The sequence below is a fragment of the Cibotium barometz genome, chromosome 50 (assembly GCF_041138505.1).
Source record: "Cibotium barometz isolate CiBa-2024 chromosome 50, ASM4113850v1, whole genome shotgun sequence".
Classification (NCBI taxonomy): Eukaryota; Viridiplantae; Streptophyta; class Polypodiopsida; order Cyatheales; family Cibotiaceae; genus Cibotium; species Cibotium barometz.
This window is the reverse complement of record NC_141095.1, coordinates 15,615,007-15,759,185: the sequence shown is the minus strand read 5'-3', so window position 1 is coordinate 15,759,185 and position 144,179 is coordinate 15,615,007. Positions and strand designations below refer to the sequence as shown.

Genomic DNA, 144,179 nt, shown 5'->3' with positions numbered 1-144,179 from the left:
CCCCACAAAAACCATAAGCATGTGAATGATCCCAAATAGTGTATCAATTGTGTATGAAAAAACCCATCAAGCCATAATGTGTGAAAAAGATCCACAACACGCAACACGTGAACACTTAAGTGCTAATAATATGCTAATGCATGACACACCCCACAAGACCCACTATATGTAAACTAGCTGTGTGAACTTCCCCTAATGTAAATGGCTGGCCAAAGTATAGGAGATGTGGAATGGCCAATAGAGTGTGAGTTAAGTGTGGAAGGTCTTAAAAACATTGGATACCATTCAAATCCTTAAGGGAAACATCCTAGTGATCATCTCAAGAATCATGGCTCAAGAGCTGAGAGCCCTTTGCTTTGCTCAGTGAAGTTCAAGCTCGGCTCTTTTTTTTTTGGGGTAATAAAATTGTAAAGACTCTTTTCTGTGTGTTGGGTTGTGTGCTTGAGCTGTTGGCTGAGCCTTTTGAAACAAGGTGATGAAGTAATGGAGCTGAGCTAAGACCCTTGATGTCGTTAAATTGACGTTGGCTGAGCCAAGAGAGAAAGGCGATGATGCTCGATCAGTATCCCAAGAAAGCACCATACTGTTGTTTGTAGTTGTCTCAACAACTTGCTCCCAAGAAAGCGCCATACTGTTGTTTGTAGTTGTCTCAACAACTTGCTCCCAGGCAAGAGATGGATCAATCTGCAGACTTGCCCTTCGTCTCAGCCGGTCCAACCACATAGACCATGCATGCAATGAATAGCCGTGCTAGCAAAGCTGGCTTGTGCCCTTGCCAAGACTAATCTGCCAGTTTTCTTACCCTAGAGCAAGGATGAGAACTTGATTGCCTCTGTCTCAATAGATCCACCAACGATCAAGTACAACATGATGCATATGCACAAGAGGATCCACCAAGCATCAAGCATACATCCAACAGCTGCCTTGTACCATTTTACCAAGATTTTACAATTTTGGCATCAAGATCCATAAGATTTGCCTGATTTTGAAGAGTTTTATACATTTTTCAAAATGATTCAATTGATCTTGTCCTCATGCATCAATCTTTACACACTTTTCCAAGCAATTTCTGTAGAAAACCGTACACTGTGGAGATAGTGCATGGTTTAGTTGCAAGTGGAACCTTAGTTGTTGTTTGTGTAGATAGGTTTTAGGTGTTTGTTATTTGTCTCTGTTTTCGTGAATCAGATGGGAAGCGATATGCCAATCTGATCTCCACAATGTGTTTCAACAGAGATGTAGATCTGATGTTATAATACAGATTTGCTTTTCTCAACTACTAGCCACACTTCTAATCCTTTCTTGCTATATTAGCCAACAAGCTCAGCTCCCTTCTATGTTTGTCAGGGTATTCGTAATCTAGATCTGTAATGCTTTACAATTTAGCAATGCTTTGAGTTTCTTAGATCAATAGTGTTATTTTTCTTTTCTTCTATAGATCTATAGCTTGCAAGTGTGTCCCAATTTGAGAGCATCAAGAATCTTTCTGCCCTGAAACCACAATGTTCTTTGGTGTACGAGGCACACCCAATCCTTTGGCTATCGCCAAAGGATTGGGTTCAACTCCCAGTAGAGCTTTATGAGTATCAACAAACAGTTGTAGCAAATTTTCACTCAATAGTGTATGCATACATCATTTTATGCCTTACATACATCAAGATTTGTATCAAAATGTCTAATCTATCAAGATTCTTGCTACCTTGCACAAGAATTGCACTTCCTTGCACTCCAACACACCAAAATTCACTTCTGTCTCCATTTCTTATGCATTTGTGACTAAATAAAGCTTGATATTGAAGTTTTCTTGTATATAATATAAGATTTTGTACAAATTTCAAGAAAATCAACTTTAGGGCAAGATTAAGGTTTAGAGCAACTCACTGGCAACATTTCTTGCACTAAATTTGAAGAAAATCAAATTTATGCATTTTTTTGAAAATCTGCACCACCGTGTACTAATCTGTACATAAAATCTTGAAAATCTACAAATTGGTACAATAGTTATGTACTGCACTCTGCACAGTTTTTCCAAAAAGACTGCAAAGATTTCAAATCTACAAGAAAATCTGCATATTCTACACTTTCTTGGATTTTTTGCAACTTCTTGAATTTTCTGCACAGTAACAAACCCTAAATCTCTCCTTAGATTCAAAACTTAGGAAAAATCTAAAGGTTCATGCTAAACTACAAAAAAGTCCACTAGATTTTTTTCCAAAATCAAGAAAATCTAAGAAAATCAAATTTCTAAAATTTAGGGTTAATAAAGTGGCAAAAATGATTCACTAAACCAAAACTTAGGCTAGAATCAAAAGCCTAAGCTCTGATACCAATGAAAGAAAGGTTGTAACTAGATTAGCCTAGATTAGCCTTGGATTAAGAAAAGAAAGAGAGATTAGTCTAGATTAGCCTTGGATTAAGGAAAGCAAGATAGATTAGCACTAAGGAGCATGGAAAGTAAAGTGTAATGAATATCATAAGATGTCAAAAGGTAACACTGATGCGAGCAAAATAGGTAACTGATGAGGCCTACCTAAAAAGATTCCCTCCCAAAATATGTGAAATCTCAAAAATGGCTTAAAAACATAGTTTTTGAAAACACATCTAGAATTCCATGTATAAATTTAAAAATTACATGAATTTTGCTATTTTTTCCAAGATTGAGAACATGTGTGACCTTCGTAGATTTATAAACTGTTGGTGTTTGTGACAAAAATAAACTTGACTTACAAAATGACATAGGAGTCTACATAACTTAAAGAAATATCAATATTTTTCAAATAAAAATTTATTTTATAAATTTTGTGAATGTAAGACACTTTTTTAATGGACTTTCTTGGGACAAATTCTACCACTATGCATAAATATGCACATTATTTGACAAGCACTCAAAAAATATTAGAATACATAATAATATAAGCTCCATAATTTATGAAAAAATCTACAAACATCCTTGAGTCTATTTTTAGACCCAAATAGCAAAGCCTTTAGTATATACTTGCCTTGACAGTTTGCATGACATAATTATTTACTCTATTATTTATAAGCAGATAGTGGGCATGATATACAACCAATGCTAAGAGTTTAAAGAGGTCAACTTATAGGTGTGCAAAGGTAGATTTCTATTCGTATATATATGTAGAAGATGGTAACTATGGAGGCTCTAAGTAAACCTAAGCATGTTAAAAGAGTAGAAAATTGTAATATTTTTTCGATAGGACAATCTTAGAGCCAGACATCATATAGTCTATGGGTGTAAATTTCGACACATAGGCATTTGTTTTCATGAAGGAAATTTTTGTTATGCAATATGGATAAGGGTGGTGGGAAGAAATTATAGCCTATATCATGTACATATGTGGGTGGTTGCAAAAATTTATAGTATGCATATGTTGATGTTTGATCCAGATAGCCATTATAATGAACGTAGGTGATGGTATATCTAAGAGTAGTGTAGGACATTTTTGGTTTTCTTAAAGGCTAAGATTTAACATTTTTGGTTTATGTCTCATTTTTCAAGGCTTCTTCTTTTCGCTCAGAAATATATTGTTTTTTAGTAGACTTTAGCATACCTTTCTTTAGGCTTGTAGATTTCACATCATGATCAAATTCTTTGCATTTAGATTTATAAGAGCTTGTTCTCTTTACATGTTTTCTTCAATATCCTCATCAACAAGATCCTCTTTAGGCTCCTTAGCATTATCATGATCTTCTTGATTAAGTTGTTCTTTTGGGTACCTAGCCATGTGTTTCTATCGCTTGTGTGTGCTGGTTACCTAGAAGCTCTCTTCCTCTATCCTTTGGTAGGTGTTCTTTTACACTTCTTTTCTTTGGATTTCTGCTCCTATTCTTGAACAAGTTTCTCAGTTGCCTTGTAAGGAGAAATGAAAAGCTCAAACAATTTGAATACCACATCCTCCTTCTTGGTTAGGGCTTTTGAGATACTCAAGTCCAATAGATGACTCGCTTGACCAAGGCTTTCTTTCACACACTTAATTTTAGGATTTTATTTTTATTCATTAATAGCACCCCAAATGAAACCCAAAATATGGAGTGTATTTGTCTTCACATGATGGTGCTTTACATGCATGAATCAGGAGTTGCACTAATGTATCACTTTGAAAGCTTGATAATCACTCCCTAATGCTTTGAAGACAACATTAGGAATACTTGGAGATAGATGCCAGAAGCCTTATCTATCTTGAACTCTTAAACTTTATCCTTCTCAAACAATCTGAGAAGTATTCAATTGACTTCCTTTCATGAGCTAGCATGTCTATAGCAAATGGTGGTACTAGCTAGTTCATTGCTCTCAGTCTTTTGCTTACTCACTTGATCCCCTAGGTCGGGCTTCTATCAACCTCTCCTCTTTGGGTGTTGACGTCTCCTTAAAGCCCTTAATTATGTTTTTTATAGCTAAGATTTCTTCACCTTCTATGGCTTCTTCCTTCATACCATGCATATGTAAAGAAAAAGGGCAGCATTAGTACACTACACAAGAACATGAGATGAATTGAGTGCTCAAGACCTTGATGATGGCCATGCTAATGGTGATATGTCCTAGACTATGGGATCCTGAGAAAAGAAAGATAGTACGCAGCAATGATGTCATCTTCCATGAAGATCACATGCATAAGCAACCCGAGAAGACTGAGGAGGTCAGAAGGGTTGTTTTCAGGGAGGATGTACCTGTTAGACAGCAGTTAGTGCCCAATGGGTAGCAGCGTATACCTGCTGTAAATGACCCTGAAAATGCAGGGAATGGTGTTGGAAATGACCAGCAAGGTATTGCCCATGATGCTCCACACTTGTTGCAAGCAAGAAAATATGCAGTTAGGACAGCCAGCAGGGGCTGGACAACACGCTAAAATTTCAGGACAGCAAGCTGAAAATGCAGGATTGCAAGTTCCACAACCTAGAAATGCTGAGCATTCGCTCCGTAGGTCGACTCGACCATCAAGGCCACCTGACAAGTTTGTTCCTGGTGCGTAGTATGCTGCTAATTATGTCATGGTTACTTACTGTGGTGAGCCATCATGCTTCCAGGAAGCAATGACTAGACTGGACAGCAAAAAGTGGTTTAAAGCCATGCTGTCGAAAATGGAATCACTTGAAAAGAATGGTACTTGGGACTTGGTGCAGTTGCCTAAAGGGCAAAAAACCCTTCCATGCAAGTGGGTTTACGAGATGAAGGTCACTTCTGGTTCCTCGCCACAAAGTACAAGCACAAGCACGACTGGTTGCAAAGGGGTACAAGCAAGAACATGGAATTGACTTTTATGAGATCTTCTCTCCTGTAGTCAAGATGACTACTTAGAACCATTTTGGGCTTGGTTGTAGCTGAAGATATGGAGCTCATACAGATGGATATAAAGACTACATTCTTATATGGTGATCTGTATGAGGACATATATATGCAGCAACCTGATGGTTTTATTGCTAAGGGCAAAGAGAAGATGGTCTGTAAACTCAAACGGAGTTTGTATGGGCTGAAACAAGCACCACGGGAATGGTATCATAAGTTTGATACTTTCATGCACTCTCAGGGCTATTAGAGGAGTCAAGTTGATCACTGCTTGTACGTCAAGAAGGCAGCAAATGGCAGCCTGATTATCTTGGTTTTGTATGTTAATGACATGCTGATTGCTGTGGCAGGGATACTCATGCCGCCTTGGATTCATTGAAACAGAATCTACATGGCAGCTTTGACATGAAGGATCTTGGTGATGCAAATCACATTCTTGGAATGCGGATACTCAGAGATAGGTCGAAGGGGTTACTCTATTTATCTCAGCACAGCCAGGAGTATGTATCCAAGATTTTGCAGCGTTTCAATATGGAGGGGGGGAAAGAAATCGGAGTTCCATTGCCTCCATATGTGAAACTCAGTGCAGAGAGGACATCCCTACATCTGATGATGAGAAGGCTGAAATGGCCAAGATTCCGTATGCTTTAGCTGTTTGGTAGTTTGATGTATGCCATGGTTGCTACACGTCCTGATATTGCCTTTGCAGTGGGAGTGGTTAGCAGGTACATGGCAAACCCTGGCAAGAAGCATTGGGAAGTAGTGAAAGGTATTATGAGATACCTCAAGGGCACAAGGGATTTGTGCATCTGCTGCTTTGGTAAGCAGAAGGCATCTGTCATTGGCTTTACGAATGTAGACTATGCTGGACATGCAGACTGTAGGAAGTCCACTTCAGGGTATGTGTTTACCTTCACAGGGGGATCTGTCTCTTGGATATCCAGGCTGCAAAAGTGTGTTGCACTGTCTACTACAGAGGCAGAGTATGTGGCTACACTGAGGCATGCAAAAAGGCCTTATGGTTGTCACGTTTGGTTGCTGAGCTTGGTATCACTGAGGTTCCTGTCCTCCACTGTGATAGTCAAAGTGCTATCATGTTAGTACAGAACCCTATCTTTCATGCAAAGACAAAACACATACAGGTGAAGTATCATTTCATTAGGGAAGTACTTGACAGCAAGAACATTGAGCTAGTCAAGGTACATACTGATGATAACCCTGCAGACCTTCTCACGAAGGGTCTTCCAACAGAGCGGTTTGCCCATTGCTGCGGCGGCAGATGATGGGAGTTGGATAGGTATAGATTTTTAGCTCTGTACATACTTAGACTTAGCTAATTCTTTCTCTCTATCTTTAGGCAGATGATGGGAGTTGGATAGGTATAGATTTTCAGCTCTGTACATACTTAGACTTAGCTAATTCTTTCCCTCTACCTTTTAGGCACGTTGCCTTTAGGGGGGAGGTTGTTGGGAATAAAGGGCCACCGTGCTCGCCTAGTGTCTGGGCACCCTTCAGGGTTGTACCATTATTCATATACCTATCTGAAAAACCTTAGTGGTACATCATCATTGTACCCGCGTACTCTCTCTCTCTCTCTCTCTCTCTCTCTCTCTCTCTCTCTCTCTCTCTCTCTCTCTCTCTCTCTCTCTCTCTCTCTCTCTCTCTCTCTCTCTCTCTCTCTCTCTCTCTCTCTCTCTCTCTCTCTCTCTCTACCTGCATTGCTGCATCCCATTGAAGCTCCGCACTCCATGGTCAGTGCACTTCAGAAGCTCGAAACTCCTGGTCAAAATGTCAAATGGTCCTGGCACAAAAGAATCATCGTGTAGGCCAAGACTGAAATGCATCTGAATGTTGAGCCACATATCCAAAAACTATGACCCTGAAATGGTAAAGGTTAATGGGAGAGGGGGAAAAAGGCTTTGAAGAATCTTAGAAGAGACGATTGTGAACCTAAGCCTTGGAATTCGATCTAAGGTTTTTTTGTATTTCTTGATGTGTAAAGTTGAGAAAAGTTTTTGGAGAATCTTTAAAAAAGACCAAAAGCACGCATGTGAGCTAATTAGTGAACTTGTAAGTTGTAGCAGTTTGGAGTGTGCTTGTGGTGGTGTATGTGTCATCAATGTGCACCTTGGATAAACGTCTTAGCTATCTATGAGCTGTGTCCTAGCCTCCCTTGTGTTTGAGCTATGTCTTAATATATTATCTTGTGAGGCAACTTGTTCTTGGTGGTAGGAATTGAGTGCACAATACTATACAAGGATACAACTTGACATTTTTTGGACACATTTCCTCAAGATGACAACTTGAACCCGGCAACATGTGCCCAAATGCATGGCATTTTGCATGAGCACAGCTTGGGATTTTGCTCTTGACTAGCTCCTGACAATGCATCTTAATTATGCATGCCTGTTGCTCTTGATTAGCTCTTGACTATGTAGAGATTTGCTTTCAAATCAAAGGAAAAGAGATATAGTTACGTTTACCTGTGCTCTACCTGTGTACCGCTTCCTTTGCTTATCTCTTGGGCTCTTCACACGAATTGGCGCTCTGATACCATGAGAAGAATGCGGGGAGAGGGTGAGCTTGAGCACCTTGCAAGCAAACATACACACGAGTAGACTAGCATACAAGAGATGGATGGCCTTACAAAGTCTTTAATTATTACTTATTTAAGCCCATCAAAGCTTTAATACTAGTCTTGTTTTAAAAGCCACTTTTTTCACTTTGAGCTTGTTAGAAATTTCACTTTTTCAAGTATTTTTTTTCTAAAAAATTCTTACTAGGGAAATGTTACAAGCATAAGATATTGGTTGAAAGGAAATACCAAGTATCAAAAAAATTTCAAAAAACAATAATTCGTAATCATCATATAAGAACTTTTTGAAAAACAATTTTGGTTCTTAAAATAATGTACTTCGAAAACATCTTAACGGATTTTTTTAAGTGAACAGCAAACGAAATACAAAAATTCTTCTATATGTATTTAGGTTATTGACATGTGTATTTTAAACACAAATGCTTTGTTTGTAATATACACGTAGTCTTGAAGATAAAGTTATTAAAACATATTTATGTTATTTTTAGTAACTTTAAAAATGTATTGTGTACATGATTCTTTCTTTCAAAAAATTTACCACATAAGTAGATGCATGATAACCAAGCATTCTTGAGTATTATAAAAAAATTTAAGTTTATTTATTTATATTTAATCTTTAAAATTTTAGATCATTCTCAAGCTACTTTTGTGGTTGAAGTCATTTTGTGGTGTAATTATAGAACTAGTGTAAAACTCACATCTTGATAACTAAACTTTTCAAAAGCTCTTAAAAAATACTGAACAAAGAAATTATCGTCTCTAACCTTTATACTCAAGTTTTACCTGTGAAACTGAAGTTATTCCTTATTTTTCTTCAAACTTGAAGATTGCATTTAGATATCGATAATCTTATAATTTTCTTAATTATTTAATTTGTTCAAAAATAATATTGGTTATAAACTAATGTAATAAGTATTTATAAAATATGTTTTTTGCCTCCTTCAAAACATATAAGGACATAATCCACTTTGCAAATGTTTACAATGATATTCTCCATATAACAAGTGGGGAGTTTGCATGTGCAAAGCGCATGTTTTATTAAATGCAACATCTAATGATGACACTAAAGTAGGAACTATGAAGCATGGATTGACAAAAGTAATTTGTTCATGATTGGTTCACAACAAATTTTTTAAAACCTTGTGAGTGTAATGAAGACATGGATTTGACTTTTGATGGGAGAGAAAATGGGTGATCTATTTCTCCTTGAGGTTTTTGGTTGGTGGGGATTAGAAGTTGGTTTGAGTTCTCATATGCTATGGATTTGGCAAATCAAAAGGTGTTGAGCTTCACAGTATGTATTTACATGAAGGGCGATTCTTTCATGAGATTATGTTTTAGTATTCAAATGTGTTTTCAAAGCAAATATTTTTCACCTCTAAAGAGAGGTTTAGAGACTATAAAATTGAGCTTATGTTAGGGGTACAATTAGCATTTAGGCAACCTTATACGTCGAGTCACTTTGAGGATGATGAAGTTGCTAGAGAACTTCAAGATTGTATATAGACGGGGCACATTTGGACTAGCAAACCACCTTGGGATGCACTAGTTCCCTCTAGGTGGAAAAAAATACAAGACAAAAGGTGGAAAAAAATACAAGACAAAAAGTATGCATAGGGATTGCAAGGATGTATATACGTTGATTGTTTGTGATAGTTGACTATTATGTTCCCTCTTTTAGTACATCAGATCATGATTTTGGATATTACTATTTTGTGTAAAGAGCTTTGATTTGATATTTTAATGCTTGCATTGTGTTTTGGCATTATATTTTAATAGTATGAGAAATTAGGCCACATTTGCCAAATCATAATGGTTGTTAGCTTACATCAAACGTATAGTTATAGCCTTATATAAACCCCGAGAATTTAAAGGATAAGATCTCATTAAGCTTATTCAAGATTTTGACTTTGTGATATGTTATAAGCTTTGTATGTTTATAAGGTGGCATGCCTTAAGCTAAACTACATATGTGATTCAACTTTCATTTTTTGATATTCAATATAACCTTTATAACTCTCTTAAGGATTTGTATTTGAGAGATAGTTTCTTTAGTAGAATCTAGGATATAGTCTAGGTTAGAACCTCTATTAGTGTTAGTTTGAGAGAGTATTTTATGAAGATTGGATTACTTTTCTGAAAAAGTAAGATCTATAAACCCACCAATGTGAATGTGCAAGAAGTCACATCTTGTTTGAGTTCAGGACACACCCTCTTTGTTGAGTATCTTGAGGTATTAAGGATTGAGAATTTGGTTAAAAGGACTGGCGAGCTTCATTCCAACTAAAAAGAAAATCTTAATTGTTCAACTTGCTTAATTATTTTTCCAGAAGTTATTTAGCCTCCTTTCATGGCTTGCCATTTGAAATTTTTATTGATAAAGATCCTAGGTTTAATGAATTTTCTAGCATGAGGTCTTCAAAAATTAGACAATAAGTCGAGTACAAGCTTGTTTGATTGTTCTGAGTTTGATGGAGAGATAAATCATGTGAACCAAACAATAGGCTAAGTATAAGCATGTCTGATCATGATAGATAAAGCATGTGTCAAGACCTTAAGACACTTGGAGAAGGGACCTCTAGTTTCTTAACACAAAAATTAGAGCAAAATACATAATTGCATAAATTGAAAGCATAAACCTTAGTCACATAAATCGGCTAATCTTAGTAAGTAAACCCAAGGACTCAACTAAAAACCACCAAGGGACTTGGAAGAGATTTGAACACATGATCCTCTCAAACTTGGCCACAAGTTCCTCAAGTCTATACCTCTCTTTACAGGTGCTTATTATGTCTCTTGAAAAATCATGCTTTTGTTATTGATTTTGTTTATTTTCCCAAAATTTAACATGTTCAATATGCTTTCTTTTACAAGAGTCTTTCATACTTAGAATAAGATAAAAAGCTTACATTGTTATGTTGAGCAATATTTTAGAATGAACAACATTTGGCCCAAATAGTAGCTATCTCTTTGGGAGATATAGTGTAAATGACCCCCCACTAGCATAAAATATGCATTGCATGTTTGATTGGTTTTGTAAAAGAATATGGTTCCTCTTGAAGGACATTTTGTAAAAATAGAAGTCAATGGTGCAAATGTACATGGAAGTTATTTAAGATAAGAGCTTACCTAAGCCTTACTGAAGGTAGGATGTGAAGTTGGGTCTTACCTTGGAGCCACACATAAAACTTCCCATTGTGGGTGCACTAGCTCGTCCGTCGTGTCCTCACTCCACTGTCACACCAAAATGATCCTTTGCCAATGAGGTGAAGGTAGAGATCTTAATGCCTAGATGAAGGCAAGAAGAGATGGTCTTTGACGATGGTTCTCACCTACAAAAGGAGGGGGAAGAAAAAAAAGCTATTGTAAAGAAGAAAACCTACAATTAAACATATCTAGCATGCACCTATCAAGCAAGGTAGTTTCAATGTCATATAAGCAAACAAGAATAGGAAAGAGGAGAGCCCACAAGTAAACTATGTTACAAGGGAATGATTGTGTCTTGCTTATTTTCACACTAGGCCAATCAAACTTAAAAATGGTCCAGCCTCTATTACTAGTCCTAAGCAACTATGTACACTAAGTCCGTAGACTTTTCCTATTTGACATTAAGCACAGGGTAAGGTTGTTTTATATGTTCTAGTGTTGTCCTCTTTTACAAAAGTTAAGTGTTCATTCATGTAAGATGGGAAAGAGCCTTATGGTAGGTCGTCAGGTAGACAAAACCATGTTAACTCTATTCACAACGTGATGCTTAGAGATTAGGCTTCTTTATGGCAAATACATCAGCAAGGGGGAGGTTTAACATACCCCCTTCCTAATGGTGAAGATCACATCCTTGCATCACCCAATCCAGTGGTGAAGTTGCTCGGGGGGTTCATTATATGTAAACTCTCTATATCATGTGTGTTCAAGGCCTAATTAAAAAACCCCTTATTTGTAAATTTTTCATGATGAATAAAACACACCCTTTCTCTATTCAATCTATAAATACCCCCTTTAAATGGTACCCACCCTTCTGTATGTAAAACATGTGTAAAAAAGTGATTAAAAAAACCCCTTCTGTTGAACCCACGTGCTATGCTTACATATTTATGAGTGACCCCCCCCTGAGAGTGACGTTGCTAGGGTGAAAAGTTGTGTATGGTCCAAGATATGCCATAAAATTGGCAGCTGCATCGAGATAAGTGGTAATTTGGGATCGATCTATAAAAATCAGATGTAGGAAAAAGTGATGGGAAGCTTTGGGGATCCTTGATGGCAGTTAGCTTGTCAAGATGGCATGAAAAGTCATAGGCGAGATGTAGATATTCCTCATGTCAGGCCTCTGTTGGTTATGGAAATGGTGTGGACCCTTTAACATGAGGTAGTTAAAGGAAGGAACAAGACCTCATTGAATTATTGGCATGGGTATATGGTGGTGCAGGATGTCATGGCACAAGACATGGTATTATGCCCAAATCTTATAACGTGATACTTAGAGATTAGGCTTCTTCGGCGGCTCGAATATGTCAAGCGGAGACCACTGTAATATTTTGTTGGTATTGTATTAGAGTCAAAGTAGATGATACATACATGGAAGCTCGTCGGAGGTCCCTACTATGAGGTTAAGGATTCTCCAGGTGAGGGTCATATATAGGCCAGGCTTGCACCTACCATGGTCCCTCCATCCAAAGAACTTAGAGGGTTAGTGTTGATGAGGTTAGTTGCACGTGCATGTGAATGTGTGTCGTGAGATGAGATAAGTGAAAAAAAAAATGTTATGCCCATAGTGAAATATGAAGGTGACATGCATGGATAATGGGCGGAAGGTATGCTTGTGGGGGTGCAATTCAGGGTGCACTTTTGTAGTACGAAGATTTTTCCAACTCAACTTGCTTTTTTGACTATCTTTGCTTCTTTATTTAACATTTACTTAACAACCCTTTTTGTGGGGAGTCAAGATCATTAGATTGTTTGAGGTATGATAGCAAAATCGCACATGGCTTTGCCCATGGCTGCAATGGAGCTAGGCAGACCTTCGTGGCTCGAGGGATTTGTTGTGTCAAGCACCTTCGATAGAGGCAGTGTGGATCGATTGGGTGTTCTGGTCGAAGTTGAGGCTATGAAAGGTTCCCATTAATTAAGGAAGGTCCAAGCGGTGGGTCATACCATGGGCCAGGCTTGCCATGGTCCCTCCATCCAAACATGTACAATGATGATGCCTAATGCAAGTGTGTGAAAGAACCATGCCTATGTGTCTATTACATGCAAAGCCCAAATGTATATTGTAGGTGGTGTACATGGGTATTGGACAAAAGGTGTGCCCATGTAGAATCTTCTTTTGGTGAAAACTCCAACACTGCATTTTTAACACTTATTTGTCTACTTTCTTCAACTCTTACACATGTGGTTAACATAGTTTTGCCTGCCCGACCTACATGAAGCGCTTTGCTATCTTAACTTTTCTAAGATGACACTGGAATATATAAAGTAACATTCCCCTATGCTTAATGTCAAATAAGGAAATTCTACAGACTCCATGTACGTAGTTGCTTAAGACTAGCAATAGAGACTGGACCATTTTTAAATGGCTTGTCTAGTGTGAAAACTAGTCATTTGTATATAAGTCATTTTTTATAGTAAGCAAGACACAATCATTCCCTTATAATCATTTTCTTGTGAACTTTACTTCTTCCCTCTTGTTGCTTTCTTGCATCCTAGTGTATTCTTACTTTCTTGATAGATGCTTGTTTGAATAGGTATGATTGTAGGTTTCCCTCTTCCATTAGCTTCTTCTTTTCCTGTCTTTTGTGAGAGAGAGCCATCACAAAGGACCATCTACTTTTTCCTCTATCTAGGCAATGAGAGCTCTTACTTCAGCCCTTTGGCAAGAAGCATTCTGATGTGACAATCGAGTGAGAACGTGATGGGGACAAGCTAGCACACCCACAATGGGAAGTCACATTTGTATAGCTTGAAGACAAGACCTAACGACACATGCTTCAATAAGGCTAAGATAGGATCTTGACTTAAACATATTTGGTGATGATATCAAGGACTAGGATGTAGCTTCGTTTTTCCATCCACTCTCTAAGCTTTTGGGATTACCCAATATTGCCCAGTGTGTTGATTAGGAGGTCGAAATTTGAAAAACATGCAGTTTTGGAGCCATTTGTTTATGTGTTTGATTTTGATCGATTTTGTTTTGGAGTTTATTTTGTATCAGAGCATTCTATGTTCATCTACTGATTTGTAAAGTAAAACTTTGGTTTTTTGGTGACTTGCATGAAATTGGAGCCTAAGAAGCTTAGATTTCATTGCTTTGACCCAAGAAATAGCTTTGCGATTAGAAGAATCCACCCCGAAAATATGAGCATTAAGCTCCATTATGTTGAATTAGAGTGGAATTTCATGTATTTAATAATATTTTATAATTTGTTCATGCATTATTAAAATTGGTAAATTAAAAACATGCTAAAACATCAAAAAATAATTAAAAAACACCTACTTTGTTATATAGTAGCCATTAACTAAGATGGACCATTAATCTCACCCCATCTAAAAATTCATAAAACCATTAAAAAATAAGCCAAACTAGCTCTCAAGTAGGGGAGTGAGCCCACAATCCCGCGCCAAAAGACGTGATTGGACATGTGAGCCTAGACACATGAGATGTGAACCTGGATAAATGAACTTGTAAACGTGAACCTAGAGATGTGAGCCTGGAGGTAGGTATGCCTAATATAGTACAAACCAATTATAATGGCAATAAAGACCCGTACGGACATACTTACCCATGTCATAATATTTTCTTGTCATATAATTTGTACTAGGTATCGGCTATAAATTCCAAGAAACATTCTTGTCCTTCATAATTATTGGAAAATTAAGTACACTTATTACCTATAATTACACACCAACCCTGTCTTAGGATGAGTTCCGAGATTTATGCACCACATGTAGGCTTATTTCATACAAGGAAAGGATATAAGCCGAGTTCATACAAAAAAGTGTGAGCCTATAAACATGAGTTTAAAGGCAAAAACATACGTGAGCCTAGAGACGTGAGTCTGAAGGCGTGAACCTAGACACATGAGCCAAAAGACATGATCTTAGAGACGTGAACCTGTAAACTTAAGCCCAAACAGACGTGAGTCTAGAAGCATGAACCTAGACATGTGAGCCTAGAAATAGCAAAAAATGAAAAATAAAACAAATCTTAAAAAAAGCTTGTCTCAAATCTTTCTCACGTCTGATCCAGAAGTACTAGGGACATTTAATGCGAAGCTGATTTGGACTAATTGTTGGAAATGACAATATAGTCAATTGTAATACATCAAACCACACTTCCTCAAACCCACCAAGCCGTTCATCCCAGCAAATGACTAGTACTTAGTAGAGTGATGGCTAGACTCCTTTGGATCCACCTTATTAGTGAGCATCTTTGGGCAAAAATGAGCCAACGAAACACAGATGTGAGTGAGAACAATGCAACACCTAGAAACAAGAGCCACCTTGTGCCTCCAAACTCTGAATTCACCAAATTGACTCTGTAAACACCTTAAATTTTATGAAGAAGGAATTCAACTATGTGGATCCTCTCACCACGATCAAAAATCACCAAAAAATAAAAAATAAAAAATTTTAGACTATACTTGACCTCTAGGAGAGTCCCACCATGATTGCCAAATTTTGTCTTAGCTGTGGATGACTCCACCAATCCTTGCTAGGGAACTTGAGGACTACCGACACAAACACTAGGATTGGGGAGAAGGGGGCGTGGATCCTCTCTCAAGGAAGCATACCTGCCAAGGATGAATCGACCTCACGGCATAGACATGCAAGACCTATCCTCTACACTGTCTACCGTGCTCTAAGGCCACCACCTAGCACACTGAAGTATCCCAACAGGACTCTCACTCACACCACATAACACTGACCCCTCTCACTCACCTCGCTCATACAGAGTGCAACAGTGTATACCAATTGTGGGCCAGAATGATACAAGAGAGACTTTGGTCCAATAGAGAATATGCTAGAATGAATGTGATACAAGAGAGAGTGTCCTCATCTGTGAGAGTGTGTCCGAGACTATGTGTGTCGTGCTGCCGAGAGAGTGCTCCCCTTATCTCCTCCTTGGGTGTCCTCCTCCTCAAGTGGTGCTCAAGAGGATCTTGAAGAGGATCTCTCCCTACCTTGGGAAAGGGAGAGGGGAGAGGAAGATGGTGCTCAAGATCTTGAAAAGGATCTCTACCTGCCTTGGGAAAGGGAGAGGGGTGTTGCCTCCATGAGTGCCATCACAATTGGCCATGCACGTCGGAGATGTCGGAGAGCACCAGCGGGCGGAGATGTCGGAGAGCACCGGTGGTGACGACAACGGTTGGGGTGGTCGGAGGTGTCAGAGGGCATGACGATGATGGCAGTTAGAGCGGTTCGACGCAGTTAGAGGGTGGAGGGCACCGGCAATGACGGCGGTTGGAGCCATCGGAGGGCACCGGCGGTGACGGCGGTCAGAGAGGGCACCGACGGTCAGAGCATCGGAGCGGTCAGTGGAGTGTGAAGGACCTGGCTTTCCATCCACAAACTACCCTATTTTTGGGTGCAGAGTAGCTCTAGTAAAGGAGCAAGAGCATGACCTGGAACCTCAAGCTTTGCTCCCATAGATACCACAATGTTTTAAACATTTGGTGTCAATCCTAAGCTAGGTTTATTCCACAAGTAGGCCATGACCAATAAGAGGCTTAACAAAGGTAGTTTACGACAAACAAGACATGTCTCTTTTGCTGTACCACTAGGGATAAGTGTTCCACAATACACCCAATAGCAAGCATACACTTATCCCACTAGGGATAAGTGTTCCACAATACACCCAATAGCAAGCATACACAGTGCAAGGAAGAGTCCCACTTTCCACAGGAGCCCTTTATAGAAATGCCTTTACCATAGGACCCAGTTCTAGTTCTTCTTTATTTAGACGAGGAATAGGGAACTAGAAAAGGGTAAAGAGAAACTTTTTGGGACCACCTCATGAGACAAAGGGATCTGCAAGAACATTCATAAAACAAATTCTGAACCGCAAGGAGCTTGCACCCCCAAGGTTAACAAGTGCCATTGGAAACCGCATAGCTAAATCCCATCGAAAAAGATATCCCATACCTTGAAACAGAGGGTGTCATGCTGCAAACACCTCCTTATTATGTTCTTCAGCCATGTGAATACACAGAAGACCTATTGAGGATGGCATTTGAAATGGGAAGGGAGGTCGCAACCAACATAGCACCTAGAGGCTCAAATTGGGCAAAACCAAGCCAATTCATATCTCAAGAATGATAACCAAATTTGATGAAACTTTAAGTTCAATCAAATTTATGAGGAGTATACTAGTAATAACCATAGTAGCAAGTGTTAAATGTTGTCTTAGGTCTTGTTCCTTGATCTTAATCTGATAGATTAGAGGAATAGTTGTGTGCTCTAGAGTCGATCTAATAGCTCATCTATCTTGGGTATAGGGTACTTGTCCTTGATGGCTAATTGGTTTAACCCTCTATAGTCAATGCACAACCTAAGGGTCCTATCCTCATCCTATCCTTCTTCTTTTGATAGAGCACAAGTGCTCCCCAAAGTGAAACACTAGGTTGGATGAACCCTTGTTCAAGCAATTGCTTTAAGTGTTCCTTAATCTTAATTGCCTCAAGAAATGCTATTTTCAATGCCCTTTTAGTAGTTGGATGAGCTCTTGGTATTAGCTATCTCATGTCCTACCTCACAATCTAAAGGCATCTTAGTTAGCTCTTCTAGGATATATCTACATATTCCATTAGCCATTCTGGATCTCTTGAACTTGGCCCCTTGCTAGTTGAGTTCATTTTGACCACATAGATGACCTCTCCCTTCCTCAGCCCTTTTAAGCATTTAAAAGCCTTGACTAGATGTAATCTTGGATTTCTTAAAGTTCCCAGTGCTTGGGTCTTATTCTCATCTAAATATAAGAAGGAAACTATACCTTCGTGGGAATGGATGTCAGCTCGATTTTGAGTTAGCCAATCCATCCCCAAAACTTGCACTAAGTGCTGATGTTACAAGACTTGGGTTACTTGGAGCTTGGCCTCCATAAGCAGCGGCCCTGGGTATATTGGAGACATCTGTTTGAGTCATGCCTTGCCTCCTTTGGTTTTCCCAATTCCTCAAGTTTGGCCTTGAGCTTTTTTGTTCTAATATTGTAGGACTTGGGTTTCTAGGAACCGGCCCTCCAAACATTGGTACAATCAATAGCATGGTGCCCATGCTGCCCACACATGTAACAACTACCTATTATAGGCTATCTATTTTGTTGTTTCATGAATTAAATGACCCTATAGGAGCCAAGAACTGAGGGTATGACTTCCTTAGGCGCCTAGGTTCCTACACCTAGCAAGGGCAATTTTGAGGTATCCCGTGGGGTTCTATTTCTCTTATTTGGCCATTTTCATAGCCTCGTAGATATGGATAAGTGTATAGATATGGTCCTTGTTGAAGTTTCCCCTGGGAAATCTTAAGAAAATCCTTTGGCCATTTTCATAGCCTCATAGATATGGATAAGCGTATGACGTTCTTTACTAAGGTGTTTAAGAGCTTGTGAAGCTTTTGGATAAACCGATCCACTTGTGTAGCTTCATCCATTAGAGGAGTAAATCTGAGGTGGTTAGAAAATTTCTAATGATATTCTTCCACAAATTTTTCCTCATATGATAGTTCCAAAAATTCATTCATTTTATCATCCATAAATCCAGGAGGATAGAATCTTCTCATAAGAACCTCTTCATATCTTCCAAGCTTAGTTGGTTTTGATCAAAATGGTGAGAGTCCAAATAGTTCATCCATCGAAGTGATCCAAACTTTGATGGATTCAGCAAGCTTACACCCTTCTCCTAAAAAACTCATCCTTCCATTGACATGAAGAGTTCATTTTAATATCTATGATATGTATAGTTTCAATTTCTTCACATGGTATAAGAGAAAAAAAGAAGGTTTTATTATCTTGCTCAAAATGGTTAGTCATAGTAGTTTCTCCAACTAGTCTAGGCATTGGTTTCAATCTTAAGATTGCCAACAATCTTTTTGCTCGTCTCATTGTTTCCTACAACTTCAAAGTATTCATCCATAAAATTGATACAAAATTTAATGGATTTGACGAGGTTACACCCCTCTCCTCAGAAACTCATCCTTCCCTAGACACGAGAAAAGTTCATTTCTATGATATGCGTAGTTTCAATTTCTTCACATGGTACAAGAGAAAAAAGAATGCTTTATTATATTACTCAAAATTTTAGTACATCAATTGGAGTTTTATTTCATAAATTGGAGAGTTCCTAGGCTCTCATTCAAAATAGGGTAAATGGTAGCTACCTTGATATGCAGACTTTATGGGGGACAAAGATACAAACCTAGAGAGATGTTGTTCTAATGTATGCATAGCATCTCCTGAAATCCTATACTCATGCACTATATCTAGTTCTTCCATAAAAATTGTTAAGTTTATGTTTAAAGCATAGTAGGGACAAAATTCTAAATCTATCTCTATGATGTACTTCTAACTTTGTGGTTTCCACAAATGTGGTCACATGAAATCGTAATTTAGTTGTCGAAGTATTATTCATGAAGTCTTTCATACTACTACTACTATAGAGCTTCTCTTGGATTATTTCTCCAATGTTGGAGTATAATGGGTATGATTTCTTCCAGTGTAATTTACTCTTGATAATTTTTGCAACCAAAAAAAGATACTCATTTTATTTATGTAATAATAAGTTCACACCTTGCTTTTGGTCTCCTAAAACATCATTATAAGTCTAGATATATGCTGACTGAAAAACTTGTCCTTGGATAAAAACATCCTAAGGAAATCTACCATGTTCATATACTCATTGAAATATCTAGGTTGACAGTACCCAATATCTCATGGTCAAGTTTCTCCATGATCATAAAAAGCTTAAGGTTCTCTCTAAAATATATATCTCTATCTAGACAAGCATTAACGACCAACTTAGGAGGGGTCCCATATTCTTTATTGACCTCTCTCTAATAGGACCATGCGTCTCCATGCTTCACTCAAAAAGAGAAGGTCTTCAAAATGTGTAATCAGCTGTTATTTCTATGTCTATTCCTTGCAATGGAAGTGGTTAAAGGCAAACTCAAGGGTGAACTCAAGATCACCCCAGATCTTTTGTCTCTGGGCCATCTTCTTGCCCATAACAACAAATATTTTAAATTATTAGTTTAAATCTCTAAGGTCTCTAAATATAACCCGGGCTCTAATACAAGGTGTGAGGATCCTACTACTTGAAACTCCCTCCTCTATGTCTGGTGTTCTAAGTGGCAGATCCCTTACTCAGAGCCTCATCAGACAATTCCTAGCATCCTTGCCAGACTTCTAGTCATTCTGCCAAGGAAGTCTTAATGATGGTTAGAGTTGATGATTCCTCCAAGGAGTTGCCCTACTAGACAAGTTCCCTCCCATCAAATCTCACAATCAGGTGAGATCGACTAGCAACTTAAGCCATTAGATAGTGATACTCCTTGCTTGATGGAAGCGACTCCTATCTCTGTAACTATTATATCCTTTTTTAACTTTCTAACTTTAATTTCAAAGTGAGTTTGGCACCACTATTTGCACTACATCAGTGCAAGTGTGTGCACAAAAAATTGCACTACATCAGTGCAAGTTTGGCACCACTATTTGCACTACATCAGTGCAAGTGTGCGGACAAAACATTGATCCAAACAAGAAGGAGGGCATGATGGATGCATCACTCCCACCTCTTAATTTAGTGAAAATTGGATGCGTGTTACAATAATCCATCTATTCCCTAATCGGGGAATCAAATACATGGATTTTGACTAATTAAAGTATAATCTTTTGTAATACCCCTATCCATTTGCTGTTTCTTTTTAAAATTTACACACCAAATGGTTTTTTTAAAAGAAATGTTTTATTTTCATCTTGGAAAGTACCTAGATCATTCAAGTCAACCCTACCATCCACTTTCCAAATTATCAGTGTGGATCATACTTATGCTCCATGGAGTCCATTTTTGAACGTGTTCCCATGGTTAGTGGGAACTCAGATGCAATATAACCATTATATTGCCTAGGAATCTCCATAGCCTTGATAACCTCTTTGACATTCAATAAAATCTTTGCTAATGTTTTTCCCTTCTTCATGCTCCAAAGGTATTCCAAAATTCTCCTCTTGCAAGAGTGGATAAGGCTGATGCACCAGTTTTGTTGTTATCTTGTAAAGGGGCTACATAAATCTATCACAGCATGCTGAGTTGAAAGTCCTATGGGGGCACGCTATCTAAGATAGCTATTTATTATGGGTTTGAGTTTAATGAAGCATCAACTATTGCACGACTGAAAGAGAGTCCTCAAAGTATATAGAAGTCCTCCCCCTCATGATTAGAGGTTGCCTCCTCTAGAGGGACATGTAACTCTTAGGGGGACACAATATTTACTATTGCTTGCAATGCATATAATGAGTGGGGAGCTACTTGTTCTTGTAAGAACTTTGCACTCAAAAGAACTCGACCATTGCTAAAACATAGTTTTTTAGGAAGTAGTATGAAATAGCTTGATAATTTATTTTTTGAGGAATTCCATGAAGAAAGGAGTTCTTTTATTGAATAGGGAATTAATTTTTCTTATGATTTTTTATTTTAGAATTAATCTAGAGTCCAATCAATGTCTACGTTACAAGATAAAGGCTTCTGTCTCATGGGTAATAGAAATTCATGTAGAATCTTTGGATAATGGAGAAAAGCGGTTTTCCACCCTCAAAACTACTTTTAAAAACTACTTTTGAGCAAAAGTGACTTTTTCAATCTTAATTCTCAACATAATCCAATCCAATCACATTACTCCCCTAGTTGAGAGCATTAGCCTACTATTTTCAAATTTTAAAGTTATTAATCCTCTAGTTGAGAGCATTAGCATACTATTTTTATTTTTAAAATGATTAATCATGCTAGATCTCTATAATGGATGGCTATTTGGACTTTCCAAGCATTATAATGTATTTCTAGCCCAAAAACATCCCTCTTACATGCGCCTACGACCGATATGGTGTAAATTATAATTTTGATGAATATTTGGGTCCAAAATTGCTTTAAAATAGCCAAAATTCACGTATTTACCCATAAAGTTGGTTTATAAATTGTCTTGGCTGTAGGAAATTACCCAATCAATAATTTTGAGATTCTTGAGGGTTCTCCACAACCAACTTAAAAACTAGCTAAAAATACCATTTTTACTCTTACAAAATAGTTTTGTAATTTTTTAAGCTTTTGAAAATTACCAAAATCATAGATTTAGATTAAACCATAGAGAAATGCCTTGTAACTATGTTTTGGGCACCCTAGGTCACTTACTCCCAGGCGCGGGCTAGTGGGAAAAGGCTTGGAACTATAAAAGCCAATTTCTCTTGTTTGTAACAAATTCTCCCATTTGTGCGATAGAAGTGGAGTGTTCTCTCTCTCCCTCTCTCTTGCAACTCTAATCTAGCATGTGTGGTGTGCTTAGGATTAGGGTTTGGGAGTGATTAGTGCTAGTCACTTGTTCTCTCATGCTTCCCTCTTACTTCCCCTCTACCTCTTGCTTAAGTGATTAGGCTTCCACAAAGATCCCACAAAGAACAAGTGATTAGTGTTAATCACTTGTTCTCTCATGCTTCCCTCTTACTTCCCCTCTCCCTCTTGCTTAAGTGATTAGGCTTCCACAAAGATCCCACATGATCTTCACGAGAGAGGTTGCACCACCTGTTGGATTAGAGAGAGCAACCGCCTAAGGGTGACAACAAGTGCGGGAGGACGACGGTGTGACAAGCGACTACAGTGGAGCTCTTGAGCCTAGCTCGAGCTCGACGGATAGGCAACTTCCCATGATACGTTAGGGTAGGGTTTCCTTAACATCTTAAGTGCCACTGCCGAGGAGCGCCAATCTACTAGTTGTCAAAGCCATCTTTGATTTGAATCCAACGGAGTCTCTATAGCCCGATGACAGATAAGCTCTTTGGCATGCTATTTTTGGTTGTTTGATGTATTTTAATGTTTTGTACGATTATTTTTTATGTTTTTGTTGTGATGTATGCATAGCTTTGTGTTTAGAGTAGGATTACTACAAGTTTGAGTGAAAAAACTTGAGATTTAGAGAGCCTAATCAAGAGGGGTTTTGCTTAAACCTAGACTATTTTTCTTAATTTTTAGCTTCATCTTGTTTCTTTCGCTTAATTCCTTTGTATAGGTAGGTTAGAATTGTTAGATAAAAACCTAATCCACCAAAAAACCCAAAAAAAAAAAACATAAACTATCTCTTAATTTTCACTACTTATCACTAATCTACTAGTTAGTGTGATTAATGAACTTAAAGAGAGCAAAACTTTTAAGAAATTGAGCCTAGTTACTTGTAATTAGACTACTTGGAGTGGAATTAGTGTTCTAAACACTTACCTTGACCCAAATCCATGTTTAGTCCATTCCCATTGGGCCTTAATTAGCAAGAATTAGCACTAATTAGGTCTCATTTGCCTAATTTTCCCTCTTTTCAATAGGTTAATTAGAGACCTAATTAGAAATATTAATTAGGGGTGATCACATCATTGGATTAGCCTAAACATTGCTAATCCATCTATCAAATCTCTATTCCTGAACTCCTCACCATTTGGGAGTAATTAGAGGAGGGCAAAGATGAGGGTTAAAGGTGATTAACAGTAGGATTAAGAAGATTAATCAGTAGTTAAGTTAGAGTGCCTCTAAATTATTCAAAATCCACTAATTTAGAGGTAGCCTCTGACTTTAGCCTTTTTGTTGAAGGCGTAGTTCTCTTAGGTTGAATGTTGCTAAGTCGGATATGTAGTAAGTCAGATATTTAATAAGTCGGATATGTGCTAAGTCGGAATTATAAGGTGGTAGGAATGTATGATGAATTTCTTGGGATCTTGAAAGTTAAGATATGCAACGGTTATTCAAGAATAATGTTTTGGGGAAAGAGTAACGTTTTTTGAGCAAGGTAGAAAAGAAGGGGAAGCAATGTAATGTGGAGAGGAGAGAATGAAGCAGATTTTTGAGTGTTTTATCTCTTGTGTGACCTTACTCTGTCGAATTTCTATCTGCGCATTACGATTCTACTGTGTCTGAATTTTTGTTTTTGCCTAATCAACATGTTTCTTGTTGAGAAATTGTGTCTGCTTGTTGTATTTGTGTTTGTGTTGATGAACCCCAACACAATTCGCGATCCTGCTGTGTTTGTCCTGTTTGACAAGGGCACAAGCCCAGGCAGGCAATATTGATCCATTTCATTACGATCAAGATGCGCAGGATGGTCAGGAGAGTCCACTCTCTGAAAATCGAGCAGTAGACCAACGGGAGGAGAATTCTGGAGCAGCAGGGGGAAGGCAAGTGAGGCAATTGTTAGGGGCTTTACACTTGGCAGGAAGATCTGCAAGAGTACAAAGAAGTCTCCACAGGGGGCTACCAGGCAAAGACCTAGGAGACCACCACAGCAGAACCTCATGGCTCAACCACCTCTCAACCCCACGATCAAAGCCACTAAATTCAGAGGAGGGTCCAAGGAAGATGCACATTGCCATGTAGCCCAGTTTGAAACTAGATGGCAAGCAAGCGGTTATCAGGCTTTATACAATGATCCAATTCAACTTCAACAGTTTGCAGCCACATTAGAAGGTAAAGCCATGAGCTGGTTTAGCCAGTATGGTATAATGCTTTGAGGACAGCATTTTTGCAGAGGTTCAGGAAGGAAAAGACTCCAACCGATGTTCTGAGAAAACTCTGGGACATTAGGCAGAAGAATATGTTGGTGGAAGACTATGCTCAAAAATTCAGAAATTTGGTTGAAAGATTGCAGGGCAATGAAAGACCCACTAATGAGATGTTGGTAGGATATTTCTTGAAAGGATTAAGGCGTAGTTTGAAGAATTCTGTGGCAAGCATTGACATTGCTGGAGGAATCAATGATCTTGTTGCTGCTGAGGAAGCATTGACATTGCTGGAGGAATCAATGATCTTGTTGCTGCTGAGCAAGAGTTGAAAAGAGGCTGGGTATGACAAAAGCAAAGAGTAGTAGAGATAACAGTTCTAATTCCGAAAAAGGGTCAGATGCAACATCAGATTCAGACAAGGAGGAGGATTTAGATACATCATCAGAAAGTGATGAAGAGGAGGACAAAAGAAAAAGAAAGGAGAGAAGTAAGAAGAAAAAACAGAAGGATAAGCATCCCAAAGAGGCGGACTTGGTAAGTAAGTTGAAAAAGTTTGGGTATTCTGTGGTAGCACCAAAGGAGAAGCAGTATTGTCACATTTGTGAAAGGGATGGTCACAGCACAGCTCAGTGTTGGTACAATCCTAAAAGCAGAGGATAGCCTACACTTGATGCAGGAAGAGGTAGAGTTGATGTAGGAGCAAATCAAGTAGCTCCATTTAGGGGCAGAACACCATTTCAGAGGCCTAGACCTCCAAGACCACCATGGAGGGAGCAAGAGAATAATGATAGGAGACCACCAGGTGCTATGCCTTGTGTGTACTGTGGTGCACCAAATCATTGGGTAGGCCTGAATTGTGCATTGTGGGTTAGGCATAGAGAAGAACAGGGAATGCCTGTGCTAAGGTATAATCAGGGTAACCAGCAAGGAGGACAGCAACAGCAACAACAACAACAACAAAATCAGAACCAACTCAAGCTAATGTACTTTTGGTTGATCTCTCAGATCAGAAAGAGTATGATGGTGTTAGTCAACCAACTCAGGAGCAGCACAAGCAAGAAGATAAGGAAGAGTGGGTTTGTGATTGTAATGAATGCATGCAAGTTGATGATGTTGAAGTCATGGCTATCACTAGAAACACTTTTTCCACCTACCTTGCATTAATGAGGAAATCTTAGTTGTCTCCCACTCACTCGCCTCCAAATTTGAAATTTAAATTCAAAATTCAAATTAAAATTAAAATTTCAAACTTGCCACCCACGGCCGTTCACACCTAAGGCCACGGGTGTATGCTTCTAAGCGTATGGCCGTACCAACCCAAAAAAAACTTTTTTTCAAAGAATTTTTTTTAAAAATTTGCCAGTCATACCAACCTAAGCGTACGAACGTACCAACCCCAAAAAAACTTTTTTTCAAGATTTTTTTTTTTGCCACGACCGTACCAACCAAAGCATATGGGCATACCAACCAAAGCGTACAGATGTACCGTCTTGAAAAAAAACTTTTTAAAAAATTAAAATTTTTTAAATTTTCAAAATCTTTACTGGTGCTTATGGTCTACCTCCCCGACTCACTAGGATCGCTTTTATGCACATAAAATGCCTCAAAAGACCATTTTTACCTTAAGGATGCATTCACACACGAGGCAAAAGAGAGCCAAAACTCCTATTTCAGAACCGCTCGCGAATCGCTGAAGCTTTTCTAAGCTTCCCGCCTATCATGGACAACTTTCGGTCATGGTTACATGCCCCCAATGCCTCCATTCCATTCGACGGCACCCCGGCCCCAATTGCACATTCACATGTGATTGTCACACCACACATGTGTGAGGGGCAAAACAATTTTTGAAGAGCCCTCATCTAGTGGAGCCCCTCCATACATGCACACCTCAATGTGGATAGATGCCCCGAGCACACTCACGTACCTTCTTCTCTATTCATGGATCTATTCCCACCTGCCGGCCCTTGCACCACAACTTGACATTCCGAGCTTAGCACAAGATTTAGGAAGGGGAGTGTCACAACACTTAACCCACAAACATCACATACAAAACCTATGTGGGCAAAAATTTTCAAACTCCTGTCGAAATTCCACAGAGCTGGAGATCCTGTATTCCACATAGAGATCTTTAACCAAATCTTTCAAGCATTTGAAATTTTTGACGATGCAACCAAAATCCATCTCCTTGGACTTAGCCTTGAAGACAAGGCAGTGTAATGGTTCCAATCCTTGGACCCTTGGCACAAAGGCGCTTTCAAAGTAGTGAGAGAGGCCTTGGACCGTTGGCACAAAGGCGCTTTCAAAGCAGTGAGAGAGGCCTTCATTCATGGCTTTACACCCTACGAGCCCAAATGGAGCCCCATCATCCAACTGCTCCAATTGAAATAAAAACTAGATAAAACCCTGCGAGACGACGACTACATCGCACACATCAAGTACCTTGATTGGAATTGCGAAGAGAGGGAAAACCTGAGTGACAAGAACTGCAAAGAGAGGGAAAACCTGAGTGACAAGAACTTAATGGACTGTTTCCTCTTGGGGTTGCACAACCGTGTGCCAATGAGACAACCCAAAGCTCATTTGTAACATTACTTTTCTCTCCTCCCCGGCACCAAGCTTTACTAGTGGCACCACCCCAAACTAACTACTCACACAAAGTGCCACCACAACCTTCTCCCTTTTCAATCTTTCCATTCCAACCGTTGCCTCTCCAAGCAAACACTATTTCTCATGGAAAGATTCAAACCAAGTCCATTGCTAAACCTATGGAGCCCATGCACTCCGCCATCCCTAAGGAACCCATAACACCTCATCTCCCTTTTTGCCGGTGCCTCACATTGTGTACAGTATATGTGCACCCGTGTGATGAAAGCACCTCTTCTGTGTTTCCTCCTCCAAGGACCCCAAAGAGTGGCTGAATGCCCTTAAAATAAACACTTGCCAGTGATAGAACAATGGCATGGCTGTGGAATCGACCATTACTACAAGGATTTCCCTTTGTAATCAATTTCTCACCCCACAGTCAAAGGCATGCCATCCCACAACATGTTGAGTGTTTAACATAGGAAGATATCCACTGTCCCATTGAATGTCATCACACAATTTGTAGGCCAAGCTAAAGAAGGCCACATCCCAAAAGAAAAAACACTCTAAGCTCATTGGCCATGGTGACGATCGGGTTAGCATCCATTGGCTCAACAACAAAGACCACATCATCCTCCTCCGAGAGTGATGATCCTGCAGAACTACCACTCCCCCATGCAGTCCCCCAAAAACCTCACCAAATGGCAAAAACGAGTGGCCACATATCCCAATCCCATCCTCGAAAAGAAATGTCTTCAAAAGGCCCAAGCACCGGTAGAGCAATACTAGGCTCAACTAGAACCACTACCTGTTTTTGTGACCTTTGACCTAGTACCTCAGTGCGTGCCATCCCCCATAGAACCTAAGCGTTCATACCTTTGGCCGAGGTCGATTCGTTCACGCTAACATGACGTTGGCAAATGAAGATCTTGCCCCACATGTGCCTCCTAATCCTTCAGTGCCTATTCCACAGGCGGCCAAGCCCAACAAATCCCACGTTCACATTAAACAACTCGATGCACACAGTGACACCGAGTCCGATAGAGACTCACAAGGTCCTCACACCAAATTTACTAAGGTATTTTATCCTCCTATGGTAACCAAATCTCGACCTCCACCCCCGTCAAATAAGGACCAAATTGAACTTCCATATACTATTGCTGGTCCACCTTATGATCAAAGCCCCGCACCTTAGGAAGCTCCTCCTCAATGTGACCTTGCCGGCCTCTCAGCCTTCCTTTCCCCCCAAATCCAAATGCCCATTGGCACCTTGTTAAAACATAGTCCAAATTTATGGTATGACCTAAGGGATTGGATGGAACGCAAACTACAGGCTTGTATGGAGGAGAGAGCTTGAGCAGATTCCTCGGCTGAATATGAGCCCCATCATCCTGAACTACTCCATCACCACACCCCACAACCCAAAGGTGCACCAACAATTTGAGTAAATGCGATGGGCCATTACTTTGAAGGTGATGACACAAACGCAGCCCTGCCCATTTCCTATAATGGACATGTGGTCAAAGCCATCTTGGATAGAGATGATGGCGTCAGCATCCTTACCAAAACATGTTGGGAAAACTCGGGCCAACCACACCTTGATCCCACCACATTCGTGATCAAGCTTGCGGATGGGAAATCTGCAAAACCCCTAGGCCTAGTGCATGACCTTAAGGTAAAATTCTATGACATGACATTCCACCTCACATTTATAGTCATCGACTTTCATAATGCCACATATGACAACATCTTGGGTAGGCCCTTCATGTGACAAATACAACTGATCCATGACTGTTGGGACATGCATTATGTCTACCTCCGCAAAGGGTCTCAAATGCTTAAAGTCAATTTATATACCTGGCACTCACATCCCACCGCCCAGGAGCAACGATCTCTTTGTTTGCGATGCTTGTCACATCAAGCCCTTGATGATATGCGGGTGCCATACATGGTCACTTATGTCAATAGTGATGAAGAGTTAAAAATCCTTGCTACATTTGACACCCTCCCAAATCGCAAACTCAGCATGCAATTCGTGCTCCCAAATGGCCAAACCCTTCATGAACCCTACAAAGCCATTGCCTCACTTAACACCCTGAGTGTAAGTGTAGCTCCATGAGATGAAACAACCGCCCTTAGGGTCTGGATAGATTTCCCCTTTTGGCAAAAATAAGCAAAGAAAATGTGCCTTGTTGTCTCCCACAGCAGCTAGCCACAATCTTTTGCCATGGGAAACCTGGGTCTCCCTAGGCAAACCATCTCTTAAAACAGCCCATGCCAAAATTCAATTGCCCAGTAGATAACATATATAAATCCTTGGGTCTTTTACACAAACCATCTCTTAAAACAGCCCATGCTAAAATTCAATTGCCCAGTAGACAACATATATAAATCCTTGGGTCTTTTACATAAACTGTATATATTATATCTAACCCATTGGTTTGTAAGTTTTATGTGGTTCCCACCACAGGTAAGACAAAAGAAGCAGTCATTCTTGGAGCAAGCTGGGTTCAAAATGCTACAAGTACAATCAACTTAGTTGACAACACAACTCTTATGGGCTATAGCTCGATGTAGCACCCATGCCTCTATATTAGAGGTAGTGGGCTTGAATCTACCCTAGTAGAATCTAAATTTCAGTACCTTTCTTGCAAATTATTTTTTAGAACAAGTCATTAAAGCAACCGGTTTTTATTACAAGAAAGTAAACTAAATGCTAGCTTTTCAAAACTATAATAATGTATAAAAATTCATTTCTTAAAATAAGAGCTATAAATCCTTGGTGGATTTCCTGTTCCTATCATGGCCTAGCCTAGTGGTGTTCTAAAGGTTTCACCACATCTTACACACTCCTTGTCACTTATTCAATTTCTATCACCCTTCCCATAATATGTTCATATGCTTACATGTCAAATTTAAGCTTTTAAGATAGATATTAGTAATCATGTTTGGTGTTACAAATCAACACTCTTCCCTCCTTATTTATGCAATTAAACTTAATATGCATGAGCATTGTGCAATACTAAAATGGGATAGAATGACTATGTGTAAAAGCATTTTTCTTAATGGTATAAAAATAACATTTTCAAGGGTATCATTGTATCCTAAGAATCAAGACAAACTTTATCTTTTTTAACCCCTTTTTAAGCTTGTCGGCTTAATGGAATTAAAAGTAAAGAGCTCTATCACTGCAAAAGTCTCCAAATTCCATTATATGTTGAAAGCCTTAGAAAAGGGTGCAATTAGATGTTTCATTGGAGATTCAACATGATAAGTAAAGGTTCATGGTTGTGTTTTGCATAAAAATAGTTAAACATTAAACATAGTTAAACATAAAAATAGTTAAACATAAAACTCTTAGTACTTCAAGTAATTATTTAAAGAGAAACCCTTTAAACTCCCTCAAACTTTTGCACTTATAGCACATATACTTCACAATGTACACGCAAAACTTTTATTTAAGTATTTATCTTTCTTATGATGATGCATGGCATCCTACCTCGTTTTATAAGCAAAGTCTAAGTAAAACTAGCATACATGACTAAGAAGTTATTTCGTGAGAATTTTTGAAAAAAAGTAGGTACATAGTGTAATGTTTGTTGCATAAGATTTTTTATTGCCTCTCTCTCTCTCTCTCTCTCTCATGATGCATAGACTAGGAGCAATTAGGTCAGGCTTGATTTTGATAGGGACACATCATCTTGCATGACTTGGATCTTGGGGACATGGGTATTTAGAGGACATCATATGACTCTTATAATACTACCTTATTTGGTAGGTCTTTCACGGGCTCATCATATATAATGGCATGACCAATTGGCTCACCTTATAAGGGGGCTCTAGTACAATTGACTATTCAATGGGCTCCTCATTGACACATCCTCGAATTCCTCGTTTGACCCCTCTCCCCTTAAACCCATTAATGTATATCACACACTTACTTGTCATTTTCTATGTCGGGGATCTTTCCCAAGCAACCCCCTCACGCCTTTTCCTTATTTTGATTAGTTGAAAGAAAGGTTTTTTATCAAGCACTAGTGGATCCGCCACTTTATGGTAGTGGATCCACCACTTTATGGTATTGCGCATTGTGGAAGTGGTACATGTTATAAAAATCACACAATGATATCATTTAAGTATCCTATCAACAATCACAATATAGTGACGATAGTGACAATAATAAACTTTAAGAGCACTTGCAACAATAATATTAACTAGTCTCATGGAAGGTAATATTTGGAACTTAAAGTAATATGGTAAAAAAATAGTTGGTGTTATTGACATGGATGAAACTACTCATGTGCCACCTTTCATAATAATCATAATATCACACAATGGCCTTAATAATTAAGATAATACTTAATTACTACTTATTTAACAGTAAAAGTAGTGATAACAACCTTAAACACACACACACACACACACACACACACACACACACACACACACACACACACATAATGGTACATTTATGCAACAGTGATTATCGTAGAATAAACAGAAATATCACTTATATATAACATAATGATGATAGTAGTGATAATAATAAGCTTATTAACACTTTCATTTTTTTTTAAATGTGAGGAAGAGGTTAAAAGTACATGCCATTACTATTCCACTATTGGAGTGGGCAGATTTGAATACAATTACTATTCAATATAATGCTATCCATGGTATGTCTCGTCATGGAAAAGAAATACCAAACAAAATAACTTAGCTCTCTCAAAGTAGAGGCTGATACAATGATCATCATGTGGGGAAGTGCATGGGGTATAAGCACTAGTACAAGAGACTCTCATCGTGGAGTACATGAGAATATGAAGCATGGAGTATAAGCACTAGTACAAGAGACTTTCATCATGGAGTACATGAGAATATGAAGCATGTGGGTCACATCATCCTCTGTTGAGCATGGGGTTACTAAGTATGGCTCGAGAGGTCCCCTTTTGTCCACGATATGTGGGAAGGTGGTGTGATGTCAGTGGAGCAACTTATGGGAGGATCATGGTGGTGGTTAGTGTCTTGTAGGCTAGGTATGTTGGGTATGTCGAAGTGTGCAAGCCCATTCCGAAGTGACTCCTCAAGGATGGGATAGAGCTAAGGTATCTTGTGGACCTATGAGGTCCACTATGTTGATATCCTCTCCTTGGGTTGGGAAGAAACTGGTGATGGTCGGCTAGCGAGGAAGGAGGGGTGGTGGTTGTGGCCAACACTCTCTTAGGAGTGTATATGTGTGTTTGTGAAGCTCCACTAGCAACGTGTTGGTCCAGCGAGTCCACGATCCTAGATAATGGAAGAGACAGTGGTACCTCTTAGGGATCTCATAGTACACTAGGTAGTGCTCCTCTATCTCGACTTTGTGTGACATAATCTGCATATCCTCTTCCCTCGAGGTCTCCATCTTTGAATATGCACTCTTCCCACCCTATCTCCACTCATAGGGCAGTGGGAGGATAGCTGCCAATTGCGTTCCGTATGGCGGCATGTGACATGTGAATACCCAGGTAGTGTGGCTGCTTTGGATGAAGCCATCCTTTGCGTGAGCCCAAGGAACTATAGAAGTGCATCTTCGATGGGAGCTTCGAAGGTGCAATCCATGTGTTGTGTATGTGGAGGCTAAGGAGGTTGAAATGGATAGTTTAGTTCATGTCCTTATGGGGGGGATGGAGAAAAGGGGAGGCTTTGATGGTGTTAGTGGACCAAAAAGGTGGGAATCCCTTACACATGACCCCTTGCACATGGCTCCTCGAGGGCAGAAGTGTTTCATCATATGGATGTACTCGGTAGTGGTGAGTCTCTCATGATCCGGTGCGAGTACCATGCCTGGTGTGAAGAACGTGGAGGTGGTAGGGTGGGGGTGCCTGGTTGAGGGTGTGATAGAGAGAGTGTGCATGGCATGGGATGGACGTGGGGGGTGGTGCTCTCACAGAGTTCTCTTCAAGTGTCCTAGCAGTTAGGCCCTAGGAAGAGTCGATATAATTCATCCTCTTTCCAAGCATAGAACTCTTGTTTCTTGAATTTGGTAATATATTGGGAAATCAATTGCACTAGGATGCGTACCTCATGCTTGAGACGAGAGCGGGTGGCGGTCATACTACCAACCATTATGAGGCATGGTTGGTATGACTTGGCAATGGAGCAGGGTGTGCATATGGAGGAGGTGGTGGAAGATGTGTGAAGGATGGGGGTGAGCTAGGATGTGAGGGTGGCAAGAGGGTCACATATAATGAAGGTGGTGGTCTTTATAAACACCATGAAGCTTGTGATCAAAATGGATATGGATGTAGCGAAGAGTTAGGGAGTGTTGGGTGGGGAGGGGGGTAGTGTGCACACGAGGGTGAAGTGGAGATAGGCGAATCGGGGGTGGCAAGGTGGAGAAGTTAGTGCCAAAGCCATAGATTCCAATACGTAATCCATGGTGCTGGAGCCGCCTCGGTGCACAAAGCTCCTAGAGGTATCTCCCAGATGCTGTCACTTTCTTGTGATGATTTCATCAGGCCCGTGTCACTGTCCATAGTCCAACAAATCAAGTAGAGGAACCTGGCGGCTCTCTTGATCCTCGCGTTGAAGTCTCCCAATAGGAGGACTTCACGTAGGCAAGAGAACTTTGTAGAGTGGCAGCATAAGGGGAGTGGTTTGGAGTTGAAATGGATGCACCTCTCCGTGTACTTTTTCTCATTCTCTGATTTTTGTGCAAGCCACAATACATATTAGGGGGTAATATTCAAAATTGAATGACGAAATGAAGGGTAGAGGCTTGGTCGGCAGACAAAGCAGAGGCTGGGCGGGCAGATATAGAAGGTGGTAGAGGCTGGGTGAGAAGGTGCAGCGGGGGGACGAGAAGTCAGCAGCAAATAGAGACAAAGCGGTGGATTAGGGTTTCGGAGAGAGAGAAGAGCAGCACTAACAGAGATATAGAAGGTGCAGCGGGGGGACGAGAAGTCAGCAGCAAATAGAGACAAAGCGGTGGATTAGGGTTTCGGAGAGAGAGAAGAGCAGCACTAACAGAGAGATAGCAGCAGTGAGAGACAAAAACGGCGGATTAGGGTTTCATGATGTAGAGAAGGGCAGCGAAGAGAGAAAGAGTTGCGCAGGTTACCTCACGCTAGGGAGGAGTGTACGCATGAGAGAGAGAGAGAGAGAGAGAGAGAGAGAGAGAGAGAGAGAGCAACGTCACACGCTCTTCTACATTTTATATATTTTTTTCTACTAATTTTTGAGTTATACTCTAAATATTATGAACCTGACTTTTACAAAGGAGCAGGAAATGCACAAGCTCTAGGAGCCAAGAAGTCCTGCTCAATCGAGGCATCAGAATCACTGGACCACCATTAAGGTATTCTGCTTCCTTTTCCGAATTTGAATTATTTTTTTCAGTTTCTGCCATTTATTCTCTTGGTGTTAATTAATTTACTTAGATCAGATTAAGTGGCTTAAGCAACTACATTATTTTCCAGAGAAGAAGAAAGAAGGGGCTATTATGGTGTGTGATTAATTGCAGTAAAAATAGCCTCAGCAGCCTTAAGCATGTTTGAGTTGAAAAAATTTGAGCCTAAACACATGTCTTTTCCCACATGTAAGAAAAAAGCTCTAGACACAGTGAAGCATCATGGCACCCATAAGAAAGAAGGCTTCCCATCTTGCATGATGGTGCCTTTGTAAACATGACATGAGCTCATACAGCACACGACATCCACCTTGGCGAAGAGGTTGTGCCAAGGTAACGAATAAGGGTCGATGGGCTCTTGCTGGAGTGGTTCTCTTACCTCATCTCGTACCAATAAGTCACAAGTTCAAATCCTGATAACTCCTTGGAAAAAAGGGGGAAAAACTATGGGCAAATATTAGCCCAAGGGCTAGTCTAAAGACTACAATGAGGTTATTATACAGCTTTAGAACTTAGCTCATGAGCTTATGTCCAAGCGTTCCATGATGTAGTGTGGAAAGAACACTTCCATTATGCACTGCCCTTGGAGACATAAGTCTCAAGCCAAGTTGCAAGGTGGTTGTCTTTCTATCTAAAAGTGGCTCATTTGTGGCACCGACAACAAGGTGAAATGATGATGTTATATATGAGTAAGCTCTAAAAAGATGATCATCATTAGGCTACCTTTATCCTTGCCCGAGGGAAATGATCATTTTTTTAATGATAATTTGTTGCTTTGAATCGTCTCAAACAACAATCGAACTCAGGTTAGTTACACATAGGCTGAAAAAATGTAGTAATCTGTGTCTGTCGTCCCCCCTCTGGAGCTGTCTGAGCCTGTAATGATGTCTCTCTGTGACGCTGTATGTCTATAATGAATCTCCCCAGTATGCGTTGGTCTGCTGCCTCAAAGAGCTCGCGTAGCGAATGTGGCTCTCTGAATAAAATGGGATATCTCTCTGTGATGGCTGTATATGCTCTGCATCTGCATACATAATGCTCCTCACTCTCCACCTCCTCTCTGCACAATCTGCATACCCTCTCCTCTCGGGGGATCCGTGCTGCTCTGCCAGTCTCGATCTCCAGTCGATGTGATGAGACTCTAAGCTGACCAATAGCTACTCGGGAGCCCTGTGGTAAAAAGCCCTCCATGTATCTAGGCCTCTCTATAAATCCATCATTAATGATACTCATGAAGTGATCTCTGTGGTATAGCATCTTCGGTGGAAGAGGCTGTGAAGACGATATCCATGTCTCTCGTGTATAGAGCTGCCATAGGTCTTGTCTCAATACTCTGTTTCTCTCACTATGAGAGAGACGGATATGTGGTGCATCCTTACTGGAATGGTGGTAGATGATCCATGTCTAGGCCATGCTGTGAGAACCAATGTGTGACCTGTGCATACCAAGATCCTCTGTCTCTTGCCTCAGCCAGTTGTCTAGATGCCTCAAAAGCTCTGTATGACAATCTGTCCTGTGGCATCTCTCGGAATCTGTCTAGCAGGCATATAGTCTGGAATATGGCCTCTACCATCATAGGAGGCGCAGCAAATTCTGCTCGGATAATGTCACGAGGTACTGACGGTTTGCTGCGTATCATGCGTGTCATCATGAGGGCGTGTGGTCTCTCTATCTGTGTCCACCAATGGGTAGCAAGGCGTGGGGCCCATACCGCTGCTCCATACATCAGTGCTGGTGTGACTTATGTGTCAAATAGCCACCCCTTCGTCCGGGGCTCCTGAAAATGCGCCTGGTGGCACTGTCTCTCTAGCATAGCCAATGTGACCAGCTCTCTGTCTGGGATAACCTCATCAATGTGGAGCAATTGTTCCTACAAATCTCACACTTTGGTGAGATGATTTGACATGGAGTCACCCTCTTCCATAGAAAGAAGATCCAATTGCCTCTTCAAGTAGGCAACTGTTGCCTCGTTGCGTACGTGATACATTGCTTCCAATGTGTCCCATGCAAGCTTCGATGTCTTGTAAGACCGAATGTGTGGAATAATAGTCCTTTTCACTGAAAGGGGTATCAAGGACATGGCTTATGCATCCCTAGAGTCCCATCTCTTCTGCTCTTGTGTGGGAGCAGATTCTACCTCATGAGCTCTTTGAGCACCTCCCCTTTGAGGCGTTGCTGGCTGTATGGTAAGTGGGCGTGTGTCATCACCACACACGATGCCCCAAAGCCCTTTGGCTACTAGCAAATTATGGATCATGAAACTCCAAAGGGAGTAGTTTGATCCATCCAACTTGTCCTCATGGGTGAGCAACCAAATACATCTGTAGCATTTTGAGCCATGTTGACAAAATACACCTGCAAGCAAACCATTCACCAATGTGCACTGCCAGGCAACCAAATGTCGTGTGCAAATTTTTGCCTGCAACCTGAAGCAAGTATAGACCTGCACCAAATTGTCCAATTACACACAATGTGTATACATATGTGACAAATTACCGCTGTAATCCCCAATTACACGCTCCAAACTGAAAAGCCCCAATTTTTATGCATTGCAATTATTTCAATGTGTAGTCAATTGCCCAATTTTCACAAAAGCCCAAAATTTCTGCAACTAGAAGAGGCTTAATTTGCTGATTTTGAACTTAATTTGAAAAATCCCCAAATTCCAACCAAAGCAGCATGTTCAATTTTTGGTAGTTCTGCATCAAATTGAGAAGTCTACATATGGTGCTTCCTACAATTTTTCATGCAAAGGGGGGATTTTGCCAAACCCCCAAAATTCTCTGAACCTGCACTAGAATGTCTGCAACAATTATTTTATTTTTATTTTGGAATAAAAATACTTGGAAATGACCTGCTTAAGATGACAAGAAGGAGGGTCTGCTGGTTGTAGGGTTACTGTTGCAGTAGAAGGAGGGCCTAGAAGGAGGGACTGCTAGTGTGGAGGTGGCGAAACCCTGAAGTTGCGGGAGGGCAGAATGTGGCGGGAGATGTCGGAACCCTTAAGTTGGAGGCAACGACGGTGGGCTCTGGAGGCTCAGTCGTGGGTGGCGGGACCATAGGGTGGAGCTGGCGGCGATGTTGGGCCTGACGGAAACGCGTCGGGTACATGGACGGAGCTCGGACGGCGACGGGAATGTAAGAACCCAAAAAACCATTTTTTTGGGTGGGTGCCACATAAGCCTTGAGCCCCGGCGGTCGCCACCTTCTGTGGTGACAGCACCACCCGGCGGCTGAGCCCCACGCACAAGCGCTGCCGCTCAAGGGGCGGAGGGTTGGCCAGCGGGCGGAGTAGAGGCGGAGGAAACACAAAGCCGGGGATTGTGGTGATGGACGGAACTACGGCGACATAACGACGACGGAACTGCAGCGGCAAAACGACCGACGGACGGAACTCCGCCAGCGATGGAAACCTGGTGGTCGACGGAATCTGTGCGCCGGAGACTGAATTTACAGAGGGCTGCAGCCGAGCTCTGATACCAATTGTTGGTGGACTCAGACACTCACACACAGCAATGCTTCCTGCAAATTAGGGTTAGGTGCAGGGAGAAGAAGCTCACACAGAAGATAGAGAGAGAGGGAGCTAAACACCAAATGTGTGGTGATCACAAAATGCAAGTCAACCCTTGCATGTGTGTCACATCCATATAATATAGAAGTACAAAAGTTATATGGATAGAGTGTTTTTTCACACTTGATATCCAAGGGGAAAAACCACATGGGAAAAAGTGCCCTTGGTTAAGCCCTGTTTCACACGTAGTATAACCATAAGTGAGCATATGCCTACAAGCATAATAGCCTGGCACATCTAGCGTTCTAGATGTAGCGAGGCCATAGAGGGTACCCACACTCCGTTGGCTGAGACCATCGGGAGCATATGGCTTGACATCATTCACACCCTCCGCGGTTAGTGGGGGAAGCTGTGCAAGGAGGTTCTGACCGCATGTGGAAGCGGCGGGAAGCCTTCTTGAGACTTTGGAGGCCTGGCCCTTTCCTCACAGATAGAGGCGGTGACCTCGTTTGGCACTACAGGCCACCTGAGTGTTTGTTTCCCCCTCCCCCCCCTTATGAGTTAGCCTTCTCATAGAGCAGCCAGCCGGAGGAGAAGCATCTCTCCCCCTTATGATCACTTGTTTCCCGCCCTTATACGAGGCGAGTTTGTATTTAGCCCTTCGTGGTTGTACTTAGCCCTTTGTGGCTATTTTTCTCATTAAGTAATTGAAGGATCTTTTTCCCGGGGGAAAAAAAAAAACTCTGGCCATCCATTGCCAAAAACATTAAATAGGACCCCCTTCTGCACAAAATCTGCGGTTCCCTGAGCATGTGGAGGAAAAGGTGTAAGCTTCATGGTCAGTGGAGGAGGCGAACTTGCGCTAAGACTGTTCTAAGCTTTGACAAAAGACAAGACGCATAGATGTGATGGTCTACCTGGTCTTTAGGGTTTTTTGACGCTTGGCAAACATGGTGGGGAGAGAATGCAGGGGCATTAACGCTCTAAAGCGCAAAAGCGGCCAAGTGTGCTAGGAAGATGAAGCCTTTAGTGACCCGTGTTGTTACTCCCCCTCATGCTCCTGCGGGGGAGCACAAGGAGCTGCTGTGTGGTTGAGCCCTTGCTCGGCCATGTGGCAGCTCCCAGAAGATTAGTGTGGATAATAGTAGGAATGTGAATGTGAAGTATAATTCAAAATTTGGATGAAACCTGAAATAGTATATCACTGGCTCGTGCACCCTACATTGGGGTACACACATTGACACACTGGCATGATGATATCTTGACAGTTAATAATAACACTGAGCAATGATATTTACCCCTTTTCCATACCATTCTTACAACATCTCACTTGCATGTCAATTGCTCTAATATGTTATTAACGCTTGTTAGACTCTAATAATTCACTAATCACTCAAGACAAAGAGCACTGATCACTCAAGACAAAGAGGGTTAAAAGATGTGGCTTTCTTTTCAAACAGCTGTTTTGCATTACCTCTTTGATCTTCTAATATTGCCTAGTGAGCTTCTGATTAGTTTCTTATGAGTTTCTGGTCATCTTTTGTAATATGCAGGTGCATAACCTCACTTACACAGCTTAATTAATCGCTTCAAACATGGCATGCTCCTTGTCTACGTCTTTTTTACCCAAGGTGCCCAATTGCTGTTTGTTTCCTGAAAATCAAAGAATAACTTCTGCCCTCAATTTTCTATTAAATTCGGGGATTCTGTTCAATTTTTCTACTAAAGTTGGGAAGCTACAGTAAAGTTGAAGTGGGGGGTGAGGGCATCCCGGGAGAATGTTACAAGTTGGATGCTATCATATTGTTCATTTCTAACTGGGTATCGCAAACAATGATTTGATTTTTTTTAAAAAAATTTAAAAATTCTTATTGAATTTAACCAAACTTTTCAAAGAAAAAAGATGCAGTATTTGATCTTTTTCTTGAAAAAGATGCATTTTAGGAGGGCATTGTAGAAGAAGACTTCAATTTCGAAGAATGATGGTTCTACAGGTGATGGGGCCAAATTTGGGATTCTCAACGGAGAATTTTACCATGAGGTCCCAAGGGGGGCCAGTTTGTACAGCTAGTTTGACATCATCATTACAGCATCATCAGGCAATACTTGGGGAGCAACAGAAGTTGAAGGTTGGAGAAACCATCAAAATTGGCGTACTCGGAGCTAGTGGCTATACTGGATCTGAGGTGGGAATTCTTGTTTGAAAATCTCTTTTTATATTAATTTCATATAACAGGTTTTTGTTGTCTATGGTCGTGGTACACCCCATCCTCTCTTTTTTCTTATGATGTACATATAAAATAGATTCTACAAGACATGTTGACACATATGGCACATTTCGTCTTCCTATGCAAAAGCACATGCTTTTGTACACATGGATTGCTTTAGAGCACCAGACATTTTCTGTGCGTACATGCAGCCATAGGCCACTTGAGGTTTTCTGCTTGTACAGCCTATTCGAACCCTTTCACATGTGCAAAAGCAACTCACACTCTTGCAAAAGCTGTCCACATATGTGCCTTTTATGCTTTGGTTTCCCAATTTATGTCTTTTTTGTATGATGCGATATGGTCTTGTGGTTTGGAGACGCCATTAATCAATATGCATGCCTATACAATTAACATGAAGTGGAAGCAATAACAATATTAAACACCATGTTAGAGATGCATGATCAGAAGTGTGGTTCTTGAAACTACTCTAAAATACAACTGCAAATTTGCTGAACGGGAAGAGAGAAAAGAGAATGACAATGGAAGACTCCATTCTTTCACCCTAGCCTATTGTGTATTGCTAACTGAAACATAATTGAAAATTTTCAAGGTACTCTGTCAGATTTGCTGACATACTAACAGAGCAAGGAACTCTCATGGAGCCATCTCCCAATTGCTGAAATATGTTGGAATAGGAAGCAGTGGATTGATGTGCGTTAATTGCTACTATTGGGGCTGATTCTGTTGCACTTGTTGACTTGATCTTCTCACCCTTGGCTGGCTGCATCTAAAGACATGTAAAAGATGGGTGAAATGGGGAGATACCTTTTAAAAAGAAGAAAAAAGGCCAACTAAGTTGGGCAAGTTTGCGTTAATTTGCATTAGTTATGTAAACTTGCATTATCAAACATAGCTTATGAGTTGATACCCTAACCCCTCGGTAGTTTTTTAACCCTAACCTTAAACCTAATTGGCACACTAGCATGACACATGTTTCCAATGATCGAGGATGATGCATGTGACATGTTGCCGTTCAAGGGAGGTTACAAAGGCATGCATGAGGGGAAGTAGATGAACGGAAGGATGGTTATAAGAAATCCCACCTTCCTTTTTATCTTAGAAAAATGTTCCCCTTAATGGGAGTGACCATGCATGTGCCCCAATGTTGGGGTTATCTGGGTGTGAGATGTAAGGAGGCTCCCCACATGGCCATTTGTTTACTGCATGCAAGTGGGCACCCTTCTCTTTACACATTAATGGGATAGGCGCCCATTTATAAAATGTTCTGCCCTAAGAAGTGTCCACCCTCTTTAATAATGGTGTGAATTCTGTAGTAATAAATACACATAAATGTCTTTTCCCTTATACTTGTTCACATGGATGAATCATGCATAAAACAGATGTCCATGGGGGTAGTTCCCGTGCACTTTTGCATTCCGAGAGATACATGTCCAATGACATCCTCCCGGGCACAACACGATATAAATGGTGCCCTTTGTATTGGATAATCCCCCATTCTCAATAGCTTGTACATCACTTAGTCTTATTTGAAGACCATGAAATACAGAGCTTATGCCTAGAGAGAAAAGTTGCCTATGCTCAAGCCTCAAGGGCATGGAACGCGTCACAGCCCCGCCCACCCTGTGCTCCCCCTTTCCGTACAGCAAGCACCAGCGCTATCTCCATACAGCAGATGCCTCTATCTCTATACGCCTCTGTAGCACCTGTATTTGCTGTTTTTGTACACCTTGCAGCAGCCGGTACCCCTATGTACCTGCTGAACTTGTGCTACATCTGCCCGTACTGTACCCGATGAACCTGCCTCCCCACAATGCCACCCCTTCCACCTCCGTTGTAATCATAAGTGAAGCACGGCACTAGGGGTCAAGGATTGGCAGACCCCCTCCCCAAAAGGTAACTTTATTACCAAAAGGTATATTGGGGTGATTTAAGATCACCAATTTACCCAACTACAATTGTGAAAAATGAAAACAAGATTCAAACAGATGTTGATGCTGAGACATCAATACTCCAAAGCCTAATCTTCAACTCTTCAGATCTTCAACATATGCGTGTGGTTCACAGACCTATAGATCATTCTCAAACCCAAGGACTTAATGGGGAATTACCGGCCCGATAAAGGAGGTGGCAATCCTTTCACCAAAGGCATTGACGGCTGAAGGCAAATGCATACTTAGGGTAGTGCTACGTACATGAGCTTAACCAAGGGCACTTTTCCCCATGTGGTTTTGACCCTTGGATATGCAGTGTGAAAGGACACTTTATCATACCAGGTGTCTCACTATCTCTGTGCATCTTTGCAAGTTCTGTGCACTGCTCTGCAGAAAACCCTCACCCTAATACTTGACCCCTCTGTTGTGAGTCCAACATTTGGTATCAGGAGACCTGCGCCCTGCATGTCGCCCTTCTGTGTGCCACCAAGAGTATTGTGTGCGCTGCTCATCTTCCTCTCTGCGCGCACTTTCAGCCTGTTTGCGCGGCCTTACTGGGCGGCACTAGGTAGCAGCACTGTCTCCCAGCCCAGCCAGCTGAGCTGAGCCAGGGCAGGGAAGGGGGGGGGGAGGAGAGTTCCATTAGGCTGAGCCGCCACTTCTGAGCGGTGAGCCACCCACTCCTAGGGCTTACCCGATGATCCCCTGTTTTCAGCCCGCAGGGAAGCTTTTTCAGGCGAATTTTTTTCTCGCCTCGACCTCTTCGGTGCACCACCCTTCTGCTCGCGACCTGCATCTTGTTTGGCAGCCAAACTGCTTCCGTGCGAAGCCCACCTGAAGAAAAGCCCATGCCAGCACAAAGAAAGGAGCTCTAAGTCACCTCACAGGTCTGCGTCAACTGGCCATTTGAATCTCTGTGAGTATACATTTGGGCTTTTTTAGCTTGTAGCTTTTACTGCGCAGTACAGGTATTTTGAGAGTCTCTCAAAATTTGGGGCTTTTCTAAAATTCATGCAATTTAGTACAAATTGGGGCCAAAATTGTATGCAAATTTGGGGCTTTTTTGTTTGGAGGATGTATTGGGGTAACAGTGTGGAGATTTAACACATTGTGTAGAGATTTGACACATTAATTCACACATTGTGTGTTTTGGACACTTCAGTGAGTACAGCGCAAGCCGTGGTTGCATTTTTGCACACAAACTTTGCCCAGGAGCATTCTGGTGCCTGGTACAGCATGTTAGTGCTTCTTGGTTTGCCTGCATGCATTAGAGTGTGGATTCAAATACCATGCCTCAAAATGCTACAAATGTATTTGGTGTGCTATCCCAAGAGGATAAATTGGATGGGACAAACTACTACGTGTTGTGTTTCATGATTCTAAATCTACTGGTAGCAAAAGGGCTTTGGGGCATTCTGTGTGGTGATGACACATGCTCACTTTCCTTGCACCTGAGAGAGGAGTTGCTCAAAGAGCTCTAGGAGTTGAGGTAGAACATACTGCACCTATGCAAGAGCAGAAAAGATTCTAGGGATGCACAAACCAATCCTTTGATTGCCCTTTTTGTTAAAAGGTCTATCATTCCACACATTTGGTCGTGCACGACAGCAAAGCTTGCATGGGACACTTTGGAAGCAATGTATCAAGTACGCAACGTGTCACGTGCACCCTGCACTGGGGTACACAGTAGTGACACACTGGCATGATCATCAGTGCAACATTTATACAGAAGTAGAACCTTTTCATTTGTTGTACGCCGTGAACCCATTGTTAGCCTTCAGTCCAGGGACAGTCAGGCATGAGCTACGTAGGTCAGTCTTTGAGCTTTAGAGGTCAGTCAGATGTCAGTCTTCTTAACCCACTTGGAGAAAGCATCATATAGAGGCATTTAGGTGTCTGCCCTAGCATTAGATGCATGGGTAGGCATGTCTAGGACCATTGCATTAGAAGGGGGCCAGCCCTAAGGCTAGCCCCAAGGTAGCCCACTTGGGCTAGCCTTGCAAAGGGCATCTATGCCTTTGCCATGAAGTGTGCCAGCCCATGTGGCTTAGGAGGCTAGTCGGCCAGCACCTGACCAGCCCTACAGCAGCCGACTGGGCAGTATGCCGGTGGTGGGCTTTTACAACCAGCTGACAGGGAATTTCAGCAGTCGACATGTTCTCTAGCAGCTGACTGAACATTTATTCAGTTGTGGGAGAGGCCGACAGCCTTCTCAGGCAGCCGACTAGCCCTAGGAGGCAAAATAAAAGCATGTGCCTCAGTCCCACTTCAGTATTTAGGTATTCAGCAAAGTACACACAGTTTGCAGCATCCAGTCGACTCCAAGCTAAGGAAGGAAGCTCCTCTTCACATTCAGCCAGCATATGTGCAGTCCTACGCACCTGCTTTTCGCAGCCGAGGCCGGCAGCAGTCTCAAGGCCCACGAGGGTAGCTTTGTGGCGGTATGGGACGTCGCGAGGTAGAGATTGGTCGGTACGTCAACCTAGTTAGCTCAGCTCGTGGCTCGGTGAGCTATCTGGACTTGCATCAGCGGCCAAGGAGAGTCTTTAGCAGAGCCTCGGAGTAGGTGGATACTCAGCCGATGTACGGTCTTCCTTGTCCTTGTGTTGGGCATTCATATCACTTGTACTCAGCATTGTACAACATTTCTCCAAAGAATAATATAAGCAAATACTCCTGCTTGCAGGGGGGGCCCTTCAATGGGTATTGGGACCCTATACTGTGTCATCTTCTACATTCTCATTCTCTTCTCTCTTTGTATTCTCTAAATTGGATGCTAAAGATTCTCACCACATAAAGGTATAAAGAAGGCTGTGTTAATGCAGTTCAAGTAGCACCCACAAGGGAGCAGCGGATGGTTGGTCTTTTGTCTCTATACAGCAACATCATGCTGCGTTACGACCTCCCACCTAGTAGACTTGAGGACCATCGCATAGAGTTGGTTCTTGGTTCAGAACCTCCAAGCAAGTTCCCCTATCGCCTTTCTAAGGCATTGGAGAGCGAGCTGGAGCAGCAGTTAGCCCAACTACTCCGGTCCGGATTTATCCGACCATCTTTCTCACCTTTTGCCGCTCTCATTTTGTTTGTCCAGAAGAAGGATAAGTCCGCACGCTTGTGTGTGGATTATAAGCTAAGAGTGAAGAATAGATTCCCCATGCCTTCAAACAGATGGCCAAAGAGAAATTTACAATCAATTGGCCTTTTGACGTTCTCAAATCATACTTCCATAACCAGCAGTCGAAATGGTAACAATATCTTCCTTTGGTTCAGGCAATCCTAAACGATACTCACTCATTGAGTATTGACCGGACGTCGTATGAGGCAACATTTGGTCGCTGGTTCTCATCTCTTTTGACAAGACAGGTGTCACCATCTCTTGAGGCCAATAAAACCACTGAGACATTCTCGGAAATCATGGAGTCGGTTAAGGAGCGCCTTGCCAAGGCTCAGGAAGCATATACTCGGCAAGCCAACAAATCTAGGCGAGATGACTTTAAGGAAGGGGATTGGGTACATCTCTGCATCATGAAACAACGGCTAAAGCAAGTGGGCAAGCGTTCTCCCAAACTATCATTCCGAAGTTTCGGCCCATTTCCAGTCATTCAAAAGTTAAGTGATATCTCTTTGAAGTTAAAGTTGCTAGAAAGTTGGACTATGCACAATGTCTTTCATGTTTCTTGGTTGAAGCCATTTGTAGCTCTAGCATTGTAGGATATATCTGAAGAGCAACAACCAGATATGATAGACGAAGGTGAAGTCATAGAGCCAGAGCAGATTCTCCTCCACAAGTGGAAGCATAGTTCCGGTCCAAGTATCCGACAGTTCTATACGAAGTTTAAAGACCGTGGAACCCATGAAGCAGTTTGGTTGGATGAAGAGTTCTTTCAGGAGTACCCCTAGTTGTTCGCGGACTACTTGGAAGCCCTAAACCTGCCGCCAAGTTAAGCAGGAGGAAATGTCACGTGCACCTTGCACTGGGGTACATAGTGTCACACTAGCATGATCATAAGTGCAACATTTATACAGAAGTAGAACCTTTTCTAGGATTATTTGTCGTACGCCGTCATCCCATTGTGAGCCCTCAGTCCAGGGACAGTCAGGCACGAGCTACGTAGGTCAGTCTTTGAGCTTTAAGTCAGATGTCAGTCCTCTTAACCCACTTGGAGAAAGCATCATATAGAAGCATTTAGGTGTCTGCCCTAGCATTAGATGCATGGGTAGGCATGTCTAGGACCATTGCATTAGAATGGGGCCAGCCCTAAAGCTAGCCCCAAGGCAGCGCAGTTTGGCTAGCCTTGCAAAGGGCATCTATACCTCTGCCATGAAATTGGCCAGCCCATGTTGCTTAGGGGGCCAGTCGGCCAGCCCTACAGCAGCCGACTGGGCAGTATGCTGGTCTTGGGCTTTTACAACCAGCCGACAGGGAATTTCAGCAGCCAACATGTTCTCTAGCAGCCGATTGAACATTTATCCAGTTGAGGGAATAATACAACAGGCCAACAGCCTTCTCAGGCAGCCGACCAGCCCCAGGAGGCAATATAGAGGCATGTGCCTCAGTCCCCCTTCAGTATTCAGGTATTCAGCAAAGTACACACAATTTGCAGCATGCAATCGACTCCAGGCTAAGGAAAGAATCTCCTCTTCACATTCAGCAAAGTACACAGTTTGCAGTATCCAGTCGACTCCAGGCTCAGGAAGGAAGCTCCTCTTCACATTCAGCCAGCATATATATTCAGCAAAGTACACACAGTTTGCAGCATCCAGTCGACTCCAGGCTAAGGAAGGAAGCTCCTCTTCACATTCAGCTAGCATTTGTGCAGTCCTACAGCTATCTAGACTTGCATCAGTGGCCAAGGAGAGTCTTCAGCAGAGCCTCGGACTGGGTGGATACTCAGTCGATGTGCAGTCTTCCTCGTCCTTGCATTGGGCATTCATATCACTTGTACTCAGCATTGTACAACTTTTTCCAAAGAATAATATAAGCAAATACTCTTGCTTGCAGAGGAGGGGGGGGGTGGGGGGGGGGGGCAGTGGGTATTGGGGCCCAATACTATGTCGTCTTCTTTATTCTCATTCTCTTCTCTCTCTCTCTCTATTCTCTAAATTGGATGCTAAAGATTCTCACCCCATAAAACCCTCTTCTGGGGTTAATTCATTTGAAAAAGGGGATGCCAGCAAGCCCAAGAAGAAGGGAAAATGTCTCTACTGTCATAAGCCCGGCTCGCCACTACATAATTGAATGTAGAAAGTGGATGGTAGAAGAGAAGAAGAAAAATGCAGGTAATGTAGTAGCTAACACTTCTAATGACAAAGCATAATAATATGCTAATGTAGTCCATGAGGAGTGGACATTTTTGGTCACATGTTATGTACCTAACACTAACCCTTGGGGTTAGGGACTAATCCAGTAGGGTTAGGGGAGCCTTTGGATTAGGGAAAACAGGCTTGGATGGGTGGCTAAGGTTCAATATTAATAAATCCAAGGTTATTGGCTATTTATGACTGGACTCTTATTTATAACAACAATAATTACTATATAAGTGAGTCTTGGTTTATTATTGATTCAGTGTGGTTTGGACTTGGACCAAGACGCTTACTCTTGCCATGGACGTGGCGGATCATGGGTAGTCTTGCCAAGGGCCCTTGTGGGCAGGCATTGGTGGTATGGGACACCAGGGCTGACTGGCATGGACTTGTGGGAGTGGAACCTCAGCCCCTCGCTTGGGGGTGGTTTGCAGTCACGAACCTATGGTTGGGTGATGAGCTTGCCTGCACCCCTTCTATTTGGTTTGTACTAATCTTGTTTTGGCATGTGTATGAGGGTTGATCTCCGAGAGGACCTTACACTTGGTATTGGGGCCATCCTCCTCGCAGAGGTAGAAGTAAAGCAAGGTTTGCATGTCTTTGGCATTGTAGGAAATTCTCTCTCGAAGCCTAGGTGTAACGGGAGGCGGACGCGTGAATTGGAATCGTATAAATGTGAACAAGATTTTGAGCACTTAACACTTGAGCATTACAACCACAAAGCTGAAAATGACAGTGCACCACATAAAGGGCCGATGATAGGCTGACCCCCCCCCTTTAGGTTATATTACCAAAAGAGTCTGCAAAGTACAAGATTACGGGTGCCTGGGGATTCACCACCAGCCTGCACCTGATTCTTCCAAATACATCATGAATGAATACATTTCAAACAAGAGAATCTGTAGGTACATCCGCCCTACACACAGGTACATCCGCCCTGCACAAGCCTCTTCACAGGTACATCCGCCCTGCACAAGAGTATCACAATCCTCACAGGTACTCCGCCCTGCACAAGATGTAAATGGATCTTTAGGCCCTGTCTCCACGCGAGAAACTGATCCAGAAACCTGTGTTCTCCGCGAGCAAGTGTCTCCAATGTTTGCCCTAAGCACCTGTTATACCAGGAATCCTTGAGACACATCCATGCTCACATATTCCATTGCTGTCCGGCTTGTTTTGTGCAATAACCAGTCCAAAACAGCAACTTTCTATCGCGAGAAATCCACCTGTAAGGGGTCCTACAGCCCTGTGGAGGTCCCTAGAGCTGTCCTGTACTGTCCAAGTTGACTTTGGACATCTGTAACCAGCCCAAAACTCGCAATAACCAGAAATTGCAGGTCTGAAATTTACCAACCAGCCCTTTAGAAGAGTGTGGGGATCATTATCCAAGCTTGTATGAGTCCGGGAAGCAAGCAACCAGCCCTGTAGCAACTCCCAAAGCTCCAACCAGCTCTTCATCCACCTCGGGTGGGTCTTCCAAAACCGGCTCAAACGGTGTCGGTCCCACATAAGGCCTCAATAGGCTCACATGAAAAGCATTATGCATGTTCCAATGATCTGGGAGTACAAGCCGAAATGCAACATCATTGATCTTCTCCAAGATCTGAAAAGGTCCATAATACCTGTTGGAAAGTTTAGGGTACTTTCCCTCTTTTCCTGGCCTCTTCCGAAGGCGTGCCTTTTCAAATTTCAGCAAGACCCAATCACCTTGTTTGAATTGTACATCCCTTCTATGCTTATCAGCTGCCTTTTTATTCTTGGTTTGAGACCTCTCTATGGCTGTCCGTACCTATGCAAATGCAGTATCCAAGTCTCTGACATACTCATCTGCTGCAAAAACTTCATCCTTTGTACGAAGGATGGGTGGTAGTACCACCTTGCCATAGATAATCTCAAAGGGCGCCTTGCCCGTAGAAGTATGTACCGTATTGTTGTAGGCAAACTCTACAAGTGGTAAATACTTCTCCCAATCCGATTTGCGGTCGGATACATAAGATTTCAGCAAGTCGAGGACGGCTGAATTTGCTATTTCACTTTGCCCATCTGTCTGTGGATGGTAAGCTGATGAGAAGTTCAGCTTTGTACCCATATTGTCAAACAATGCGCGCCAAAATAAGCTTGTGGTTCTAGGATCTCTATCCCCCACAATAGATTTAGGCATGCCATGGTGTTTGAATATCTGTGCCAAAAACATCCTCGCCATATGATCTGGCTTTATTGTCTTGCGCACGGGAATGAAATGTGTTTGCTTGCTAAACCTGTCAATAATGGTCCAAATAGCATCATTTCCCTGTGGCGTCCTTGGCAAATCCATAATGAAATCCATAGCAATGCTTTCCCATGGTTCATTTGGTATAGGCAAAGGCTGAAGCAATCCAGGTGCTTTATGTCGGTCAAACTTGACCTTTTGACATACCATACATTCACGTACATATGCTTCAATATCCTTGCGAATATGTGGCCAAAAGAAATACCTCTCCAAAGCTTGTGCTGTGGCCAAAATGCCTCTATGACCTGCATATGGAGGAGCATGACACTCATCCATAACCTTATGGCGAAGGTTCTTTACCACACATACGATTTTGCATCATGAGATATCCATCTCTTATGACATAAGATGGGACAGCAATACCCTCTTGCAAATCAGCCCATACATGTGCAAAATCCTCATCCAGATGATAAGTATTACGCATATCGGATAAGTCCTCATGGTATGCAATGCCGAACCTTCAAGCTTGTCCAAGATGTCATCAATGCGCGGAATGGGAAACCGATTCTTGATGGTTATCTTATTGAGGGCACGGTAATCAACACACATCCTGTAAGTACCATCCTTCTTTTGAACAAGAAGTACCGGCGAGCAATATGGCGAGGAACTAGGCCGAATCAAACCCTTTTCCAAAAGTTCATTCACCTGAGCCATAATCTTTTCTTGTTGACTAGCACTCACCCTGTATGGTGGCCTATTAGGTGGAGAGCTACCGGGAATTAGATCTATGCAATGATCTTCCGGCCTCTCTGGTGGCAACCTCGCTGGTAAAGCATTCACAAAACAATCTTTGAACTCATTCAAAAAGTTAAGCTTGTCTTGATCTAATGTACTAACATCAACACTAGAATGTTCAATGGTATCACGTACAAAAACCAAGTAAGAACAAGCTGATTTCTTTATTGCCTTATTAATTTGTACATGGCTTACAAGAGGTATGGTACTTCCAGTAGTACCAGCATCTATAGAGTGCTCACGGCCTCTATGTACAAAGCTGATTTTCTTCTCTTTGTAAGCCTTAACAGGCTCTAAACGGTGATACCAGGGCATCCCCAACAAAACATCACAACCTGTAAGAGGAGCCACTAGAAAGCTCTCATAGTCGAGGTAGTCCTGTATATGTACACGGAGCTTACCAAAGACCTATGGCGGCAGCCATCTGTACGGATATAAAGTTATCTGTGGAAGCATCATCAAAAAGAAACAGAGCGGGCTGATCCTTCAATTTGCCCCAAGCCTTGCATATGACTCTACTCTTGGGCTCATGCCCTGTATTACCCTGCACATCGGGTACAACATTCACAAGAGGCTTTTCACATTAGGCTCAGCATTCTTAGGATTCTGTGGGCATTTAGGATATATATGATCTTTACTGCCACACTTAAAGCATTTTCCAGCCTTCTTGTACTCTTCCAATTGCTGTTTTGAGAGCCCAAAATTGTGGCGGTTACCCCCCGGCTTCTTTTCGGAGTCATCCTTTGCATCTCGGCCATCTTTGGGAGCATTTTTAGGTGGCTGTCCACCCTTTTTCTGGTCATAACCAGCCCTGAATTTGCTCTTGTTTTGACCTGCAAATGGCTTATTTGTGGGTGCTTTTATGTGCAAGTTCTCCGCAATCATGGCTGAGTGTATAAGCTCTTGTATGGTCTTATTTGGGTACACTCCCAAGCTTTGTTGGATGATGTGATGGAGCCCCGATTCAAACTTTCTCTTCTTCTCGTCCTCTCCAATCTTCATGAAGGGAGTAACCTTGAGAAGGACTTTCCAAAACTTTGCTATGTAAGAAGCAACGGACTCTCCCTCATCTTGGGACAGCCAATCCCACTCCTTGCGTACATCCTTTGCAAAGTTTGGTGGTAAGAATTGATCATAAAACTGAATTTTGAAAGAAGACCAAGTTGGGGCAGTGTCACAAATCCCTATATTCTAGGGACATGCGGATGCGTGTCAGGCCTAAAAACATGCGGATGCATGTATGTATTATACCTGGGCATGTGTATGGATCATATGAGTGGATGCATATGAGTCCAAGGACATGGCAGGACATTTGTGGACTTTCGGGCGGTGCCCGTGTGGATTCCGGATGTCACCAAGAGGTGAAACTTTTTGCAGTTGTTTTCTTTATTTACATTTCTTTATAAATATATATATATTTTTCTTTTCTTTCTCTTTGGTTGCTGTTTTTTTCCCCCGGGATCTCTTGGAAGGGCTTGGGCCATTGCAATGTCAGAATGGGTCAGCCAGTGGGACTTTGGACCAGTGGTTGGCTAAGCCTGAGAACTGCACTGAAAGATGAATGACAGTGTCCAGGACATGGGCACTGAAAGATGAATGACAGTGTCCAGGACATGGCCACTGAATGAGGGCATAGGCCGGTTTACACTGGTAAGTGGCCGCCACCGAAATGTGAATGTATCTTGAATTCTAAGCAAATTCTGAAGTGACCATAGTGGTCAAAGATGGTCAGGAGACCAGAAGGAATGCAAATGACATCATCCCTAAAATCTAGGGAACTGCTATTTTTGGCAGTGTCGGAATTGAAAAGTCTTCGCGTCAGTTTGTGCAGAATGTCAAGGGGACCAAAAGCTGACAAAGGACTGTTGTGAGAATGTGAACCAGTCAGGAGATTTTTAGCCTGGAAGATTGCATGTGGAAAAGGCTTAAAAATGTGCCAAGTGTCAAATTTTGGTGCATTTTCCTCGTTGAGAAGAGGGAACCGTGGGAATTTGGGAAAAAGAGGCTCATTTGCAGCCATTGTGTAGTTTTGTTGCAGGAAAACCAGCATTTGTGGTGCACTCCCTTGCCCTACAACTCATGAATTGAGGGTTGAGCTTGCTCCCCACAGCCTCTCTCTCTCTTTCTCTCTTGCAGACTATGGAAATACTCTCATCAGATAAAATCAGGTACAGTTGTGTGAATTTCATGCTTATATGCAAAGGTTAGTTGCCTCCTTGAACAGGAACAGGTGTAGTTGGTTCCTACACCAAAGCAGGGATGGAAGAGGGTGATAACCTCTTCATTACAATGCTGTTTCAGCACTGTTTAGGTGCTGTTTTTGGGCTGTTATGTTGCCCGGTTGATGCCAAAATGCAGTAGGACTTTGCTAAAGTCCTCCAGGACAGTACAAGGGTTATTTTGGGCTGAAAGCAGAGCTGAAAACAGGTCTGTGCAGAAAATTACAGCAAGCTGAATTGTGATGTTTTGGACTCCATTGGGTAGCTTGATGCCTATGGAAGTGAGCCTGTCAGTTGGGACTCATTCTAAAATTTACTAGGAATTATCCAAGATGATCTAAATCATTCTAATCTAATCAATTTTCACTTTATTAAGAGTAAACACCAGTTTTAGTGCAGTTATGCTGGCAAATTTCTCCCAGAATTTGTAAAACCCAGCTGATGTAAGTAGAGTGCATTGTTGCACTTGTGCTTTGTAATTTCCAACCTTTTAACAATAAAGAAATACCGCAAGGGGCGCCGGACTTCGGGGCCAATGTGTTGTTGAGCGAGGGAGCGAGGATTCTGTGATTGTGTGTCTGAGTAAGTCCAGGTTATTTGTGAATGAATTACCGCTTTATGTGTCCATAGACCGGTTTTATGGTCCATAGACCGGTTCTATGGTTCCATTGCCGGGATAGGGTCCTCTTTTCTGCAAGAGCCCGGACACGGATTGGATTGGGTGAACAGGAGACACACATAGTGAGGTACAACTGATTACAGGTGAGAAAGAGTACGGTCTCTTTCTTTGGATACAGGTTCCCTTAAACTTTCAGTTGACAGTATGACAGACAAAGGGAAAGGCAAGCTCCCTGCCGAAGAGAGTTCCTCTTCTACTCGCAGACAGCGTATAGAGGTGACAGGTGCCCAGGTGTCAGCCTCTGCTCGGACGGAGCCAGTAGTACAACCAGCCTTGTTAGAGGAAGAACAGGAACAGGAGGATTTGTTTCAGGCACAGCTTCTTAGCATGCTTGGAACTTTTCAGCAGCTAGTTAAGAATCCCAGAATGAAGAAATTTTTGCAGTCACGTACAGGGGATTCCCAGGTTGAAGCATCCCAGCATGCAGTAGAGAGGGCACAAGAACAGTTGCAAATGAGGGTAGAGCATGTTGAGCAGGCACCTGTGATACTAGCTGATCCAGTGCAACATGTTACCCAAGCACAGGTACAGGCATTTAATGGCCAGGGCAGTAATGTGCAAAGGGTCATGCCGACCATTCCTCCATTCGTTGCTTTCCAGCCTGGCTATTTTGGTGGTGGATCTGTTTTCCAGGCCATGGCTAGGCCGCCCACAGTTTTGCCAAGACTGATGTCAAGAGGGTCACTAGGAATGATGCCTATGGAAGCTGTGAACCCTCTGCTGAATTTTCTCAACCTAGTGGACAAAGAGCAGTAAGGACTGATACAGAAAAGGTGCAAAAGGATTACAAAGAAGGAGGTCAAGCAGTAAAGTTTGAGACTTTCAGTGGGATGCAAGACAAATTGAAAGCGCTGACTTTCATTCAGTAGTTTGATGCAGCATACACTGGGGGTAACTTTACAGAGTCTTCTATGGTGCGGAAGGCTGCTACTTTCTTGAAAGGTAATGCATTGCAGTGGTGGACCTCACTGTTGATGCAAGGATAGGCACCTGCTACATGGGTCCAATTCAAGCAGCAGTTCTCTTTTGCATGGCTGACAAACACCTTCGAAGTGGATGTGATGACAGCATGGCACAAACTGGATGCAGCTAAGTGTGCAAATCTGGAAGAGTACAATAAGAAGTTTTGGGATGCACTCTTGCCAGTAACTTCTTACAGGACAGTGCCATTGTCAGAGCAAATAGAGAAGTATTGCTGTGGTTTGCCCAAAGAAATCAGGGATTATTGCATTAAGACCAATGTTTCTAATATGACTCAGCTCATTGAGAATGCAAACATGGCTAATGCATTGCTACAGGGAGGTTCACGTGGCTTTAAGAGCACAGTGAAGAAGGAACCTCAAGACAAAGGACAGAAGAGGCCACTATATGGCAAGTCATTTGAAGAGAGAAAGGCATTGATGCAAGCTGGGAAATGTTTCATCTGTGAACAGAAAGGGCATATGGCTGCAAAATGTCCACAACAGCCACCAAAAGATGCGGAGGATAAACAAGGGCCACCCAAGAAGAAGACAATGCCGAGTGCAGGATTGATACCTGACATGGTTGGTGACCAGCCATGTGATGATGCGACAGAATTGTGCAGAGCATGGGGTAAAATCAGAGATGCTACAGTGCTGATTTTCTTTGACCCTGGTGCTCGAGCCAACTTTATTTCACCAGCATTGGCAGCCAAGTTAGGAATTCGTGCTGAAGAGATGGGACCAGTTGGACAGGCTGATTTGGCATGCCCTGGGCATTCAGTTCCTGTCACTCCCATACTTGGCAAACTTCACATGCATATACAGAGTTATGTCGACACAGAGGAGTTTCTTATCATGCCCTTGGAAGGATGTGATGTCCTATTGGGAATTCCATGGTGTCATAGGAAACATGCAGTGTTGGATGCTTTCAACAGGAAAATCACAATTGTACATAGGGACAAGACTCATGTTCTGGATGTGAAGCTGAAAGGAGAGTCTGTCCCAGTTATTTCTGCTTTTTGAACCTGAATTCTGAATGACCTGTACATTTGTATTATATGTTTGGCAATGTACAGTTTTGACGTTTGTTGTCAATGACTTAATCAATGAATGAACTTTCAGTGCTTTGAAGTTGTATCTGCTACGCTTCAAATGAACGATTTACATGTTGTGACACTAATAGTATAAGATATATGCTATCGCCCTGTGTTGCATCCGGAAACATGTATTTGAAAGGCTTGAACATGTGATGGCACAAATGGTAGTGGGGAATCCCTATCATCGCCCCGTGTCATCCGTTGGCAGGAGATACATGCGATGACACTAATCACCTCCGGAATCTTGTGATCGTCCTGTGTCATCCGTTTGCATGTGGACTTGCAATCGAGGTCGCTTGCTTCTTTCAAGAGGGGGGTATGTCACCAAGAGGTGAAACTTTTTGCAGTTGTTTTCTTTATTTACATTTCTTTATAAATATATATATATTTTTCTTTTCTTTCTCTTTGGTTGCTGTTTTTTTCCCCCGGGATCTCTTGGAAGGGCTTGGGCCATTGCAATGTCAGAATGGGTCAGCCAGTGGGACTTTGGACCAGTGGTTGGCTAAGCCTGAGAACTGCACTGAAAGATGAATGACAGTGTCCAGGACATGGGCACTGAAAGATGAATGACAGTGTCCAGGACATGGCCACTGAATGAGGGCATAGGCCGGTTTACACTGGTAAGTGGCCGCCACCGAAATGTGAATGTATCTTGAATTCTAAGCAAATTCTGAAGTGACCATAGTGGTCAAAGATGGTCAGGAGACCAGAAGGAATGCAAATGACATCATCCCTAAAATCTAGGGAACTGCTATTTTTGGCAGTGTCGGAATTGAAAAGTCTTCGCGTCAGTTTGTGCAGAATGTCAAGGGGACCAAAAGCTGACAAAGGACTGTTGTGAGAATGTGAACCAGTCAGGAGATTTTTAGCCTGGAAGATTGCATGTGGAAAAGGCTTAAAAATGTGCCAAGTGTCAAATTTTGGTGCATTTTCCTCGTTGAGAAGAGGGAACCGTGGGAATTTGGGAAAAAGAGGCTCATTTGCAGCCATTGTGTAGTTTTGTTGCAGGAAAACCAGCATTTGTGGTGCACTCCCTTGCCCTACAACTCATGAATTGAGGGTTGAGCTTGCTCCCCACAGCTTCTCTCTCTCTTTCTCTCTCTTGCAGACTATGGAAATACTCTCATCAGATAAAATCAGGTACAGTTGTGTGAATTTCATGCTTATATGCAAAGGTTAGTTGCCTCCTTGAACAGGAACAAGTGTAGTTGGTTCCTACACCAAAGCAGGGATGGAAGAGGGTGATAACCTCTTCAATACAATGCTGTTTCAGCACTGTTTAGGTGCTGTTTTTGGGCTGTTATGTTGCCCGGTTGATGCCAAAATGCAGTAGGACTTTGCTAAAGTCCTCCAGGACAGTACAAGGGTTATTTTGGGCTGAAAGCAGAGCTGAAAACAGGTCTGTGCAGAAAATTACAGCAAGCTGAATTGTGATGTTTTGGACTCCATTGGGTAGCTTGATGCCTATGGAAGTGAGCCTGTCAGTTGGGACTCATTCTAAAATTTACTAGGAATTATCCAAGATGATCTAAATCATTCTAATCTAATCAATTTTCACTTTATTAAGAGTAAACACCAGTTTTAGTGCAGTTATGCTGGCAAATTTCTCCCAGAATTTGTAAAACCCAGCTGATGTAAGTAGAGTGCGTTGTTGCACTTGTGCTTTGTAATTTCCAACCTTTTAACAATAAAGAAATACCGCAAGGGGCGCCGGACTTCGGGGCCAATGTGTTGTTGAGCGAGGGAGCGAGGATTCTGTGATTGTGTGTCTGAGTAAGTCCAGGTTATTTGTGAATGAATTACCGCTTTATGTGTCCATAGACCGGTTTTATGGTCCATAGACCGGTTTTACCGGCCATGCACACATGGTGTGTTATGATGGCAGGCGGAATATTTTCAAGTACAAGAATGATGAAAGGTGGTTCTCCAAGTTTACATGTGCACAATGCATAAATGATGCATGCCATAACTTTATTTTACTTTGTGTGACATTGTCTTGTTGCCTGGACAATGCTTGTTATTTTGGCTTGTGAAGTCCGAGGGACCGGGGACGCCCGGGCACCTTGTGGACACGTGTGCACACTCCTGTTTGGGCCTAAAACTGTGGGCTTATGGGTTTTGCAGGTGGTAAGTGCGTCCACACTCAATTTACAGCTTATTTCATTTACTACTAAAATTTATTGGTTTGCAGGTACACACTCATTAATAAGTGGCCGGACAACTTATAATGCGTTTGTATTTGGTTGGACCAAAATTAATGAAGTCCGGACAGCTTATGGCCATTTTCCATTTGGTTGGACCTAAACTTATACAAACAGGACAAATGGAGCACTATGGGCTGGACACCTACCTGGACACCTTATGGGGACACTTGTCAGCCATTATGTGTACCCACCAAGCCCCTTAGGTGGCACTGGAGAAAGGCGCCTCCTTCAAGAGGCCTTTTGGGCTGTTTTATTCATAACTCAACACATTGGAGAGCTGGTTGAAGCTTTGGGAGTTGCTACAGGGCTGGTTGCTTGCTTCCCGGACTCACAGAAGCTTGGATAATGATCCCCACACTCTTCTAAAGGGCTGGTTGGTAAATTTCAGACCTGCAATTTCTGGTTATTGCGAGTTTTGGGCTGGTTACAGGTGTCCAAAGTCAACTTGGACAGTACAGGACAGCTCTAGGGACCTCCACAGGGCTGTAGGACCCTTTACAGGTGGAATTCTCGCGATAGAAAGTTGCTGTTTTGGACTGGTTATTGCACAAAACAAGCCGGACAGCAATGGAATATGTGAGTATGGATGTGTCTCAAGGTTTCCTGGTATAACAGGTGCTTAGGGCAAGCATTGGGGACACTTGCTCGCGGAGAACACAGGTTTCTGGATCAGTTTCTCGCGTGGAAACAGGGCCTAAAGATCCATTTACATCTTGTGCAGGGCAGAGTACCTGTGAGGATTGTGATACTCTTGTGCAGGGCGGATGTACCTGTGAAGAGGCTTATGCAGGGCGGATGTACTTGTGTGTAGGGCGGATGTACCTAGAGATTCTCTTGTTTGAGATGTATTCATACATGATGTATTTGGAAGAATCAGGTGCAGGCTGGTGGTGAATCCCCAGGCACCCATAATCTTGTACTTTGCAGACTCTTTTGGTAATATAACCTAAAGGGGGGGGGGTCAGCCTATCATCGGCCCCTTTATGTGGTGTACTGTCATTTTCAGCTTTGTGGTTGTAATGCTCATTTGCTAAGTGCTCAGAATCTTGTTCACATTTATACGATTCCAATACACGCGTCCGCTTCCCGTTACATTGGTATCAGAGCTCAGTTTTTCCCCTCATTGGAAAACGGTCTAAGGCTTGGAATCATAAGTGGTGACCTGATTTGAGTGTCATGGACAGCCACATTTCTGACAGTGTGGAGAACACACAGGAGCGTGAATTTCATGGTACAAGGGATGCAAGAGATGCTGCAGGCAATGATGTCTATGGAGATGCAGGTACTCATGACACTATGCATTCTGATTTGGAATCTTTGAGGCGTCAAGTGCGACGCTATAGGGCTGAAACCGAAGAGCTTAGGTCATTGAAAAATGACCCGGATGTCAAGCAACCAGCCCTGTAGCAACTCCCAAAGCTTCAACCAGCTCTCCAATGTGTTGAGTTATGAATAAAACAGCCCAAAAGGCCTCTTGAAGGAGGCGCCTTTCTCCAGTGCCACCTAAGGGGCTTGGTGGGTACACATAATGGCTGACAAGTGTCCCCATAAGGTGTCCAAGTAGGTGTCCAGCCCATAGTGCTCCATTTGTCCTGTTTGTATAAGTTTAGGTCCAACCAAATGGGAAATGGCCATAAGTTGTCTGGACTTCATTAATTTTGGTCCAACCAAATGCGAACGCATGATAAGTTGTCCGGCCACTTATTAATGAGTGTGGACCTGCAAACCAATAAACTTTAGTAGTAAATGAAATAAGCTGTAAATTGAGTGTGGACGCACTTACCACCTGCAAAACCCATAAGCCCACAGTTTTAGGCCCTTGAAAATATTCCGCCTGCCATCATAACACACCATGTGTGCATGGCCGGAATCCACACGGGCACCGCCCGAAAGTCCACAAATGTCCTGCCATGTCCTTGGACTCATATGCATCCACTCATATGATCCATACACATGTCCAGGTATAATACATACATGCATCCGCATGTTTCTAGGCCTGACACGCATCCGCATGTCCCTAGAATATAGGGATTTGTGACACTAGGTATTTTTCTTGATGTTATTTTTATGGTTTGAGCATTGGTGCTTTTATGGTCTTTTGTCACATATGGTTCTGAGGGTAAGAGGGAAGTGTAAGCTCAGTAGGGCGTGCCGTGATAGATTCAACCACGTGTCCAAGAGGTAAAGATAGAGGGAGGGGAGAGAAAGAAGGGTATAGGGATCTTGCACAGTACACCACACTGAGTGGGGAACAGGCTGTTACATGCGGAAGCTCCTTTCAGCCCTAAACACATCCTGGAACATGCTGATGCAAAAACGCAAACAGAGTAAAGAGAGGAGAGAGAGAGAGAGCGGAGTATTCAGTATATCATATAGTACAAAAAGGTACATCAGATTTGCAGCCCTTGGCTGCCTTAAATGAAAAGGTTGAAATACCGAATCTATGCCTAGTTCTATGACCCAGCCAAACAAGGGCTGAATGAGTCACAACAATGAGCCTTGGTGCCTTTTATAGGCTTGGGAGAGAACCCATGGACTGGCCGACTGCTGGTCGGCCAGGTCCAGGACATATATTCGAAAATCTAGGTGCAGCCAACAGGTCATCCAGGTCATCAAGCGCTGGCCGACAGCTCACCATGTCCTCCACCAGTAAACTCCTTTGCCAAATCAGCTACCTTAGCTCCACAGTTTGGTTTTTCTATCTTGTTTCCTCTTCAGGACTAGCTTTGAGGTATGCCTGTGCATGTCTTGCACATGACATCTCCCTATGCTAAACTTGCTGACGCAATTCCAATTTGTTTCTTGGATGACTGTCATCATCCCATTCTATTCCCAAAGTCCTCTCTGTCATCCTTCCTACTCTGGCAACCTTTTCACTGAACACCCGACCCGGTCTCCAAATCCACTCTAACTCTATGAAGATCTATGCATCTGTTCCATCCTGTCCCCATTCCGTTCTTGCCCTATCCCTGAACACTGTCGTTGGTCTTCTTTCCTGAGAAATGAGTCTGGCACTCTCACTCCACCCCTTGGAGGATCAACCTCCCTTGGAACCGTTGCCTGAAAGCCTTTCCTGGGTGCCCTTTGTTTAGTACTTTCAAACAATATGATTATCTACTGCTAGTATGTAACGTGGGTTGGCTTGGTAAGTGGCACCTGACTCACACGATTGCCATCCTCTTGCGCTGTGGAACACCACAAACAAACCTCTTGGGAATTCTTCCCTGTCTTGTGTTCCTTGCCTCGGGCCTCGTACTTGTGCACTTTCTTGTGCCTTGACGTTGTGCACCTTCATCTAGGACTGAATCAGTGTTTAGCCTTGTTGAGCGTGATGCTGTGATACCAATGTTACATGCGGAAGCTCTTGAAGTCTTCTTTCAGCCCTAAACACATCCTTGAACATGCTGATGCAAAAATGCAAACAGAATAGAGAGAGAGAAAGAAAGAAAGAAAGAAAGATTTTATTAACGTACCGAACTCGGCCTATGAGACAAATCGGTGTACCTATATGGGGTATCCTCTGTCATCCCAACAAAATGAAAAAGTACTGAACTAAAAAGCTGAATCTGGGTGTGCAATAAGTACAATGAGTGGTGAAGGGGATGGAGCTCTACTACTAGGAGAATGCAAAGCTATATGTATGGAGTATACAATCATGATATGCAACCTAGCTAGCTCCATCCTGTACCATACTGGGGGTATAAAATGGTATACATCAATGAAGGGGGTGTCCACAGCTCCCTGAAGAACATGCCTGGGTGTGCTCTGAAGCGAGCCAGTCGCTCCGCACCCTCTCTGTGAAACTGAGCTCTGATCTCTGTCATCTCTCTCTGGTATAGGCGTGGTGTCAGAAAGCCAGGTGTCCTCTGTCTCCTGCGGGCTCTGAGTGTCTCTGCTCGATCAAGGATATGTTTCTAAAGGCGACTGGTGGGTAGCATCACCTTGGGCCATCCACACTCTCCCAGACAAAGGCATGATCCTTGCATCAAGGTTCTCCTTTCCAAGGTGAGAGATATTCAACTTGAATGGGGGAGGTCTAGAGCTTCAAGGTGTAGGGTCAAGGTGGAGAGTCAGGAGGGAGGAGTGTGCAGAAAATAGAGTATGCGGGGAGTCCAGATCTGATGCCTTACTTCAAATGAGCTCAAATGCTTTCAAAGCCATCAATAGCAATGAGTCTAGTAGAGGATTAAGCCAAGAAACACAAGATTTGACCAAATATTGAAAGCTTAATCTCTGTTTTACCAAAGTCACCTGCAGATTTGATGAAGAGCTTGGATCTCACTGTAGACTTAATGAAATTGAATTCTGTCTTCACCAGCTTGTAGAGCATGCTTGAAAACCCCCGGGGCTAAGAGGAATTAGGTCAATTTGATCTCTCTCTGATGGCTGTATATGCTCTGCATCTGCATACATAATGCTCCTCACTCTCCACCTCCTCTCTGCACAATCTGCATACCCTCTCCTCTCGGGGGATCCGTGCTGCTCTGCCAGTCTCAATCTCCAATCGGTGTGATGAAACTCTAAGCTGACCAATAGCCACTCGGGAGCCGTGTGGTAAAAAGCCCTCCATGTATCTAGGCCTCTCTTTAAATCCATCATCAGTGATACTAAAAACTCAGCCAGGTACACATCTGGGTGTACCAACATTGTGTATCGCCGTCTGTTGCTAACTGCCTGGAAGAGGTAAGTGCTAGGTGTGGGTATCTCTGTCTGGGGAGCTCATGAGGTACCGATGGTTTGCTCCGAATCATGCGTGATCATAGTCACCAGTGGTTTCTCTAGTACCCTCCATCCATCATAGAAATCCCTCTCTGGTCCGACCTGCCCGACAAGCGGCTCCCTCCTCATGTGGTAGAGGCTGGGTCCCCATATGGGTGAGCCATATAAGAGTGTAGGTGTGACCAATGTGTCAAACAACCAGAGTTTGGTGCGCGGCTCTTGAAAGTGAATGTAGGCACATTGTCTCTCTAGTGCCCCTAGGGCTGCATATCCACGTGCCAATCTAGCCTCTGCTACCTGCCTCATAGAGAACTATGGTTCACTGAATGTGACTCATAGGTACACATATGATCTGGTGTACTCCACTGATTCACCTCTAAAAGTGAACTGATGGTCGGATCTAGTCACCCAGGCCTGTGCTTTATTGAAGACCATAATCGTAGTCTTCCCAAGGTTCAATGTGAGGTCCCTATCTGCACAAAACGACTGCAAAGCATCCAAATGCTGTTGCAAACTCTCAAGGGAGTCTGCAATAAGTACAATGTCATCGGCATATAGCAGTATGGGTATCCAAACCCCTGCCAGATTGCCCCCCTGCCCCCCCATCCTGTCAATGTAGTCGGATATCTCATCAATGTAAAGTCCAAAAAGGGTGGGTGATAGTGGGCATCCGTGCTTCACCCCAATGGTGCTAGTCACTGTATTCGACATGCCTCTGGGAGTCCGTACTCTGCCTATCACCGCCTCATATAATGCATAAATGCCCCACTGCATCTCCTCGGGAACACCAATGTCATGCAATCTCCTCATGAGTTTGGCACGTGGCACCGTGTCAAGGGCTTTGCGGAAGTCCACAAAGCAGCAATATATGCTCTTCCCCCGTGCTCGTCCCTCCTCAATGAGAGCCCTGAGGGTAAATATGTGATCCAAAGTCGTGAAACCTCGTCTGAAACCTGCCTGCCCGGGTGCTCTGAGTCCATGTGTCTCAGCCCATCTACACAGCTCTCGATCCAAAATAGAGCCGAATATCTTGGCCAAGCAATGGCCAATCATGATAGTCCTGTAGTTCCTTGGTGTCATGGGGTCACCACTCTTAAATAGAGGTACAATAGTATGTGCCGACCAACTGTCTGGGAAACCTTCGCAAATGGCCCTGTTAAACATGTGTACTAGCAGTGGTGCCAATACATCTCTGGCATGTGAAAAATGTTCTGCCACTAGACCATCCTGGTCTTGGGCTCTTCCATTACGTAGTCTGTCAATAGCATCTAAAACCATCCAAATGGTGACAAAAGTACTATGATTTGGGCGAGTCGCTGATGGATGAGGGATGGGGGGGCTGCCTTGGTACTTCATATAAAGTTCTTGCATATTCATGCCATGCCTCAGGTGCTGTGATAGGTGTGGTTGGCTGTCGCTCATGGAACATCTTCCACGCCCTCTTGCTGTCCTGCCCCAAAATAGTTGGTATATCTCCATCTCAAGCTTGGCCAGGTAATCCCGCTTCTGCTTCCGCACAAGGCGTTTGAAGAGCGTTCTAGCCTGTCTATGTGTGTGGATGCCAAGGGTGATCTCTCGCTGCAGGCGGTCACGAGTCTCGCGACATTCATCATCGTACCAACCATTCCGTTGGGCCATATGGCAAGGAGGGGTAGAAAGAGGGGGGTTATATGGGAAAGCATATGCTACTGAACCATGTAATACATCTGCCAACTCTTTCATAAGCTCATCAAGTGGATTGCTCGGGTCAAGAGCGAATTGACCATGATATACTGCACTGCCATATACCCTAGAGGTTTCCCGAGTAAAGTGATATCTTTGGTATCTGGTATGACTAGAGGGTGGTGTGCCTCTAACATATCCACAAGTCACAGAAAATGTCAAATATGCATGGTCTGCTGCTATCCTAATGGGTCTGCCCGAAATGGAGAGATCCTGTATATCATGTATCAGGTGAACCCATCAGGTAATCCACTGTACTAGCTCCTCCCTTTTTGTTCTAGCATGTGAGAGCATCTGAACCTGGCCAACGGGATAGGCCATTATAGATAACTAGCCCATGTTCACTCCCCAAAGCTAGGAAGTGTCTCCCGTATTCTGTCACCTCTCCTATGTCCTGCCGAGATCTCTGCATCCCTGTCTTATCCGCTGCTAGCTCGCGGTACATGGGCTCATCCGAGCATAGAGAGCTGATTGTTCCCGGCCTATACGTGCATTAAAGTCCCCCGTTAGTAGTACATCTCCCAAGCTCGCAAATCTCATGATGTCCTCATACAGCGGCATATATGGTGATTCTCCCGGCGTAGCGTATCTGGAATGTGCCGGTGGGAAGTAGCATACTGCAATGTAAATGTCCTGAGGTCTATTCGTGCTCACTTTGATCCACATGTAGCGTGCGTCGGCACCTGTATGCATCACATGTACTGCCTCCCGTAAGTCCTCCCTTAACAGTACTGCTACCCCCCCCCTCCCCTTCCTCTAGTCCCCCTTGCTATGCGTGGTTGGGGCCGACATACTGATTCCCATCTATAAGAACCTCCGGTAATTTACTCCTTGCACATTGGTGTGTCTCTGTATACATGGCAATATCCCGGCCTTTGAAAGTGTCCTCGAAGTACCCTGCATTTAACCGTAGGGCTCCATTGCAGTTCCACACCGATAACTTCAAGGTCCCATAGGCCGCGCCCCGTCAGGATGACCGGCGCTCCCGGATGAACACTTGCCCATCTCTATATACAGCCCACTTCCCCTCCTTACGTGCTTCAAACACTCGAGGCATGTTTTCCTTCTGGTGTGCTACCTGGGCCGGCGTAAGATCCTCATCTAGATAAATTTTCTCTCCCTTAAGCGTGGCCCTCTTAGCGAGAAAGGCCTTCTTCTTATCCATATCTGCAAATTTCAATATCAATGCTCGTGCTCTGGTGGCATCCTTTCCCACTCTCTAGGCCTCTGCTATAGGAATCTCTGTGGCTCCTATTTTTGTACTCAGTGTCTTAGCATCTTCTTGAGGAGTACCTTCCTCCTCCCACCCTGTAACCCGTACATGTAGGGCTCTGGCTCGCCGTTCCGCCTCTTCTTCGAGGGTTGTATTCATCACCTTCACTTTATTGTCAGGCATTCTCTTGTGCTTTTTTACCACATCAATCCACTTAGCATTTTCTTCCATCTCCGCCTTGGTGCACTGTGCAACCTCGGCGAAGGTTTTTATCTCCTTCTCCACCTGTATTTTTAGTTCTTTTATTTCCTCTTGCATTTGAGGTGCTACAGCCATGCCTGGAAACGCACTGGAAAAGTTCAGTTTAGTATCAAAATTGTTAACCCAGAAAGAAACAATTCCCATTGGTGGATTGTCGTGTATCGTAGTTACCAGCCCAGTCGGAATCACTATAAGCATGTAACTGCAAATTGCCCCTCCCTGGGATATACCAAAGCAAGATCTAGGGAGCCCTGAAGATAGCAGAAGATCCGCTTCACTGCTTTTTGCCAATGCTTTGTACCTTGGCTCTGCATAAATTTGCTACACTGGGAAACCTCAAAGTGAATATCTGGGCATGTGTTGCATAAGTATATGAGGTAGTCCACTGCTTGCTTGTAAACACTCGTATCAAAAGGCTCTCCAACATCATACATGCTCAATTTCAGCCCTGGCTCCATCGGAGTAGAGATGGGCTTACAATCTTGAAACCCAAATTTGTGCAATAGCTTTTGAATGTGCTTTGATTGGTGTACATAAATCCCAACATCTGTTTGCACAAATTGTATGTCCAAATAATAATGCAACAATCCCAATCTGTCATCTCAAATGATGTTTGCAATTCAGCTTTGAATGCTGAAATTTTCTCTATATCATTCCCAGTTAGCAACATGTCATCCACATAAAGAATGAGCATAATCAAAGTGCTATGATCCTCTTTCACATAGAGGGTGCTCTCTGTTGGACTATTGCGAAATCCCTGCGTGGTCAAATAAGTATGTATCTTCTCATACCAAGCTCGAGAAGCTTGTTTGAGACCATAAAGTGCTTTTCGAAGCTTGCATACTTTGTTTTCATGACCATGCATCACAAAACCAATGGGTTTATTTACATATGCTTCTTCCTGCAAATCCCTATTGAGAAAAGCTGATTTTATGTCCAACTGATGCACTTTCCATCCATGATGGGCTGCCAATGCAACAACACATCTAATTGTGGGCATATGAGAAGTAGGTGCGAAAGTCTCATCATAATCAATGCCTTTTTTCTGGGCATAACCTTTGGCCACTAGCTTGGCCTTGTACTTGTCACAATGGTACTATCAAACTTTCTTTTCAACTTGTATACCCACTTTGTGCCAATGGGCTTCTTGCATGTAGGCGAGTCTACCAAATCCCATGTGCTGTTTTTGTGGATAGAATCCATCTCATTTTACATGGCTTGCATCCAATGCTCATCCTCATGAGCCTCTTCAAATGAATCTGGCTCATTTGCATCACAGAGTGTACTCATGCAAGCAACATTTGCCTGTTCTCTTGCATTACGTGAACCAACCTGAGTCTTGCTACCAAATGGAGCTGAAAGTTAACTCTCCTGGAAAGTACGGGGGAGCAGCCAACAAGGCACAACTCTAGCCTCTTCTGTTGCTGTCCGCTCTTGCTTCATTGCTTTCTCCACATTTTGAGGTGCAATGAGCTCATTCATGGGCTGATTTTGAGCACCCAAATGCTGTCCATTAGGAAAAGTTGATGGTTGATTTGTTGAGCCATCAATTCCCAACGGGGGAAGTCCTTCAAACATGTTGAGTGGGCCCAAAGGTGGCTGTCCAAAAAATTCCGCCAATGGTTGGTCTGAATTCTCAGCAAATACAACATTTTTGTTGTCCAAAATCCTTTGTGTGGAAGGATTAAAGAGACGGTAGCCCTTACTGCCACTGCTAAACCCACAAATATGCACTTAGCTGCTTTGTCATCAAGCTTACCTCTGAATTGCCGAGACATATGTGCATAAGCTATATACATCCAAAAACTCTAAAGTGATCAACTTTAGGTTTCCTTTTGTGCCAGGCCTCATATGGCGTTATGGTTTTCAATGCTTTGGTAGGGCATCTATTCAACACGTGTAGCACACATTATTGCCTCCATCTAGAATTTGAGGCAAGCCTTTGCCTTTAACCATGCAACTAGCCATTTCCATCAAAGACTTGTTCTTTCTCTCAGCAACACCATTTTGCTGAGGAGAATATGGCATCGTGCATTGATGCTTTATGTCTTTTTCTTCCATAAAAGCTTTGAAAGCAATGGACGTGTATTCCCCCCCTCGATCTGTACGGAGGGTCTGCAGTTTGCAACCTGTTTGATTTTCATCGTGTGTCACAAAATGCTGAAAAGATGCAAATACATCAGATTTTGCTTTCAAGGAATACACTATGGAGTAGTCGTCGATAAAAGGTTACAAAGTATAGGTGCTTACCAATAGATGGTGTCTGCACGGGACCACACACATTACTGTGCACAAGCTGTAATTTCCGGACAGCCCTTGTTGATCCATCTTTTGGGAATGCATTTCTGTGCATCTTACCTAATATGGATCCTTCACAGACATGTTTTGGTGGCAACTCTACATGAGGCATATCATGTACCATTTTATGTCTTTGCAATAGCATCAAAATACCATAATTCACATGCCCAAACTTGGCATGCCACAATTTTGCCTGATGCATGGCAGGTGTAAGAGTGGCAACCACATGAGCATCATGCTCTCTCTTGTCCATAGTCACATGGGACGCAAAATGGGGACGGGGAACGGGGACGGAAAAGATTGAGAATGGCCATTCCCTGTGACTATAGAGTGACATGGGACGGGAATGGGAACGGGAAGATGCTGCCATCCCCAACATTCCCGAGTCTAAAAATGCCCATTCCCTGTGACTATGCTCTTGTCAAACTTGTCAAGCTGATATAACCCACGGCACAATGTGCCGGATAGATGGGCTGCAGGCGTAGCTTCTGCATGTGCAGGATATTGGATGTAGGTAGAACTTAACTCTCATCAGTGGTGGGCGGCAGTCCGCGGGGGCGCACGCATGGTCTAGACCACGACGACGGCGAGCAGGACAACGACGACGTTGACGGCGACTTTGACTTGCTGTAGATCGGCGACGGACGGAATATTGACGACGAGCTCACGGTGACGGAATGGGGAACCAAGATTTTGTCAAAATGTGGCCTGTGCCACATAAGCCACAAGTGTGGTGGGGCTTAGCCAGCCGCTGCCCACTGTGGTGCAAGCGTCGCCCGTGGGCTGGGTGGTGATGGAGCCGTGGGCACTAGTGCCACCCATGATGGTGGCTGAATCGGGTGGTGAAACGCTAGGCGGCACGGAGCGGAGACGGATTTCTGCATGTGACCGAAGCGCACAGACGCTGATGGAAGTGCAACAGGAGACGGAACTCCACGATCAGGTGTGCAAAAGCGGGATTCCTGCTCTGATACCACTGTTAGGGTTAGGGTTGCACACAGACAAGAACACACAGAGAATGAACAGCAGCAAGCACTCTCAAGAGTGATGGTGATTGATGCTCACACAAAGAAGATATCATACAATGTGTGGAGCTTGGGGTTTGACTCCACGATATCAAAATACAATAATTGTGTTCTTTCACACCTAGTATCCAAGGGGAAAAACCCAAAGGGAGAAAAGTGCCCTTGGTTAGCCCATGTTCACATGTGGCACTACCGATAATTCACACACAACCGGGAAGAACCATTCTTTTTTCTGACTAACAAGAGCGAGAATGCAAATGGCGACATACTAGCACATATGAAGCTAGCCCGTAACAGCTCTTGGAGTTGGCAGTCCAACTCCGATTCCATTACCTTGGATAGGCGGTATGGAAACTTGCTCGGGGGATCCAAGCTTGGGAGGAGGTCTATCTTATGGTCCTTCGGTCTAGATGGGGGGAGTTGGGGGGAGAGATTGTCCCAAAGAAATTTTTTTTGGAACTTGTCATGGAGAGCCTGGTACTTCTTGGAAGCACTGGCCACCGTTTGGGCACTCTGGATATAAATCACTGCAAGGTTGCATTAGTACGTATGTACCTTATTATAAGGTGCGTTTTAGTGTACAATACTGTACTGTACGGATTCGTACGTGCGGGTCCCCCCCCCTCCCCCTCCCCGATTGAGCTTTGGTCCAAGATCCTCCCGTAGTTACCGATTTTTCATCGCCCGTAGGTGCTCACCTGTAGCCGCTTATTTATCCACCCGTAGGCGATGCCACCGAGGAAGCACCAAAGGGGGGTTTTGAACCCAAGACGTCTTGGTCCTAGGCAAACACCTTGACCACTTGAGCTATCACCTCATTGGCAAGTACGTGGCAGTTTTTAAAAATATTTTGGGCCAAAAAAAAAACCCTAGGCTGGCTGCCGTCGCCGATTTTAGTCGACTTATGCAAAGTGCGAACATAGCCATTCCTCTCATTGATATAGGCATTGCAGCGAGATGACGATGATGCGGTGCCAGTCGCGGTCACCACCATTGTAGAGCTAGAGCTGGGAGTATGATAGCGAAGGAAACATGTTGATAGATGGAGCTCTCATTTTGCTAATTGTGGTGGTGTTGAATGTTCAAAAATGAATTGTTTTTCCATTCATTTTTCTGTATATATATGTACACTATATAGTATATTTTTTTATGTTTTTATGGACCTTACGTATTTAACGTACCTCAAAATCTCAACCTCTGCTTGAATGCGTACCTTACCTTACCGTACCTTTCCGCCTTGAATCACTTAACATTCTGCGCCTTTCCATATTTGTCATTTAGTCATCATGTGGCTTATGAGAGGAAAGTTTGGGACTCCTGGCTCACACTTAATGAGTACTGGGGCTTTGGACACATTCCTGGCTCACACTTAATGATTAATCCGAAAAGTGTGCGTATCCCAATCAATGTGAAACCATTGAATTCCCAAAATTATGTTTGTTCCTACAAGAGGCGAAACCATAAAGTCCCGCACAAACTCGATGCCCTGATCATTAGTTTAGCACCTTGAGCTTCAAACTTGATGCTCGTCGTCATGCCTGTACTAAATCCCTCTACCTTCTTGTCTACCGAAGTCAAAAGGAACCGGTTCGCCGAGCGGCTTGGTCCTTGACCAGATCCTCTGTGCTACCACTGTCAAACAAGACGATGACTCTCGGGCCACCTATGTAGCCAAACGTCTTCAGCAGTTCATTGCACTCATACTCCTAGTCTTGGTCGTGCTTCTGGGTCTTTGTGGAAGCGGGGCGCTCACCACGGAAACCTGGAGGTTGGGGAGTGGTAGGTCTTCTTAGGACAATCCTTAGAAGTGTCCTTACATGAGCTGATCGACTGCCTCCTAGTGGCCTACACAACCTGAAAATAGGTGATGAACTCCATAAAATGGGTGGGCAACCCACATCAAAGGCCCATAAGAAAGGGAAAAATGGGGGAATGCTTGGGCATAGAAATGCCCCCATAAACAGCAGAAAGGCCACAACAGGAGATGATATATGCGAACAATGAGTGTGCACAAGATGTTCCAGATGATGATGCGAGTACTCGCAAACCAGAAGTTAGAACACCAAATTGGGAGAGTTGAAGGGGCAGATCTTGGCCCCGAAAGAAAGAACCCATACTCCAGCCCCTTTTTCTCCGTCTCCCTCTCTTTCCCAAAACCCGATAGTAGATCCTCGTCTGGATGCGACAGCCAAAGTTGCTTGGCTATTGCTAAGAATCCGATATTTCATGCATGGACCAAGCATACAGAGATCCACTACCACTTTGTGCGGGACTGGATCTTGGAGGGAGACATTATCCTTGAATATTGTCCTACCTAGGACAACGCTGCACAATTATTCACCAAAGGATTATCTTAGTCGGCTATCGGCGTTCATGGTAGCTCCTTGGGTCTTGGGCCACCCCCAAGACTTGAGAGGGGGTGTTAGCATATACCATCTCCTGTTGGTGGCTTTTCTGGTGTTTATGGGGAGCATTTCTATGCTCAAGAATTCCCCATATTTTCCCCCAACTTTCCCGTCTTTTCCCCCCTATTTTATGGGCCTTTGATGTGGGTTGCCCACCCATTTTATGGAGTTTTTCACCTATTTTCAGGTCGTGTAGGACACTAGGATGGAGTTGGCCAGCTCATATTAGAGTATATATATGGGTTGCCATCTTTCTCGTTTCATCATCATTCCTTGATCATTCTTGGTGAGCACCTCCAGCCCTCTGCCTACGGAATCCACTCCTCGCCTACGGGCTGGTTGTATCTACTCTTTTCTTGAGATTAGTGCATCACAGTTTTCCTGTTTTCTCTCATCTTTTTCTTGGAGCTTCAGCGTTTTTGTCATTTGTCTATATCTTTCCGCTACCCTCTGACACCTCTGGCTCCAAGAACTCGACTAATGCGCCCAAGCTTACCCCCGACCAGAAAGCTCATGCAGGTAAGATAAGTGGACGATTGAGCCCACAAGAAACTGCATAGGACAAGGAGGGTAGGTGTTTCTTTCGTCATACAAAGGAGTATATATACATGCTGCCCTCCTCCTCATTTCATCATCATTCCTTGATCATTCTTGGTGAGCACCTTCAACCCTTTGCCTACGGAGTCCACTCCTCGCCTACGGGCTGGTTGTATCCACTCTTTTCTTGACATCAATACATTAGTGTTTTGCTGTTTTCTCTCATTTCTCTGTTGGAGCTTCAGCATTTTTGTCATTTGTCTACATCTTTTCGCTGCCCTCTAACATGGTATCAGAGCCCAGAGACATCTAGACCTAGAATCGCTGATTGGAGGCTGATTTTCCATGTTTTCACGCAAACTTGGTGGCTGTCCGCAGTGTCTCAAACCTTCGTTTCCTTCTCCGGAGGGGCAGATCTGCGTTTTCTGCGTTTTTTTTTCCTCTCCACTCTCTTTCTTTCCCGCCCAACTTCCCTACAAGTGCTGAGAACATCTCTTGGGCTGTTTTGGTGGCTGCATTTTTCAGCAAAGGTACATAATGGCACTCATCCAACCTTGGGCAGTTCAAATAAGTCTTGGTGGAAGCACTCTTAGAGACTTATGATCTTTTGGAGTTCATCACTCGACCGGTTCTCCGGCCCAACCCGGACACCGCAAAGGATGAGGATACGAGGGATGCCCTTACGCATGAACCTGCTCTATGGGATCGGCTTAATGCCCATGCTCAATCATTCATTCTTCTCAACTCTCAATCCTCAGTCATCGTGCACATCAAACGGGATACCCATGCACATGTTGCTTGGAAGAGACTCTCCGACATCTACGACCAGAAGATACCCATGAAGAGAGTTTCCCTGGAGCTTCAAATGTTGAAGCTTTCACCCATTGATTCTACTTCTATGTGGGATCACATCAACAAACTGGAGTCATTGCGATTTGAGATTTCTGGATGCGGGAAGGAGATTTCCTCTGAGGATATGGCCATCCGGCTACTTGCTTAGTTGCCCCCAAAATATGAGAGTTTCTATTCTTCACTTCTTATCTTAGGACAGACGGAAACCATTACCTGGGATGAGCTAGTGCCTATGGTTCTTGATAAGGAGAGGAGATTCAGGGATTCTTCTTCAAAGATAGGTAACCAGGCTTTCATCGAACAGAGAGGGGGGTAGCCTAACAAGGGAAAAGGTGGGGCACCTCCTTCTATGGATTCTAAGGACTCCAAGGATGCAAAGCCGAAGGGGTCTTCAACTTCTAATTCTTCTGGCAACTAGAAGGTCTGTGATTATTGCTCCAAACAAGGGCATCGTTGTATTGTCACGTGCACGGTGCACCCATACACTGTGCTACACGGTGACAAACTGGCTCATGAATAGTGCAAGAAACATGTACAGAAGTAGTATCCTTTTAGGATATTCTGTCATATGCCTAACCCCTTTGTGAGCCCTAGTCTGCGAGACAGAAGCCAGGCATGAGCATGTAGGTCAGTCTCCCAGCCAAAGAAGTATGTCAGGTCAGTCCTCTCAACGCACTTTGGAGAATTCAGCAAGTAAGTCCTCATGTAGATGTCAGCTATAGGGTTAGATTTCATCAGTTGCATCCATTGTAGTAGGGGCCAGCCCTAAGGCCAGCCCCAAGGAAGGGACAGCCTTGAAAGGGGTATTTAATACCCTTAGCCAGCATGTAGCATGAGTCGGTAGCTCTTGTTGGGCTTGTGCAGCAGTCGGACGGTCCTGGGCAGTAGTTGGCCAGGTCAGGCTGCAGTCGCCGGCCAGCCCCAGCAACCTTGGCCCAGCAAGAGACACGTAAAGAACAAAGTTCCTCAATGGAACAGTGGTGTCGCGATGGATGACAGAAAAAGAAGAGCGAGACCGTCAAGCAAGATTGACCGAACAGCTAGAGAGAGAGCCAAACGCAAGGCCAAAGAGGAGCGATTGTGGGCAGAGCCCGAAGCGAAGGCGAACCACGAGTGCCTGGCTTGAGAAGATTTGAGGGACCAATTCCAACAAATACTCCGGACTCTGGTAACTTCTTTTCACTCTTCTCAGTCCTCCACAACCCCAGCCATAGTCTCGAGAATAGTCATATGTGTCTCACCGAACTTCACCTAGTACGAAGGCAAGTGCGACCATTCAATTGTAACCCAATTCATCCACCAGTTTGTTGCCCATTTTCCACTCTCCAAGATCACAGATACCCAAGACAAAGTCCATCTGGTGGCTCCACACCTCACAAGTGGTGCAGTCACTCGGTGGCAACATTTGTTCCGTTTGCACATAGATTCCTACGCTCGCTTATTGGACTATGATTGGGACACCTTCGTGTCCGATTTGAAGGCAAGGTTTCTACCTTTGCAGTACATGACGAATCTTGAAGATGAGTTCTACAAACTCACCCAGAACGGTTCCCCTATGCTCACCTACTCCAACAAAGTGATCACATTACCTCAATAATTGGGGAAGTTTGAGGGGGAGAAGATGAAGCAGTTCATTTGGGGATTGGATCCAAACATTTAGTTCCCCGTTCGCAACTTTGAAACCCAAAGTTATGACAGGGCTTTGACTCTTGCGCAGAACCATGAAATGATGCTCAATGGAGGCAAGCCCAAGACCGTTGCTGTCACCCCCAAACCTTAGTAGACACAGTCCACCTAGGAGAACCAGGTGTCTAACCAACAAGTAGGTAAGGGGGCACCCAACAACAAGGACTAGAAGAAGAAGGTCTATAATAGCTCTTCTACTGAAAAGGAGCGACAAGATGGACCTAAGAAGACATTTGAAGAGAAGATCAAGGAGGGCCTTACCGGAGCATTTCTACAATCAGATGAGAAGGAGCGGTACTTCAAAGAGAACCGTTGTTTTTTCTCACCACACGGGACATGCAAAGAAGGATTGTTCCAAAGTGCAAGCGGAAAAAGGCAAACAACCAGCCTCTACAGTGGCTATTGCCCTGCTGCTGTACCACCTCCTCCAACCCCGCCCTCAACCACCAATGCCGTTCAGCTCTTGCCCGCTTTGAATACGGTACCTGTAGTGGTATGCGATGATAAGTAGGAGGGCGGAGTTGAGGAGCTTCAAAAAGGTCTTATTAGAGCTTATGGCACACCAAAGGGGCAACAATTTGTTGTTCTTTTGGATATGGGCAGTTCAGAAGATGCCATCTCTCTGCAGTTGGCGACCAAGATGAAATGTATCCTAGTGTCTTATCATTTGGACGTGGACAGGTTCACTCCCGGCTTGCGTACCCATATCACCCAGAAAGCTCAACAGTTTGCCTTCACAGTCCAGAAGGCCCAATTTCAATGGGATTTCATTATCTCGCCCCTCCTCGGGTGCAACATGATCTTAGGGATTCAATGGTTCCGCCACTATGTGCCTATTTCGGATTGGAGGCAGGACACCTTCACGATCGTTGAAGGTTTATTTGAGCGTACCATCATCCGTGGGTATCGGAGCATTCAAGGTATTTCTCTCATTTCCCACCTCTAGGTTAGTAGAGCTATCAGAAAGGGAGCAGAGTGTGCGATGATCTATATGTGCCCATAGTGGATAGCGACATCCACCTCGACTCCATTAGAGCCACAGATGAAAGGATCGCTCCAGTAGTTTCAGGACATCATGTTGCTGGATGATCTCCCACCCAGAACCCCAAGTTAAATGATGCAGAAAAAAATTATTCTATCTATGACAAAGAGTTGCTAGGGGTTATCACAGCCTTCTCTGTATTCACTGATCTCTCTTGGAGCGTCAGTGTTTTTATCATTCGTCTACATCTCCCTGCTACCCTTTGACACTCATGTCTGCCATGGTCGAAGGATTGCTTGGTGCTTCTTGTTTTGGAGTTTTTTGTTCTTGTCGAAGCTCACCATAGTGGGAATATGCATTTCTTTTCCGGAATGCAACTAAACCATCCACTATGCGTGTGGGAGACTTTTCCGGAGGCTTGGGAGGCTAAAAACCGGCCGTCTTTCTAGGGACAGGAGTCACTCCGAAAGGGGTGGTCCTCCTAAGTCTAGAAATGAACCACACAAGCGATTTTTATATATATTATTTTTATTATTTTTTATTATTTTTGGTTTTCAGGCTAAATCTTCACGCTTGAAGAAGGCTCTAATACCAATGCAACATGCGAAAGGTTGATGAGCAAAATCGGTTACTTCAATGGATAGAATTTAGCAATCTCTCGTGATGAAGATATCTTGATTTCGAGCAAGAGGCCAACACGTATCTTGATTGCCAGTTACCCAATATCTGGGCAAAGATCTAGGCCTTGAGGGAGACGATATCTCTTCTTCAGAAGGTAGTTTTTGATACTGCCCCAAAATCTGTGTCAATAGCACCTTGTTTCGCCCCTCGGATGTCTTTGGGGGAGTAGGAGGAGCGAACTCAGGAGGGGGTCAACTCCTGGCTGACTTGATGGCATGTTCCCTATGAGTTTCATCTTTCTTTGGATGCGCGAAAGATCCACCAATAAAATGGTCACATGGAGCCATATACATAAAGCATAACCTCCAGAACCCGATCCCACCCTCTCCATCTGCCCATCAAACTGAGGATGATCGGAAAAACATAAGTGTGTCGTATCACTAGTTGACCTGCTGTGGGAGCATCATGACATGAGAAATTTCTCCCTTTATCTTATCTCAATCCAGCACACAAACTCTTATCATCTCGGAACAACAATCGGTTCTGAATGTAGTACTGACTATCTTCCACTCTCACACGTGGAATGATCCCTGAGTCCTGGTCGAGCTTCTCACTTGAACCTATTGCCATACCGAATGAAATGTCCATGGACCTACCATAGCCCTATCAGGGAATCATCTGAGTTAGCACTAAAACTGGGTGAAAGATTCACCCTCCCAATCCTAACAACCCCATCCAATTTACCCTTCTGATTCCCTTGTCAAAGTCTTGCGTAAACTCTGTCTACTGCACGTAACTATCCCCAATGGATAGAACATAGCGAGGTAAGAAAATATATACACACCCAAAAACTCTACATGCTGCAGATCTTGGCGTCCCATACCACTAGGATACACACCATATAAAAATTCCTTGAGACTTGTAAAGCTAGGGCAGGCTGATCAATCCTTTCCCAACTAAGTCTTGGTGCACTCCATGTCATGGTCCATCCTCTTGGTAAACCTCTGGAATCAATGGTGAAATAAATCATACAAGTCCACACATCCCACAATTCTCCTCCTAATGTAGCTTCCTCCGGAAGAATACCTTGTGATCTGTCCCAAACCTGAGATATTAAATCTTGTCCTCCCCCAGCTGGCTCATCCTGCAGGGTGTAACACTCACAGGCTCATACCCTGCTACCCAAACATTCATATGATTAACCAACCGTCCAACAAGACCATATCCTAACTCAACGAGAGAACATCTACAAAACCTCGCACTAATTCTCTCTAGTCCCGTGTCTTCGAAACATCTAACTCGACTGTTATTATCCAGAATTATCATCTGATGAAAGGGCAAACACATTAAAACACTTCATGAAAAAATATTATATTACCAAGTGTGGATGAATTTACAAAATAGAGGGTGGGGCCACAAAATCACCCTTCAAACATATTGGAGCATCTTCCATTACAAAGGACAAAATATGACCCTTCCACTATACATGGACGCATGGTTATAAAACCACTCTTTTCCTAGTATAACATCGACCCTATCTAGGTTCATAACCAAAAAATCTAGGGAATCTGTATAACTCTAAATAGATATTGGTAATTGAGACACGCGCCTATCCCAAATCTGTCCATGTTCCGCTGTGAGGTTCACACGATACATTTGATCACTTGGTTGCATCTTCACTCCCAACTTCTGCACAAGTTTAGCATTAATGAAGTTGTGAGTGCTACCACGGTCAAAAAGGATGAGTACAACCTTCCCTAACACCGACCCATACATATGTATCAAGTCATTAGGGCTGAAGATTGCCATATTAAAAGTACATTCCATGCAAGCACTCTGGCCTAAAATAATAGTATCAACAGAAGAAGTTTGAGGGTTACCTGTTACTTCGATCAAATGAGCTCCCTTGCGCTTGGCCTTCAAATGGCCCTTCCGATTGCATGTAAAACACTTGACCTCCCTAATGTTCTGAAGGGTCTGCAGGTGCTTCTGTTCTTTCTTCAGATTGAGTTCACCTGAAGTCTAGGTTCGGTTCTATGGACCCTTCTCAGATTTAAAACTTTCGTTTACACCTGGAAGTCTCCTCAAAGGTTTTTGTAGCTTGAGGTTTCTGAGAGTGGATTGCTATTTATAGCAGCAATAAACACTATATAAGTGAGTCTTGGGTTATTGTTGATTTAGAGTGGTCTGGATCTCTCGACCTGTTGGGGTAAAGGCGTTATGCCCACCCTTATAGTGTGTACAAGCCCATAAGTTATAGTACATAGTACACTTAGTACTTTTAATGTACTAAGTGCACTATGTGTACTAGTGCAATATACATGTGTGATAGGGGAGTCACACACTCATGCTTCTCATGAGTTGACTTATCCCCACAACTCTCTCTCTCTCTCTCTCCCTTGCTTCTCTGTGTATGTCTCCCATGAATGAACTCTAACCCTAATTCAGGTTTCTCCCCATCAACTGGTATCAGAGCCTAGAAGGCGGTGCTATTCATCTCTTCTTCTTGATAGCTGAACGAGCTGCTTGCTTTGCTGCTGTCATACTCTGTGGCATCAACATTCGCAGCAAGGCCTGGCTGAGGCAGCACACGACCATACTCAGGCTTGGCTGTAGCGTGGCTGGGGCAGCCACTTCTGCATCTGAGCGTGGAGCGAAGGAGCATAGGATAGCTGGCCCTTCAGCGTAAGAGGCGAAGCGTGAACGAAAGCAACGAAGCCAGACGGAGCCAAGTGCCGGAGATTCTTGGCCACATGCGGTCGCTTCCAGGTTCGAGAGGCACATTTAACACGGAAGTCAAAATCGTCACCGAATCGGGCGTCGGAAAACTCCGGCGGCAGCAGCGAGACGTCCATCTTGAGAGAGGCCCCCAGCGTGGTGGCGGTCACGTGGAGGTAGCAGGTGGCTCCGCCGTTCTCCATACACTCCAGGGAGCTTGCCGACACGGGTTCCACCAGAAAGACGTCATTGAGCTTCCCCCCCTCCTCTTGCTCAAAGCAATGGGCCACGCCCAGCACTATGTAGTCGTCATCAAGCCAGTCTGGGTCCTCCCCCAGCATAGAGCTTGACGCCTGCAACCGACAGTGTTTTTCCCCTGCACACATTTTCAGTAGCATCAGCATCAAGCATCAGCACCAAATTCGCCTGCAAATCAGAAAAATCAAAAATTTCAGAGGTATTTGCCTTCAATTTTTTGCGAATTTCTTATCAATTCAAGCAATTGAGCAGGTACAGGTGCCCAATTGCTCAATTTTTGAGCAAAATTGGCAAAATTGGGTGACATTGGTCACAATCAGGATAAATTTGCAGGAAATTGGTCAAATCAGGATCAATTTGCAGGAAATTGGATGTCGAAATTTGGGGCTTTTGATGTAATTGTGCAATTAAGCACTCATACATGCTGTATGATGTGAGAAATCGCACATTTGGGCAAAATTGCAGCAAATTGCAGCAAATTGCAGTGCAAATCAAGGGGCTTTTGTGCCGATTGAGTTGATTTGCATGCAGGCAATCGCATTTGATGCTGTGGATAATGTGCTGATGCCTTACAAGCACTCAATGTGCCTGTAAATCAAGGGGCTTTCATGTAATTGATGTATATGTAACCAGGGGGAAGCATCGTGAACACTCTGGATGCCTTCATGTGCGCCAATGTACCATGCATGATCAAAAATTGATCTCAAATCAAGGGGCTTTTCAAGTTTGAGCTTGGCAAAGCAGCAGGCAAGACATTTATGTCTTGAATCCTCAAAAATCAGCTTGCAGTCAAGGGGCTTTTGCCCAATTTCTGTTCGGGACTGTTTTATGCAGTGTACAGGACTGTAAAAGTCTGATTTTCACTCATTTGGACAGCCAGGAGAGCATTTATTGCTATTGTACCTGCTGGTACAGATTTGGCACAGCTTTGTGCATGTTTTGGCATGGCTGTACACTGTTTTGAGTGATCAAAAGGTTCAAATTCAGCTGCTGAAATTGCCGGTACAGGTTTGGTACATCATTGGTGAGCGCTTAGTACTGCTGTACAGTACTTTGGAAGGGCAAAAGAGCACATTTAAGGTGCTGTCCAAAATCTGCAGCAACCAGATTTTGGTGTTTTCATCACATAAAGTGGGAGAAAAGTTGCATTCTTGCTTCCGCAGTGGGAGATAAAGCTTGGGAGAACATTTGTGAGCACTTTGTGTGCTTTGGGTGCAGTGTTTGCACATCTTTTGGTGCAGTGTTTGCACATTTGCAGGGAGTCAGGCATTACAGGTTGCATTTTGCTATGGCAACCACAGGTGAGAGCTCTTCATTGCTTCACATCAAGAAGCTTGAAGGCTCGCATAACTATGATATTTGGCAAACCCAGTGCTACAATGTGTTGCTCCAGAAAAAGCAGCACAAGCCTATCAAAGAAAGGGGTGTGATGCCCGCTTCTCTTACAGCTGAAGAGTGGGAAGATATGGATGAGCTGGCAAGATCTACTATCATGTTGTCTGTGTCAGACTCATTACTTTTCAGCATTCGTGAAGAGAAGACAGCTTGGGGAATGTGGCAGAGATTGCAGGACTTGTATGCCCAGCAAAGTGCCTCAAGCAAAGTGTATTGGTTGAAGAAACTCATAGGTCTTCAGATGAAGGAAGGGGCGTCTATGACAGCCCATCTCAATGAGTTTAATGGTATTGTCAGCCAGGTTATTAATCAAAAGTTGGCCATGGATGATGAGTTCAAAGCCACTTTTTTGTTATGCACTTTGCCAGAGAGTTGGGACACATTCAGGACAGCCACTAGCAATTCGAATGCTATGCTGTCATATGCAGATGTTGAGGGTGCTCTTCTTCAAGAAGAGATGAACAGGAAGAACAACTCTGTTGGAAAGTCCAATGCAATGAATGCACGTGGGAGATCCCAGCAAAGGGGAAAAAGCCAAGAAAGGGGAAGGAGCAAGTCTCGCTCCAAAAAGGATTTGGAATGCCATTATTGTGGCAAGAAGGGACACATCAAAAAGCAATGCTACAAATGGAAAAATGATCAAAAGGAAAAGGGAAAAGGCAAAGACAAAGAGAAGGATGAAGCCAAAGATGTAAAGCCAAAGGGCAAAAGTGGAGTCAAGATTGAAGAAATCAATGTGTCACATGCAGGTGGCAGTGAGGATGAGGTCCTATTTACTTCTTCACTTGATGCCCATTCACTTCTTACAGGTGGTCATGGTATGCACTCATGGATCATTGATTCAGGTGCCTCCTTTCATGTCACAGGTTGCAGAGACTTGTTTGTCAGGTACACTGCTGGCAATGAAGGAGTGGTTTATTTGGGTGATAACCATGCATGCAAAATTCTTGGCAGAGGTGATGTGAGGCTTGTATTTTCAGATGGCTCACAGCTTATGCTCCATGATGTCAGGCATGTGCCTGAGATCAAGAAGAATCTGCTTTCTACTGGACAGCTTGATGATGCTGATTATGTTACCACATTTGGTAGTGGAAAGTGGAAAATTAGTAAGGGCTCACTGGTTGTTGCCAGGGGCTCTAAGGTGGACACTCTTTATTTCATGCATGCAGGTGTTTGTCACCATGCTAATGTAAATGCAACCGAGCTGCCGGAAATTTCTATGTGGCATAGCCGGTTGGGACACATGAGTGTCAAGGGAATGGAGCAATTGTCTCGTTTGGGTTACTTGCCTTCTCTAAAGTTTTCAAGTTTTCAGTTTTGTGAGCATTGTATATATGGTAGGCAACTACAGTGCCCCCATAAGAAAGCTCTTGGACAGAAAGATGCTCAGTTAGAGCTTGTGCATACAGATGTATGTGAGATGCCTCAGCTTTCTTTGGGAGGGGCAAAATATTTTGTGTCTTTTATTGATGATGCCACACGCAAGGTGTGGGTTTATCCTCTTCGTTTGAAGAGTGATACATTCTCAGTGTTTGAGAAGTTTGTTGCTCTTGTTGAGAATCAAACTGGCAAAACACTGAAGGCTTTGCGTTCCGACAATGGTGGAGAGTATATGTCCAAACAGTTTCAGGACTTTTGTGATGCTAAAGGCATCAAGAGGGAGCTCTCTACTCCTTATGATCCTCCACAAAACGGGACAGCAGAGAGGATGAACAGGACCATACAGGAGAAGGTCCGTTCTATGTTGTCACATGCTGCATTACCTCATGGTTTTTGGGCTGAAGCTGTTATGACAGCCGTTCACCTTATAAATAGGTCACCTAACACGAGGCTTGGTGGGAAAGTGCCAGAGGAAGTATGGACAGGGAAGCCTCCGTCATACAAGCACTTGAGAGTGTTTGGTTGCGTTGCGTACGTGCACATACGCAGGGAAATGCGCACCAAACTTGATCCTAAGTCTCATAAATGCATATTCCTAGGATATGGTGACAGAGGTGAAATGGGGTATAGACTTTGGGATCCCATAAATAGAAAGATCATACGCAGCAATGATGTCATTTTTGATGAAACATGCATGTATAAGGAGCCTGCAAGGCAACAGGAGCCTGGCAGAGTCATCTTTGATGATGATGGACATCATGGACAACAACAAAGGGCTGTAAATCAGCCATTACAGCAGGAAAACCAGCCCTTAAATGGTGCTGAAAATGGTCCAAATGGACAGCCAGATATGGCAGAAGATATCCCTATGGATATACCACAGTTGGAGGATATACCGGGCATGATTTTTCAGCCTTATGGCATGGAACAGGAGCCACCAATGGGTGATATGCAGGCTGGACAGCAACCTGCAAATGATGGTCATTGGGTACGGAGGTCCACTAGACCCTCCAGAGCCCCTGACAGGTTTGTTCCAGGGGTTGACTACTTGATGCTCACTGACTGTGGGGAGCCCTCATGTTATAAAGAGGCTTTACAGAGGGCAGACAAAGCTCTATGGGAGCGTGCCATGAAGTCAGAGATGGATTCTCTGCACAAAAATGGAACTTGGAAGTTAGTGCCTTTGCCTGCAGGCAAGAAGGTTTTGCCATGCAAGTGGGTATACAGGCTCAAAGTTGCATCAGATGCTAAGCCAAGATACAAAGCCAGGTTAGTGGCTAAGGGCTTTAAGCAGGAATATGGTGTGGACTTTGATGAGATCTTCTCTCCAGTGGTCAAAATGACCACACTTAGAGCTGTGTTAGCTTTGGTTGCGCATGATGATCTGGACTTGATTCAGATGGATGTGAAGACTGCTTTTCTTCACGGTGATCTCCATGAGGAGATATATATGCAGCAGCCAGAGGGTTATGCAGTAAGAGGAAAGGAGAAGCTTGTATGCAAGCTGAAAAAGAGTCTTTATGGGCTCAAACAGGCACCAAGAGAATGGTATCATAAATTTGATACATTCATGAAATCACAGAAATTCAGGAGAAGTGACATAGATCACTGCTTGTACACCAAGAAAGCTTTGGATGGCAGTCTCTTGATTCTCATTTTGTATGTTGATGATATGTTGATTGCCGGGAAATCTCGTAAAGAGATGGATGCATTGAAAAAGAGGCTGCATGAGACCTTTGATATGAAGGATCTGGGTGATGCAAATCACATCTTGGGTATGCGGATACTTCGGGACAGAAATCAGCATGTGTTGTATTTGTCTCAGAAGGAATATATTGGCAAAGTTTTGCAGAGGTTCAATATGGACGGGGGGAAGAAGGCTAGTACTCCTTTGCCTCCATATGTGAAACTCAGTGCTATGGACAGCCCACAGTCAGATAGAGACAGGGCTGATATGGCCAAGATTCCGTATGCTTCAGCTTGTGGCAGTCTCATGTATGCCATGGTTGCTACTAGGCCGGACATTGCATTTGCAGTGGGAGTGGTTTCTAGATACATGGCCAACCCTGGCAAGAAGCATTGGGAAGCAGTGAAAGGTGTCATGAGATACCTGAAGGGCACACAGGATATGTGCATTTGCTTTGGCAAACAGGATGCATTAGTGCATGGTTACACGGATTCGGATTATGTCGGTCATCCAGATAACCGGAAGTCTACTACCGGTTATGTATTTACATTCACAGGAGGTGCTGTGTCATGGATATCCAGGATGCAGAAGTGCACTGCCTTATCTACTACAGAGGCCGAGTATATTGCAGCCACAGAGGCCTGCAAGGAGGCATTATGGCTATCTCGGTTAGTGGTTGATTTGGGTTATACAGGGGATATTCCATTGTTGCATTGTGACAGTCAGAGTGCCATTCAGTTGGCAAAGAACCCTGTTTTTCATGCAAAGACGAAGCATGTGGATGTGAAGTATCACTTCATCAGAGAGGTGATAGAGAACAAGCAAATTCAGCTTGTTAAGATTCATACGGATGACAACCCGGCTGATCTGTTGACGAAGAGTTTGCCTCCGGAGCGGTTTGCTCATTGCAGACACTTGATGGGCATTGGATGAGGCCAGTTTCAGCCTTGATATGGCCTTGTATATTATCATGTACATGCTGATTTTTTCTTTTCCTTTACTTAAGGGCACTTTGCCTTTAAGTGGGAGGTTGTTGGGGTAAAGGCGTTATGCCCACCCTTATAGTGTGTACAAGCCCATAAGTTATAGTACATAGTACACTTAGTACTTTTAATGTACTAAGTGCACTATGTGTACTAGTGCAATATACATGTGTGATAGGGGAGTCACACACTCATGCTTCTCATGAGTTGACTTATCCCCACAACTCTCTCTCTCTCTCTCTCCCTTGCTTCTCTGTGTATGTCTCCCATGAATGAACTCTAACCCTAATTCAGGTTTCTCCCCATCACGACCAAGGGGCTTACTCCTATCATGGATGTGGCAAATCATACGTAGTCTTGCCAAGGGCCCCTATGGGTAGGCGTTGGTGGTATGGGATGTTAGGGGTGACTGGCATGGACTTGTAGGAGTGGAACCTTAGTCCTTGGCTTGGGGGTGGTTCGCAGTCATGAACCTATGGTTGGGTGGTGAGCTTGCCTGCACCCCTTCTATTTGGTTTGTACTAATCTTGTTTTGGCTTGTGTATTAGGGGTGATCTACTGGAGGACCTTACACATGCACTAGCGACACACCAAGAGCTACTGAATAGGATGTCTTTGATTGCATTCCACAATAAGGATGTAATTTGGTATTTTGATAGTGGTGCTTCGAGCCATATCACTTCTTGCAAAGATGTATTTTAGCACTTGGTTTATGCTTCCAATGGCCGCACTGTATCATGTGCGGATCACTCGACTTATCCAGTGAAAGGGATAGGCAAGGTCATGGTTGTTGCAGCCAATGGTGCAAATGTATGCATGACAAATGTATTGTATGTACCAGGGAGATAAAGAAAATTCTGCTCTCTGTGTCAGCAATAACCGATCAAGGTTTGGTGGTTGAATTTGTAGATAAGAAGTGCTTAGTCAAGGACCCTTCAAGGAGCTATGCTATAGTCACTTCTGGAACACGATGCCTTGTATAAGCTGGACAACTTTAACAAGTGTCTATATGATGCACATATTGTGGTTGCCCATACTCTTGCTATGCATGATGCAGAGCTATGACATGCTCGTTTTGGGCATGTAAACTTTGGCTGTTTGATGCTTTGCAGAAGCATCATATGGTTGACAATATACCCCTCGAGTCTCCAACAAGACATGTATGTGAGGTGTTTTGGGAAAGATGCACCGCAAACCATTTCCCAAGGATGGAGCTGTTAGAGTTGAAAATAAATTATAGCTCATACATAGTGATGTATGTGGTCTGATGCGGACACCATCCATGGGGGGTGCATCTTTATTTTGTCACATTCATAGATGACTACTCAAGGTTTACCTGGGTGTATCCTTTGAAAGAAAAAGCAGATGTATTTACATGCTTTTAACACTTCCTGGCATTGGTTGAAAATATGCTTGGATGTAAAGTACAGATCCTTTGCCGTTGAGAGAGAGGGGGGGAATACATGTCTAATGCATTCAAGAATTACTTGCTTCAGAATGCCATTAAACACTAGTGCACTATGCCTTATACACCACAACATACTAGTGTAGTTGAGAGAAAGAATAGGTCTCTCATGGGGATGGTTAGATGTATGGTGAAAGCACAGAAGCTGCCTCATACTTTTTGGATGGAAGCCATCATGTGTGCAACTCATGTGTTGAACAAGTGCCCAACAAAAGCTTTGAAGACCATAACATCATTTTAGGCTTGGTATAATAGGAAGCCAAAAGTGGATTATATGCATACATTTGGGTGTTTGGCATATGCTCATGTGCGAGAGCAACTCAGAAAAAGGTTGAATGACAAAGCAGTTAAATGCATATTTGTAGGCTATAGTAATGAGGCAAGGGATACCGTCTCTATAATCTAGTGACACACTGAATTTTCTTGAGTAGAGATGTGGTATTTGCTGAAAATTGAGTTCAGCCCATGCACAACTTGCATAAAAGTCATGATGCAGGCTCATAGGACATGTTTGATGGGCTTTTACCCATGACCATAAGAGAGGATTCAGTTTAGCCAGCCCCTATTCATGATATGCCTCAAGTTGAACATGATGTGAGACATTTGGAACAACCATTAAACCAGCCCCCTTCTATGGAAGAGGTTGAAGATGTTGTCAGTGAAGAATGAACAGCCATACTACTTCCAGGATAACTACAATCCGTTCAGTGATTGCATTGGCTATGGAAAGTGCATCAGTTGGACATCAAGACTGCATTTTTGAATGGGGATTTGCAAGCGGAAGTCTATGTAAATAAGCCCATTGACTTTGGAGTTCCTGGCGAGGAACATAAAGTATGCAGGTTACACAAAGCATTGTATGGCTTAAACCAAGATCTTGGTATGATAAGATACATGCTCACTTGACTAGCCAAGGTCATGTGAATAGTCTAGCTGAAAGCACTTTGTATATGAAGAAATCTCGTGCCAAAATCTCATAGTCATCTTGTATGTAGATGACATGCTCATAACAAGGACTTGTGAAGAGAAAATTTCAGATTTCAAGGCTGATTTGAAATCTGAATTTGATATGCTAGATTTGGGGCCTTTACATTACTATCTTGGCATACAATTTATGCACAGAGATGATGGCATTGTTACGTAGCAAACTATGTACAGAAAACATTTGCTGAAAAGGTTTCACATGGAAGAATGCAAGCTGCTTTCTACTCGAGTAGAACCAAGTTTACGGCTTAGCATGCATGACATTGGTGAACCTTTTGATGCTGGCATTTACAGCCAGGCAGTTGGATGCGTCATTTACTTGTGTAACATAATAGATTTTGGGGTGTCGGTTGAGCAAATTCATGCATAGTCTATAACTGATATGGCTCGGACTAGAAGAGAACTGCTTCAAGTACAAACATAGTAACAATTGGAAGCCACAAAATATAAATATAGACATCACACTGAGCCAGAACGGCTGGCCCCCCATAGGTACTTCTTTATTACGTAGAAGCTTTGCAAGGAATCCAAGATGAGGGTGCAATCAGCACTAGATTTTCCACAGATATCCTGGGTAACTTTCTTCACAAAGCACACATGAGATTCTGACAAAGCTCTCTTCACAAAGCCAAGCCAAAACAATCTCGCAGAAGCAGTCCCAAACAATCTCCGAATCTGTGCCAAAACAGCCCACTGCTGTGAGCTTGTTGTGAGCACAGGAGAGAAACTAACTGTATAGTCAGCCCATACAATCCACCATAAAGAGCAACCAACCAAGAGAGAAACATGCTGCTGTACGACCAGCTAGAGGGCGGCCAACAAGAACCAAGCCCAATATTGCAATCGGCTCGCTCAACGGCGGAAGGGGAGAGAAATAGCTGCTGTAGTCGGCCTGTTTGTGTCGACCAGTAGAGAAGGTACTATTGTTGTACCGTCTGCACCTCTACAACATCTAGTAGAGAGAGAGAGTGAGAGGCATTGGTGCAACTACCAGCTTGAAGGCGGCCAGAAGAGAGAAAGAGAGAGAACCAACTGCAGCTGACTTAAGTGCCCGTGTGCATAGTTGCCCCACCTTCATGCTTTCCAATGCTTCAGCCCCTCTCTCTTTAGCTGAAGTCAGCCAACTTAAAAATATGGCTCAAGCCCCAAAAAGATAGGTCGGCAAGCTAAAAAGACATGGGAACATCACTTTTAGTATCCTCTAACTTCTTGCCCAAGTTTGTATTCCAGATTTGGCCCTCAACCATAGGCGGCCTCTTTTGTCCATGAATCCATGCCCAAGCAATAAGATGTTTGGCCAAATTTTAATGATGTCCGATCCATATACATTATAAGTCACACAAATGATTAAAATCCCATGATACTCATGCTTTGTGACCATCTTTCAAGCCAATCCATGCTAGTGAATCCTTCAGTTTAACTACTACTTTGGAAAATCCCTGTTCTCACCTTGGTTCCATTTTGTGTGTGGGCCAAGGTGGAAAAGTACCGTAAGGTATGCAGTCAAGTACGGGTTGAGATTTTGAGGTACGTTAAATACATAACGTCTGTAAAAACATAAAAAATATAATATATAGTGACATAAAAATGAATGAAAAAACAATTCATTTTTGAACATTCAACAACAATACAATTACCAAAATGAGAGCTCCATTTGTCAATATGTTTCCTTCGCTATCATACTTTCAGCTCTAGCTCTACAACGGCAGTGACCCCGCCCGCAAGCGGCTGGCACTGCATCATCATCATCTCTCGTTGCATTTTCTGTATCAATGAGAGGAATGGCTATGTTCGCACTTTGCATAAGTCGACTAAAATCGGCGACAACGGTCGGCCTAGGGTATTTTTTGGCCCAAAATGTTTTTAAAAACTGCCATGTTGTCACCAGCCTGGACATTTCCCAGTCTGAAAGGGGTCTGGTGGACTCCAGGATGTTTAAATATTTGGAAAGTACAAGCTTTGGGAATGGGGGATTATCCTAGAATACAAAGGACCACACTCCTAAAATTTAGGAGAGTTGCTATTTTTCGCCCGCTCCGATGGAAATTCTGTTCGCGTCATTACATGTGGAATTGAGCAGATACCAAGAGTTGGCAAAGTGCCTATGACAGAATGTCTACCAGTTGGGATATTTTTAGAGGTAAAGATTATGGAAGGACCCATCTCTTAGATTGGGACATGTGGCAAGAAAGTGGACCAAAGTGAGACAAGTGGCCTGACACTTGTTAGAAAATGGACCAAAATGAGACAAGTGGCCTCACACTTGTCACTTCAGCTATTGTGTGGCTCTCCACTTGTCATTGTAGCCTTCTCTTGCCATTTTAGCTCATGGGAGGCCCAAATCTATAAATTGGAGAGCTCTCTCTTCATTAATAGAGGCTCTCTTGCTGCACACTAGCCTCTACCACCGTTGAAGGCTTCTCTAATGATGGCTACTCTCTTTCTCTCTCTCTTGAAGGCTGCCCATGAAGAATACCGGCTGTTGGGGACTGTTTTGGAGGCTTCCATCGCGAAGAAATACTGAAGGCAAGGATATTCAATCATTTATTATGATTTCTAGCCATTGTATGTGTTGTACCAGCATTTGTACTTGCTGTACCTGCTGTACCAGCCACTGTACCTGCTGTACCAGCCATTGTACTTGCTGTACCAGCTTCTGTACTTGCTGTACTTGCTGTACCGCCCACCATACCGGCTGTACCAGCCACTGTACCTGCTGTACCAGCCACCATACCGGCTGTACCAGCCACTGTACTTGCTGTACCAGCTTCTGTACTTGCTGTACCAGCTGTACCAACCACCGTACTGGCTGTACCAGCCATTGTACCGGCTGTACCAGCCATTGTACTTGCTGTACCAGCCATTGTACCTGCTGTACCGGCTGAATGGAGAGTTGTACTTGCTGTACTAGCTCTATTGCATGAAGACCCGTGATTTTTGGGGAAGAATCAGTACCCACACGGAGGTATATGGATTACATTGATGGCTCGGCATTTCTACAGCCTATGTTCCGGCTTGGTAGCCTTGTGTTGGGCTGTGCTATGGCATTTGTATAGGGATAATCCGGCATCTCCCGTGGGGAGAGTAAGGCCCTCAAAGCTTGTACATGATATTATTCTCCTTGGGTAATAAAATACTCCAAGGGGGGGGGGTCGGCCCATTCCGGCCTCTATGCGGTGTCACACGTGCAAGCTCCATTTTCAGCATTTGTGGATGTTTTGTCCTGCTTTATGTTTTATGCAAAGTGATGATGGATATGTGTTAAGGCCATGGCCATGTTTAAATGTTTTAATATGCATTGATGGTATCAACAAGTGTGTCAAAGGCCCTAATCCCCCGGGCACCGCTGCTACGAGTTACATTGGTATCAACAAGTGTGTCAAAGGCCCTAATCCCCCGGGCACCGCTGCTACGAGTTACATTGGTATCAACAAGTGTGTCAAAGGCCCTAGTCCCCCGGGCACCGCTGCTACGAGTTACATTGGTATCAACAAGTGTGTCAAAGGCCCTAGTTCCCCGGGCACCGCTGCTACGAGTTACATTGGTATCAGAGCATAGGCTTTCTTGGAAGCGGAGGCTTCCTTCTATCAATAAGGAAGAGAAAAGATCTCAAGTGGGGACCACATTACCATCATTGCTGTTAAGCATGGCCAGCCGCTTCATAGGTTATGAAGCAAGAGCATGAGCAGTAGACAGCATGTTGATCTAAGGATTTATGAATTCACAGAATTTTATCGTGGAAGTGTGAAGTTGGCTTTATGTGCACACGTTTAGCACTCTTTCCATATGGATATTGTGGATTATATTATCAAGCTTACAGGCAAGCTATCTGGAGATATATCTCAGGATATCTTAAGGATATGGTGACGAGATATTTCTTTTGGCTTCATGACCAACCTGGCAAAGAAAAGCTAAGTATACTTTGAGTTTGCAAAGTTGGTGCTTTTGCTATTTACTATGAAGTGTTTTTTTGATGTTCACTAACCCTTGTATAACTATGCAAGGAGAAAGGTGTTGTTGTTTGCCTTGAGATGGTTTCAGGGAAACATTGTTTATGGCTCCCTTTAATGGGATGAATTCTTTTCATGGCTCCTTTTATTGGGATGGATTATATCCATGGAGATTTCTTTCTTGGACGAGATTTATATAGATATTGGGCTTCACAAGCAATTTCTATGGACGAATCTGTCCGAGTTTATAGAGAAGAAATCTTTGGATATCTCATGGATATGATGCTTTTATGGATTAAGTTCACCTCTACTCCAAGGTGTGTGGTTAGCACGGAGTATGTGGTAAGAGTTATGGTATACAAGGATTATGGTATACAGGTGTATGGATTCCTGGACTTCTTTTCTAGGAATTTGGATCCATCCTCAGGTTTATGGATTATGTTTATGGCTCCCTTTTACTGGGATGGATTATTCTTTTTGGCTCCCTTTATTTGGGATGCATTGGACTTATGGAACTCATGGTTCACTTACCTTGTGTAGTGTTCTCTTGTCCTACGTGCTCTCTTGAAGATTGTTTTTACCATGTGAGGGTGGAACAATAGAGAGCAGATGGAAGGGAACCATGGGCACTTCAAAGGGTAGTGACAAGCACAACATACCCTGTGTAGTGTTCTCTTGTCCTACGTGCTCTCTTGAAGATTGTTTCTACCATGTGTGGGTGGAACAATAGAGAGCAGACGGAAGGGAACATGGGCACTTGAGAGGGTAGTGTGAGTTGGTGGCCGAAATGCCTATAAACTATGTGTAGCAGAAATGCGTATGGAACACCAGGTTATTTATGCCTGCGAGTGATTGTTTTCAGGACTCCTTGTTTAGCCGCCCTGTGTAGTATTTCTCTTGACCTAAGTGCTTTTCAAGATGTTGCTACCTTGCTTGGTAGAACATAGAGCCAATGGTAGAGAATATGGGCACTGAAGTCGGGCCGGGCGTCAAGGCAGTTCCTTGGTGATCTACATCGACATACCATTGTTTTCTAAATGTTGAATTTCATATGCATTGGCATGGATTATGCTATCTGGACTTATGGGACTGTTTTGTCTCACCCATTTATCTTGGGACATGATTTAGATATTGGTATTATGGAGACTTATTTAGTCTCGCCCATTTCTTTGGGACATGGATTCTTCAGTTATATTGGATTTTTTGAGACTGTCTCGTCTCGCCCAATCGATGGGACATGATTATATCTTGAATATATGGCTTGAAGCTTAAAGTTGCGGACAACTTTTAAGAAGTTGGGGAGGATGTCACCAGCCTGGACATTTCCCAGTCTGAAAGGGGTCTGGTGGACTCCAGGATGTTTAAATATTTGGAAAGTACAAGCTTTGGGAATGGGGGATTATCCTAGAATACAAAGGACCACACTCCTAAAATTTAGGAGAGTTGCTATTTTTCGCCCGCTCCGATGGAAATTCTGTTCGCGTCATTACATGTGGAATTGAGCAGATACCAAGAGTTGGCAAAGTGCCTATGACAGAATGTCTACCAGTTGGGATATTTTTAGAGGTAAAGATTATGGAAGGACCCATCTCTTAGATTGGGACATGTGGCAAGAAAGTGGACCAAAGTGAGACAAGTGGCCTGACACTTGTTAGAAAATGGACCAAAATGAGACAAGTGGCCTCACACTTGTCACTTCAGCTATTGTGTGGCTCTCCACTTGTCATTGTAGCCTTCTCTTGCCATTTTAGCTCATGGGAGGCCCAAATCTATAAATTGGAGAGCTCTCTCTTCATTAATAGAGGCTCTCTTGCTGCACACTAGCCTCTACCACCGTTGAAGGCTTCTCTAATGATGGCTACTCTCTTTCTCTCTCTCTTGAAGGCTGCCCATGAAGAATACCGGCTGTTGGGGACTGTTTTGGAGGCTTCCATCGCGAAGAAATACTGAAGGCAAGGATATTCAATCATTTATTATGATTTCTAGCCATTGTATGTGTTGTACCAGCATTTGTACTTGCTGTACCTGCTGTACCAGCCACTGTACCTGCTGTACCAGCCATTGTACTTGCTGTACCAGCTTCTGTACTTGCTGTACTTGCTGTACCGCCCACCATACCGGCTGTACCAGCCACTGTACCTGCTGTACCAGCCACCATACCGGCTGTACCAGCCACTGTACTTGCTGTACCAGCTTCTGTACTTGCTGTACCAGCTGTACCAACCACCGTACTGGCTGTACCAGCCATTGTACCGGCTGTACCAGCCATTGTACTTGCTGTACCAGCCATTGTACCTGCTGTACCGGCTGAATGGAGAGTTGTACTTGCTGTACTAGCTCTATTGCATGAAGACCCGTGATTTTTGGGGAAGAATCAGTACCCACACGGAGGTATATGGATTACATTGATGGCTCGGCATTTCTACAGCCTATGTTCCGGCTTGGTAGCCTTGTGTTGGGCTGTGCTATGGCATTTGTATAGGGATAATCCGGCATCTCCCGTGGGGAGAGTAAGGCCCTCAAAGCTTGTACATGATATTATTCTCCTTGGGTAATAAAATACTCCAAGGGGGGGGGTCAGCCCATTCCGGCCTCTATGCGGTGTCACACGTGCAAGCTCCATTTTCAGCATTTGTGGATGTTTTGTCCTGCTTTATGTTTTATGCAAAGTGATGATGGATATGTGTTAAGGCCATGGCCATGTTTAAATGTTTTAATATGCATTGATGGTATCAACAAGTGTGTCAAAGGCCCTAATCCCCCGGGCACCGCTGCTACGAGTTACATTGGTATCAACAAGTGTGTCAAAGGCCCTAATCCCCCGGGCACCGCTGCTACGAGTTACATTGGTATCAACAAGTGTGTCAAAGGCCCTAGTCCCCCGGGCACCGCTGCTACGAGTTACATTGGTATCAACAAGTGTGTCAAAGGCCCTAGTTCCCCGGGCACCGCTGCTACGAGTTACACATGTTCTTGCCAATGAGGTGATAGCTCAAGTGGTGAAGGTGTTTGCCTAGGACCAAGAGGTCTTGGGTTCAAAAACCCCCTTGGTGCTTCCTCGGCGACATCGCCTATACGGGTGGATAAATAAGCGGCTAGGCGAGCGCCTATGGGCGGTGAAAAATCGGTAACTATGAGGAGATCTTGAACCAAAGGTCAGTTTGGGGAGGGGGGGGGATGCCTCGTACGGATCCGTACTGTAGTACGGTACTGTATTGTATTGTACACTAAAACATACTTTATAATAAGGTCCGTACGTACTAATGCAACCTTGGTGTGGGCTTCCCCTAAAACACTGATCAAAGCTAGTAAAGGGACCAGATGGTGACACAGTCTAGGTACAAAGCATTGACAAGCTCTTAAACGCATGTTTCGATAGTTGCAAGGTACCCTAGATCTTGGATTGTCCTATTTTAGGGGGGCAACTTGCAACTTTATGCATACAGTGATTTAGAATGTGCTGGTGATTATGATACTCGACAATCCACTAGTGGAAATTGTTTTTTTATTTATGCATACAGTGATTCAAAATGGGCTGGTGATTATGATATTCAGTAATTCATGCATACCTTGGTTGAGTAAAAAGAAACCCACTGTTGCCACATCTGCTGTGAGTACATGGCAATCTTCATTGCTATTGTAGATTGTGTATGGTTGAGGAGATTATTGGCTGATCTTCATGAGTGTTAGCAGACAACCACTACTATTCTCATTGATAGTCAAGAGTGCTATGGCTGTGGCACGAAATCTCGTATTTCATGCATGTACCAAGCACATTGAGATCCATTATCACTATGTTAGGGAGAGATTACATGCAGGGGAGATTAGTCTATCTTATTGCCCTACATAGGATAACGTTGCAGATCTATTTACAAAGGCTTTGCCTAGAGAGAAGTTCGAAACTTTCCAAAAAGCTTTAGGCTTACTCTCATACAGAGAGTGATATGCTACCTTGTATAGGTCCCTACTTACACTATAGGAGGGGATTTGAAGGCAAATGCATACTTAATTTAGTGCTACGTATGAACAGGCCACCAAGGGCAAATTTTCCCATGTGGTTTTTCCCCTTGGATATCCAGTTTGAAAGGATGCTTTATCATACCCTTTGTACTTGGATATGATTTAAAGTGTGCTAGGGTTGACTTGCACATTCACTCTCCACACTCTGTGTGTACTCTAGGTGTCTCTCTATCTTTGTGCATCTCTGCACGTTCCGTGTACTGATCTGCAGAAAATTCTAAACCTAATATTTGACCCCTTTGTGTGTGTGAGTCTAACAGCGGCCCCTCACCCATAGTAGGAAGAGGACAGAACTGTATTTTTTTGGGGGGTGTCGTAGGATAGCTGGGACAATTTGAGGGGAAAGGGGGAAGAACCAGCAGGAAGAGGACAAAACTGTAATTTTTTCTTCAGTGTAGTAGGATGACTGGGGTGACTTGGCGGGAAAAGGGGAAGAACCAGCAGGAAGAGAACAACTGTAATTTTTTGGGGGGTGGACAGGGAAGTGCAGCTGCTTGCTCTCGTTTGTATTGGGGAAGTTTAAAGTTTTTAATATTTCTTTTCCAGAAAGGTTTTTTAGCACATAACTCTTGCTTTTCTTGTTTGAAACTAATTTTTGGTCTTTTTGTGCACTTTGTTAACATTTTGGTAATTACAGATTGTGCGTCTACTCGCAACACACCCGTTTTTCAAGATAACGTTGATGACAGCAGACAGGAAGGCTGGCCAGCCTCTTGCATCAGTCTTTCCACATCTAGTCACTCAAGTACCAGCACTTACACTACTGCTATTATTATCTTTATTTATTTACAGCTTTGTTACATGGACGTCTCTTCTGTCCACTCATCCTAATGCTTTTTTAGTGTGAGCTTTGAAGGGTTCATGATCTCATGATTTGTGCATTCAACTGAAATCAGGATCTACCAAACATGGTGGCTGTCAAAGATGCAGATTTTTCTCAAGTTGATGCCGTGTTTTGTTGTCTTCCACATGGTACTACACAGGTAACACGAGCAGATCTGATTTTGTGTACACTTTAATTTTGTTATATACTTTTTTTCCTTGCTTAATCTTGAACACAATTCAGGGTTGTTACCAGATTATTGTAACTACACCGGTATTCCAAGCAAATGTTTATGCATGCCTATATGTATGTATCTATGTATGAATGAATATAAATTTTATGTATCTGTAATGTATACAGTATGTATGCATATACATGGTCTATATGTTGCGTGCACATATGTATATCCATTCCTGTATGTATGTATCTATGTATGAATGAATATAAATTTTACGAATGTGTAATGTATACAGTATGCTATGCATATACATGGTCTATAAATTTTATGCATGTGTAATGTATACAGTATGCATGCATATACATGGTCTATATGTATGCATGTATGTACATGTGTATATCCATTCCTATATATATGTATCTATGTATGAATTAATATAAATTTTATGTATGTGTAATGTACAGTATGTATGCATATACATGGTTTATATGCATGCGTGTACATTTACATGTTCTACGAGTAGCATACTTCGAGCCATCTCCCAGATCAAATGTTGTGTTCCCTCCACGACTTCATTTTTCTTGGGACTCGGGAGTATGGGTAAGCTGGCACTTTATACCATCCTCCTTGCAATAACCATCAAACTCCTTGGAGTGTGAATCCCCTCCTCCTTCTCCCCCACCTGAGTTGTGAAATCCTTTAAGGTTGTAGTGTCTCATTTTGAACCTTTCCCGTACAATTTTTCTTGGAGCTTCAAAGTACACCCAAATCTTAATCATCTATCAATGACAAGCAGTAGAAAGAACCTCCCAGAGCACGTGTGTCTATTTTCCAATAACCTCCTAGAGGGATCTGAGTAAATGTGCTGAGCGGCTTTTTTCGAGCGTACTCATTACTCGATTATGCAATCCACCATTTCCCAAAGAAATGGTAAACTATTGATACTCTTAATAATAAATTGTGTAAGAGCACTCTTACTCAAGCATATTTGTTCAAAGAAAGGTGAATTTCAAAGAAAATGATCTAAGATTAACATTATCTTCTCATCTAAATTTTTTTGGAAAAATTCATTTAAGTGTTTGGTTGGATAGAGTTTGAGAAATAGACGACATCTCATTAAATCGAGCTATATTTTGAGAGTTATAATGAACCTTTTTTTTTTTTTTGGCCGTCATCATATTTTGCTAGCGAAGGGATCCTTGGAAGGATTCAAAACCTTAATTTTATTTCATGGTTGGATAGAGCACAAAAAATAGAAGGTTTTTCTTTTCTAAAACTGGTAAATGTGAGCTACGGTTTGAGAGGTATGACCAATTTTTTTCTTGACCATCATCATGTTGATTTTGCATCGTTTTGATCATCATGATGTCTCCAAGAACCCTTTTTGTGGCGAAAGGATCCTAGGAGATGCATGACCCTTTTTCCGGCGAAAGGGTCATAGGAGACATCTTTTAGGTCCCTTTTGCTTGGGTAAGAGTCCTTGGAAAGGTGATGCTGTTCAAATTCATGCAAAAGCAACATCATGATGGTAAAAGAATTGATCATAACTCTCAAACCGTAGCTCGGATTGACGAGCTGTAAAAAGTCAAAAACGGTCTATCTTTTGTGCTATATCCAAGCAATTCAAATTAAGGTTTTGAATTTCTCCAATGATTCTTTTGCTAGCACAAGGGTCCTTCAAGACGTGATGATTGTGAAAAGATTGGGTATAACTCTTAAACTGTAGCTCGGATTGATAAGCTATAAATGATATAATTTGCATACTCTATCCAATCATACAATCAAAATAGTCATTCGGAAATTTTTCACAATGAGAGAGAAAGAAAGAAAGAAAGTTATATTAAACGTCTTCAGAAGACCCAGTGGGTCTATGAGACCAAAAGTGATACAATAGTGTCCATGTAATCTCATCATGGTACAAAAGAAAACAAAGACTAGAGCTATGAGCTGAGAATGTCAAATCCGAGCCATATGATATAAAGTGGGACCATCATACAACCTATGGAGCTAATCCCCCAGTAGGGGGAGGGGGATATCAAGCATGGGGTTAGCTTATAGAAGGCTCTGCAGATCCGTCGGGTTTGGGAAGGTGGCTCAGTGTCTCTCCAAGATCTCCTCAAGCTGGGACTGATGTTTGTGTTGCTAGCGAGGTCCAGCGAGTATGGGGCATCGGCTCGTTGTAGTGCCGTGGCCCGGTCTAGAGGCACGCCAGAGTGGGGTGTGGCGGGGGATCGGACACTCAAGAATGTGTGGCTCGATGAGGCTGTGGGTATGTCATCCATAGCTGGTGGGGCATCCTCTCGTGGTCGAAAGAACTGAGTGATGGTTGCTTGGGACCGGGGTGGGTGTCTCCCATGGGGTCTGGACTCCCTAATCAGGGAGACTCTGTGTGACGGTGAAGCTCTAGTAAGAAGAGGCCCATGCACTATTGATCTAGGTAATCCATGATCCTAGATAAGGGTCCAAACCCCTCTTTGAAGAGACAGTGGAACCTCCCTCGAATCTCATAATATACAGTGCATCTGCACATGAAGTGCTCCTATGAATCGACCTCCTTTTGGCACAGTGCACATCCTCTCCTCACAAGGTATCTGCATGGCTCTGCGTGTCTATCCTCAGGCAGTGCGATGACACTTGCAACTAGCCCACTGCAATCCGAATGGCATATGAATGGCCCAACCCTCTCGATCCAACTTTGATTACTCCTTCTAGTCCTTTGGTTACAGCATTTGCTATGTCTTTGGTACTCGTGGGTACCTCAGCGTGATACGCCTCCTCCACCTCCTCTATCAATGAAGGCCGAATTCTCGTTGATGTACAGGCTAAAGAGAGTGGGAGACAGTGGGCAGCCTTGCTTCACTCCAATGGTACTCGAGATCTTCTCTGATAATCCTCTTGGGCATCTCACCCGCCCTATGACCGACTGATATAATGCCACCAAATCATGTCTAATGGTACCCCCAAATCTTGGAGTCTCTGCAGTAGTTTGGCTCGAGGCATTGTATCAAATGCTTTGCGGAAATCCAGAAAGCAGGAGTAAACCCGTTGGTGTTGTGCTCTGGCCTCCTCTATGATGGCTCGGAGGGTGAAGATGTGATCCAAGGTAGAGAATGATGTGCGGAAGCCTGCGTGCCCTGATGCTTTGTGCCCATGTGTCTCTGCTAGTGTGTTGAACTCAAGCTCAAGTACTGACCCATAAAGTTTGGCCAGTGTGTGGCCAAATCATAATAGTCCTGTAGTTGTTGGGGTCCATGGGATCTCCGGCTTTATGGATGGGTGTGATGATATCGGCTGTCCAGGTGGGTGGGAAGCCTTTTGAAACTTGAAAGAGCCTGGTTGAACATATGGGCCAGGAGGGGTGCTAGAGTCTCCCCCACATGGGAGATGTGCTCTGCCAAGAGGCCCGCGTGGTCTTGTGATCTACCGTTGTTGAGTTTTCAGATGGCTCGGGCTACCATGTCGGATGTGAAGGTGGATGTGATGGGATGCGGATGTGATGGTGGTGAGATGGGGGGCTGATCTGGTACTTCGTACAGGGATTGTGCATATGTGTGCCATATGGATGGAGATGTGATTGGTGTGGGTGTGGGTGTGCCTTTCTCCCGGATTTTCTTCCAACCCTCATTACAGTTCACACCTTTGAGAGATTGGTATAAGTCCTTGTATTGGCCCTTAACATGTGCTTGTTTCTTACGTCAGGTTGTGTATTGGTTAATTCTTTGAGCATCTCGTTCTCGGATTTGGCCAGTTGCAACCTTGTGTAAGAGATGCTCATGTGTTGTGCGGCGTTCCTCGTCATACCAATCGTTCTGGGGCATGGTGCTGGTGGGGGTTTTGGTGGTAGATCGGTTAGTGCATGGGAAAGCGGCTATGGCAGAGGTGTGTAAGATCGTGGTGAGCTGAGAGGTGAGGTCGGCTAGTGGGAGATTGGGGTCTACATATGTTAGATGTCGGTAGAGATCGTCGGAGTTAGTGGAGTCCCCATCATGGTGGAAGTGAATTTGGGTGTAGTGGGAGATGGGCGTTGGTGGTGAGGATGGTCGGGAAAAGCTGAGGTTGAAGGAGAGCTAGGCATGGTCGGCTCCAAGTGGGCGGGTGGGAATGGTAATGTGACCTGTAACCTCACCCACATAAAGCGTGCCTCTGCCTCCTTGCGGATTATGGTGATCATGGACTGTAGATGTGTCCTGAATAGTACCACCACCCCGCTAGACCCGCGTACCCCACCACATGTGTGTGTCTCCTCTTGGTAGGCGGATGCCCACTCATAGCTTGAAATGCATGGTAGCCATCTTTTCGGACTCTGGTGAGTCTCTGTGAAGAAGATAATGTTCCTCTCTGTAAAAGCTTCCCTTAGTCCCCCAATGTCCGACCATAGTGTCACATTGCAGTTCCGAATTGCCAACTCCAGGTGTATGGTCCAACAGACCCCATGTCCCTATTGGGGACGCTGCTCTGTGATGATGACTCGCCCGTCCCTGTATACTGCCCACTGCAAGCCTCATGCACCTTGGGCATGTTTGCCCGTCTGTGCTCTACCTGGGTTTGGGTGAGATCATCCCCTAGGTATATCTTCTCCCCTCGGAGAGCTGTCCATGTGTCCATGAAGGTGTCTTGGCTAGCAAGGTACGAGAATTTCAAGATGAGGGGGCACTCCCATGAGGTGTCTCATTCCACATGCCATGTGTCCACATAAGGGGTCCACACACACACACACACACACACACACACACACACACACACAAATGAAATGATATATTAACGTCTCTAAGAGGCCATAATGGCCTATGAGACCAAAACTGAGAGAGAGAGAGAGAGAGTTGTATTAATGTCTTCAAAAGGCCAAAATGACCTATGAGACCAAAAGGTTACATCATATCCATGAGGTACATCATAGTGGTTGAGTACTTTAGGTACGGTGCGGTATAGTACGTGTATGGTATGAGTACGTAAAGTACGCATCAAGATAAGTATTTTAAGTACGTTCATGTTTTTTTAGTATGTATGTATGCAAAATAAGAAATATCTAGCATCCATACAAAAATAGCATGAAAGACAATGGTGATACTGAAATGAAAACTAATCTATTAACTACTGAGCAATGACCACTGACTAAAATAGTTAAAAGACGGGCCAAATAAGTGTTATACATTGAACCTCATATTGGGTACGAAGACCTTATCTGCACGAGGTATGGTACGTATGGAGTGGTACGGAAAGTAATGAAGGTACTCATCGGATGAGTACGGGTACGGATTGCAACTATGAGGTACATCATCTTGGGTACAAAGTAGTAATAAAGAAAGATAACAAAAATCTAGAACTTTAAAATGTGATCTAGGTACATGAGCAGAGAGCTCTCATATCACCCTAATACATCCCTCATGGGCCACTATGACATGGTGCTCAAGGTGGTAAAACTGAGTTGGCGCGAGAAGGTCCTGCGATGATGGGAGATGATGGCCCGGATCCTCCTGTGGTGGTGTGGCCATGGGGGAGGGCCATGGGATCTGGAGCGTCGAGCTCTGCATAACTCAGTGGCTCTGTCGAGTGTCACACCTCTTGGGCGAGCTCCTACACTAGCCTGTGGTCTGGGTATGATGGGAGAAAGAAAGAAAGATATATTAAGCGTCTACTAAAGACCCAATGGGCCTATGAGACCAAAGTGGTACAATAATGTCCATGGCATATCTCATCATGGAATGGAAAATAAAACAGAATGAAAACATAAATATAGCTATCTCACTGGGGTGATACAAAACTGTCCATGGAAACTCGTCATGGAAAACTAAGAAATAAAAACATGGGAGCAACATCAGCTCCGAGTAGATTGTATACCACTCTCCAAAATGTCAAGCATGGGGTTGACGAGTTTGGCCGTGAGGTCTCCCTCAGCTATGTGACGTGGAAAGGTAGCTCGATGGCGGTGGAGCATGTCCTGGATCTGGAGCTGATGAGGCGATCATGGCCGATGGGGGGGTCGAGGGCGTCGGGCACGCTGGAGTGCAGAGGCTCGGTCTGAGGTAACTCCTCTCGGGCGAGGTAGGTCCAGAGTAGCTCGTGGAGGGTCCACAAGATCCACTATGTCGGTTTCCTCCACCTCCTGGGTCCGGAAGAAACTAGTGATGGTTGGCTGCCGAGGGAGGGGGCAGGTTGGTTGGGGCCTGTGTCTCAAGAAAAGTGCTATTTTAGAGCAATAACATTGCCAAGCATTGTTTCTTAAAGAAATGGTGGAGTTTATAGCAAAGTAAATGCCAATTTAAATAGCTTCACCAAGCTCGGCGCTTGGAAGTTTTCAATGGGCAAATGGTAGTACCCCCTCCTAGAGCATGTGTGTTTATATTCCAATAGAGGTTAGTGAGAATGAGCTGGAAAGTAGTTGCCTTGGAATTTGCCTCGTATGTGAATACTTGATGATGTTGCTTACCCAACTCACAAGCTTGGTAGGTACCTGTCATGTCTTGCACAAGTTGGAAGATCAAGCACAACGTCCTTGCGATTAATCTTTACATGTGTTGCTAAACTCAAGTGACCAAATCTCTCGTGCTAGTCTACCGGATGAGTCGGTTTATGCATTGAAAGTATAAAGCTCATAAAGGTTGTGGTGCCGACTTCCTTGCCAACCATGTTGCCATTCTTGTCCATAATGATTGCTCCCCTCTGATATCGAACTCCATGTTGTGGTCATTGATAGGCGCTACCGATGGGAGATTCCTCTCTAAATCTCAAACAAAGATAACATTTATGTATAATGGATGTACATTTGTATGAATGTATGTTCATACATGTGCATGCATGCACACACACACATACACATCCAGCCGTCCATATACATACACATACACATCCAGCCGTCCATGCACATACACATACACATACATGTAACATTATATTGAAAAAGTTGGCAAGTGGCTTTTTCATTTGGTTATGGAGTCGTCAAGTTCTTTTTGCATAATATTTATGGACAACTTTTTGCTCTCACCAAATGGTATGAACACATTGTGTTTTGGGATCTTATGTGCATGTTTGTGTGCACCTACACACATTCATCCATCCGTCCACACATACGTACACACATGCACACACACATACACATACATGCATGCATATAATATACACACATACACAGACATAACTACTTGCCCACCTCCTTACCTATCTGACTATATACAAACATACATACATACAAACTTACACGATATTTGTACGTTGTTGTTGTATGGAATCTTTTTGCATAATATTTATGGACAACTTTTTGCTCTCACCAAATGGTATGAACACATTGTGTTTTGGGATCTTATGTGCATGTTTGTGTGCACCTACACACATCCATCCATCCGTCCACACATACGTACACACATGCACACACACATACACATACATGCATGTATATAATTTACACACATACATAGACATAACTACTTGCCCACCTCCTTACCTATCTGACTATATACAAACATACATACATACAAACTTACACGATATTTGTACGTTGTTGTTGTATGGAATCTTTTTGTACATGAATGAGTGTAATGTTTTTTTGAGAAAGTTGGTAAGTAGCTTTTGCATTTAATTATGGAGGAGTCAAGTTTTTTTTGCATAACATTTACATACAACTTTTTTTGTAACATTTACATACTTTTGCATTTAATTATGGAGGAGCAAGTTTTTTTTGCATAACATTTACATACAACTTGTTTTGTCTCATCGAATCATGTGAGCACTCTTCATGTTTTGGGATTTCAGAATCTTGTGTGTGTTTTGTGCAGGAGATAATTTCTGGCCTTCCAGACAGTTTGAAGGTTGTCGACCTTTCTGCAGTATGTAATGCAACCTTTTTCCACCTGAAGTTCCCTTCTTTGTATTGTTTTGCTTTGTGAAAGAGTGTGGATTATTCTTGCAGAGCCTGACAGGCTTGGCTTGTTTTGGTGCAGGATTTTCGATTACAGGATGTCAAAGAATATGAGGAATGGTACAACAGACCGCATGCAGCCGTCGAACTGCAAGTAAGTTTTTTTTACAAGCAACAAGCCTCTGGAGAGGTAAATGTTTACTCGTGGATGTCCATAGTAGACACAAATGCACATATGTACGTATTCCCCTTAACCCCCAACACACACACACACACACACACACACACACACACACACACACTTCTTTTACACACAAATTAAGGCAAGGATGTAGTGATTTTTTCACTTGTTTGAGAAATAAAATAATGACCAGTTGTCTTTTATGGGCAAGCAGAAGGGTTCCCCTTCCGTATATGCTTGGAATAACAATCGGTTGTGTCACAGAAGCAAGCAGTATACGGACTTACAGAACTGAACCGACAAGCTGTTATTGATGCTCGACTGGTTGCTAATCCAGGGTGCTATCCTACTTCAGTTCAGCTTCCTGTGGTTCCCTTGCTCAAGGTTGTTTGGGAGACATCCCTATTTGTGACATCTATCTTTCAACATTGTATAATGTGATCAGAAGTTTAAAGCATCAAAAGGCAAGTCAGTCTGTAAATTGAATCTGAGCCAGAGGATTATCCTCAACCATTGGTGGGAGAAAAAATATAGCTCGTTAAAAAGCGTAGATTAGTAAAATGTAAGGTTTGTCTTAAGACAAGGTCCAAGTCTGTGTGTGGAGGTGGGCTGTGACATGGTGTGGAGGCCACAGGTTGTGGCATGATGTGAAGAAGCCACTGGTGCAAGCGTGCACCTTGGGATGATGTCAGAGCCACGGTTTCCTCCACTAGTCTCTAATATTGTATTTTGGACAGTCATAATTATGTTGTGATCTATGAGTATCAAATGGTTTTGTGCATTTTCAATGCTCATTGTTTGTTCATTACGACTTGCGCATGTTTGTATGCCCGTTCTTAGACTTGATTGTGTTTTTGCAGGCCGGGCTTATTTCTTCAGAGTCCATAATTATCGATGCCAAATCAGGCATCAGTGGTGCTGGTACGAGAGAATGTATTTCACACTAGATAGTCCTGTGTATATGTCATTCAGCTGCAGTTTGCACTATAGATAGATTCTTTCTTTGATATTTTTTCTTCTTCTTGTTAACAGGGCGTTCTGCAAAAGAGTCGAACTTGTACACTGAAATCTCCGAAGGCTTGAATGCATATGGAGTCACAAAGCATAGGCATGGTCAGTCTTTTTTGTTGATTAGTCTCAAATAATTCACCTCACTAGGCTTTCTGTAAGTTATTTGAAACACCAATGCATTGCTTGAAGGTCTTGACAAAAAAGTTTCAAGTCATAGGGCTTCTCAAATTTCTAGCATGAAGGAAACTGAACACTGTCCTTTAGTGGTGTGAATACGACCCTTGGACTAGTTTAGACAAGGAAGGAAACGTATCTATGAAAGTTTACTATGAATCTGTCTGTTGGTACGATGCTTGTGGGACCTGCAGAGTGCCTTTCACAATTTGCGCACCTTCTTTTTGGAACTGGGAACTGTGAAACCTGGTGGCTGCTCTACATATACCTCCTCCTTGAGGTTCATGTATTATAGAAAGAAGATGGTTCTTCCTTAAATATTCCTGCGGATTGCATGTGGAGACTCCTGGAGGGTCACCATTATTCTCAATGATCAGAAACATTTAGTGGTGGTATGCTTTTAGATGAGACAAGCAAGTCTCAAGGATGTTTCTTTCTTTGAAACTAGTCTCTGGTTCTTGTTTGATCAGTCTAAAAATCTTCATATGGACGGATTCAAGAGGCATTACAAACACTGCAACCACAATGGATCGTTTTTGCAGTTCCAGAGATAGAACAAGGGCTCTCTGCTGCTTTTGGATCTAAAGTGACTGTCAGTTTTACACCTCATCTTATGCCAATGGTAAGTAATTTAGTTTTGATGTTATAACTGGTTATTCTTGTTTACTTGAGTGTTGTTAAATTGTTATCTGTACTTTGAATTGTAATCTAAATGGGAGTTTACAAGGGTGGACACATTTTCACATGCCTGTCTGTTGTCTTACATTGCACATGAATAAATATACAGTTGGGAAAACAAGCATTAAGTACTCTGTTTCTCTCTAAGGTCATGATAATCGGTTTAGGAGCAGCTCAAGAAGCAGCCATATATTCCTTATTTTCCTTGAATTGACAAGCAGTACCTATCTAGTTATCAATGTGTGTGAGGATGCTGGTCTTACAATGCCTTTCTCTTAGCCTCCACGCTAGATACATGAATGGATCATTAGTTAGGTAAGCCACCCCGACCCCTCCCTCGCCAGCCAACCATCACCTGTTTCTTTTGGACCCAGGAGCTGAAGGACACCCATACAGTGACTCTGGACTCACCTCGCCTGAGAGGAGTTACCTTGGACCGGGCCTTCGAATTCCAGTGTGCCTGACACCCCCGGGCCCCCGGACGTCAGCCAGGATCCCCTCATCAGCTCTAGATCGAGGACATGCTCCACTGCCATCGAGCTGCCTTTCCACGTGACGTAGTTGAGGGAGACCTCTCGGCCATACTCATAAGCCCCATGCTTGATATTTTGGAGAGCGGTGTACCATCTATTGAGGGCTGATGCTCCTCTCATGTTCCATGTTCTTGGTATTCCATGATGAGTTTCCATGGACAGTTTTTTATCACTCTAGTGAGATAGCTATGTTTTGTTTCTGTTTTATTTTCCATTCCACTTGGTATTAGCCATATGGCTACTCGTACTACCTTTTCATCGACACATGTTCATAGTGTAGGTAGCTTCTTCTTGGGGACATAGGATGTAGACCTACTTGTGCTATGAGAGAGAGGAACAGCGGAAGACTTGAGTACACGCAATTATACACAAGTATCTATGCTAGTTATGGTGTAAATCCGGGGAACCCAAGCTTAACTATGCAAAAAATTCCGTATAATGTTGTTTGGAAACACAAAATGATCAGCAATACAGTAGAAGTGCTCAAGTTGATGGAGATTGCTGCTGCTTCTGAAATGTTCTTGCTGCCTTCTGTTATTCCCGGCCTTAAGATGCACACTCTCAAGCCTTCTCTGGCTGCTCGATTGCTGTAGAAGGCTGAATGTCTGATGATGAATAATTGGGGTGGGGCTTGCTCTATTATACGTCCACTCCGGGTCCCAATCAGGTGCCTGCCCAAAAGGTTCCCAATCGCATTTCTACTGCCTGACCTGCCCACTATCTTGCCATGTGGCTATACTGCCTTCCGGGCATGTGTTGCTGCATGTCTACCTTGCCAGACCTGTGGACTGGTTGTCAACGCCCGATGGAGATGGGTCACATACTTCCCCACTTGGACTGCAACTGTCCTTAGTTGCATAACCACCAGTTGAAGGTAACCTTTTAACTTCAAGAGAAATTAAAGAGTCTAGAGCCTCTTTGTACTGATGTAGCCCACTTGGACTGCAACTGTCCTTAGTTGCATAACCACCAGTTGAATTGGGTAACCTTTTAACTTCAAGAGAAATTAAAGAGTCTAGAGCCTCTTTGTACTGATGTAGAACCACCTAGTCTGTTACCATCTTCTCTTGAAGTCCGTCATCATCCACCAGCTCTAGTTCATTTTCCTTTCACAAAGCGTCTAAGGCCTGTTCATGGTACTCTGGATGCATCTTCCAATGGCTTGGTAAGTCCAGCTGAAAAGGAGGTTTCTTGATGATGTTAAATGTACCCTTCTTTTTTGGAACAAGTTTGGAAGAAACTGTTGGGATTCGAAGTCTCGTATGTGTGTACCCCTATTTGTGTACCCACTTGTGTCTGTGTGTGAAAAGCCTCTAAAAGGGTTATTGTTCTTCTATCTGTGTGTGTGAACACTCAGTTATATGTATAAGTGAGTAAGTGTGTGTGAACACACTCTTATAGTGTTTAGGATAATACCTAGATACTAGACTTGGATGACATAAGCAGTGATGTCATTCAGATGAACCTCCAAGGCTATAAAAGCATTGTACTTGTTGAAGCTTGTCAATATCACATTAGTCAATATCATTGAGTCGTGCGACACATCAGTGTCTCTTGTTCTCTTTCTTGAGTATTGTCTTTTTTTTTCTCTATCACGACGCATACAACCTGGCTCTCCATCAACCACCTTAGTGCAGCTTCTTGTGAGTAAGACATCAGAAACTTCCCTGAACTTGACCTGTTGCTTTTAAATCTCTAGAGTGGCTGTGTTGGTGATGCTTATTGGTGTCAGACTTTCCTTGATTGACCTTTGGTATCTCCTCTCAATTTGTTGCAACAGTTGATATTGGACCACTTGGTATGCGCCATAATGTCCTTTGGAAGTCATGAGAAGTTGGGTCATTGGGTTCACTACTGAACACTTGAGCATACACCACATGAAAGGGTGGGGAAGAAGGAACCTTGACTCCAGGTGAGTAGAAATGTTGCTCGTCTTTGTTGCATCTTGTCGCTCTTATCTCCCTCGAAGGGTGTGAATGATGTGGTGGTTGCTGACGACGAGTTTCTAGCGTTGGCACACGTTTGTCTCGGAGATACATGGGGGGTATTGGCATTGTGGAGGCTGAGATGATATCCAAAAGTGTGAAAGCTAAAGAGTGAGGCCCATCCGTCCTTTAGATAATGGAGCATTGCTTTTGTAACATGCAACTAGCTAGGTCATGTAATGCACAACAAGACCTTCTTTATACCTTTATGAAGTGAGCATGAAGCAATCTTTTATACATAGCAGGTAGAGTTGGAGAGAAAGAAAGAAAGAAAGATATATTAAGCGTCTACTAAAGACCCAATGGGCCTATGAGACGAAAGTGGTACAATAATGTCCATGGCATATCTCATCATGGAATGGAAAATAAAACAGAATGAAAACATAAATATAGCTCTCTCACTGGGGTGATACAAAACTGTCCATAGAAAATCATCATGGAATACTAAGAACATAAAAACATGGGAGCAACATCAGCTCCGAGTAGATGGTATACCACTCTCCAAAATGTCAAGCAGGGTTGACGAGTATGGCCGAGAGGTCTCCCTCAGCTATGTCACGTGGAAAGGTAGCTCGATGGCGGTGGAGCATGTCCTAGATCTGGAGGTGATGAGGTGATCATGGCCGACGGGGGGGTCGAGGGCGTCGGGCACGCTGGAGTGCAGAGGCTCGGTCCGAGGTAACTCCTCTTGGGCGAGGTAGGTCCAGAGCAGCTCGTGGAGGGTCCACAAGATCCACTATGTCGGTTTCCTCCACTTCCTGGGTCCGGAAGAAACTGGTGATGGTTGGTTGCCGAGCGAGGGGGCGGGGTGGCTGGGGCCTGTGTCTCAAGAAGGTGTCCCTCTGTCTGCGGAGCTCAAGCAGGAAGAGGCCCAGGCAACGCTGGTCCTGGAAGTCAATGATCTTGGAGAGTGGACCGAATCCCTAACGAAATAGACAGTGAAGCCTCCCGCGGATCTCATAGTATACTGGGCAATGGCATATGTAAAGCTCCTCCGTCTCAACCTGTGTGGCATAGTCGGCAGATCCTCTCCTCTCTGGGTGTCCGTACGAGCTTCCCGGCTCTGAAGATGCGCTCAGCTCTACCTGTCTCCACTCTGAGGCGGTGGGAAGAAACCCGTATCTGGCCAATCGCAATCCGCATGGCATGGGACATGTGAACACTCAAGTAGCGTGGCTGCTGGATGAATCCATCCTCAGTGAGTGTGAGGAAGTGGTCTCTGTAAAAGTGCATCTTCGTGGGGAGCTCCGGGGGTGTGATCCATGTGCAATGTGTGTAGAGGCTGAGACCGGATAACCCGGTTGGTATCCTTGTGAGACAGCCGGAAAAAAGGGGAGTCCAAACTGTACTAAAGGGGGGGTATGCGGTCCATGCAGAGCGCGTATACTGAGAACCAAGTGGAAACCAATGCATACCATACTCCAGAGTGCCCCTCAAGTGCTAGCTGTCTGGAGGACTCCAGGGCAAGCCTCGGGTACCTGTGGGGATCCATGTGACTGATGCTATGACGGTACGTGACTGTTTGGAAGAGTGCTTCCACTACCATCAGGGCTGCAGCAAACTCTGCCTCTGCTTGGATAATCTGGTGTGGGACTGATGGTTTGCTGCGGATCATACGGGAGAACATCATGACCTGGGGCCTCTCAACTCGCTGCCAATCCTCATCGGATAAATTTGGCCCCCAGAAAGCTGCTCCATACATCAAGGCTGGTGTGACGAGGGTGTCAAAAAGCCAGCCGTTCGTCCTGGGCTCCTAGAAATGTACCTGGAAGCACTTCCGCTCAAGTAAGCTCAAGGCTGAATATCCCCGCGTCATTCTGGCATGTGCTGCGGGAAGCATGGTAAAGCGTGGGCCATTGAAAGTGACACCAAGGTAGACATAGGATGAGACAATCTCCACAGGATCCCCTCTATATGTGAAGCTCAATCTGGATGTGACGGGGCGGGAGGTATTGAAGACCATTACCTTGGTTTTACCAAGGTCAACAGAGAGGTCCTGCTGAGTGCAAAAGTCATGTAAGGCATCCAACTGTCTCTGAAGCCCTTTGGCTGAGTCTGAGAGGAGGACGATGTCATCTGCATAAAGTAGTATGGGGATCAATATGCCTGCCAGTGTGGGACCAGCCCCACCTAATCCATCAATGAAGCTCGAGATCTCGTCAATGTAGAGGCCGAAAAGAGTGGGTGATAGAGGGCAGCCCTGTTTCACCCCAATGGTGCTGGAAATCTCTTGTGATGTACCTCCTCGGGCTCTCACTCGTCCGGTGACGGACTCATAGAGGGCGATGATGCTCCAAACCATGTCAGATGGGACTCTGATCTTTTGTAGACTGTACAAGAGGCGGGCTCGGGGTACAGTATCAAAAGCTTTGCGGAAATCCACAAAGCAGCAGGAAATCCTCTGGTGTCGTGCTCTGCCCTCCTCGATGATGGCACAGAGGGTGAAGATGTGGTCAAGGGTAGAGTAGCTCCTCCGAAAGCCAGCTTGTTCTGAGGCTGTGCATCCCTGGCTCTCTGCAAATGAACTGAGCTCCGCCTCTAGCAATGATCCATAGAGCTTGGCCAATGTGTGGCCAATCATGATCGTCCTGTAGTTATTAGGATCAAGTGGATCTCCAGCTTTGAGGATGGGGGTGATGGTGTTGGTGGACCAAGAGGGTGGAAATCCTTCACAAAAGGCTCTATTGAACATGTAGGGTAGTAGGGGTGCTAGGGTATCATGGGCATGCAAGATGTACTCGGCAGTGAGTCCCTCATGATCTTGGGCTCGGCAGTGGTGATTGATGTGGGAGGGCGATGTTCTCGGATTTTCCTCCATGCCTCTTTGCAGTTCGGCCCTAAGAAAAGTCAGTATAACTCATCCTCTTTCCGAGCATAGAACTCCCGTTTCCTGCATCGGGTGAGCCGTTGAGAAATCTGTTGCGCTTGGCTCTTCGTGATTTGCCCAATCCGTACCTCATGCTTAAGATGGGAGCGTGTGGCCCGACATTCGTCATCATACCAAAAGTTTTGGGGCCTGGAACCACAAGGTGGCTTGGCGGTAGACCGCCGGCCGCATATGAAAGAAGCTGTGGTGGATGTGTGGAGTATGGTGGTGAGTTGTGTTGTGAGGGTGGATAGGGGGACAATAGGTTCCACATCCTGGAGTTAGCGGTAGATGTGGTTGGAGTAAACAAGGTCAAGCTCGTGATCAAAGAGGACTTGAGTGTAATGTGAGATGGGGGGAGGTGATGGAGGGACGGGTGGTGTGCAGGTAAGAGTGAAAGAGAGGTAGGCATGGTTAGCTTCAAAAGGGGGTGGCGGAATGGAGAAGTCGGGGATAAGGTGTGCCAAAGCCAGAGATCCCATAAGGTAGTCCACAGTGCTAGTACCTCCTGAGTGAGGGAAGGAGGTGAGGGCACCGGAGGAGGGCCATCGGGACATCCCGTTATAGATAACGAGACCATGTGCAGCTCCCAGCTCTAAGAAATATCTCCCGGACACTGTGAGCTCCTCACGGTCCTGTGATGATCGCTGCAGCCCTGTGTCTGTGATGTCTAGCTCCTGTAGTCTGATAGGGTCGTCTAGATCGAGTAGTGGGACGTGCTGACTTCTTGTCCTGGCATTGAAATCCCCGAGTAGGAGGACTTCCCCCAACTGTGAGAACTCCATGATATCCTGATATAATGGTAAGTATGGTGACTGGCCATGCTGTGCGGTGTAAGGGGAGTGGCGTGGTGCAAAATAACACACAGCAATGTGGATGACTCTGTCACTGCTAAGCTGTAGCCGCACCCAAAGATATCGTGCATCCTCGTCCTTCCGGACGATGCTGAGAATCTGTTGGAGATGGGATCTAAAAAGGACATCTACGACCCCAGAGCCACGTACTCCTCCTGATGTGCGGGTCTCGCCTCGAAAACATGACTCCCACTCATACCCAGCTATGTATGGTAAGCCCCTCTCAGGGCTCTAATGAGTCTCTGTAAAAAAAAATGACATCCTTGCCTGTGAGAATCTCGCTCAAGCCTCCTGGATTCGGCCATTGCAGTTCCATACTGCCAACCCTAGGTGTTTGGTCTCATAGACCCCGCGTCCCTAATTGGGACGGCGCTCAGTGATAATGACTCTACCATCCCTGTAGATAGCTCACTTGCCTGCTCTGGGGGCCTCATGAACAGTCACCATCGCCTCATGTGGGTGTGCCACCTGTGCTGGAGTGAGATTATCTCCCATGTACACCTGTGTGCCCTTGAGGGCAGCCCGCCTGTCTGCTAGTGGCATCAGGGAATCTAACGATGAGGGGTCACTCTCGTGTCATATCCTTTCCTGCCCTCCATGTGTCTGCAAAAGGGGGGGGCGATCCCGTCCACTCCTAGCATCTGGCAAAGTGTCATGGCATCCTCCTTTGGGGAAGGCCCCCCCTTAGCCCCCGTACTCGCACATGGAGGGCCCTATCCTTCCTGCGTTCCTCCTCCTCGAGACTCTCATGTATGATGCTCTGTGGGGGTTTGTGCTTCTTCACCACCTCCACCCAATCTTTCTTCGTGGTCTGCAGTTCTTCCCGCAGCTTATCACTCGCAGCTTTCAATTGCTCCAAGTCAGTCCTTAAACCCTCCTGAATATTCAGTTCCCCTTCCTCCACTGTGTGGTCCTTGACCGTGGCCTTTTCTGCCCGGAGTTCCCCTATCATTGGGGCAGCTTCTGGCATTCCTGTTTGTTGCAGCTAGGTCTCTTTCAACATCTGAATCACCTCTTCCTGGTGGTTCATTTGGGCTGGCAGTTCTTCAATCCTGTTGTTCTTTCCTTGTATCTCCTTGCGGAGGCCTTCCAACTGTTTTTCATGTTGGTTCAGAACCCTGTCCAGCACATTCTTTTGTTCGCCTAGTAATTTCTTGGTGTTGTCCTCCAATGTCTTGATGTATGCCTCCAGCTCCTGTAGGTTCGTTGTGTTATTTCCCCTAGTTGCTGCCTTGGGGGCCTGAGCAAGGGCGGGCAAGGGCAGCCAGCATTAGGGCAGCCCGTAGGAGTTGTAGATAGCCACGACCTTGGAATAGAGAAGAGTTGCCAACCTGGTGGAGGCTAGTTTGCAGCAATAGAGAGAGGGAGAAAGCAGAGACAACACCAGATTGGATCCCAATTTACCAAACCAAACCCAACGACCCCCCCCCCCCCCCCCCCCCCCCCCCCCCCCCCCCTCCCTCTCCCCCCCGCCCGCTTCTCCTCTTCTTGCAAGCAGGAGTATTTGCTTGTATTACTTTGGAGAACTGTTACAATGCAGAGAACTTACTGAGACTTGATTGACGGAGATTGCCAAACGCAAGGACATCGTAGTCCGGACATTTGCTGAACCATCAAGAGGTATGAAGCTAACTTTGAAGCCACTTCGGATAGCCTTATGCATGCCCAGATGTGCTGAGGGAGATGCATGAGGGAGATGCACTACTAAAGTTTGACTGCTGAAGCAAACTTTGAGGCTGCCTATGGTGCTTGGCTGAGATTTATGCATGCAAAAGACCAAGGTCTTAGGCATATATGTCTGCACTATGTTCTATGATTGAGAGAATGAATTATGAGATAGATTTATGCAATGGAGGAGGGACTGCTTATATTTGTTATTGGGCTTCTGGTTGGTGGAAGCATGCTTTTGTCGGCTTGCTCTAAATCCCACGACTTTTGATGTGTAGCATTAGATGCTGCAAATTTGGCATAATTAGCAACTAATGTTGGTTGACTAGCATTTAATGTTGGTTGATTGGCATTTGTTGTTGGCCGATTGTCGTAAATGTTGGAAAAATTGTGATAAAATCCTCCATGATGGTTGACAAGGGTCTAGGTTGCCATATGTTGCCTAGCATTAAATGCTAAGGCATATAACATGTCCCATGGGCTGCCCAGTGGGTGGCCCATGCATCCATGCATAGTTTCCAGAAATGCCGTTTCTGGACCACCGAAACGTTTCCACATTTCGGAAACGTTTCCAGAAACGAAAACGGCGTTTCCAAGTTTTATTTTTTCCAGGGTTTAGAAACCCGCGTGCTCTCTTTCGCCGGCATTTTGCGCCTTCTTTCCGCCGCCTGTTTGGAGCTGCTCTACCCATCTACCTTGCCCTCTACTCCTCTACCTCCACATCAGCCCTCTACCACGCCTTCTACCTCTCTACTTGGGGCCTCCACCTTTGCCATCTAAGCTCTACCAAGCAAGAAGGAGTCACACCTTGCTCGCAGCCTGCAGGACCAGAAAAACAGCCTCCACTTCTCGAATCTCTCCGAGTCTTCCGACCTCGAACGGTTCTAGGATTTTGTCATGCCAGCACTTAGCTCTAGGATTTTGTCATGCCAGCAGCTGCTGCCAGCCTGCCAGCCACATGGATATTTTTTGATCATGTTTTGTATTTACTATAGTCTATACATATGGATTATGGATTATGGATGATGGATGATGGATCTTGTTTTGTATTGACTCTTTTGAGGCTTGAGCCTTGAGCCTACAGTTGTCATTTTTGAATTTTGATCTATCATTTGAGTCTTTGACATTGAACTTGAGCAAAGATGTATTTTTCAAGCTTTTGTAATGTTTTTATTAATTATATATGTATGTATTAAACCCTAAAACCGAAACTCCGTTTCCTCGTTTCTTCCCGAAGGCCGAAACTCCGAAACTCCGTTTCCCGCCGTGCTCCGCACCCCCGTTTCCGAAACTCGTGGAAACTATGCATCCATGTCATGAAATGCTCTCACATGCTTTGTTTTATGATCTAAAGGAGTGACTTTTACCATGCCATTCCTATGACCTATTCTCAATTCGAATGAAGCTTCTCATAAAGCATTTCTCTAATCTAAAAGTAATTTCTATGCTTGTCAAATGACCTAAATGCTTGTTTTCCAAGTGGGTTAAGGGCTTAACCCGAGATCTAAGGCCGGGAAAGTAACCTACGTAGCTCGTGCTTGACATGTCCCAGACTGGGGCTCACAATGGGGCCATGGCATACAACAAATATTCCTTAGAAAGGTACTACTTTTATGTATTAAGTATAGCACTGTTGATGAGCCAGTGTGTCACACTGCATGGTGCATGTGACATTCCCTCCTCTTTAGCTTGGTAGTAGTTGCATGGTCTCCAAGTAGTCCGCCAATATCTGGGAGTACTCTTGGAAGAAGTCCTCATCCAACCAAATGGCTTCGTTAGTGTCTCGATCCTTGAACTTTGTATAGAATTGTTTGATTCTGTGACCGGAACCATGCTTCCACTTATGGAAGAGAATCTACTTGGGCTCCATGACTTCTGATTCGTCGACCACTTCAGGCTGCTACTCATTCGGAACCTCTTGTAACAATGGTCCAACATACGGCTTTAACCATGAGACATGGAAGACATCATGCATAGCCCAAGTGTTTGGCAACTTTAACTTCATAGAGACATTATTGAGCTTCTTTACAATAGGTAACGGGCCGAAACTTCAGAAAGAGAGCTTGGAACAATGCTTATTCACTTGCTTTAACCGTTGCTTCATGATGCGGAGAAATACTCAATCTCCCTCCTTGTAGTTGACATCCTTGCAAGACATGTTGGCTTGCTTGGTGTATGCTTTGTGTGCTTTGGTTAGGCACTCCTTCACTTTTCTTGGAAAATGACTCTGTAGTCTTGTTACCCTCCAATGATGGTGATACCATCCTCATAAGAAGGGACGAGAAATGGCGACCAAATGCTGCCTTATATGGAGTCCTGCCAATGTTAGATGAGTGAGTATCGTTGAGGATTGCCTGCACGAACGGAAGATACTGTTCCCACTTTGACTGCTTGTCATGGCAATATGCCTTGAGAACGTCGACAGCCGGGCTTGTAGGGTCATCTTGCTCCTGAGCATCCAGTCTCCTAGACTGACTATACTCCTTTAGTAAATGTATTGTTGATTTTGCAATCAATACATTTTGCCTTCCCATGCCCATGTACCATTTGCCATATTTTTGAATGACATCTTGGAGTCTGATTGCAAATTCGTACCACGTCAGATCTATATCTATCTGCATGTGAAGCTTTACAGGCTGAATTTCAGCCTCCACCAAAACTTTGAATTGTTGATGTGTCAAGTAGCTGTTATTAACTAAAAGCAATTTCTTGTGAGGCAAAGGTACATCATGCGTGCAGCGTAGGCATGCCAAAATACAAAGTCAGCCATAAAGGGAAATGATCCGATGTTTGCATTGAGAAGTCTATGGACATAGTGCAAGTAAAGTCATTAAACTTGATTTGCATTTAGCATATACCATCAATCCAATCTGGCCCAGTAGTCATTGACTGCATTGTGATGGAAGGTGTATCCTTTTTGTGTAGGCATTAGATGCTTCCATAAGTCTCATGCTTTTATGCTTTGAAGTACATTTTGCCATGCCCTTTTCTCAGAAGCAATCATGTGTGAACTGGGAGAGCTATTGTCTTCATAGTCAGGTGAATTATTGAAGTCTCCGCATAAAAACGCATTTGTGACCCATGGATAAGCTTGTAATTATTGCCACATTTGAGCTCGCTTTGCAAATGTTTGCGAAGCGTATACTGTGGCAAACTCAAATATTTCACCATTCACCATACATTGAATGATCATCCATTTGCCTTGAGGATCATTATAGGACAAATGAGGTTGTAGCTCATACCTAACCGAATGGTAGCACCAGAAAAAGCATGATTACCAGCATAGAAGATATGAAAACCCGCAAAGTAACCTTCCCTCCCAACAAAAGAATGCTAGTTGTGTTCTTGTATACAAACTGTGTGGCTGAGTACTATGTATGTAAAAGCCCAAATCAGCCTCCATTTATTTATTTGATAGAGGCCTTGTACATTATATGACAAACATCCAAGTGGTATATACATATTTACATGTTTTGTAGTGGGAGCAACAACTCTTAAGTCTCCACCAACATGGCTGCCTGGATCCCAACATAGCCATGCTTAACCATAGAATCTGAATCATTGGCATTTCCAGAGTCATGCACAACATTTACAAGTAGCAGTGTTTGGTTTTACTTACACCTATTTCATTAGTGTGACGTCCACTAGTTGAGGCAACCTGTGTCCAATTGCGCGAGACGACAGGTCTCGGTCTTATTGTCTTTTTGGAGGTTTGTCAAGCATTTGGCATGGGAGAACTAGTAGATGCAACTTTCATTTTTCGTTTGTCCATAATAACATTTGAGTCCTGTTGTATATTTTCCCCCTTTTGAGGTTGCACTGTTCCCACCGGAGTGTTCTCAATCGATTGCATTGCAGCAGCTGGTGGTTGCAATAGCACAGTCGGACACTTTGATTGCATATGACCAAATTTTCCACTAGTGAAGCAAGAGACAGCAAATCTTTCCCATTTAAGCTTAAAAAAGACATCCTGGGAGGGCATACCAATCATCGCCACATCAACAGTAACAGCAGGTGGTGTGGGTTTATCTGTATCCCACAATATGCAAAACCTATTGACATTTCCATTTGAGCATGGGGGGCAGACAACTTTGCCCAATGCATCTGCCAAAAATGGTAGTGCAGCCCGGCAATAAAGCGGGAGGTCAACTACCTCCACCCATACAGGGCACTTGTGCATTAAAAGACTGTGATAATCCTTAGTCGGCAGCCATGGGTAAACATGCACTAGTTGCCGACCATAAAACAAAGGTTTCCAGCAGTGTTTGTTTGTATTGCGGATCTGTGAATATCACTTCAAAAAAGCCATGGTTAGCTTTATGCACACCAGCTACAAAACAGCCCCCACACAATGCTTTAAGCCATTGTGCAACATCTACTGGGTCTGGCATTTTCGCAGGGAAAAAAAGGACCACAGCTTTTTAAGCCAGATTCATCACAAGATTATGCATTACATGTCCAAGAACTTTGACACGGAATTGAGGCACGGGAATCCCAAACTTTTTGATTTCAGTAAAACCTTCATGGAGAGTGTCTGCAAACGGCTGCAATTCAGGATTGTCACAGTGTAAAGGGCAAGCATTTGAATCTCCAATGAGAACTTGTCTCCTCTTTATATCTCCACGCTTGATAGTTTGAATTGGATCCATAGCTGAGAGACTGTACACAGACACACACAGAGAGAGAGAGAGAGAGAGAGAGAGAGAGAGAGAGAGAGAGAGAGCAGGGAAAAATAGACACAGGGCAACCAAAAAATTACTACACACACACACACAGAAATCTGAGGCTGGGTAGAATTAGGAGCAATGAGTAAGAAACCTTAAGCAAAGGCGAGGCCAGTCGGCAGCAAGAGAAAACGATTTCGTCGATACACACTCACGCGCAGATGGAGACACAGGAGAGGCTAGCTCGCTTTCATTCAGACTCAGGGTACATGTTCATGCCATTCACAGCCTCAGCATCGGCGATGTATGATATCTTATATCCCTCTTATGGCACTGGATGGAGTTAGACATAGATCTGCATAGCATGCTTGTACTACCCCTTCAGCATATAGAGATGCATCTTGCCTTAGCACTGCATCCACATCCCCACCCCCCTTATATTGTTTGTATATGGGCTCCACCGATCCATGATGATTCACAGTTGTATCCAGACACATGCACACTTTTTCTTTTGTTTCTTTTCTTCCGATGACCGGAAGAACACAGTTGTATTATTTTTTGTCTCAAGGGCCGACTTTGGCCTCTCGTAGACTTTAATATATCTTTCTTTCTTTCTTTCTTTCTCTCTCACACACACACACAACCCACAATGTGCACACAGAGAGGACAGGGAGAAAAAGGAGTCGAGCAGGTCGAGCAGACAGCAGGAGCTGGGCGTAGAGGGGGCAGGTCAAGAACCCATGAGAAGGGGCCAAGAGAGAAACCAGACTGATCACGATTAAACAGATGGGGTCAGAACCCTAAACATGCCTTCGCAAGCAGGGATGAAGAGGTTCCAGGCACAGGGTCAACGATGAGCTCTCCAGCAGCGTGCACACCCCTCCAGAACCAAGTTCAACCACAACACACACACACACCCACCAAAACCCCAACACCACTCACTGCCCCCTTTCTCCCCTGCCGCCTCCAGCTTCTGTCATGCTGCTCCTTCCCCCTCTTCCCCCCTCCTCTGGCAAAGTTTTTCTTTTCCCCCTATTGTTTTCTTACACTGCCCATCCTGCCTGTTCAGCTGCTCGTTTTGATTTTTGTCTGCCCTTTCTATCGTCATTTCTTACCCAGGTGCCGTCCCCCAAAACGGTCCATGGGACGAGGGATGATACAGTATGTATGAGTACTATGGTGGAAGATGTATAGGACATCCCCTATAATCTTAACAAAGCGTGATGAAAAATAAAAAAAACAGACGGAAACTGTGAGGTGTTAAAGAGACTGTCATATGAGTGTTTGCTTGGTGAGATCCACACCAATTAAGAACCCAAGTGAGGGCCTGGTGTTCACACCTGGGACATGTTCAAGACTTGAGAAGTGCATCCTTGCACGTTGTGTTTGCAGCTTGTGGGGACCATTTTGTGGGCCAGAGGAGCCTCGTTGAGAAATATTGTTGGAGCTAGTCGTAAGGGTCAACTATCTTTTGGCAGTAGGCCAACCTACTGACTTAGGGCAGTTTGACCATTAATCATGCTTGACATGCATGATGTCATGGAGGTGATTGACATGGTACCGATACTTCGGAGGTCAACTATCTTTTGGCAGTAGGCCAGCCTACTGACTTAGGGCAGTTTGACAATTAATCATGCTTGACATACATGATGTCATGGAGGTGATTGACATGGTACCGATACTTCATCAGCATAAATTGTTTAGTTCCACCTGGGTGGATCTACTAAGAAACACTTTGAAGATGGGCACGCACACTAAATCTACATAGTCTTTCTGTGTGTGCATGTCGTTGTTGCCCTACACGCATGTACACGCACAGGCACAAGCTCCTGCACACTCACATGCACGTGCAGGCACACATTCTCTTTGGTTTTCCTGATTTTCTTTTTGTACCAGAGTCGAGGAATGCAATCGACCATCTATGTTCAAAGGGCACATGGAGTAACGGTTGAGGATTTGCATCAGTACTTAAGCAAGATCTACCAGGTAATGTAAAAGTACATACAACTTGGGCAAACATAGCAAGAGTTCCAATTCAAAATTTGTTGCTGGAGCTGACATGGCATTTTCTATCTTTTTTAGGATGAAGAATTTGTAATTGTTTTGCCAAAGGGTGTGATTCCACACACACGCAATGTACGGGGCTCTAACTACTGCCACATCAACGTTTTCGAGGATCGCATCCCAGGAAGAGCGATCATCATCTCCGTGGTAAGCACTTAGAAATGCAGAATGCCAAGAGTTATATTGGTTCTTTAGACTCGTTATCCATTAACCCTTCAATTTGTCTGCTTTACTTCTCCTCTCTTTTCAGATTGACAACCTTGTGAAGGGTGCATCTGGACAAGCACTTCAAAATATGAACTTACTGATGGGTTGTCTGGAAGATACGGGGCTTTTACAGCAGCCAATGTTTCCTTGAAATACGTTTCCAAAACTTCTTCTTGATGGAAAGCTTCATCAGAAGCATCATAACACGATGTATCAAAAGGCTTTTTCTTCTGAAACGATGGTGGGAGAGTGATTTAGTGCACTCCTTTAAAGAGGGAACATGGCTTTGGGATGACTTTGCCATGATGGGGCTCATCAAGAGTTTACATGTGCTAAAAGAAATGACTTAAATTTCAGCTTAGTGTTCACGAATAACATCTCTCAACAAATCATAAAATTGCAACTTCAAATTTGAAGATTTTCTTTGAATTGGGAGTCAAAAACTTGACAGAGAGGCCAAGAAAGAGTGGAGTCCTTAAAAGGATTTTGAACCTGTGATCTAAATTAGTGATGGTAAAAATAACATTATGCCTCTCAGTTATGGTGAATACAGAGAGGTGACTTCTGACAGCAAAGGTGCTGGGTTCAAGTCCTCCACCTGGCTTCAAGTCTCACGCCCTACAGCTGTGTGTAAGTACTATAAAAAAAAGCAACGAATGAAGAAAGCCGGAGTTAAGTCATGTGTGCTATCTACATTGCAAGAGCATATGAAGGGGGTCACAGATCCGTGGGGATGTGTATAAGTAGTACACACATACTACACAGAAAAGAATGAAGAAAGATGGAGTTTGGAGAATGTTGTTTTTTGTCGTCATGTGGGATATTACCACTGCAAGAGCATATGAGGGGGGTCACGGATGCGTGGGTGTCTGTGTAAATACCACAGAAAATAGGAAAGAATGAAGAAAGATGTTTGGAGAATGTTGTTTTTTGCCTTATATTACCATTGCGAGAGCATGCGAGCCTGTTTGATCAAGTAAAAATGCAGGAAGGAGGGTTTACTGCAAGGTCAATTGAAGAGCCTAATTCTAAGGCTTGGCTGAGGCTTTGAAGAAGCCTTGTCAAAGGCCACACGGAGCCATGGAGCAAACATAGCTGCTGCAAATGGTCCCAGTGGACTGCTCGTGTACTCTCCAAGCTCATTGTGAGCAGAGATAAGAAAACAATAAATCCTTAGGCATTATAAGGTTTTGGTCCATACAAGGTTAATCACATAGGGCCTTTAAGCTTTTCAAGTTATACAGTTATAAAACCTTCGAGAAATGCAATAATAAAGAAAACAGTGGAACAGTGAGTAAAGAACAGGTGACTTTGTGTCCACATTAAGGGGAGAAGACGGGGGCAAGTGCCCAATCACACTAGTGATTATATTGCCAAATAGTGATTCCATCCTGGAATATGTAGGTGTTTATATTGCGTTTGCAAAACCCTCACATGATCTAATCACCTCTATATCCAGGAAGAAGTACTATAGCCACAAATCTTTCATTTCAAACTTCTCCTTAAGAAGCATCCTCACCTCATAAATGTCAACATCACTGTTACTTGTGATAATCAAGACAACATAAACGACAATCCCCTTGTCAATCTCTCACAAAAAGTGAGAAATCAACATTAGATATCTGAAATCCAATAGTGCCAAGATACTCTCCTTTCTTGCTTGACCATGCTCTAAGTGTTTGTTTCAAGCCACACAAGGTTTTGTGCAATCTACAAACAAAATCTGGGTGTGCATGATCCTCATGTCCTAGTGGCTACACTATGTAAACTTCCTCATGTAAATTACCATATGAAAATACAGTCTTCATATCCATCTCATGTAAAGGCCATCCCTTAGCTATGTAGCCATAGTGATGACTAGTCTCATGGTTACCATCCTAGCAATTGGGATGAATGTCTATGGTCGATGCCATATGTCTGTGTAGATTCCTTAGCAACAACAATTGATCATGTGTTGTACTTACTAATTGAACAATCTGAACTATGCTTTCACTTTGTAGAGCCACTTACATCCAATAGCCTTCTTTTTTTAAAACAGAGACACCAAATTCCATGTCTCATTAGTATCTACTGTAGCCATCTTTTTATCCATGGTATCTTTCCAATGCTTATATCGAAGTGCCTCCTCAAAATATGTGGACTCCTACCTCTTGTACAGCTTTGACCATATATGCATAATGATGGGTTGTATATTCATCGTATCTCAACTTGTCCACTAGATATATGACTCTAGTAGACTTCTGTGCTCTTGATCACTTCTAGACGTTCTCAATATACTTTGACTCTTTGTACACCAAGTGTAACAATAGTCGTGATTCTAACTCCGCATCAAGGCTCTATTCTGAGTCACTATCTTTATCAACAAAGGAGGATCTATTGAAACATTAAGCATTATAAAAGAGTGATCCACAATTTCTTTTCGCTTGCATGATATATGTAAACATAGTGAATTTGCATCCTCTCTATAGTACCACCACATGACACATCAAAATCTCTATCATTTTGCATCAGTCTACTTGACCAAGGTCTCATAGTAGACCCATTGGCTAGAGGACTCTTTGGTCCACTAAGTACCTATGATTGTTGCTCAATGAAATATCCATTTGCTTCTTTGATTCATCCTCTATAGAATTCTTCACTAGCGTACCATGTCATTGAACATAACATCCTTGCTCACATCTTCGCTCGCTCATATGTCATGTGTAGTGGGGTTATAGTATCTATCACCTTTCTAAGGGAATAACCAATGACATTTTTTGCCTTGGAAACCAAATTACTTCTCATCTCATCTGGTACGTAAGCAATGCACCCAAACACTTTCAACTGTGCCAAATTTGGTTTTTTGCCAGTAAACTTTTGTTCAGGTGTCATGCTATTGTGGGATCATGTTTATTCTATAAACTGCAGTTGCTATTGCTTTAATCTAAAAAACATTATGCATCTCTTTCTCATCACACACCTTTTGCAATATGCTTGTTTTTCCTTTTTTCAACCCCATTTTGCTGTGGGATTTTTGCATTTAAATTGCCTCTCTATCCCATACTCTCTCAAATTCATTAGAGAAACATTCTTCCTCACCATCTAACCTTAGACATTTTATGTGTATGCCTTTATCTTTCTCTATCATGTCTTTGAAGCTCTAAAAGCGAGTACCACTTTACTTTTCTCTTTCATGAAATACATCCCCACTTTCCTAGTGTGGGTGTATCATCAATGAAAAATACACATCCTCTACATGATGCCGTCTTTGTTGGTCCCCAAATATTAAAATAAACCACATCCAAAGGTCTTTGAAGTACATGCTTATCATGTTGAAACCATCCACCACAACAGCCTCTCTGGCTCCCCTTGCCTCTAGAGTTACTTCTTCCACATGTTTATGAATTGGAATCCTGTTATTATTATCCATGATTCGTGTTTTCATATCGGCATGCATCTTGACCTCTAGATTAAGATCCTCTGCTATGTGTCTTAGTTTTTCACACAATAATAGCGTTATGCTATTTTTTCTTTGGTTTCTTTATCATCCGCCTCAGTCTCTCTGGCTCCCCCTACCTCTGCAGTGGCCTCTTCCACGTGTTTACGAATTGGAATCCTGTTGTTATTATTCATGATTCGTGTTTTAGTATTGGCCTGCACCTTGACCTAGTTCCCTATACTTGCCTTATGAGGAGCATGGCATCACCTTTGATGATCATCCTTTTCATTTCTCTTCTTTTGCATGCTTCAAAATCCAAACATAGGCTAAACTATTCAGCTTCATTGTTGCTCTTTACCTCTACCTAATGGCATCCATACCATATCTCTTTTCCTTATCAAACAAAAACAAAACTTTCTCCTCCTTTTCCAACACTTTTTCTTAAAAGCTCCATCAAAAAACAATATACCATCAATGTTCTATAACTCCTGATGTAGGTTAGGACTAGGTATAATCTATTTCTCAACATCCTTGACAAATTTGGGTTTTACCTAAACTTCTCTGTAAATGTGAGCATATCATGTGTGCTCTTACACTATCCTCTTTTATGAAACTCATATCAACCTCGTGAAGAGCCATGATCCACCTTTGTAACTTTGGATTATCACCTGGGTATCTCATGACATGAGGCAAAAGTTTAAAAGAGGTAAGTACCACAAAAGATCAGTAAATCAAATAAGAATTCAGCCTTTTAGTAGCATAAACAAGAGTCCAAACTAGCAACTCAATCTCATGCCATGACTTTTCAATATCACCCATTGTCCTAATGTAGTAAACAGGTGTCGTGTATAACTGTTTTGTGTCCTTTTGCATAAGCATTGCCCCTATTTCATGCTTTTCAACACTGAGATTCAAATAGAATACTTGGATCCAATCTGGGGGCATCATAATAGAATACTTGGATCCAACACTAAGATTCAAATAGAATACTTGGATCCAATCTGGTGGCATCATAATAGGAAGAGTAGAAAGCATATCCTTAATGTTCAAAAGCATTCTACTCCACTTGACTCCACATAAAAAGCTCCTACTGAGACTAGCTTTCTGTAAAGCGTAAACATGCTCTGCAAGCATACAAAAAGATTTAGCTAATTACCTAAGATTGTGAACAAAACTTATAATCTCCTTGGTTGACTTTGAGCTTTCCATCTACAACAAACTTCCCACTTTTGCAAGATTTGGAGCTATGCCATTCTCACTGACGTCATGACCCAAAAGTATTACCCTAGCCCTTGCTAGTTTGCATTTAGTAGGATTTAGTTGGGATCCATCTTCATCAAGTATTTTAAATACCATATCTAGCCTCTCCACATGTATCCATATCTCACTATAAACACAAAAATCTTCCATAAAAACTCTGACAAAGGAGCCAAGATATGGGCCAAGAACCCTATCCATCCAACTTTGAAAACTGGCATATGCATTAAGAAGTCCAAAGGGCATAACCTTGTAACAAAACACCCCCAGAAGAGTGATAAAATTGTTCTTATTATGGTCTTATGGGGCTATCTTAATCTAAAAATAGCCACTAAACCCATCACAAACTGAATATCGCTCATGGACTTCAACCTGCTAGTATCTCATCCTCAAATGGGAGAGGATAATGATGCCTTTTTGTGGCTACATTTAAAGGTTTGTAATCCACACAAAATCTCCATTTATTACCCTTACTTGGTACAATGACCACATTCTACATCATCAATTGGGTATATAAAACCAGCTTTAACAACTTGGTGACTTCCATCTCCAAGACCCGACTCTGAATGACACCCAACCTCCTGAATTTCTAAGCTACTAGTTTGTCACCTTCCTTCAACTTTATCTCATGGACGTTCCCCTCATCTGACTGTAATATTTCGCAAACAACTTCGGATACCTATCAAACAAAGCCCCATAGTGCTATCTTTCCTCACTAGTTACTAACAAGCATCTTCATCAACTCATCTTTTGGTACATTGGGTTCTACATATTGAACATGATCCTGTTCAGCCACATGACTAGCCATATCAGCCCCTTCAACCTCACCTATATGTACTCAACATGTGTTGAGAATAGGTTGATCAACATCCATCACTTATGGGTTTAATACATTTTTGCTAAGAGTAGGCAAAGGTGTAAAACCATGGGTTAGCTTGTAACCCATGGTTATGGACTAGCATTTAAGGCACCTCCTCACCTACATGTACCCCACATGTGTTGAGAATAGGTTGATCTACATCCATCACTTAGTGTGTATCAATGGGTTTAATAAATTATTTATGCTAAGAGTATAGGCAAAGGTGTAAAACCATGGGTTAGCTTGTAACCCATGGTTATTGACTAGCATTTAAGGCACCTCCTCTAGCTGGTGGCATGAGAGGGGCAAGTAGGTGTGAGCTAGGCGCCTCCCTTCACTGAGCCTATAAAAGCATGGTCTCAACACCTTCTCTAGGGTAGGAGATCTCTAGCATTCATATATGCACTTTGTGTTTAATCCAATCTTAGTGCTACTTCGTGAAACCTTGGCTCTTGTCACCATTTTGGCTTTCTATTGAGTATCAGGCGTGGAGGAACCACACCGATCCATCTCGAACTTGGTGGTGAAACTCTACCGCGGTAATGATACTGCAGGGGGGCGCTCTGCGAAAAAATAGCTCGACGCCAGGATGAAAGAAAATACTCAATGCCCTTTTAACGGTCGTCTCTATCGAGAACCCCATCTAGCACATCCTTCCTTTCCTCCCTACTTAGTGAGAGGAAAATGCCCTACCTTTCTCTGAGGGAGAATCCTGCAAGTAATCTATCAATTCCATGTGTTAAGTAGCTACATGACATGTGTTAAGTCTCTATCATTGCTACTTAATGAGTATTCCTTAGCTTAATCATTTGTTGATGTATTACTTAGTGTTGCTACAAGCTATTACTACATCTATTGGTGATAAGCTTGCTATCTAAGTGAATCCAATGTTTGGTATCAGCACTCCCTTCCATGGGAGTGTTCTCAAGAATTAGTTGAGAGAGTGCATCTTTTTGTGTGAACATTTTTCCAGTAACTCTGGCTTTGTGTGGTTTATAGCCTTTGTGTTTAAAGAGCAATTTTGTTGTTCAGTTGTTAAATGAAATAACATCATTGATATGACATTGGTTCAATGCATGAGTTGCTAAAAACTCTTATCTCATAGAGTGGCACTTTGAGAGAGAGAATTTTTAAAGAGTGTACTAACACATCTTTGTGAATGCATTAAAGCTAAGTGTGTAACTCCTTTTCTTCATGTATATGGCAACATTTGAAAGGGATCAACATAACTTTGTGGAAGAGTTTTTCATTTCTCACTCGAGTGGCACAAGAGAGTGGAAAGCATCAATTTTGTGTGTGTGAGAGAGAGAGACTCAATTCTGCAACTTCTAGGTGAAAGAGTGTGAAAGAGAGAGAACCTTTCAACTGTGTGAAAGGATAGAGTTTCATAAGTAAAGTTTATTTTTCAATTGAAAAATTCTTGTGGGCTTAGTGTGCAAGAGAGGAATCACAAAGAAAGGAGTGGTGAAGGATTAGAAAACCATCATGGTTCAATGTGAAACACATCAAAGGTGGAGTTTTGGTGGATGTTAGCCAAAGCGACAATTGAAGCAGCCAGCTCAAGCACATCTTCTGAGTTCAAGCGTAAGCTTTCAGAAAATAAACTGGGAGTTTGCAACAACTGAGAAGAAGAGGGCAAGTCACTAAGTCACCTCTCCTCCACGGCATCTCAGATTGGCTTCCTGTAGCTAATTCTACAAAGCTACCCTCTGCTGAATGTCTGTCCTGCACAGCATCTCAGCTGCGTCTTCTAGCTGAGTCCGCAAATAACATCGTGGGTGGTAGTACTTGTGACGAACTACGCCTTCTCTAGTTGATTCTGCAAACCACTTCTTGGCAGCAGCCTATGACAGGCTACTGATTCTCGTGAAGCATCTGCAGCAGCCCGACAAATTGCTTGATGGATGATGATGTTTAACAACATCTGCAGCTCAACCCTGTGAGATGCACAGGCGCATCGACTCGACGCTGTTGTGGCATCAACTCATTCACATGTTGCTGCTGCCAAGAAGACTACTATTTTGAGCAAAATTCTTATCTGACGGCGGCGTAAAATCTCTATAGTAGCGAAGTTGGTGCGCTTCCGGCCGTCGCCACCTTTGTTTTTTTTCTTTCTTTGGAAATATCTAAATATTATGGGGCCTTAGTGTTCACACTTTATAAAATCCTGCTAGTGAAATAAGGCTAAGTCTAGCGAGTGCATTTTTTCACGTGCATGATTTTACTCCTTTGTAAAGTCCTATCACTATAAAGGACTCATGCCATGCCTAGTTCTTGTGAGTCAAGTAGCCCTAAAGATAAATATATAAAAAATAAAAAAAAATCAAACAAATCTCATTACTACCACTTAGGAAAAAGTATGGGATTTTCATCTTTTCTATGTGGAAACATGCATTTATATGGGGGAAGGTGCTTGGTGAAGCTAGGTGAAAACAACATATTTGTACTTACCTTCCAACTGTAAAGGGTAAAATATATTTTTGGTCAGACCAATGTTGCAGCATGATTGTTTCTCAGGAAGCGTCTCTATAGGTTAGCGAAAGTTGAAAAGACATCCATTGCCACTCATATGAATGATCTTAGGTGTCTCATCGACCAGATCTTTGGAGCAGGTGCTACGATCTCATAAGAAGAAGTTATTTTTGTAGTTCTATGCAGCATGCCTCCAACATTTGAACAATGTGTTTCTATCATTTCAAATCAACCTAACCTCACACTTGTCTCAATAACATCATCTTTAATTTTAGAAGAAACAAGAATGGAGGCAAGTTCATCATATTCAATTGCACCTCATCTCTTGGGCGCGACTAGGATTTGATTAGAGATCAAGACAAAAAGAAGGCTCTAAGAATCTGCTATTACTGCAGAAAAAAGGGGCACATGATTAAAGATTGCAGAAAAAAGAAGAAAGATGAAAAGAAAGGAAACTCCACCGACAAAGACAAAGACAAAAGCAAAGCCAAAATCTAAGGTGAAGACTAATATTGTTGATTCAAACTGGTCCTTTTAGTTTCTTTATGAAGAATTTTCATTTTGGTACTATGTGCCTATGTGATTTCTTGATCTACACACCCTGCATGATATGCATGTAGATCAAGAGAGGGTGTTGAGAATAGTTTGGTCTACATATATCACTTAGTGTATCAATGGGTTTAGTACATTTATGCTAAGGGTATAGGAAAAGGTGTAAAACCATCAGTTAGCTTGTAACCCATGTTTGTTGACTAGCATTCCATGCACCTCATCTAGGTGGCATGAGAGGGGAAAGTGGGCAAGTGGGTGTAAGCTAGACACCTCCCTTCACTGAGCCTATAAAAGCATGGTCTCTACACCTTCTCTAGGGTATGAGAGCTCTAGCATTCTTGTATGCACTTTGTGTTTAATCCAATCTTAGTGTTACTTTGTGAAACCTTGGCTCTTGTCACCATTTTGGCTTTCTATTGAGTACTCTATCAATTCTATGTGTTAAGTAGCTACATAACATTGTGTGCTAAGTAGCTACTTTGTGAAACCTTGGCTCTTGTCACCATTTTGACTTTCTGTTGAGTACTCTATCAATTACATTTGTTAAGTAGCTACATGACATGTGTTAAGTCTCTATCATTGCTACTTAATGAGTATTCATTAGCTTAATCATTTGTTGATGTATTACTTAGTGTTGCTACAAGCTATCACTATATGTATTGGTGATTAGCTTGATAACTAAGTGAATCCAACAACATGTACATCTCTAGCTCTAACAAAATCTGATCCAAATCCATGTCATCATTAGCTTTATCTTAAGATCTTGTAAAATAAGCATAATATTTGTCAAAATAGGTTAAATCAGGCCTTGTATCCTTTTCCAACTCCTCTCCAATATCCAAGATCTTGTTTGTCTTCAAGTCATACCTTATCCTCTTCTCTTTAGGCATGTCAACAAACAAGTCTATACACCCTCTGTACCAATCATGTCTTTACTTTATTGGAGTCAACTAGGTTCTTCCTCGAATGATGGGGTATGCCCCAACCCCTACTGGTAGCACATGCATCTGTATCGTCACTTTTTGCCCAAGAACATTCAGTTCCATATCTTTGATCACACCAAGAAACTTCACCTTTGAGCTATAGGCCATCTTCATACTGAAAATAGACTTTCTTTTCACCTCCAAGATTATACATAGCCACTTCAATAATGACACACACCTAGGCTTCCCCATCAATATAAACCTTGCTCACTTTTTAGCCACGTACCTAGACATCCATAATAGGCAATATCTTAGATACCTTACTCAACTGAACCACATGAGCCTCAAGTATTTTAAATCTAACTCTTCTAACACTTGCAAGCTTGTGCCACTATTTCCTTATGCTATAATTCAGCTCTGCAAAAGCTGACCATAAGTGACATGAACTTTCTTATGTTTAACATCAGACAATATACTATGAGGGGGCTGACCCTCTCCCAGCGGGACGTCATGGGCCATGCCAATCTTCCTTCTTCTAGCCCTGGTCCTTCCTTCCTTGCTAGATTTAGCTTGTTCCATGGTTGCCTTCACCTTATCTTGCTTCTTCCTGGCTCTCGATTCCTTACCTGCATCTTCTGATTCTAACCTTTGCATCCTTGTCCTCTTATTGGCCATCACATCAGCCTCACCTTCCTCTTCCAGTATTGCTTCAATCATATTCACATTACCCAAAGATTCTTGAGGTTACATTTATCCTTGCCTAGGCACTTGATTCCCAATAATTTTATCCCGATTGGCATCATCCATATTACCCTCTATTCTTTGAACAATAGGATATATTCCTCTTGGTTCCCTTCTTGGTTCAGGAAATTTAGGCACTATATGACCCCTCGCCACAATTGTAGCATTGAACCTACTCCATTCTATTTCTTCGTTGTATCAAGATTTAGGTTTCCAATATGGTGAGTCAACCTGTAGATCTCTTGATGAAGCCCATCCTGCCCTCTATTTGTCTCTACAACCCTTGGAGCTTCCATATGGGGCCCCCTTTTCATATGTATATCCTTAGGGAAAGGTTCTACCACATGCCTTCTTGCTTCCATGTCCTTTCTTGCCAGCTCTTGTTTCCTCATCTTCTTCCTCCATTTCTCTATAGCCATCCTCACTGCCTTAGCATAAGTATTTGGATCCTTAAGCTCAAGTTTCTCTTTAATGCTCCCATGCAGCAACCCTATGAATCTATCTTTCTTCACGAATTCCGATGGCACCTGATTTTCTCCCAAAACTCCCAGAACCCTTCTCCAAAGTGCTTCAATAAACTCCACAGTAATCTAGTCTTGAGGAGTACGTGTAGGGAGGAGTAAAGGTGAAGGTGGCAAGGGGAACATGTAGGGAGGCATGCCTCAAGAGGGAGGACGGTGGCATTGTCTGGAGAGGGGGGTGAAGGTGGCAAGGGGTATGTGTAGGGAGGTGTGCCTTGAGGGGTAGGATGGCAGGAATTGTCCGAGGGCGGGCGGCACCCATGGTGGATATGTGCATGCATGATTTGGTCTCCCGGGTATTTGAGGAAGGCATTTGTAGGCGTTGTGTGTCACTCGAGCGAGGGTCATGGGTAGGGCCCATCGAGCATGCGTCGAGGGGCATCCGTCCGACTGTAGGGAGGTACTGTAGGGAGGTTTTTGAGAAATTGTTTAGGACTTCCTAGGGATCCCATGGGTTCTTTTCATCCATTGTTTGGATGTCTGAAATACAGGTAATTTTGGTTTCAAGCCGCTAGATTTCAAAACTTTGCGGGTCGATTTAGATCACTTCGGGTACTCGTTTCAATCCTGGAAAAAGCCCTACCTAGGGTATTATTGTGTTTAAGATTCGATTTTTGAATTCAGTTTTCTCATTTTTTAATATTAGAGTGCTTAATTTTCAATCCCCTCAAAATTGCAGCTTCTTATGGATTAAAAAAATAACTATTAAATGCAACCATAATGAACTACCTAAACTATGAGATCCCACTGCCCCCTCTCTGCGCACTGGAATTCCCGGTTGGTAGCAGCGGAAGTAGCTTCCTCTTGCGCGGGGCAGGGTTTCCCACTCGGGGCCTCGCCCTCGAATGTCCGGGCATGAGACTAATCCGGTGGTCATTCCGAAACCGAAATCGGAAAAATTTTCCTTGCCTGAAAAACGGGGACGATTCCACCTTTTTGAATTTCTTAATGAATTTTCTAACGGGGTCAAGAGATTAAACTAACCTTCATCTGATTAAACCAGATAGAAGGAAACTATTACAGACTTAATGTGAAGAAATCAACGCTTTTTTCCTAATTGAATCAGGCACAGCCGTTGATCTATTCATTTGAGAAGTCTTCAGGCTTTTATTTAACTACTCGAGTTCTAAGCGTATTCCTATTAATCAATTCTATTATTAAAACTCTACTGATTCTAGCCTATGGCCCATGGGTTAGCCACCGCCCAACCACTGGAATTGGTAGAACTAGACAAGTACTCCCACCCATAATTGAATGCCTTTCTTAACTTTTGCTTTAGATTACAGATACGCACACACTCCTCCTTAAACTTTAACTTATAAAACAATCCATTGACAAACAATTATTGGTTACAGATGTCATAACTCAAAATTTCCATCCAATCCTTGTTTCTCAACAAAAACAGTATCACTCTGGACTCTCCGTTGGAGACCAGCTGGTCAGCAAAACGAGATCCAGTAAACAGATTACAATAAACATTGGTCCATCATATAATATCTTTCTCGACATACGCATGGGCATCCTCGCCCACCGCGAGCCCGTGCATCGCCTGGTCAGAACCCTCCAGGATCCTCCTTAGGTGTCGTGGCACTTCACTCAGGGACCGCTTCGTCAGCCCTCGTCCATCGTATACCGGAAGCGTACCATTTTGACCGTACCGAGACTGGTAGGCTTTGCCGCGTGAGCTATCCTTTGAATACCCCCCGCCAACTGTTGCAACCGAACTTCCCTTAGAAAAACACATATACCAAATGCTCCCTCCAACATTCTGGCGTAAGATAGTCCTTTTTCTATGCAAGTTTTCCGTTTTGATTTTCTTTTGAATAAAATGAGTATATCTTAAATCCGCGTCCCCAAAACTTCTTGATAGTAGGTTTGAATTCCAAAACAGAATTCCTCGAATTCTGTAACCTTTATCCTTAGATCAATTCAAAGGGTCTCAACTTAGTTTCAGATTTGGTGGGAGGTTTGAGTGAATTTTTCTAAACTTGTCACACATCATCTTTCCTTGAAACTGACGAAAGAGTTTGGTCTTGGTCATAGTCTGATTCAAGTTTTGAGTCTGATAAGGTTCTTCCTGAACTATCTTTCTCAAAAGGGGGTGATATTTCAATTACTATTTTACTGAATTTCATTCATTGAATATTCACTTAATTGATTTCTAAACTAATCACGAAATTCTGATGAGAAATAATTTAATCATTTATCTGAAATTCTGACTTCGATAGATTTTTTTGGATTTTCTCATTACAATCCGAGTGAATATAAAATGATAGAAATTTCTCTCTCAGAGTATTTACTTATTCATTTATCAATATTCATGGAATTTAAACATAGAATTAAAGAGAACTCTAATTTTGATATAAAAATTCATTATGCATCTATTTATGCCTAAAATCCAACTTCAATGGAAATAACACCTTTATATAAAAGAAAATCCTTTTATGCATCTATTTATGCATAAAATCAATTTAATAAGAATAACACTTTTAAAATAATTTTTTTTTGTTATGCATCCTTCCATGCATAGAAATTGAATTCAATGAAAATAATACTTTCATAATTAAAAAAAAAAATCTATTATGCATCTTTCTATGCATAAAATTTAAATCCAATGAAAATAACACTTTTATAATAAAAAAATATCCAATATGCATCTTTCTATGCATAGAAATTAAATCTAATGAAAATAACACTTTTATAATAAAAAAAATTTATGCATCTTTCCATGCATAGAAAATAAATCTAATAAAAATAACACTTTTATAATAAAAAATATCCAATATGCATCTTTCTATGCATATAAATTGAATCTAATGAAAATAACACTTTTATAATAAAAAAATTTCTTTTATGCATCTTTCCATGCATAGAAATTAAATCTAATGAAAATAACACTTTTATAATAAAAAAATATCTAATATGCATCTTTCTATGCATAGAAATCAAATCTAATGAAAATAACACTTTTATAATAAGAAAATATCCAATATGTATCTTTCCATGCATAGAAATTAAATCTAATGAAAATAACACTTTTATAATGAAAAAATATCCAATATGTATCTTTCTATGTGCATAGAAATTGAATCTAATGAAAATAACACTTTCATGATAAAAAAATTCCTATTATGCATCTTTCTATACATAAAATTTAAATCTAATGAAAATAACACTTTTACAAATAAAAAGAATTTCTTTTAGAATACACAAACGGTGGGGACTATTCTTTTAGAATAACATAAAGATAAAACTTATTTCCACAAAATTTAAGAAAATTTTGTCCCATAACCTCCTTTGTATGGCTGACCATTTCTCAAATTTTACATTCTAAATTTACTTTAAAATTTATCCCAAGATAAAATAAAGCACTCTAATCTAATCAATTTTCACTTGTAAAGAGTAATCAATAGGAAAAGTTTAACTTAATTTGTTTGTTACTCATTTTAGGATAAAGAAAGGCTGAAATTCTTAATGAGAGAAGGGGGAAGCCTTTTAATCAAGGCTTAACATCCATATTCACATTAAAAAGCAAAGAATTCAAAAAACCATAGATTAGAATTAAAAAAAGTAGAATTATTAACTTACATATGGAGTTTTGTGAGCTTTCCTTTGGCTTGAGGGATTGAGGGTTCTACTCTTGTTTGGATCAAGAGTGGCCACAATTCTTTGTAGAGGAATTAGTAAAAAAACAAGTGAATTATCAAGTGAATTCAATGTTTTTGGCTCTGGGGTGGAGGAGTAGAGTAACAGTGCATAAACACTATTAAGCTTTTACAAAAGGGGAGGCTTCTATTTATAGGAAAAAGTGAGCCTCAAACTGAGCAAACTGATTCTAGAATTTTTCAGATCAGTTTGGTCAATTTTTGACCATTTTTGGGTCAGTTTAGCTTACTTTTTGGAACTAGACTTGAATTAGGAGAGAGGACAGATGAAATATCTCATTTTATTGATTTAAAATAGAAAGCAATGACGAGAAAAAAGGTGCCTCCTTCATGAGGGGGAATCCCCATTTTGAGGTGTCAAAAGTTTATTTTTTTAATATTTCCTTTGGTCCTTAGTCCACTCTTCATCTTATGTGAGTATTTACTCATTTTTGGGAGGTTTTTCTTTATTTCTTTAATTTATCTCCTCCCTACATTTGGATTAATCTGATTGGCCCCTCACAACCTTAATCTTCAGAAAATCTGGACCCTTACGCTGTCTTTTTAGCAGATTACAAAATTTATTTCTAATGCACCTTAAGAAATTCTTTTTAAACTTCTATTTCGGGGGAATTTATTTTAATAAGAAAAGATATTTTTCCATCCAAAGATATCTAAAAATTGAGTTATCTCTCTCTAGAATATTTTCTCTCTCTAGGCCAAAAAAACAGGTAGAAACAAGATCTTTTATTATTTGTCCATAGACATATCCAAACCAAAACCATATCCAAAATTGATCTAGAATTTGGCCTTTAATCCTCAATCAATTGGGCATACCTCACAGGCCATACTCTCTCGTCATTGTTGAGACCAGTTGGCGGAGGACAAAAATGCCTTGTCAACCCTTTAGGTCTTATCACTTGTACCTAACCCTCCCACTCCTCAGACGGGACGTCTACTCATGAGATAGGCTAATTCACCATACTAGCTTGGGCCCATAGAACTAGGAAGCATCCATAATCACATGTCCACCCTAGTGGGATGGAAATCTGATTCCCTGTGTGGCATAGGAGAGGATTATCCTAGTAAAGAGAATATGGGGGATAGGGAGAGCTTCAAACCCTAGCAAGCAAACACACACACACAAGAGAGAGCAAGACACAAGAGAGAGATGAATACCTGAATTTTATTCTATCTTCTTCTTCTCTACTCAACCAATATAACATAAAGATAAGAGTACACACTTTATGGGTTAGTACTCAACTACTACAACATACAAGGGTCGGTCCATAATGTGAACCCGACTAAATGATCTGGCACTATAACTATGCCAGTATCTAGTAATCCAAAGTGGATGTCACACAGCATGTCATCCCACTAGCCGCATATCACCCATAATCTCACCAACCATGCCAGTGGTGTAGATGTAGAAGCTATCACCCAGGCGGCTCATCAATGTTTGCCAGCCATAGCACTAGTTGAGCTTGATATCTCAACACTCCCCCTCGAGCTCAACTCCACACACTGCACTCCAAGTAAGCTCCTAAACCTGTGGAGCTTCTCTATGCCCAATGCTTTCGTGAAGATGTCAACCACCTAATCTTGTGTGCTAACATATACCAGATCTACATCTCCTGCTAGAACCTTCTCCCTCACAAAGTGATAATGCACCTCAATGTGCTTCGTTCTAGCATGATATACTAGGTTACTGGCCAATTGTATGCTGCTCATGTTGTCACAATATATGACAACTGCCCTATCCATGAGCTCTCCCATGTCACCAACGAGTAGCTTCTAAAACCAAGCTACCTCACAAGCTTCCATAGAAGCACTCCTGTACTCTACCTTTGTACTCAACAAGGCAACTATTGGCTGCTTCTTTTACTGCTCCAACTCATAGCAACACTCCCAAAGGAGAACATAAAACCACTGGTAGATCTTCTGTCTGGCAATACTACCAGCCCAATCAGCATCTGTGTACCCATGCAACTGTATCTTTGTACCAGTCTCATAGAAAAGTCCATAATCAATTGTGGACTTTATGTACCTGAGGAGCCGTCTAGCCGCATCTAAGTGTGGCTTCCTAGGGGCCTGCATAAATTGACTCACAAGTCCAACAACGTATCTCAAGTCTTGCCTTGTAATGGTCATGTAGATCAAACTACCCACTATGCGCCTGTATGTAGTGGGGTCCTCCACCAAAAGCTCACTTGTATCTATGAAAAGCTTTGTGTTCTGCTCCAATGGCACTGAAATAGGCTTACAGCCTATCATGCCATACTTGGACAACATGTACAAGCCATACTGCCTCTACAATAGCAAAATGCCATGAGGTGATCTCACCACCTCTATGCCCAAGAAATACCACAACTCACCGAAATCATTCATCTCAAACTTCTGCTTTAAAAGCATCGTGACATCATGTATGTCTGCATCACTATCACTAGTGATAATCAAGTCATCCACATAGATGACTAATAGCATGATCCCTCTATTTGTCTTTTTCACATATAGTGAAAAATCTACATTGGATATCTAAAATCCAATGGTAAGAAGATACTCCCCGATCTTGCTTGACCATGCTGTCGGGGCCTGCTCTTTAAGCCATACAAGGCTTTGCGTAACCTGCACACAAAATCTGGATGTGCATCACTCTCATAACCTGGTGGCTGCATCATGTATACTTCTTCTTTCAAATCACCGTGCAAGAAAGCATTCTTTATATCCATTTGACGTAAAGACCAACCCTTCGCTCAGCCATAGCAATGAAAGCTCTCACGGTTGCCATTCTTGAAACCGGGCTAAATGTCTCCTCATAGTCTATGCCATCAGTGTGCGTATAGCCCTTGGCAACCAATCTTGACTTGTACCTGCTCACTGAACCATTAGCATTGTGCTTGACTTTATACACCCACTTACATCCAATTGCCTTCTCTTTCTTAGGCAAAGGCACTAACTCCCATGTTGTATTTGCATCCAATGTATGCTGCCATCTCCTCATCCATGGCATCTTCCCATTTCTTATTTCCAATTGCTTGCTCAAAGAAAGTGGGCTCAAACTCCTATATTGCTTTTACCATGCAAGCGTAATGTGGGCTGTATATCCATCATATCTCAACCTGTTCAACAGGGTATCTAACCCTGATAGACTTGCGTACACCTAGGTCACTGTCAGGTGTCCTCAAAGCCCTGGTTCTCCTTACACGAGGAGTAACCACAGACGGAATGCCAAGCTCCTCATCAAGGCTCTGCTCCAGAGCCACTAGAGTCACAATCCACATATATGAGTAACTTGCTGACAGATCAGGCACAAAAGGTTGATCTACCTTTTCCTTTCCTTTCCGTGATACATGTGTACTTGTATCATTCCTCAACTTGCCTGACCATGGGCTAACATTGGATCCATTGCTTGAGGACTTCCCAGGTCCACTCAGCACCTATGATTGCTGCTCTACATGTGGTGCAACATCTTCACTTCTTACATCTACATCTTCTGTTCCCTTCACTACTGGTGCATACTAGCTACTCATCTCATCAAAGACAACATCTCTACTTACTCTCGCAGCTCACGAGTGGTAGGGTTATAGCATCTATAACCTTTTTGCTCCATAGCATAACCAATGAAGATGCATTTCTCTGCCTTTGGATTCAACTTTGTTCTCACTTCATCAAGAACATGTACATATTCAATACACCCAAACACTTTCAAGTGAGACACATCCGGTCTTATGCCTGTAAACTTCTGTTCAAGAGTCATACCATGAACAGCTATAGTGGGTGTCATGTTCATAACGTACACAGCAGTTGCTACTTCTTATGCCCAAAAGTAATGTGGCATATTCTTTTCAGCTATCAAGGGACGTGCCACTTTTGTAATGTGCCTATTTTTTCTTTCTGCAACACCATTCTGTTGCAGAGTGTACCTGCACATAAACTGCCTCTCTTGATTCCCTGCTTTCTCTCAGGAAGTCACTAAACTCATTGGATAAATATTCTCCCCCAGCATTTGATCTTAGGCATTGTATTTGCATGCCTTTTTCCTTCTCGACCAAGTCTTTAAATCTCAGAAAGTGAGCAAACACCTCACTTTTCTCCTTCATGAAATAAACCCACACTTTTGTAGTAGTGTGGTCATCAATGAATGTAACATTGTATCTACAACGTGCAATTGTTGCAGTCTTGGTTGGTCCCCATAGATCGCAATGTATGACATCCAAGGCCTTGCACTAACATGTTTTTCATGTGGGAAAGTAGGTTTGGCCTTCTTACCAAGTTGGCATGCTTCACATACCTTATGCATACCGCCCTCCCCTGCTGTGGAGCCGTGACATCACCCCCCCAAAAAAAAAGAGATAAATGGTGAAGACTCATGATCCTCCGTATGCTACCACTACCAACCTTAGTGGTGCGAGAGAGAATTATTTGAACCTCTTTTGTCGATGTTCAAGCCACGGCTTGCAAAAAAATGTAATCTCTAGTGAATTTCTTTTTCTTGATGTTTAACGATGCATTCTTAACTAAGTGCTTGACATCGTGAGTCATGTTTAACACAAATCTTGACACTTTTCTATCGACGGAGATAGCTTCGAGCTTAGCCCTCTGAGCCACTTGTTCAAAAATAACAACCTTGGTACTACCACAATCCCAAAGAAGTGTGACTAGGTAATCATTTAGATGGCCCCCAGCCTTAAACAACTCAAAATTACTAGCCTCCTCGACTAAAGCCCAAGAACTACTAGCCATATAGTATTCTCTAGTCATAGAACTACCTAGTGAACTTTGAAGCACACCAATATGGATAGCGGGTGAGACCCCCTTGTGCTTAGCTTTTCGACCTTTCCCAAGGTTGAGACCCTAGTCTATTAAGCTTCAAACCTAGTGACTATGGAAGCTAGAACTGGTGTGCTACTACTAGCTAGAGTGTGACCTATGGTTCACACACTACTGACATTCTTGGGACACTTCGACTTAGAATGGCCTACGGCATGACAATAAAAGCATTAGTTCTCCTATGCCAGGTGGGCATCAATATCTCCTTGGAGTAGAAGTTAGCCCCTCTTCATCTGAGCAATCAGAAGAAGCTACTATACTGTAGTTCAATGAGGCTTTTCTTAGCCGGCCAGGTAGTGGTGGCAAACCAAGTTCTTCTTACCACCATATGGTATATCACTTCTTGTTGGGCCTTCTCTCATGAGCCTGCATTGGTCAGTTTGAATGATTGATCCACAACTTTCTCTAGGCTGGTGAGGATAGATTTGCATAGCTAGTTTACTATGAGCTTGGGATCATCCCAGACTAAGAAGCACTCTGAGAGGTGGTCGGTGTGAAGGCTCGCATTGATGTGAGGCAAAGGACTCCTAGAGGTGATCGGTGTCGAAGGCTTGCGTTGTGGATGCAAAGGCACTCTGAGGTGGTAGTGGCATCGGAAGATAAGGTGATGCAGGCTCTAATTACAAGGGTGCTATGGTACTTGAGGTGGTAGATGAAGAGCAGAGAGGGATTCCATCCCAAGTGGTGTAGTGGTGTAAGCTCTGGTGACAAGGGTGCTACAAAACCTCAAGGGTGAAGGCTCTGGTGTCAAGGGTGCTGCATACGTGAAGGGTGCAGGCTCTGGTGACAAGGGTGCTACGTACCTAAGGGGTGGTGAAGAGCAGAGGGGGCTGCCATCCTGAGTGGTGTTGATGGTGAAGATAAGTAGAGAGTGGGCTGTCATCCCGATGGTGTGGTGTAGAAGAGAGTGGGCTGTTGTCCCATAGAGTACTGATGATAAAACAATGATGTCTTATACTATAGCAGAGAGTGGCCTAGTGTCCCAATGGTCTGAGCTAAGGAAAAAGTTTGAAGTGCTCTATGTAGCAGAGAGGGATACTGTCCCATGAGTTGAAGATAAAATGCTGATATGCTCTACTGTAGCAGAGAGTGTTGTTATCCCATTAATGCTGATGTGATCTATGTGGCAGAGAGGGCTGTTGTCCCATGAAAAAATATGTAACCCTGATGTGATCTATGTGGTAGAGAGGGCTATTGTCCTAGAGTGTAGCGAGATGTAAAAAGCTGAAGTAATGTGCTATAGCATAATGGGATAATGTCCCAAGGTGTGGGCTAGTAGTAAACACTGATCTGTTGGGGCGACTGACAAGAAATGGTGTGATGTAGCAGGTATGGTGTATGTGCCGACAACAGCAACAAGAATAGCAAATGGTACCTGATATGGTCAAGAAATGGTATAATGGTGAAGTGATGAGGCACAACTATATATAGTATGTGGGACTGCTGGTCGGCCACCTAAAGGCTATCGGCCAACAACAAAGACACAAAAAATCCCAAATAAAACCAATAAATCCCATGAAAATCCCCTTTTTAGAGCTAGAAAAAATGTTGTTTTCACACACCCCCTCTTAGGCTAAAAAGGGGACCATGAGAGAAGATAATGGATGCTAGGGTCCCACACTGACACACTGGTAGAAGGACTATATCCCCCTCTCAAAATAAAATTTGATAAAGTGAGAGGGCGACCGTGATGGAAAAGGTGGTGAAGGTGAGGTGATGTAGATGGGTTGATCGTCTCCCAAAGTAAGATCTTCAATAGGACTCTCCATTGAGTAAGAAGTCACATTCCTTGTGTGGTTTAGATAAGAGTTTGGAGAATCAACTTCTAGTGAGAAGAATTGGTCCTCCGGGTAGTGTGGGTAGACAATCCATGCTGTGTGATCTCGAGGTCTTCAATCCCTTTGCTCACAATAGCTCTGATACCATGTGAGGAAAAAAGGAGGAAAGGACCAAATGTACGAGCGATCAGAGAAAAAAAACACAACAAAGTAGAAGCACAGTCGATGATGAAGGCTTGCATCGATGTGAGGCAAAGCACTTTGAGAGGTGGTCACTGTCGAAGGCGCGTGTTGGTGGATGCACAGGCACTCTCAGGTGGTAGTGGCAGTGGAAGATGAGGTGATGCAGGCTCTCGTGACAAGGGTGGTGCAATATCTGAGGTGGTAGATGAAGACCAAAAAGGGTTTCCTTCTCGAGTGGCATAGTACCAGTCAGGTACCACAACACCCTTGTCACCAAAGTTTGCATCATCATCACTTTATCTTCCATTGCCCACTACCACCTCGGAGTGCCTCTACATCCACTGATGTGAGCCTTTGACATCGAGCACTCTTGTAGCACACTTGTCACCACACCTTGCACCGATGAAGAGAAGAGAGAGTTGTTGTCCCAAGTGGTGCAAGCTCTGGTGACAAGGGTGCTGCAATACCTGAGGGGTGGTGAGGAGCAGAGAGGGTTGTCATCCCAAGTGGTGTCGATGGTCAAGATAGGCAGAGACGGATGTTGATTGGTGAGCAGAGAGGGCTACTATCCCAAGGTAAATTGTAGAAGAAGTAGAGACGGCTATCATCTCGATAATGTAAGATGGTGAGCAGAGATGTCACGTGCACGCCCATGCCATGGCTTAATCTTCATCATGAAGTGTCTAAATCCTTGATCCGTAGGAGAATCAATAGGAGAAGCATCTTGATCATTAGTCATGCAAAAGCATCTTCATCATGAGCATGGTCTACAACAACATCATCATCATCACCATACCATTAGCAGCATCACATCATCATCATTTGTAGTAGCATGCAATGCATGAGGGGCCTGGTACACCGTCCGCACCCAACCAACAGGGTATTGTCGGAAGCCAACAGTGTTGTGTCCAGATTACAGTCAACATAAGGGGCAGTAGTAAGGCATGGGGTGTGACCAACCATAGTGAAGCGCAACAGTGAATAAAGCCAATCAACATTTGTTTATCCATCCAAAGTTTTGCCGATTTGCTGTCTACTGGTCAACTGGTCCCTTAGGTAACATATATAAGTAACTCAAGCATATTCAGCAGTTTGCAACTCATAGTTCAGTTCATAAATCAGCATTCAGTCACTCATAGCAAGAGTAGAATAAATATAAAAGGGCTAGGTTTAACCCCTATGGGACTGACCACAAGCCTCATCCATATTACTCTCTATTCTTTGAACAATAGGATGATATATTCCTCTTGGTTCCCTTCTTGGTTCAAGAAATTTAGGCACTATATGACCCCTCTCTCCACAATTGTAGCATTGAACCTACTCCATTCTATTTCTTTGTTGTGTCAAGATTTAGGTTTCCAATATGGTCAGTCAACCTGTAGATCTCTTGATAAAGCCCATCCTACCCTCTATTTGTCTCTACAACCCTTGGAGCCTCCATATGGGGCCCCCTTTCCATAAGCATATCCATAGGGAAAGGTTCTACCACATGCCTTCTTACTTCCTTGTCCTTTCTTGCCAGCTCTTGTTTCCTCATCTTCTTCCTCCATTTCTCTATAGCCATCCTCACTGCCTTAGCATAAGTATCTGGATCCTTAAGCTCAAGTTTCTCTTTAATGCTCCCATGCAGCAACCCTATGAATCTATCTTTCTTTAGGAATTCTAGTGGCACCTGATTTTCTCCCAAAACTCCCAGAACCCTTCTCCAAAGTGCTTCAAACCTATTCACAAAACCTGTAATTTCTTCTTCCCCATTGATAATATGCTTAACTCTCTCCAAAGATCTTTTGGGCTGTCCACCTTTCCATATCTTCTTCTCAAGGCTCCCCTCAACCTATCCCAATCTCCTTTTTCACCTTCTATAGCCACATCTTCATACCACTCTCTGGTTGCTCCTTCCACCAAAAGAAATACCACCATTCTCAGCTTGTAGTAATCTTCATCTCTATTATTGCTAAGAGCTACCAACTCAATCCTCCTTAGGAATTTATTCACATCTTCCTTCCTCTCCCCTTTGAATAACTCATACCCTATTGAAGCCCCATAGGTCTTGAGCTGATCTTCAAGTGGTTTCCAACCTGTTGATCGAAGCTCTATACAAGAACTTTTTGTTCCTCCTTGAGGGCACCAAAACCTAGAAAGAGAAAAACAAATTCTGGAAACTAGACTATATAGCATTCAAGTCACTTAAAATACACAGCCTAAGGCACATAGCAACTCTCCATCTATCCTCTAAATCTATATTGATAGAATTGGACACCTTACCCTCCTCAACCTGAATTGGCTAACCCACCAAATATTGTCCTCCTAGGTCAGATTCTGAATCTGAAAAACTTTGATCTTCAACTCTGACACTTCAA

The 144,179-nt window shown here is 43.1% G+C and overlaps 1 protein-coding gene across 9 annotated transcripts; it reads left to right on the top strand.

Annotated features, from left to right (window-relative positions):
• Nucleotides 1-33,590: 33,590 nt before the first annotated feature.
• Nucleotides 33,591-121,070, top strand: LOC147609852 (putative N-acetyl-gamma-glutamyl-phosphate reductase, chloroplastic). Of its 9 annotated transcripts, none has more exons than XM_086786910.1 (15): nucleotides 33,591-33,667; nucleotides 34,478-34,549; nucleotides 39,665-39,742; nucleotides 40,056-40,297; nucleotides 95,541-95,648; nucleotides 95,800-95,886; nucleotides 103,674-103,724; nucleotides 103,839-103,910; nucleotides 104,202-104,321; nucleotides 104,798-104,858; nucleotides 104,970-105,050; nucleotides 105,665-105,744; nucleotides 120,267-120,356; nucleotides 120,453-120,581; nucleotides 120,685-121,070. In XM_086786910.1, exons 3-15 carry the CDS (start codon nucleotides 39,712-39,714, stop codon nucleotides 120,790-120,792), a joined length of 1,260 nt encoding a protein of 419 aa, XP_086643036.1. In that variant the 5' UTR covers nucleotides 33,591-33,667; nucleotides 34,478-34,549; nucleotides 39,665-39,711; the 3' UTR covers nucleotides 120,793-121,070. The 9 variants fall into 9 exon arrangements, with proteins under 9 accessions (XP_086643036.1, XP_086643041.1, XP_086643034.1 ...); XM_086786915.1 differs by having other exon boundaries at nucleotides 33,593-33,667; nucleotides 40,106-40,297; XM_086786908.1 differs by having other exon boundaries at nucleotides 33,594-33,667; nucleotides 34,472-34,549.
• Nucleotides 121,071-144,179: the final 23,109 nt, after the last annotated feature.

Bases quoted from the DNA above. Each gene is read 5' to 3' on its own strand.
- LOC147609852 (XM_086786910.1), top strand. From the start codon at position 39,712: ATGCTCCTTGTCTACGTCTTTTTTACCCAAG. The intron at 105,051-105,664 runs GTCAGTCTTTTT...TCGTTTTTGCAG, and splicing joins AGTCACAAAGCATAGGCATG to TTCCAGAGATAGAACAAGGG. The intron at 120,582-120,684 runs GTAAGCACTTAG...CTCTCTTTTCAG, and splicing joins GAGCGATCATCATCTCCGTG to ATTGACAACCTTGTGAAGGG.